At 36.4% G+C, this 121896-nt stretch overlaps 6 protein-coding genes across 8 annotated transcripts in view; 4 read left to right on the top strand and 2 right to left on the bottom strand.

The window, feature by feature from the left end:
• Window positions 1-2592: 2592 nt before the first annotated feature.
• LOC139965018 (protein Wnt-6-like) lies at window positions 2593-23238 on the top strand. Its single transcript, XM_071967172.1, is given in 6 exon segments — window positions 2593-2939; window positions 7178-8654; window positions 12483-12709; window positions 14787-15097; window positions 20818-21077; window positions 21079-23238. Coding segments are annotated over 5 exon segments (1044 nt in total). The 5' UTR covers window positions 2593-2939; window positions 7178-8580; the 3' UTR covers window positions 21251-23238.
• An 838-nt stretch (window positions 23239-24076) lies between these two features.
• On the top strand, window positions 24077-74492 carry LOC139965014 (AP-4 complex subunit beta-1-like). 3 transcript variants are annotated; one of them, XM_071967166.1, is made up of 18 exons: window positions 24077-24282; window positions 49972-50031; window positions 63167-63290; window positions 63806-63978; window positions 64453-64583; window positions 64918-65065; window positions 65413-65506; window positions 66080-66203; window positions 66666-66792; window positions 67255-67350; window positions 68066-68229; window positions 68844-68974; window positions 69810-69975; window positions 70190-70263; window positions 70644-70749; window positions 72189-72549; window positions 73049-73178; window positions 73669-74492. In XM_071967166.1, exons 2-18 carry the CDS (start codon window positions 49991-49993, stop codon window positions 73825-73827), a joined length of 2349 nt encoding a protein of 782 aa, XP_071823267.1. In that variant the 5' UTR covers window positions 24077-24282; window positions 49972-49990; the 3' UTR covers window positions 73828-74492. The 3 variants fall into 3 exon arrangements, with proteins under 3 accessions (XP_071823267.1, XP_071823266.1, XP_071823268.1); XM_071967165.1 differs by lacking the exons at window positions 24077-24282; window positions 49972-50031 and adding an exon at window positions 61753-61911 and having other exon boundaries at window positions 73669-74490; XM_071967167.1 differs by lacking the exons at window positions 24077-24282; window positions 49972-50031 and adding an exon at window positions 61974-62140 and having other exon boundaries at window positions 73669-74491.
• LOC139965016 (protein Wnt-1-like) lies at window positions 30006-55748 on the bottom strand. The gene is made up of 4 exons (XM_071967170.1): window positions 54250-55748; window positions 46146-46423; window positions 33488-33753; window positions 30006-30642 (listed from the first exon to the last, which is right to left on the bottom strand). Exons 1-4 carry the CDS (start codon window positions 54339-54341, stop codon window positions 30148-30150), a joined length of 1131 nt encoding a protein of 376 aa, XP_071823271.1. The 5' UTR covers window positions 54342-55748; the 3' UTR covers window positions 30006-30147.
• A 135-nt stretch (window positions 74493-74627) lies between the features above and the next one.
• Window positions 74628-78566, bottom strand: LOC139965015 (uncharacterized). Its single transcript, XM_071967169.1, has 2 exons — window positions 78429-78566; window positions 74628-77620 (listed from the first exon to the last, which is right to left on the bottom strand). Exon 2 carries the CDS (start codon window positions 77575-77577, stop codon window positions 75796-75798), a length of 1782 nt encoding a protein of 593 aa, XP_071823270.1. The 5' UTR covers window positions 77578-77620; window positions 78429-78566; the 3' UTR covers window positions 74628-75795.
• Window positions 78567-78774: 208 nt separating this feature from the next.
• On the top strand, window positions 78775-89012 carry LOC139965019 (Golgi SNAP receptor complex member 2-like). Its single transcript, XM_071967173.1, has 6 exons — window positions 78775-78935; window positions 81153-81217; window positions 81598-81706; window positions 82875-83007; window positions 84650-84787; window positions 85300-89012. The coding sequence occupies exons 1-6, from the start codon at window positions 78907-78909 to the stop codon at window positions 85459-85461; spliced, it is 636 nt and encodes a 211-aa protein (XP_071823274.1). The 5' UTR covers window positions 78775-78906; the 3' UTR covers window positions 85462-89012.
• A 16770-nt stretch (window positions 89013-105782) lies between these two features.
• LOC139965017 (protein Wnt-9a-like) overlaps window positions 105783-121896 on the top strand; it is a 28486-nt gene continuing 12372 nt past the window's right edge. The window contains exons 1-2 of the mRNA XM_071967171.1: window positions 105783-106113; window positions 121716-121896. The exon at window positions 121716-121896 is cut by the window's right edge and continues 64 nt beyond it. Of these exons, the coding sequence (XP_071823272.1) occupies window positions 106010-106113; window positions 121716-121896 (285 nt within the window). The 5' untranslated portion in view covers window positions 105783-106009. The remainder of the gene's footprint in view (window positions 106114-121715) is intronic.

Raw genomic sequence — 121896 nt, 5'->3', positions numbered from 1 at the left:
ACATTGTGTAATACGGTGTAACGAGAAGTATATATATATATATATATATATATATATATATATATATATATATATATATATATATATAGTACGACCTTCCTTAGCGGTTCGAACCTCTGGACATACAATCAGCGTTCATAGCCTAGTGGTTAGGGTGTCCGCGTACAGAGCGGAAGGCCCGTAGTTCGAATCCCGGTGGAGGCTGAAAGTTTTTTCACTGTTCTTGATTTTCCAACTCATTACGATTTTCATTTCTATTTCTATATAAATATATATAAATATATATATATATATATATATATATATATATATATATATATATATATATATAAATATATATATATATATATATATATATATATATATAAATATATATATATATATTATATATTATTAATTATATATTTATATAATTATATAATTATATTCGAAAACATTTCCACCGCATGTATTTAAACATTAATGTATATGTAGTACATATTTTTAGCGTCAATGATGCACATGTTGTTAAACTAACATACCCTTTGTAAAGATGAGTACAATATCGGATGGATCTTGCTTTTGTTTCACAATTAATAACTCTTGTATCAATATACAGTGATCCTATATTCGACAATTAAAGAAAGATGAGATATGACTGATAAAACAACAAATTGTTACTTAAATTCACCAAACATGCATTTACTATGTGGGAAACAAAGGTATAATTATTGAACTACATCGTGAATTAATCAATAAATTAATTGGGAGCATACAACTGTTTTGAAACGTGGAAAATTCTACCACCTTGTAATCTATTTTGAGCAAAATTATAATTCCAGCTAGATTTTAGTGTCAAAAAAGATTTCAGAATAGGAGGCAAGGGCCCGGTCCTGTCTTTTGACTCGGCCTTGAAATATCTTACACTGATGGGTATTCAAATAGAGGCTGTGACTATTACAGGGTTGCCCTAATGGTCAAAGTTGACACTTGCAAGCCAGCGAAGAAGGGAGATATAGAGAGACAATTGAGATAATTATTCCCAGCTCATTTATCGAGATCAAATATTATTATTTATAATATATAGATAGTATATATCATAGATCCTCCCTACACGTTGGAACAACAGTATAATAATAACAGATACAGAAGTCTGGTTACAAATGGACCAAGATTACTTTTGACTTTGGGAATCAAGTCAGGGGCGTAACTATATACTTCCGGTTTTAGGGTAGACCCAATTTATTTGACCAACCTGTTTTACTTAGGAACTGAGCAAAGTTCAGCCTGAGAAGAATCCACATCCGTTGGTCGAAGCCTTGTTTAACATTGACTGGATAAAAGGTATTGGAGTTGGTCTAGACTTTGTCGACTCTAGTTTACGATCGTTTACTTACGCCCTCGGTTTCCCCATTCTGTCCATTATCATAGCGTAATGTGATTTTTACGATAAAATAAATATACATTTTCCTAGAATTTACGACTATTGATTTTATTCAAAAATGCTCCAAAACCTATGTTTATGTGAGAGTGATCCCACGTATTTAACGGTTAACCGATAAGGTGTTCTAAGTAATGCTCATGGTCAGCCAACATTAATTTGTGAGTGTCTACACACGTTTACGCTAAATTATGGTGAGAAAACTTATGAAACGCCAAAAATGTAAAAACTTTAACTATCCTTTTCATTAAAGGTGATTTGTAGGTTAAGGCCGTAGACCCGGCTAACATGATTCACTGACGAATACATTTACAAATTTATGACTAGAAAATTACTTGGTAGGGTGCATGTGATTATTATAAATTCAATTTGTTGATATTCAATCTTGTGAGATTGCAAAATAAGGGTATACGTTTTGTTGGTTTACCTGTTGCAGAAAAGTCACTTTTTAATTTACAGAGAAAGTATGATATTATCAGTAATCAGCTTGAAATTTTCAAACCTCGTAATTGCACCCATTTCTGTCGGACGTATAATATTTCTATTGTGACGTATAATATTTCTATTGTGACGTGTAATATTGATCATTGTAACGTGTAATAATTCTTTTGTGACGTGCATCGTAATACTTCAAAGCCACATTGCTGTTCTATGGGGGGAGAGGGGGGGCTTTATAAACTAAGTTGTTCTACATAAGTTAAAAAAATATATCCAAGCAGTGGTCAGATTAGGTCACATAGTTAATTTTCACGCTATCCATGTACTTCATAGTAATACACTTAAACATATACAAGTACAATACAAGTAACAAACGAAGTATCTTTAACAATATTTTGTGACATATTTTCATGCAAATATAAAATCCCTCCATCGCGCTTCCTTCCCCTCCATTCCCCCTTCCCCTCCCGCCCCACATCCCCCTATATATAAATATATAATTTCTCTTGACACTTTCTGTGGGTGAATTGCACGTGAAGTGAGTATATGCTTTACTACTTTTGAGTTCTTACGGCGTTCGATAATAACTCTTCTTGGTTCCATATCTCTAACTCTGCAGTCGGGCCGGTTACCACTTCTTGATAAGCAAGGTAAAACGATTCAGTAGCTAGTATGTTACAAATTTGTTGGATCAATGCCGATATTTACGCCGCAGAAAGACATACCGCTAGCTTCAACTCGCCGCATGTGGTCAGTGGCCAATGTCGCATGGAATTACTGCCTTAACTGCGAATCTATGGGAAACAAATTTCAACTCTTTTATATTGTATGAGATTTTCTACATCTCTGTCTCGATGACTGGTCTACAAATTGACTCAAAATTGTTTATCAACAGTAGTTGAAATGTTTCTGGGGGAGACCTTAGTCATAAATTGGAGATCAACGTTCGAGCTATATAAGATAACATCATACCCCTGTTGAACTAATGAACTCTCCCATTTGAGAGAACCGACAAAACCGCGAACCACGCGCATTCAAGCAACGATTAAGGAATCTCGGGACGGTATTCAAGTACATTGTGGTGAGTTCAACGCTATTAATCATTCTTATATTATATATAGAATTTTTAAAAAATCAATCAATAATTCATTTCATGTCTATGTATCCTTTTGAGATCGCTTACCATTAAAGAAATAAAACGGTTGACAAAGAAGTAGAAATTATCAGATCAAATTTCTTCCGAAAAAGAGAACAGAATTATCAGAAAGTATGATCATTAATTAATATTTTATTGACAAGTCGATGAATTTGAACGTCAGAAATATATTGCGGTATATGATATTTGCAAACTTCCTGAAATAAAACAGCGTCTTTCATGTTTCTGAACCTGTAATTAATAAGCAATTAGGCGTATGTCGTAATATCAATATATTATATTTCTTTTCAAAACGAAAAGTAGAGCGATTTGTACTGAATCTTCTCTTTCATATGCAAAATAAATGTACAAAATAAATATACAAAATAAATATACAAAATATTTATACAAATAAATATACAAAATAAGTATACAAAATAAATATACAAAATAAATATACAAAATGTAGAATCTTGAATTTGGTAAAGAACAGTCTAATGCTATGTTGTTGTATTTTATGTCTTTTTTAGAATTTTAATTTAGAAATTAAGTTACGATTTAGTTAAACAGTTATTTAACCAATTCACAATTGTTTATTAATGATTGTAGTTCCCGTTCAGACTTGGAGTTCCCGTTCAGGGATGTCGCAATTTTGCTTAAGCTCATGACCTGCTGTGTTGTTTTTCTCGTTGTATTATGACGTCACTGTAAGGTCAATGTCCTTACAATTACCCGAACCTCTTTCTGCTTGCCGTGGAGACAATGATTATTGTAATATTCACTCTGCAGTGACAAATCAATTTTAATTGAATTACGCCGAGGGAGGGTAGAAGAGGGGTATCTGTGAGGGAGGGGGGGGGTGTGATGGGATTCCAAATAAGTTTCAGTGTAGCGGTTTCACACTAGATATGGTTCCAATCCGGATCGGAACCGGATCAAATTAATGGTTATTGTTACACCGTACAGTAGTATTGCGTAACCACACAGGATCATCTTTCACTGAGGGGCGCATATATATATATATATATATATATATATATATATATATATATATATATATATATATATATATATATATATATATATATATTGACATTTGTAGAAGGTCAAATGTGTCCTTTCTTAATTTCGTAAAACAAAAAGCTTGCCTTCTTTTTCACTCCAAACTTCTGAAATTAATGATAGAGAATGAAACTTGGTTGAAAAGAAATTCCTTAATTAATCACGTGCCGTCTTAATTACAAGTGAAAAACATTGATAGTCAATCACCTCGTTGAATATTCATAACCCCTGGCCATTAACAGGAACTTACCTTTTTATATACATACCTCTTTAAATATTGAATATTTTCAGTGAAAGCGGCTGGTCTAAATAGTTTAGCATAAACTTCGCCGTATACTGTTACAAATGCCACGAGTATATGAGTTTATACTTGGTTTTCATATTTCTCACGATTAGGAGTACTAAACTATCAGTACAAATACAGACCATGGTACTCGGCGAGTACGAGCAAGGAATCGAGTACACAAAACTAATTTATATAGTGTGTTATAGAAACTCTATAAAGCATGGTCAACACGATATTTAAATGTCCCTTTGAATCATTTTACTGTTACAAACGAAGTTGTCGTCAACACATATGTAAGTACCCACCCCATGCACATAATTCCATCTCGTAGTAGTACATAACAGGTTCAATAATAACCTGTTGGTCATATTTTATTATACTTGATGCCTAATACCGACATTTCATGTTGACACATTTTCGATCTATTTTACGCCACTTGAGGGAGACGCCGGGGAAAATTGAAAAAGAAAAAAAAAGAGGAAATGGAGAAAAAAATAACAAAACAGCGTAAAGAATTACAGGTGCTATGTATAAAGTGCCTCTGGGTTTTGCTTTATACCGCCAGTGTCGATCATTCAAAGTGAACCTGCGTTGAACTGGCATTGCCTATACCATTACCAAATTATATGATTAAACAAGAAATCATATCGTGACATCGCATCATAAATCTTTCTTACCCTTTTCAAGACTGTTTCTGTGGGGTCTGTCATTTTCTGGTTCAAGCAAAATGTTCACGAAATTATCGACATGAATTCTATAGGTCTATAGGGTCAAACTATACACATGTTGTTTCTGTAACTCGAACGCCGTGTATAACGGTACATAATTCAGAAGTATTGCCTCATATACAATATTTCATTTTCTTAAAGACAATGGAACAGGACAAAAATCTTGAGCATGCAGGGTTTTACAAAGAGTTTGTAAGATTATTTGGATTCAATTTGACAGTAATTCAATGGGATCCGTTCAACGTTAAATAAATAAAATATGATTTTATTAACGAAACAAAATTTGAAGTACTCTTCCGCCTCGCAATATCATGACGTCATCGTTGATGTGACTACAAGGTGCATCTGCTTACAACAAAATTGTTGTAGGTAAATTGTTTCGAAAATTCATCGTTCTGACAAAAGTAAGACTAGATAATGTAGGGAGGATTGAAACCTTTCAATATCATGTCACGTCAAATCCTCTATCTATCTATCTATCTATCTATCTATCTATCTATCTATCTATCTATCTATCTATCTATCTATCTATCTATCTATCTATCTATCTATCTATCTATCTATCTATCTATCTATCTATCTATCTATCTATCTATCTATCTATCTATCTATCTATCTATCTATCTATCTATCTATCTATCTATCTATCTATCTATCTATCTATCTATCTATCTATCTATCTATCTATCTATCTATCTATCTATCTATCTATCTATCTATCTATCTATCTATCTATCTATCTATCTATCTATCTATCTATCTATCTATCTATCTATCTATCTATCTATCTATCTATCTATCTATCTATCTATCTATCTATCTATCTATCTATCTATCTATCTATCTATCTATCTATCTATCTATCTATCTATCTATCTATCTATCTATCTATCTATCTATCTATCTATCTATCTATCTATCTATCTATCTATCTATCTATCTATCTATCTATCTATCTATCTATCTATCTATCTATCTATCTATCTATCTATCTATCTATCTATCTATCTATCTATCTATCTATCTATCTATCTATCTATCTATCTATCTATCTATCTATCTATCTATCTATCTATCTATCTATCTATCTATCTATCTATCTATCTATCTATCTATCTATCTATCTATCTATCTATCTATCTATCTATCTATCTATCTATCTATCTATCTATCTATCTATCTATCTATCTATCTATCTATCTATCTATCTATCTATCTATCTATCTATCTATCTATCTATCTATCTATCTATCTATCTATCTATATATATATATCTGTCTGTCTGTATGTATGTCTATCTAGCTTTCTGCCTGTCTATCTGTCGGTCCGTCCGTCTATCCATCCATCCATCAATCAATCAATCAATATATCTATCTATCTATCTATCTATCTGTCTGTCTGTATATCTATCTATCAATATATCAATCGATCCATCCATTCATTCATTCATCTTTATCGTATACAATAGGGCACCAAGGCTGATAAAATTCGACATAATTTGTAATTGAGGGGGAAAAAAGATTATTTTGCATTTGTAAACACATTTGTATCAAACTATTGAAGAGCTAGCCTTATGGGCGTGTTCTGGGGTAGGTGGTCCTACCACTTTTGACGAATCGCCTCGATCTTGAAGGTTGATATCTAACAATTTCAACAAAATGGTATTAGATTGCAATCTGCACTGTTATAAGTTGATATTGTGTGATGAGTTGGCAACATACCGACTCAAGCAGTATCGCATTTTGAAAATATTGCAGAATATAAAGTCTTACTTTTCAGCTCGTTGCTCGATCGTAAATTGATTGCCACCTTAGGAAATGACCTAGCTCTGTGAACTTATATGGATCACCTTCATACGTCATCTGAATTCATTTTCTTTGACTCTGTGATAGTTTTTCTCAAATTCCTTGCAAAGATATGTATTGTTATCACTGACGTTCTTTTATCCCCATAACTTTTCCAAAGTTGTATTTTCGAGTAGGGAATAATTCTACGTGACTGGTTTTGTTATGGTTTGAAAAGTTACCAATTATTATTATTATATATATTTTTTTTCTTTTCTTTTCTTTTCTTTTCTTTTCCTCGGTCCTTTTTTTTTCTCGAGAAAGTTAGTATTTTCCAAGCGGCCTACAATCCCTGGGGTGTTTCACCGAGATATTTCCACGCGCCTAAATCGCGTATTACATTCCAGTCTGTTCTGCGTTTCTTGCTGGAGGGAGACGTGAGGCCATGATTTATACGGGTTTCTTTCACAATATACTCAATATGACATTGTTTCGATACTGAGATTAAACTCCTTAACTTGTCAATAGCGCGTTCTACGTCTGGGTTTCTAGCTATCGATATAATATATTCTATAAGACATAACAGGGAAAGTAAAAATGGCGGACCCGAGAGGTCAATGTAGCTCAAATCTAACCCATCCATCATCCTTGATATGGAATGACTGACGTATTTCAAAGCTCATTCATCACGAAGCAAGTTCAAAATGTAACTCTTTTTTTCTTTTCTTCTTGGGCCTTCTGATCTTGTTTGCTGTATGGTCTGTACAGGATTGACACGTTTAATAGTTAAACCCGAAGTGCCGAAGAGACAGGTATATGGTAGAATAGATAAAAAATATTACATATATATATATATATAAATACATAAATGTATCTATATGTGTATATGGCTTCTCGTGTTGAGAGACTTAATAGCATTTCGGAGGTCCGCGCACCGCAAATAAGACTCGCCAACTCAAAGCGAATTTGTTTACCACGTGTTTACGACCAGAGTCATAAAATACCCATTTAGTAGAGAAGAGCAGTAAACCAAAATCAAAGAGGAAGCGAGAAGTGGGGTCTTTCTCTACACCTCTTTGAGACCGTGTTCCAGAGGTTCAGTAACTGACAAGGTGATCAAAGGGGGGCAACAACCCAAAGCGGTGAATCCCAATCAAAACGATAGGGGTGTAATGGACAACTCTGAATGGAGGAGAAAAAAAGAAGTGGGACTCTTCGTCGTGATTAATTAGCCGTGCAAAAGTAGATGACAATAGATGAGCGGAACGTTTGAAAGCAGAGAAGGAAACAACAAAAGGACGGATAACAATGGAAACATCAAATTAAATAAACCAAGAGGCAAAGAGTGGAATAGTCGATGACATTTTACGACAGCTTAAGATTCCCGAAGGATTTGTTAGGCATTGTTGTCAAGGTCTCGCGTATGTAACCATCAGTGGAAATTTCGCGGAACCCCTTTCTACTGTAGGATATCGTATATCTTTCAAAAGGAAAGTCTATAGACATATACGCTTTATATATTTTTTTTTCTAAACCGAATGGTCGACTGTTTAAAATACGGAAAAGGTAATATGCAACGAATTTGACACAAAGTGTTTGTTAAATCTTTTAACGATAGTAGGGTGTAATATTCATCAGCAGTTTAAAACATTATTAAAAAGAAACAGAAAAAAATATTATAGATTTCGTAACTTTTTCTGGAAACATTGACGGAGAGTAAGAACCAAATGGATTGGTGGAGAGGAGTAACGGGACTTGTTGTATTTCTTGTTTTGCCTTCTAATATTATTGGACTCTGGTGGTAAGTATTTCCTTCCCTCAAAATCTATATCGTTTCCAAGAACATATTATTTTGTCTTTCTAACGTGATCAGATGATAATATATAGCATACATCATCATGCTAGCAAGGATCTAACTCACGTATGTTACAGTAGGAGTAGTAGGCTATAGTATAGATAGAATTGGGTAACCAAGGTTAGTTTAAATTTACTTTTGAAACACTTTTGGAACTACAAAACGTCATTGTTTAAAAGAGGACGGTATTTGTTTTCAACTCTTAATGTATAATTTAAATTTTAGAGGTAGATTTCGATTTCACGTTACCTTTTTCATGTTATAAATATATATATATATATATATAGTTCCACTATAGTCTCAACTAGTATCAACATATATTCCGCTCTGTCCACTGGACATAGAGCACTCTGCGCCAAGATAGACGCCAACCAACCAACTCTATATATATAGCCTATATATATATATATATATAAATGAAAATCGTAATGAGTTGGAAAAACAGTGAAAAAACTTTCAGCCTCCACCGGGATTCGAACCACGGGCCTTCCGCTCTGTACGCGGACACCCTAACCACTAGGCTATGGACGCTGATTGTATGTCCAGAGGTTCGAAACCGGTAAGGAAGGTCGTAATTCCACTGTAGGCGTTTGTCACCTGTATCGAACAATACTAGTTCTGTTTTTGGTGACATATTTTGCCTTACTCTAAAGATCAAACATGATGCTAACCAACTCGAAATCATTTGTGATTCCTAAAGCCGGATCTCGAAAGAGATACTTTGAACAGACTTTATGTTAATGCAATATATATATATATATATATATATATATATATATATATATATATATATATATATATATATATATATATATATGTATTCCTTGATTTGCTTTTGTTCAAAGCATGTCTTTCATTGAACTCTACAACACGTATTTCTTGCCTGTCAACAGTGGCGTGCGTAACATTGGGTTGGGTATTGGTGGGGGAGGGGGTGGCTTCACACCTCAAATCGTGAGTCACCGGTGAAATGATTCAGTCATGGAATATTTCACATTCATCTGGGCGAGAATTGGACCACTGCTATAGGTGCACACCTACTATTAAACCTCAGTCATGTCAAGAGGCACTTTTAGCACAGCGTAGGTTAATCGCTAATTATGGACCTAATTTACGTATGCCTCAGTATGTACAATTTCTCTTCGATACATATTTTTACTGGAGGAGATGCCACCCCCCCCCCTATTCCACATATGGGAGTCGACTTCAAAGTGCCAAGAGCCACAATCCAGTCATAAATCCTTCATTCGCCACTTGACCTCTATAAAGGTTCATGCCTCTTAAATCGGTCTGGGAAATTTAGAATCCCCACCCCTCCCACCTTTGAAGTTATGTGCACTACACTACCTCTCATATCCCATAATAGTACGTCACGCCAGTAAGCTTATCCTTTTAATGATATTACCGATATTTCTGCTGATTTCCATCTGTTCTACATTATTTGAGCAGTTCTTACAATGATCATAGTAAAGGATAATGCTGACAACCTACAAGAGGGTACACCACTACTTATGTAAAATGAGAACTTAAAAATATGAAAGTAGTTTTCAAGTTTAACAAGGAAGGTTGTTTCATGAATATGTATTATTGTATAATGAATATTCAATTTACGTCGTAAATAGATTAGCATGATTGCTACAAATAACGTAAAATAACAACAATTTCATAGAAACGTAATGTGTAAATCCAAGCATTCTAGAAGAAGGAAATCATTGAAAATTCAATCATATTTCCTTATCAAATATGCATGAGAAACAGACAATTGATAAATACATGTGGTGTAAGCAGAACCTGTTAAGAGGACAGTAGCATATAAACAAGGCCTACGACCTTCAAAATGCTTTGATTATCATGTACGTAGTAACCCAGAAATCCATACTTCCAAACTGAATCCCGCGGGAAAGGCTGTACTGCCTAAAATCTAGGTTATCGATGAACAAAATGTATGTCTGACCGTCTTTTCTCTTCTGATTGGTTAATTTTATGTTGCGAGGCGCCGCATACTGACATGACCCAACATTAGGCCTGCAAATGCTCGTGACACTGCTCGCTACGCAATGAATTACACATTACTTGGCAGAACGATATTTTAAATGTTTAATCTATAGGTATATGGGATAGGTCTATCAGCCTAAACATCGTATCGTGTAAAGACTTTAGTGTACTTAACGTATGGAAGATCAATAAGACTAAATGATAACAAGAACATAACAAGATTAATAATCAAAGAAATACATAACCAACGGATGAGAACTTTTTTATTCTGAATTTACAAATCCAGAAGTCAAATTTTCCATTTGTCAATTTTCCGTCATCCTTCCCTATTCATAATAAACACAATCGATAGATAACAGGTATTAATTTCATGTGTAACTTTGCCTGGGGGTCCCTAGCAATAATAGACTCGTTTCAGACACTTCTTTTATTGATTTCAAGTCATCTTTTTCTCAAATAATCACGCCATTGAATTGAACTTTTTCAACAAATATGTCTGCCTAAGGCGTAGAAAACGTTAAATACTTTCAGTAAATTATTAGTGTCTATTGGGGTATGATCACAAACTTTCGGAAATCGGTAAAATTCACCCGATTTCTTTAGAAAGCCTGGTAAAAGGTCAAGTGTGCTTATTCCCAATCGCTGTAGGGGTCACTGTGAAATCATGAAAATTGCAAGCAACCATCCGACCTGCATGTAGCTAGACAGTCATTTTCAGGTGTTTAGGTCCATGATCTCCATATGTTGTTTAGTATTGTAACACTTGATGCACATGCATGTGTAGGGGTTAATCGCATACATTGAACTCTTGCGTGTAGTGTGTAAAACATAGATTGTTGCGAAAGTGAAGCGATAAGAAGCTTTAACCTGAAATATTAAATAGGTTAGGCATCCTCCCCCATCTCTCACACTCCTCCATAAAACTGAACCTTGTTGAATCCATGATCTTATCTTGTTTGGCAGGGATCTTTGTGATGCTACACCACACATTCAAACAGACAGGATAAATCTCGTTTCGTCTGAGATATATTCTGGCTAGGCTGAAGTCATGTCAAGGCGTTGCCATGCGTGAAACAGTGTCAAATTTCTATTACCTTGATGTTGATGGCGTTGTTAATGATAAATATCTCTACCACACGTAGCTTAATGAAACTGATTGGATTTCCATTAATAAGAAGTTTGTCTTACGACACGAGACTATGGAAATGCTTTGATTGAAACGAACACATTTCATGACATCCGTCTACGCGTGTTCATACCGCTTTGCACTCTGTGTAAGTTTAATGGACACAACGCAAGCACGTAAACACATTCTGTAAAGTCCGCGCCCTTGACTTTACCACTGTTTTTCATAGCTTCAATGACGCAGTAGAAGTGATTTAATCCGTTAGAGAGCGAACTAATATTTCCCACAAATATGTTCGAAATACTAAGAAAGAATTGGCATCAACAACAATAATGACAATCTAGACAGATAATTCACAAAGTGCGCATAAAATATAAGATGGTTTGTTCCGTCTAATGTATCTGCTGCTCTCGGGTTTATCAGGTTATTTCACCCATATCTAAAAAAAACAAAGACAACATAATTTTGTGATCTCAATTAACATGTTTAATCATTAGCTTACAATAAGGGAGATACACCAGTCGACTTTCACGTCAGAAATCAAGTTCCTAACTGAATGGGCTAACGAGTCACCGAACACTGGTTTTCCATTTTGCTGTTGCAATTTTTCAATTTTGCTGTTTTATCAGATATTAATGTAACATTTTTCTCAGGGTCGTTGGCAGTCCGTTGACCTTTGACCGTAATGCCATCTGCAGAAGATCAAAGAAACTGAAAGGTAGTTCCAGTCAACGCGATATTTGCCGGAAAGAGCCGGAGATCGTCGAAGCAGTGGTCGAGGGTACTCGGCTTGGAATAGGGGAATGTCAATACCAGCTCAGATATAGCAAATGGAATTGTTCTACCGTTCAGAATTCAGTTGGTAAAGTCTTAAAACAAGGTAAGTAACCCCTCCCCTTCCCTCCCCCATACCCAAAGATCCACTCCAATACAATATATATCCCTCGCCCCTCCTCTTACACCAACCCCAGATACCACAAATGTAAACCTGCGTTTCTTTACTTTACGAAGAAATGAAATCCTTCAATCTCGAGTACATTTCGAGTTGAAGTTATTGATTGATATCCTTACTAGCTTCAAGTCCACACATTTCGAGGCATGGTTTGATAGTTTAATTCCTGTAATTTACAGTTTGCGTATTTTCCTGACAAACTGAAGGCTTTTGCAGACGGCTGGTTGGTCACACTCTATCACGCCATTTTATTACCGCGTTAAATTATCGCGGCCTTTTACCCCCGTTCATCAATGTTATTAAGTTCATCTATATACACTGTAACTCTTCTTTTTTTATTCGTTTTTTTTTTTTCGTTTTTCTTTTCATTTTGAGTGTGTGCATTATGAAGGAATGTCAACGATAGATTCTTGTCATTAATATCATGTACTGGAGGAACTGACATTACATGACGCAAGAATGCTTTCCCGTTTATAGTTTTCAGCCTCAATGTCAAAAAAATAATATTTTTGTGTCGGTCGGATGACAAAGTTAAAGAAGAAATGTCTGCTTTGTACCACATTTAACTGTAGACAATTGCATCTTGTCGCATAGCTTCTTTAGAACGTTATTGAGTGGTTTTCGATCAATTAAATTAACAAAATGTAAAACAAAATGTTTTATAACTAAAAGTATAACTTATAACATAAAATAAAAGACATTTACACTCCTTGTTAATTTAAATCGATCACATCAATCAATCGATTTTGTGGCACAGGATATTTGAAGTCCTTGAATATTGTGTTTTATTCTAAAATGATAAAAAAAATTACAATATCGTCTGGATAACCGTGTTTCTCACGATAAACTCAGTATATCGATCGAAAAACAGAGTAAACGGCGATAAACTCGGTTTATCGAATTATTGCACATGTGGCGTGCCGTATCCAATTCGATAAACTCGGTTTATCGAGCGATAAACTGAGTTTATCGAGCGATAAACTGAGTTTATCGATAAACTCAGTTTATCGATAAACAGAGATTATCGATAAACTTAGTTTATCGAGCGAAAAACATAGTTCCCATTTGATAAACTCGGTTTATCGCCGATAATCTTAGTTTATCGAGGTCAGCCTGCTTTTCGCTCGATAAACTGAGATTATCGCGAAAAACACGGTTATCCATTCGATAAACTGAGTTAATCGATCGAAAAACAGAGTTTAACGGCGATAAACTCGGTTTATTGAATTATTGCACATATGGCTTGCCATAAGCGATACCATTACTCATCCTCTTCTCAAAATTGGAATAATTCAGTTATAGCCTCCTCAACATTTTGTCATTCGCAGCTTTCGATATTACGCTGTAGGCCTAAGTGTGGTGCTTCCATAATAAAGTATACTAACATGTAAACCTGTCATTATCAAACAGTCCTATACTTTTCAAGGTCTGGCGGCCCGTTGTGATACTTGATACATACATTGTATTTTATTCAATCAATAGACTACGTTAGGGGCGGGCGACCTGCGGCCCGTGGGTCAAATCCAGCCCTTGAGCAACTAATTACTCTCCCCGGACCTTCTGGAATTTTTCAACAAAAATAAGTAAAATGCAAAAAGAAAATAAGAAACTGTAAAAAAGAAGAAAATCTTCAACAAATTCATCGCGTTTTTGGCGTTTTTTCCGCTTCCTAGTTTTCAGGTTCTGAATACTCGTAACTGTTCTTACAAGTTGTTGGCATTTTAATTATCAACATATGTTTTGAATTAGCTTAGGCAACTAGCTGGGATCGATATTAAGCTTGCCGAAATACTTCTTATTTGCAACTTATAATAATCCGCTGGTGATTTTGCCGTATGTTATCCTCACGTCACTGTCAGCTGATGTCAACCGGTCAATCAGATTGGGGAATTTTTAACAAGTAGGAAGGCACGTATCTAATTTTCTTTACAATTGTATTTCTGTCTACTTTTTTATATATTTTTTAATTTATTTATTTATTTATTTATTTCTGGTTTGCTATCAGCAGATACCAGAGAAACGGCGTTTGTGAACGCCGTGACGTCAGCTGGGGCAACATATGCCGTGACACAGGCGTGTAGCATGGGTGAGCTCATCCAATGTGGATGTGCCGACAGACCGAGAAATACCAAAAAGAAGAAAAAACCAACGAATAGTGAAAATGAGGTCATCGATGAGTCATGGGAATGGGGAGGATGCGGTGATAATATAGAATTTGGATATTTAAAAGCTAAAGAATTTATGGATGCTCAACAAAGGAAAAGAAATGACATAAGAACGTTAATAACGTTGCATAATAATGAAGCAGGCCGTGCGGTAAGTAGCGGAGAAGATTTTTCTTTAAATTTCTTTTTCTTAAATTTTTTATTAATTTTCGGTTAATCTAATCAATTTACAATTGACTCTATTTATTCGATACATTTCATTACTAGAAGCTAAGCTTACAACTAGACGGGGTGGGTCGGCGGGAAGGTGAGGGGGAAAGTTAACACGAATGTGAGAGGGAAGGTGGGGGTGGGACGGGGAGAGGATACAGAGAAAAGGAAATAGAAAAAAAAAAAAAAAGGATTTTGGTTCTTGACATAACGAACAATAACTGTGATTATTAAATGACATTACATTTGATTTTATTACATTTGATTACAATAACTGTCATTATTAAATGACATTACATTTTTTAGCCTCTGAAGAAGATCATGCTAGGATCGAAACGTCAGGCCAACTTACTTTTACACATACATTTGAATTTGACCAATATTCCGCCGATGATCTTAGATATAATTAACCAATCAAAGTCAAGGCAGGCAAAAATGGATAATAACGAACGAATAAGGAATGTTCACCTGTTTAAATCATTGCTAAACAAATGAGATAACGAATTTTCTAAAAATGGAATCACAATGTCAAGAATAAAACAAAAATGAAGTAAGAATTCAATATAATATTTTCAAATTGATTTTTAGGAACATTCATAGAACATTGATGTTAGGTTGCATAGACTAATTTTATGTGACGTCACATCGATTAGGCGGTGCTAACTGAGCTGTAATAATATTCATAAAACCCCAAGTTTTGCCTGATCTCGTTATACATATCACTTACCAACGTCATACATATTACTTACTAACTGATCAATACCGAAATATATTTTTTTTTAAACACATTTTGTTGATCCAGTTAGCTCGGTTTCCACAGTAATTCCAAAATTGAAAGTTTAGATACATTCAACCTTTATAATAGCTAAGAGCGTGTGTGGCCTGCCGACCTTTCGATATAACTGTTTCCAATAAAGAAAAGTTCTCCCAACCCTTAAATTGTTATATAGACGATCATGTCTAATTCATTATAAGTCTGTATCGATAATCTTAACCCAATCAGTCTGTGGTATATAGTTCCAATTAATAAAACTGTAACCAGTCCGTTTGAAACATTAATGTTACCTTGAACATTGTTCTCGGGGAGAAGAAGTTGATGTCACATTAAGTGAAATCTCTGCGGTACTGTGATAATCTGTTATCGATATTAGGTTAATGTCGCGATAACATCACAGCACATACGCGCCGGTTGTAACACAATAGGCTTTCGGTCTGAGAATCACACAGTGCGCGTAAAGAGGGAGTTAATTCTAAGCCTACCCACGCACCGTTAACGGCCTATATCGCTCCGTCGGGAGTCGCTACATGAAGAGACTTGTTTTAAGATGTTTCTGATAGTGTAGATTGCCACAGAAAACAAAACTCTGACTTAAAGGGGAAGGGTGGACCCATCTTAACATCCAGTTCTTAAAGCAGTATATGTTTATTGTCTTTGCTATAACCGATGCCAACACGTAATGCATACTTCCCACAAGATGTAAGAGTTTTTTTTCTCGATCAAGTCATTTGATCGAAGTAACGATAAAACTATCCCAGCATGGCGGACATTTTGATTACTAAAACGATGGGGAAATTCTCAACTGTTCCTACTACTAGATTCACTACTGTTAATTTTAAATTTCCTCCACTAAATTAGGAAAATATCCGTGTTTAGTCAAAATATGTAATGTACATACTTCATAACGCATGCCCATTCGTACTATACTACAAAGGCCTATATTGTGTATAACGCTGTTCCACACCTGCGGCAAATCCTTAAAAATACACTAGCGCGATGCTAGTATCATATGCAGACGTACATATGCCATGGACATCGACTATGTCAGTACATACCAATGAAGCATACTACCAATATATATTGCACTAACGCATATCTGCTGGGCGGAAGGACCACGACGGGCAAGATGCTATCAGAATAAATCAAAGGCTAATAATGTTTTTCCTTTCCATTAATTATATTTCATTCTGATTTTAAGTATTCTGACCAAGCTGTGTCGTATTTACTCATAACCGGGTACAAATCAACCCTCTTGCAATCATGTTACATTATCTCCTGAATTTGTGAGTTTGCAACCGGTAAACTCAACAAAGAATACTGTTGCCTCATAAATTTAGAGCAATGTTTGAACCTAGTTTGTCCTTACTCTAATATTATCGTTCTTGGTGCGGTGTCAGTGGTGTGTTCCTACGTAATAAATTGCATTTTCAGACTCCATAGATAAATTTCCTTTACCATTTTAATATGTTACACGCATAGTGTGGAACGTAACACGCATAGTATGGTACATTACACGCATAGTGTGGCACATTACACGCAACTTATACAGCTTTAATGTTAGTAGGTGGTCATCAACAACCAACTACTTTAAGATTTATAGTAAGGCTATTACCGAGACGAGCTTGTGGGTTGGTATACTGAAGACTACATTTCTTAAGGACCTCACGTCGAGTCCTTCGATATAAGAATGCGCAGGCCTCACTCATAGTCACGTGACAAGATACCATCAACCGTTCGTAACGTCTCACTTCTGACTGGCCTCAAGGACCATTTGAATATGTCTCAATGGAATACATTACAATAGCTTTTAATAAACTGATGTGAATACAATAGATTGGAAATTCGAGCAAACGTTCTTTACTCAAAATTAACTTAAACAGTTTATTGAAATGAATTCAGCAAGAATCAGCAGGAATCTACGGAAGCGCTTTGTTGCCATTAAAATGAGGTAACTTATTCATCTTATCCTTTATGATATTTTGTCACCACCGGTATATTTCCGCCTGGTTTTGGCTTTCTTTGCCTCGTCTCGGTTTGGTTGTGTGCGGTTCTTTACGGTTCGGTTTGATTTGGCGGTTTGGTTCAGTTCGTTTCGGTTCTGTTAGGCATGGTTTATCTTGGTTGAATCCAATCAAAGGCAAGCAATGATGCTGTTGTTTATATGATGACACATTTTGTTAATTGGTTGACGGTGTTTTGAATTCAGTTTCAACACGCGCCTCTCGTCTTCTTGTCTCTGTTATAAGAACATTAAACACATCACGGTTGGGGAATTCCTACCTGTCCAAGTCAGTTACAGAACGATCTAGAGATTAAACCGCGCACATATATTATGTAGCCTAAGCTTATGAATCTCATTACAAGCAGAGGAAAGATACTTAATTCAGTGAAAAATTCACGGAACAATAATTACATCGTTATACCGTATTTTTGGTCGATAGAACAACATTAGCAACGGAACATACACATATGGCCCGTTGAGTTGTGCTATGAAAGACGCGCTGATAATAGGTACTAGCTATGTATCAGGTTTTTATTTCACTCAATATGTGTGGGGGGAGGGGGGGTGGAGGGCGACTGAGAATTGGGATAGGAAAGTTCTTGTGGATCTTCTTCTATGATTAGATTTACAAGAACCACTGACGTTTTATGTTTTAGGGGAGTGTAAGACGTATTATAACGGCGATTCAATAAATTCATCGAATTTATGAAATTCATGAAAACTAAGTCCTTTACGTCCTAACGTGACAATGATCGAGTAGCTACATTGCTATAAAAAAAGTTAATTGCTAAATATAATATATAGGTACTTTAAGAGTACTGTTATGTTTTTGGCAGAGTCAATTATTACAATGAGTTTATATGATGGTGACGATAAGAAAACTGTGTAATGTAACGATTTGGGTTCCTTAGCATAACCGGCATATCCTGATTCACTGTGACGGTAATAAGGATGCGTTTTTGTACATTGTACTGCTGCTTTAGAAATGTCCCTACGACCACCCCCCCCCCCCCGCCCTCAACCCACCCACCCCGCTCCTAAGGCCTAAAAACAGCAAGCGGTCATACTGCTATATATGAATTGTTAGGCAGTATAAACTGCCATTTGTGTAGGCCTATAGCCAGCTACGTGCTTACATGGAATGAAGTTATACTCCGTTCTTGAGTCAGCCCAAGCATTACAACCGTATATACAATATCGTAAGTGTACTTCAAGTTTAATAAACGGCTCATGAACCTCTTGTAGTTTACCCGTATTATTCTAAATAGAGCTATAAATTTGAAGCTAGCAATCAAAACAAACTTCACTCTCTCTTCCACATGCAGACACTTAATATTCAATCTCAAGCTTTGGTGTGCGGAAAATGAAATATCAAGACGAAAAAGAAGGCGGCAATAATTTTGAGAATGTTTGAGTCGCGTCGACAGAGATACTCGTAAATTTAGTCCGCCCGATTCTGTCGGAGAAGTGTTAGGACGCGCGCGGCCACACTTCTGATTGTTCTATTGAGGTGTCTCGGCCCCGTCGCCGCTCATATATCTTCGTCAAGGCAACACCTTTAAGACTCCCCAACAAGTTTTATCGCTCTTTTTTGTCTTCCGAGGAGATATATTATCAGGACAATCATTGTATATAGGAATAACTTACAGCTAACACTATATATTATCCATCGACACCGTACCAGATAGAGAAACCCTGCATGCAGCATGAGATCATGTATATGTGTACGGACGTTAAGCACTGTACACTATAGTGATCTGAATGATCTGTGAAAGCATTAATCGCTAAACTTTGCAGTCATTATTACCCACTTACCACAGAACTAAGACAAATATGATAGGAGTTTAATTAATTAATATTAGTTAATGAACAACGGAAAACTGGGTGGGTAACTATAAACAAAGTTGAAAATGGAAATTAAAAGTCCATTTTAATTAATACGTTATCTCTGTATTATTCAGTACCAATATATTCAGCATTATATAGTCCTTTATTAATCGATATATACACCGATATACATATCGATATATATATATATATATATATATATATATATATATATATATATATATATATATATATATATATATATATATATATATATATATCGATAACCATGTTGTACATCCCTCGCCGTTCAAACACCGAACTCCCATATGTTTAAGACAAAGAGTAAACAAGTTGATATGTTCTTGGAAATGATTACAAATCCGCGAATTTTGTCTTGACGCAGATTCGACAGTTTTGTATTAATCCCACTTTGTAACGTGAGACATGGTATATATGGTTATGAGCCAACGTTAATTAACATATGGACATTATATTAAACGCTATCAGTATTACCGTCATAAAATAGGATACATTAACATCTCTTAAACCTGAAAATGATTTCCATACATCAGTGAGTGTTAACTTAGACAATTCAATGTCGCAGAAATGGAAGATGTCTTCAGAGAGGTAACGAAAAACGTTCCTTGAAAATTGACATTGGCTAACCATTATTTTAAATTCTAGCGTATCGTAGGGATGACGTATGAGATGGTACGTCACACGTCATCCCGTGGTATGTCGTTTACTTTAATGCGGTAGAAAGCTTGCTGATGCGAGATGTAGGCTATATGTTCTTTGAACGGTAGGCTATAATATCAATATTCTTTCGTATATAAGGTATACTAGCCTAAACATACATTTTTTCTTTTGTATGTATTCCAGTGGATATCATGTATGTAAAATAACCTGTATTATTTATTTCACTGCTGGATGTTCCATTGATTCTTTAATTTATTATTCCTCCTTTTATTTTGCTCAATTTTAGTATTATTTTTATTATTATTATTATTATTAATATTATTATTATTATTATTATTATTTTTTTTAACAGCTCATACGCCTAAACATGTTTCGTGAATGCAAATGCCACGGTCTATCTGGATCCTGTACTTTACAAACTTGCTGGAAGAAAATGCCATCCTTTCGAAGAGTTGGAAACCTTTTGAAGGAAAAATTCAACGGTGCCGCTAAAGTTACTGGCGGTAACAACGGCGAGGAGATACTGCCGGAAGATTCCACGATAAAAGCACCGATGGTCGATGATCTTGTGTACACGACGAACTCGCCAGACTTTTGTAAACCGAACCGAAAACTCGGTTCGTTGGGTACCGAAGGAAGACGGTGTAACGGTTCTGCTCTCGATGTGGGAGGATGTGATATATTGTGTTGCGGGAGAGGAGCCACAGAGTATGAATTCACCAGACAAGATTCGTGTCGTTGTAGGTTTCATTGGTGTTGCGATGTGCAGTGTGACACATGTATGACGACACAGGTGGTACATATCTGTAATGGCTACGACAACGGACCACGAAGGACCTAAAATAAAAAATTCAAATTAATTTACAAAAAGAACGTTGAAAAAAATCTGGGAGTAAGACTATACCCTCTGATATTGGGAAAGAAAAAAGAACATTTTAAACTGTGAAGTTGTAATCGAATGTTTTGATCAAAAGAAAGACGTTCGTTTGCTTGTAGCTTGGATCACGATTTTTATACGGCCTAAGAACCGTTGAATGGAACTGACGGAATTGTGACATTATAACACAGTCATTTCTTAATTGGTTTGATGATTAAAAATGAAAATTTTCAATCTAAAACATGCAGAAAATAATACGTTTTTGGACTTGAAAAACCTGGTTTCATTCGTAGCATTTTGTGCGTGTGTGCGTCAGTGCGTGTGTGTATACAGCGAACAGCGATCGCATCGCCCAGACAACAAAAAAGAAATTGTACATAAAGGAACAAAAGTATATTGGCTTCTTTAAACTTGCACAATTGCAGTTGACACTCTATCAGTATTGATATTTCAAAGTTCATAAAGTCATTGACTTTTATTGCTCGTACTCAAAAGGAAATTTATTAATTTTCTTTTTAGTTAATAAAAATAAGTTATTTCTGATGTCTTGCGCGCAAACAATTTTCTTTTTCGCGAAACAGGACAGCGTTATTTTCTTTTTGTATGTTAAGCATGGAACTATAACCAACATGATGGGTTAAGTTTTAACAATTCAATGAAGTAGTTCCTTAAAACGACGACCAATTGGTCTAATCATGGGACACGTGACGTCATCCATGTAAATCTAAGACAAATGAAATGTGACGTAACCCACTTTCGTATACTACTATCGAAAATTGCCCCATGTCATATAGCAATTGAGGCACAATACTCCGATCATTTAACGACGTGATAACTATGCTTGATGTAAAATGCTGTTGTTAAAAAACAATTCTCTTTCTCAAACAGGAAATTCTGAGAAGTTTGCTGTACGTCTGATGTAGTTACACACGTAGTACTCATGTTATGAAAAATACTCTAAAACTCATGATATTAAATATAAATAACATAATTATACGAACATTTTATTACAGTTGGGTTACGTTCGGCGTAGACTGAGTATACATTACAATATGTTAGTTTCTTGCTTTATAAATAGCGTTACAACAGAAGCTTTATCACGTGACATCGTCAGACGTTACTGCTTATATGTATAGAGCTTAGTGTTATAGGATCAAATCACTTCACTACACGCACGTCCACCATAGCATACGGTACCATACCATGATTTGTATGGTATTCGCGTAGTTGTTGTTGGCAACATACACATAATTCTAGCCTATATTTAGCGTAATGTTAGGTTCACGTCAATTCCAAACTAGTCTAGCATAATTTGGTCATATTTGCTTATAAGGATGAAAGTTGTTGCCCCTAATGTAATATCAAGTTTATAAAGCATTGTTATAAGCCTATTTCGTAGTTTTTTTTTTGCGGAGGGGGGGGGGGGGGGTTGTCATTTCACTACCGTATATCCGTACGTCTTCCACCCATGTCATATGTCAGGAAAAATGGTGGGGTGGGGCGGGTTTTCCTTCCGTCTCTCTTGGTAGTATACCGCAACTAGTAAGTCAATATCACACTTGCTCTTCTGAATGTGTATAATAGGCCTATATTACAGTGTTTGTTTGCGTTGTTTTTCCATTTTCATTTGGTTTCCAGGTCAATAAAAATTGAACGACTTTTGACCGAAGGGAATATGACGTCATTTGACCTACTTTTGTCATTCTTTTGTCACATTTATTTTGAAACTGAAAAAAAAAAACAGTTTGATTTATGGGCATCAGTTTCAAACAATTTTTCTCTTTTCGCTAAAATTATAACTTTTGAACGAGTGGATTTTTTAAAGCAATATATTACTGAATGTATATACAAAGTTATACTAAAATACAGCATCGCTTTAAAGATTTCTAATTCGTGTTTTTATCTTCCGTTGTTGTTATTTCCTTGTTTCATTGTTTATGGTATTTGATTAAAGCTACAGTTAATACGTAAAAGCAGTACGACGCCTGTGCAACGTTACGTATACTCCGCCACGAAAATAAGTATGAACACAACATGTGCTCACAATCCTAATGTAGAGCAATTTCGCGTTGTACTTTTTTAATGGGTAAGTTTAGACAGGATTTTATTTGTGATATGTCATGGGTCAAGAAAAAGAAAGTATTCAGTCAATAAGATACTAAATCTTTGAAATCCTTTCAGACAGTAGTCCAAGAATAAGTTGTGACGTCACAGATTCATTCTGCACCTGTACGTCGTCCAACCTACGTGGACCACATACCCCCATATAGAGACACCGTATAGATGTATATTTGTTTCAAACGTATAGGTGTAGAAAGAAGACTCCACATCAACCCGAGGAAGAACAAGGTAACGAATAAGTCCAAGAATAAGTTGTGACGTCACAGATTCATTCTGCACCTGTACGTCCAACCTACGTGGACCACATACCCCCATAGAGACACCGTATAGATGTATATTTGTTTCAAACGTATAGGTGTAGAAAGAAGACTCCACATCAACCCGAGGAAGATTTCTGGCCATTCCAAATTCCTTTTACTGATTAAAACTTGTATTGTCACGATCTACTCTTTATGCTGAAGATTCCATTCACAGATTAAGAGTAAATAACTCGAAGTAAAGATAAGTAAGCCTCTCAATCCTATTGGTTACTTACTGGCTGTTAGCACCGATAATTATCTTCATTTAGTTAGTTATACTTCGCTTGACTTCTGTAACGCTCCGTTCAAAGTCACAATACTATATGTATTTAGCGACACTATACATTTATGTAGGTTAATAGTCTGAAATATTGTTACCTTGTAATTGCTAGGAAGATCTTTTGGAAACAGGGACCCAGCGATAGAGGCCCTATAGAAATAATTTGAGCTGTCTGCATGGATAAGGTGATCCGTGTTGTCACAACCATCTTCATACTGTTAAACTTTTTGGTGGCTTTTGGTAAGTTTCTAATGTTGTTTTGTATCAACCTGTAATTAGATACGTATATGTTTTAGTGAAGTGTTGTTTTTTTGTATTTCATTTTTCGGTAATGTTCAGTTATTGATCATAAATATGAATATCTTATGGACTATACTATACTATATAAATATGAATACTATATAAATATGAATATCTTATGGACTATACTTAAGAGGCTTACTTGGTGATGACGTCGGCCCATCAGTTCAGGCCTGACTGTTAAGTTAAATCCATTGTTTATAACATTTAAGAACTCAATCACAACATAATTACTTCATATGAGTTCAATAGCATCATCTTCGATGACATTGAACGCCGTTTGACCCTAATTTGACTAATTGCAAGTGCATTGCTAAAATATTATTTGCGGCCATAAAGTCTATTGTTTCCTATCCTGTTTTCTTCTACATTTGAGGAACTGGCGTAACTCTGTGTTAGACTAAGTAGTCCACCACTATGTTTCATGAGCCTCATATGTTTAACATGACAACTAAACATGGTACAGAGTATCTAACCTGGACTGACATATGAATTGTTAAACGGTCAGCAACACATCATACTTAAAGGTTTTCAGTATAGGCCCCAAATTATAGAACGCTATAATTGCTACAAGTTTTCAGAAAGTACTTTACTGGAGGTCTTCACTCTCTCCAAATTGTTATCAGACATTTCTTAAAAAAACACACAAGATGACTTAATGTCCCAGTGAGAATAATTTCCTCGAAGGTTGCAATAAAAACAGTTTCAGAATTTTGACCAAAGGTGACCATATTTGATTATCTAGCATATTTGGGGCCAATACAACATACCTTTAATGCTATACCCAAACGGACAAAGTTTCAAATTCACAGCACAAAAGACCCTTATAAAGTCACATAGCCCCACATGAAGACTGCACATTCCAGAATGTGCCTCAACGACTTCTCAAGAATGTGTAAGTTATAAATCACTAGTCAAGTGTTGTAGGGTCGTATCTTGCCATAGATAGTTTACTTCTTAATGACACACTTTACAGCAAACGAGATTAAAGTGAAATATAATGTAGAGCTGTTAATAAAATATTTAACTTGTTATTAAATATCCATAATCACGCACTCATATTTTGACTACACCATAAACATTGACATTGATCATGTTGACAGAGTTATCTAGAGTACGTGGTGGTTGAAAATATATGTAATAATTGCACTTAGATAATTTCCAGTAATTTTGGACAAATAAATAGCTGCAGCTAGTTCTGTTTAGATGTTATCTATCGCCCGCCCTCTACTGACATACAATCAACCATCAGATATAATATTAATACTATTTTGAATAAATGCTTCAGCAGATATTTAGATTCGCAAGGTATGGAATGACTTATTAAAACTAACCTAAACCACTTTTAGACAGGTACATTATAATCACAGCTTTATAAACATTCAATTCCAAAGAGCTTGTTCGGCGCCCTCTTTCAAATGGGATGAAAAGAGTAGAGTATCGTCTTAAGATATGCAATATCACCTTCTTCAGTCAGTATGTTTTTGTTTTATTATGATCATTCCCTTGGGGAGGGGGAGGGGAGAGGGAGGGGGCATGAATAAGTATAAATTGGTTATAGGTAATGTTCGGAACATTTAGCAAACTTTTCATGGCGCCATCAACTACACTCAAAGTAACGCTCACCGTCCTTAAAAAGAGGACGCTCTTTTGAATTATGTAAAAGCCATGATGACGCGCGATTTATCAATATCATAAATCAGCTCACGTTGACAAAGACATGGTCAAAGGTCACCACGCTTGCTGGAAGCTCTTCGGGACCTCCATGTAAAGGTCAAGTGGTCTCGCTGAACTATTTTAGGAGTTATTTCAAGTTGTTTCACGCCCTCTCTGAAAGAGCTGTAACAAAATTACAGTTCTAGCGTAGTTTACGCGAATATTGTCATCGTTAAACGAGACAATTTGAATTGTTGGCGGTCGTTTGAGAACAGAAAGTGAGTCAACACGTAAATAATTATTATTATCGATAATGTAAAGAGTTTATTGAGTCCAGTCATTCATTTTTTATGAAAGATTCAAGAGCGTGTTTGAGGTGATTTGATTTTGTACCACGCAATGACAAATATTCATTTGCAACTAGTCAAATGTTTTATGTACCGGCCGGACAAGGATGTACGCCGAATATCTGTCACCATTCGGCTCTGATATGGGTTAGGTGTATTTAATATCCATTCAGGGTTTGCCTATGGAAACGTCCCCACCCCCACCCCCCATCCAATGGCGTTTTAATTTACGTCTATAGTGAAGCCTCTGGGATGGGGAGGGACAGGGGGTGGCCGTTTAACTAATACGTTTCGAAGATTGGGTGGGAGGGGTGGGGAACAGGGGGTCGGAAGAGCAATAGTTGAAGCTAGGAGTTTTCATAGCAGTTGCTTCGTTAAAATGACGTAACACGCGAACAGACAAGTAACTAATTACGGAAAATCTGAGAAATCAAGTCGCCAAAGAGAAAGAGGTCCAATTTCTAAATGATGATACCGCAATTGATCAAGTAAATCCGCCTCCGTGAACTTTACATTCCTCAATTGTAAACGCATAAAAGAGAACTTTAAAATACAACGGTACGTGGGCCGGGTCAGACGAAAAAAAGGGTTAAATGAACCGATGGCGCTACTCGGAAATAGTACAAGCTTACATGTGATACCGTATGAATGTAAACAACATCGGTAAAGCATCTTTTATCCCAAATTCATATTAGAAACATAATTAACATCACTTCCCCCCCCTCCCCTCCCTAACCTTCCCTTCCACCATTACTAGTACCTAACCGTCTGGTATGGATATTTATTCTTGCACAAGTCTCTAACGAGTAGCCCCTCATTTTTACTTTATTTTTTTTCACCTTTAATTGTCAGTTTCACCAGCTAACAGTACTTTTAGATTTATTCTAAACCTGCTACGCTATGGAGGAGTGTTGACTGTTTGTGATCATTTATAAGCGCATGCGTCCAACAATCCATTTGTCCGAGGATCTGCGACGTCACCTTAATCTAACCCTGTGTTTTGAGTAAATGTAATATTTTGGGCAGAACATCACCCCTTCCCCGAACCATTCCAAATTCCCTCCTTTGATACTTCAAACATTTCTTCATTTAGTCCTAACTTTATACCACAATTTGCTCAGACAAGGAGGTTGGATGGGGTTGGAGATTGTAAAAAGGTATCGTATACTATAGATTTGAACTAAAGATCTCAAAAAAGACAGACACGTCATATTTGCATGCTTGGCAAGTCACCGCATATATTTTTTTCTCAGGATACTAGCACGAAAAACGAACTTAACATTCATAGTTGAATTATTTTAAGCGATCTCAAGCAATAATTAATAAAATACTTAAAAATAAACTTTCAAATTATTATCAAAAAGTCTATACAAAATAATTGTTTTACAAAGCAGGCACACACGAGTTAATTACATTGTTGCATATATTTACATAAAAAATCCACAAACCTTATAACATTACACTTTTTCTCAAAAAAATAATATAACATGAAGTGAAATCATATTGTCAGTTATACGTTTTTCACTCTATTGTATAGTTTCTAATTAATGTTCTATAAAATGTAAACAAAAGATGGTGGTATATAGAAATCTTATCATTTATGGAATTTATATATACGAGTTGATGAAGTTGTTAGTGCTTTTTGGCGCGTAATATTTCCCGCCACTCAAACTATATCTGTTGTATCATACACACAGGGATAGTATAGTGTCAAAAGGGATCATTCGCTACAATAAATCTATGTTAATTATCTCCTTTGTCTATAACATGTTTATACTATTTTGACTGTAACCTCGTCTGGTCCATGAGCATATGTGCATATCTCAGCACAATACATATGTTTTTATTATGGTTTTACGTTAGCTGAACTAACAATTAAAGAGAATATACCTGAAACATTCAACTGTTTATTCACTTCGAATCAAACGCAAAGAGCTCCATTAAACACAATGTCGTAACGTTAATATATGGCGTATCAATTGACCTTTCAGGTATATTCATATATAGAAGTGACCTGTTTGTCTTAAGAATCTCTTTAAGAATTTATTTAAGCATTAATGCGTACGATGAAGCGGTTTGAAAAAAAGTTGAATTTGTATTAAACCTATCCACCGTCATAGCAGGGTACGCTTGAAAGATATTTTAGGCACTTTTTTTCTTTCACATTTATGAGTTCTTTATGAATACAAGCATTTGACCCGGACTTGAGGATACTAACGAAATTATTAATAAAACTAACATAAACTAATAAAACGAAGTCAGGCCCGTAGCCATGAATTCTGAGTTGGAGGGGCATCAAGGGGGCACCACTAGTATAAGAAAGGGCACCAACAGTATAAGAAGGGGCACCAACAGTATAAGAAGGGACACCAACAGTGTAAAATGGGCCCAAAAACATTAAGAAGGGCACAATAATCGTGTCATGTAACCTGTGAATGATTCAAATGCATGTCGGCCCCTGAAAACTCGGGGGGGGGGGGGTCTGGCTCCGGGCCTGTGTGGATTTGAATTGACATTTCGTATGGACGAATTCATCATTGTTGCTATAATGCTGCACAGCTTACAAGTAAATTCAATTGCCAATACATATACATTTATCGTAGAAGCTGAAAAACTTTCTTCTTTGGAAAAGTTAAAAAAAGAAACGTCTTTTGATTCAAAAGAGATAAGCAATATAGACATATATGTTATTGGCGTTTACCAGAAAACATATCTATTCAGTAAATTGTGAGTCACATTTTAGTCACATTAAACGCACTATTATGATACCGTTTAACCAAGGTTTCAGTTGTTCAGATGTTAAGAGGTTGATTACAAACCACTAATTTGCTTAATTGCAGTTATTACCCATAATTAGAATATTTGTCTAATTGTTTGAATGTGTACGGCCCATTATTTCCTGTAAATCTATCATACTAATATCATAATTACAGTATTGAATGTATTGATCATCAGTCATGATATTGTTACCTCTGTTTCCCCCAAATATGCTAGACAATCAAATAATTTCCAGCATTTTCCTTTTCCTTTTATTCGACGGTCCCCCTCAAAATATCCTTTCTTCATGGGTCATTGAACGGACTCACTATTTACCCTGTAACCACAGTAATGTCATTATAATATGACCGGCGACTACCCCCCCCCCACACCACCCCACTACCAAAACATCAACCCTTCCCATCCGTCTCCCTTTCAGCCCTTTCTGTCATCAATGATAAAACTTCTCCGAAGATTATTGGTTTTCTCCGAGTCATTTGCAAACATCTGCCTCATTCAAGAGGTCAGCTGGGTCAGAGTTGTGGATGCTCGAATCTTCTTGTATTTGCTGCCTTACTTGCAAGAAAATTAATTGAAATTTTACCATAGTAATTAACGAACATATTGTAATGGCGGTATATTTCTCTTTGTTTTAATATTACCATGCCGTGTGTTAGCTGCACGTTGGCTTCATCTCATGCATATGCATTTAGCTTTTAAGGCGTGTGTTAGCTACACGTTGGCTTCATCTCATGCATATGCATTTAGCTTTGAAGATGAATTACGGTGTCTTTCATCCGGGAAGACTTTACATCTTCTTCCAATGTCATGTTTTCATCTTTCTTCATCGCTTTTGAGGGACGTATTAGGAAAACTGTTTTTATTCCCTTCATCGCCAAACACCCCTTCATCGCCAAAACCACGTCGCTCTACGACCATAGCTTCATATTGCAAGCGTCTGATGTAGCGGAACTGGTTCTCTCCAACGAAGCCGCAGGGTCCTTTTCAGCATATGAATATTTTCGTGCGTCATTGTAAGCTTTCCTTATAAGCATCTGTTTACTGTTCGTTGGTATTGACATTCCATGCATTGGACCACGCAGCACCACTTAAAGGTACACATACACCGCTCTCTGACATCCTCTTCCTCGGATGTGTACCCTCTATTACAACACATTAAGTCACATCCGTCCATACCCAGCGATGTATTGTTACAGATTCTACCAACGGTACCGACAGTACCGTACCTCGTATTCCGTTCACAGAAATCGGGCGAATCGTCGAAGTATACCAGATCTCTTGAACCAGGCATTTTGTGGCTCGGATTAGCAGGTTCGAAAAAGTCTGATGGATTTTGTCTTCCTCGTCTGGATGGACTTCCATTGTTGCTATATAGTACCTTGGATGCTCCATCGAACCGGTCCTTGAGTATCGCTCCTACGGCACGGAACGATGGTAGACGCATCCAACAGGTTTGTACTGTACAACTACCGGACATGCCATGGCATTTACACTCTTGTCTCATCTCGCCAAGAATTGTCTGATGGAAAGAAAAGACAAGATATGATAACATTGGAAAAATTGTTTTTATTTTAGTGATTGAATAATTCTGGAAGTTACTACTAATAGTATATATTCCATTCGACAACAAGGCATGGTTTAACAAATGGACACCCTAGTCTTCACAAAGATATGTATGTAGATCCACCTGCAAGCAAGAACTCGCGAAGAAGCCTCATTGGCTTATCAAAGCCACAAGCTGACCGAAGTCAGTCTCTTACGTTCATATTTAACGTCCATGATTTATGAATTGTCAATTGTCAAATACTCTGTAACTGGACGACATACATTAATCTCGAACCGAGGACCTTGGCACCGGCGTTAACCACTGAGCTAACACTCCACGATGCTAACACTATGCTCCACAAGGCTAACACACGATGCTAACACTGAGCTAACACTCCAAGATGAAATGAATGAACTTAATCTAAGCATCTTGAGCATTTTCTGGGGAAGTTTCTTGATTGAATACTTCTAGAAATTCTTACAATGTGATACGTTTCTTTACCAGAGGATAATAAGGCGTATGAAAGAACAGTACAGACTGATGTAGTTCAACCCTTGGTTTATGAAAGGGGAATTTAATCCAAGCGGCTTATAAATATTCATCAGTCGGTATATATGTGGTTTCCGGTCATTTTGAGGTTATTGTGTGATGAGTGCCTCAACTCTGTTACTGCTACCTACATCACAGATTTTGAACCCACAAGTTGGTTTAACGATGACGTTTTGTGACACTCTGAGGCCGGTGAGTCAAGTTAGCGGCTATATTGACCTTTGAAAACTGACTGAGCTGATGAGAAGTTACGATCCGCGCAGCTTATTGTTGGAAGTATAGGACATAGGAAGATGGATAGTTCTCATGTAAAGTATCTCCAACACCATTATGGCGAATTACTTCTAAAACTTCCTGCAAAGATAGGAGTTGGGGCCATAATTATCACATTGTTTTTGGAGAAGGATTACATCCATTTGTTATAAGTACATGTGATAAGAATACCGAAGTAATAACACCTGATTTTGTTTGATATGTTTTAAGATTAAAATCAAGCAGTATAATATAATGTTCTTATAGGTTCAAAGTTTGATTGAACTATGCTAGACGGGCACACTAATTAAATATCTCGGGCACCCTAGTTACCATCTCGCTCGCCCAAGATATCTCGCTCACAGATAATGGGACAAGTGAGTATAATGTTAGGATGTGGGGGAAATGTTGACGAAAATCTCGTCTTCTGTTAACAAGGTACTTCTGAGTAACCGGTAGGTTCAATGTCAGAAACACCTGCAAGACAAGACAAAATCCACTATAGTTGGGACGATTATGAGGCGTATGTGAGTCAATTCAGAAATGATATAGGCCTGTGCTACCCTAATCTGCGGTGGGGGCTATTGAGGCTTAGGCAGTTGTTGGTTGGTTTAGAATTATCTGGGGCGATGGGTCAGTAGCACAGGAAGCTATAAAGGCCTACTGTAGCCTAGCATAACCTTAAATCACTGACCATTAATCGATGGGGTACTTAGGTCAACGAAAACAAGTCTTTAAATTCATAATTACGGTCCACTTAGAGGCACAACTTTAAGAAGGGTCATAAAAATGTCCCCTAAAGAACAAGGTATAGCTGAAGTTTGGTTGAGAAAGATATTTTCATGGAATCGGTTCCTCAAAGGATAGTATCGGTTTATCCTATTGTTCTCCTGTGTGGTAATCTGGTTTGCGAGTTATTGTGTTTTAAATTGTATGAGCAAAGACCCAACTTGTGGCAATTTTTACGATTGTGGATAATCGAAAGAACTGTTTATTTGAAGACAAATTAGTGGAGATTCCGAGGTTGCAGTTAGAATGTGTCTTTGTTCGTCTCTGACTTTTTTGAGTTCGGCGTTTTCTTTGATGTTCATCCTCTGTTGGATAATGTTAAAGGCTACCTTTAGGCTTTCATGTTCGATAAAGAATTGAACGTTAATAACCTGTGATCATATTGTATTCTAATGCTACCGGAATAGGAACAGTCCGCAAGGTATTTCGACATAGTATTCTTAGTATAATTATACTTTACAATCGTTACTGTTGTCGTTATACCTTTGTTATCAGAGAGTTTCTACTAGCTATACTAGCAACTCCTTTCTCTATACTTATGGTCACATCCGATTATGGTACTCACTGTCGAGCGACTTGAGATGAATTTAGTCAAACTACTTTGTGGGAAGTAAAACAACAATTAGACTACTTATATCAATTATGTAGCCTCTATATGTGTCTGAAAAAGTTATTGGGTTTACTTAAACATATGCTATGGATCTGTTTAATCTAACTGATTTATATCAGTGGTCCTATGGAACATATTTTCTGCTTTCAGATCACGTACGTAACTATATATAGTTACGGCTGAGACGGAGGATGTATTGTGGAGGGGGACGGTGGAGGGGGAAGGGGTGGGTGGAGGGGGCGATTAGTATTTGTTGACAGGTATCTAATAACGCGACTTAAGTGGAACATTCCAAACTAGTGAGGGGGGGGGGAGAGCCGACCCCTGGTCACCCCGCCCCTTCCAGTGCAACTCTCATCCGACTGGGAATATGCAAATAGGCTACTTATATTGTTACGTCTGTTGTGAAAGTGCTGTCATAGACCTACGGTAAAATTTTGCCATTTAGTTAGAACCGTAAGTGACCAGATTTTGGAGGTATCTTAAACATCTAGTCTGACGAAAATGGTAAAGGATTTGCAGTACATTTTTGTTCATGTTTGTTCATTTTGCGTGGTGGTACCCGTTACCATGGAAACACACCATGTTCAGTCTAACCTGGCAACCGGTCAAACTTACCCGTCTTCCAGCTTCATTGTTATGAATATTCATGAGGTTCCTGGAATCTTTCCCTCTCTCTCCTGAATCCACAAATTTCCTTGCGAACCTGTGGCCGTAGACGGCGTTGTCGCTGCATCCGCCCCACTCCCAGTCATCTCCGCTGGGTCCTTTATTACGATCGGCGCATGAACATGTACTAATGGACCCTTCACTGCAGGCCCGGGCCACTGAATGAGTAACAGCTGCCGTTGTTATGGCGTAGATAAATGCCGTCTCTCGAAATCCTAGAAGAAAAAAAATGTTCGTCTTATGATAAAAATTAAATAAAGTATAGAATGGACGTTTCCATTTTACTTTCAATTGACATGTTGGGGATTGATTTCTCTGAGGTCACATTGGGCAGGCTGTCTTAAAATTAAAATATGAAAATAAAAGCAAATGAAGTCAGAGAGGCCATTGTTTTACTGATGATGGAGAAGGTGTTCCTATATCAAGAATTTATCAAATAAGATTGAAATTGAGAAAAGAAACTACGTGAAATGATTATCTTATATAAGAAACCTATGTGTAGAAGTTGCAATCAGTCACTTACTATCACTTCACAACAATTATACCAGCCATCCTGATCTTTCCTCACTCTGACGTCATACATAATTAGCATATTATAAACGATACATATCAATTCCTCCGAGCGATATATGACTGAAATTTAAAATCTATATGGTCTATCTAATTAATAGATTATAACATGAAACGGGGACCGCAAATGTCATATGTAGGTCAGTTATTGGTAGGATGACACGAAGGGTGTATATGTGAATAATTAATAAGACCGAGCAGACACGTGACTTTATACAGAAAGGGCAAACCATCTTCTTAATCTAATACTTGAAGAAAGTTAAGGACGTGTAGATATGTAGGTGACGAAGCTGAAAATTGAACCGTCAAAATGGATGAATGTTTCAAAGGAGATTGTCGGCAAACAAAGACCAAATTGAAACACCCGGTGAGAACGTCTTCTCCACTAATGTTTTTGTATCTTTGAGAAACGGTTGTTACTTAGCAACCAAAACACAGGTGCAAACATCATCTTGGGTGGTTACCAAAAAAACAGTTGCAATAACCATCATTAAAAGTTTATCTCTGTTTTTGGAATCTTAAAGAAAAAAATTATATTACAGAAATACAGAAATTATTTCCTTTGGACAATTTCTTGTCTATTCCTTTATTAATTTATTTAGTATATTTATTTGTTTACATTTTTATATTTGTAACGACACCACTGCGACAATATTGATGACACTGCAAATATCAGGGTAAGTGCCAAAAACTGGTGAAGCACAAACATGAATATAGAGGTTAATTCAACAGCAAACATTCACTCCTGTATAACTAATTGAAGCTTATGAATTTAAAAAAGGAAATTGCAAAAATGCGTTTGTTTTTGTAGACAAAAATGGTGGTTTCATTAAAATTAAAAAATTAAAATAGTTGTGCGCGAGGGACGGAATTCGATTAAAATTACTTCACTATAGATTAGACAGGCTCCTTTTTTATATTCATGTTCATTCTTCAGGGCATAAATTTAGTAGGTAATAAACGTTCCAAAAATCTTTCTAAAACTTGGGGGAAATACAGGCTTGGTCAAAATTCCGTCCCTCGCGTTTTGATACATGCATGAGATGCTTCCCACTGTACAAATTCTGGAGTGAATTTGTGAATTTATCTAAAAGATTCCCATATTTGGATAAAACTCGATCAGAATAATTACATAATAACATCAACCCATTATTTAGCTCCCTACACTACGCGGTTTCTTAAATATGACCATCTGATCATTGGTTCAAAAGTCCCCTTTGCCTTAAATGTGTAAAATATGTGTTTGTCTGATTTTGTTGTCTCTGAATTCGAGAGATCATAATTATTCATATGTGCTTCATATTGCTAAATATTCAGAGTCAGACGTTAGATATCTAACACCCTTTAAGAAGCATGCTATTGGCAACTCAAATAGCTACTGTTGCCAAAATACAAAAGTGTTTTCAAATATCTGGGTGTCATTATGTACCACATCGATTGTGTATCACAAACATTGTACTTGGATACATGTCAATGGCTAAGGAATACTTAGTAAAGCCTATTCAAGGAATGATAGGTACACAAATTTGGGTCATGAATGTCAATTGAATATGTCACATTTCATATATCTTCTGTCAATGGGTAACCATGTGACCATTCCGTTTAAAGTTGATATTATACTGTCTCACCAATATCAACATTTTAACTTTCCTCCAGATAAGCATTTTTTCAATTTTGAATTTCATGTTACAGGAGCTGTAAATAGACTTAATATACAACTTATAATATGATCCTCATACTGTATAACCTTCTTGTTTTGTCAACAGGATTTTTCTCTTTTTCAAAGTACTGTACAATATAATTATCAATATAATAATTTCCATACAGCCTATACTAAGGTAGATACTCGTATTGTTGGCGATTACTTTCGTTACGCTGTGTCTAAATAAGGTCCTAATTTCCCCAAATATGGCAGAGGTATACTAAATGATGTGCAATTGGTCAGGTATATGACAATTGTTTTTAAGGGGAAGATTGAGGGTTAATCACTCATGAATATTATAATGTTGAAGGGACAGCAGCTCACCTACCACCACAAATACCCCCACCCCCTCCTCCCACCCCTCTACCTCCTCCCCACCTCATAGGAGGTAACCCTGAATGGTTGTGTGATTGTCACACAAGTAAAAATGTGCCTCAAATTTCGTCCCTCGCACAAACAATGGTTTTGTCTCTGACCAATAAAACGATGAAGTGACAAGCAGAACCTTCTATAACATTCCTATCAATATTCTTCTCAAACAAATACATGATAAAATACAACATTAATTAATATAAGTAAAACAAAGCTACCCTTTCGATATAGTGTATCCTATAAATTATAATCTGTTTTCTCTCATTCCGGTTAGTGTTAGGCTCTCATTTCTACCATTCTACCGATACCTTGCTTAATCGCTCAAGACCCATCATATGAACTTCGTTAAACTATGTGACCTCAGCTTAGCTATTGAATTAGTTCGTTAGAGTACTACAGACAGCTATAGCCAATTGCGCCATATTCAGTACATTTGTTGTGTGCGATAATCTCATTCAAAATCTGCCCACATATATCATTTGAATAATGTGATGCTCCTCTTTTCAAAAAAGACAATAAAATATTACCAAAAGTCGCCTTAGGACAACAAACCTGCGTTCATTGAAACGAAGGTTTTAAAAGCAAAGGAATAACAGAAAATTAGGCTGTCACGCCCTTTACATCAGCAATATGCATAATTAGCTAGTGTTTATTCATAAATAAAACAAGAATGAAGAAAAGACTTGTAAAACGGATTTTGATGGGAGTTGCAGCTATCTTCCAGAGTTCTAATGCCTATCAGAGTGATTAGGAAAATGTTATTAATAGGTGTCCGTAGACCATTAAAACTATGCACAATTACCTCAGAAATTACTAATACGTTACCAAAAAATAGTCAAAAGGGCTTTGTCCAAATATCGAAGCCATTTTCTAGCCAAATTTGTTTCTTTGCGCTAAACATATTTTAGAAATAGAATTCGAATTCTGTTCTTACCCGAGATCGTCGTCGGTGCGTTTATGCACCACTACGTTTTGAAAGCATTTCTATCTTCCGACAGACGATCAAATTATGACGTCACAATTTTTAGTTGCTTCGGGTACAAAATACTAACTAAAATGTGGGAAAGAGAGTCGAGAGGTCTATTGTAAAAGTCGCATCATTTGAACATAAACACTCTGCTTATAAAATCTAATATGATTCAGAATAGGGGGGGTCAAAATCTGATTAAAAAAAAACATTATTTTTTGGGGGGAAGGATGACTCATAAGATAAGTATTTCATTGAAATGATAACTCTATTATTTGGCTGACTTATATTATGTAATTATGACTGTGACTAATATGGGAAGAATTGTGCGATCAAGGTTGTTGTTATTATAAGATGTATTATGGTTACATATTAACGAGAGACAAGATAAAACAATAGATAGAACAAACCATTCCAGGGTTCTAGTAGTGGTCATATTACATTTGGTATGGCATACATATAATTTACTCCAAATATGGTTTTATTTGACATAAAACGTCACCACAAAAAAAAAAAAAAAAACATGTTTAATATTTCGCTCATTTCAAACAGTATCTACTTAACACAATGTCAACAGTGTAAGGCAGTAGTACAACATTCCTAAAGCCCAGATGACATTAAAAAAAAAATTCAACTGAAGAAGGAAAAATGAAACCTTCTAAGAATGAAACCTTAAAGAACACTGAGATTCTATATATCTGGTATTGAAATTGGACCACCCATTCGAGACGCTATACCACTTCCTGTAAATTATCCGTTACTGTTTCCATTTAAGAAAAACTTATGACTGTTTCACTCAAAATCGTTTCCTTAGGGTGACAGATCCCTGTCGTTGGTTTTCCAGCTGAAGACACGAATCTAGGAAATTTTTATTTACATTTGATATCACTCCAATTGTGTTAAGGAAGATAACAACATTGGTGTCAATCAAAGCATATTTTCCTTAAGGGAATTACTGCAACCTGATTTTTTTTATACCTAATTTAAGAACTTTTTCTGTACTTTCGGTTGTTAATTTGAAATGAACAAGTTTTGACAATATGTAAACAGTAAGCATTATGATATGGCCTACATGGGAATTGGCCAAGTATTCAAGGAAATGTGGGGAAATGGTCAGTTTTCATTTAACTTTTAAAGGTACGGGCTGTGTGCGTCCAAAGTTGAATAGTTACAATATGCGGAATTTGGGATATATAGAATAAGTAATTATGTACGTAATTAAGAACTCATGGACAGTCGTCCCCCTCTCAAACGATCCTGGTCAGATTCGCCCCCCCCCCGCCCCTCCCAGGCAAACAAATATACATAAAACCCAGTAAAACTAATAATTAAAACACAAATTCAATCGTAACTAATGCTACAGAATTGTCTCACGTTATATCAACATTTTTCCTGTCCACTCCAACTCCTCCGCCCAACAAAATAAAATCGCTTCTTTAACTGTAAATGTCTTTTCATGACTTTATTTTTCTGTCCATGTTCTTTATATGAAGTTACGCGCCTTGCCCCCTCCCCATCGGGAAGAGAGGGGCTAAAGGGCGCATTAAATTCAATTTTACCCTGGCCCTATTTCGGTTGTGAATGTCTGTGTACACCGATATTTCCCACTATCAATTTTCTATCTATGTAAGGTTTGGCTTATATTTTTCCATTTACAATTTCGTCACGAACGAGTGTCGTCTCTTTAAATTCTGCAAAACTTGTTTCAATCTGGAGGGGGGGGGGGGGAGTGAATGAGGCACAGAAAAAGATCTGTATTTTGTCGTTTTAAGTTGACACATTGCTTAAACCATCTCCTTTTACACCCTTGGCGCTTCGGTGAGCATATTCCATGACTTAAATTGAACTCTCCATATGTGGGAACTACCAACTATGTCCATCATCAAAATACAACGATGTTAAATAGAAGCGTGTTTTTCTGTAGGCTACTTGTCGACATATTTTGAAATGGTTTAATTTCCGTTAAAAGTTTGAGTCATTGAAGATCAAATTATCGTGATCTATTACTTCAAATGACAGCAAATAGCTGGATAACTCCCAAGACTCATGAAAAGTAAAAAAGTTCAGGATATTTCGTCGCCAATGATGGCATCTCTCAACTCTAGTAATATTTGTGAAAGTATTCACAGTTTTTGAAAATAACAATGTGGAGTTGACACATACACATGTATGGGTATACGGAGACCTTAAGTCTATAATACAGTAATGTACCCGTGTAGTATTAACGAAATACCTATGTTATGTTTGCTTGACGAGAGAAAGTAGGGGATTAACGACAATGCGGGGTCAAAGGTCACATAAGGGGATAGGGGTTTATATCATTCAACAAAGTGAATTCTCATTTTCATAATATACTTAATGATGAGTTAAACCTTCAAAAAGGGGACCAGTGACGTAATCCCGATGTCCAGTCTGTCTCACGGCGGCCCTGACCTCAAACATTAAGTGCATATAGGCCTATGATCATGGCACTTGTAGTGTTGTTATGGTATCTAAAAAGCTACTACTTAAAAAGTCCTGTGTTGTTTTTTTGTCAAAATAATTGCATAAGATAGCAAATTAAAATACGACAAATAGACAGTTTCGGGTCGGGTTTCGGATCGAGTTTCGGGTCAGAGTCGGGTCAGAGTCGGGTCAGAGTTGTCATTATCACCATCTGATGCAGCTTATAGGAAACATTTATTGTAAGTCTGAAGGACAAGAATAATATATAAGGTCATGGCAGTTAGGAGTGACAAGACTTCCTGGGTGAATCTTTGGGAAGTAATTATGTAAATTAATTAATGACTTCACTGTTTGCTTGGAAATTTCATCAAATTGAACCTTATACCCGCCTAGATCATGATAGGACGTTAACAGACACGTGTAATGGTTAAGTATTGAGGGCGGGCGACAGTACTGTATGAAACCCTCCAATTACAAAGCTAACATGTAATACCTTTAAATGTTATTAAACACGAAAATAAATCACAGTAGTTATAAGTTTATCTTTTAATGACGTCATGGTTAATATACATCTCAAGTGGTAATTTCATCACGTTCTGATATTATGTTGTATGTACCCTATCAGTAACACTTATTGTAATTTATTCAATATCTGACGTCGAATAAATGGATCGTATTTATTGTGAATTATATAGGTTAATGATACTTATTTTATTACGAATTAATGGTTATACGCTCCATCTTTCACACTGTGACACTGCACGGGGACACTACACTGTGACACTATACCGCGTGACACCGGCAATATGAAACTGCACTGTGACACTACACTGTGGCATCGCAATATCGCAATTCACTGTAAGCCTTGCGCTGTGACAGTGTACTATGATAGTATACACTGATACTGCACTGTGACGATGCACTGTGATACTGCAATGTGACACTATACTGTGACACTAAACTGTGACACATCACTGTGACGCCGTCGCAGAAATGTGTTACTGTTACATTCAACAAGGAATGAAGTATAGTTCTGCATAAGTATGACGTAATGAGCGTACCTTACTATCAACGGCTCTGTGGTTCAGCTGATAGCAGCGCCGCGGCGACAGTAAGTGTTTCGTTCTTAATTGTTGTCGCTGATCTCTTCGACGTCGTTGTTTGCTGCCGTAATCGACGTCGTCTTCGTCGCTGATGTTGCTGTTACAATTACTTTTACAATCAATGTTGTTTATTATTACGTCGTCGTCATTGTCTCCGTTGCAATGTTATTGTTGTTGTTATTACTGTTGTTATTGTTACTGTTGCTATTGTTACTGTTACTGTTGCTGTTATTGTAATTACCGTTCTCATTGATCGTCGTCGTTCTTATTGTAATCTGGACAATCGTTTTTCTCAATTATTGTTGTCACAGTTACTCGAACAGTACAATAATACAATCATTATTGTTGTTATACTGTTTTGATTTCAACAGCACTGCTGTTGCTGTCGTCGCCGTCATTATCGCGGCAGACGACGTCGCTATTGTCTGAATTTGAGATACATAATTAAAGTCGACGTCGCCTTTGTTTCTGCAATTTCGTTTTTTCGTACAATGATTACTGTTTACTTGATATACAAAGTGCAGAATGAGAGATTAATGGCCATCTCTGCAGTATTTGAAATATGCAGCACAAGATGTAACCAGCTGATTCCCCCCCCCCCCCCCTTCTCTTTGCTTAAACATTAGCATAGGTTTTACGTCATATATTTAACCAAGCCACGTGATTACTATGCAGACATTCGTCGAAGTTACGACAATTTGAAGGTGTCTGCACATACAAGAAAATCTACACAAAAAAAGCTTCGAAAATAATACATTTTTGTTGATATAAGTCTGCACGTAAATCGAATAAGTATATTACAAAGAGTTCGTAGACACAGCAGGTCGCTACATTCCCGGTTTTCTTTGATATGTATGTGTGGTCGACACAAACATTGAGAGTTTATGAAGATCGGCAGATGAACCACCACCTATCTAGCCTAAATTAAGACCCCGAAATTCTAGGGAGAACACAGCTGGGGGAAAATTTAAGTCAATTTATATTCTTGTACATCTGTTAAACCTTATTTATAAAGTAACTGTTACAACTCGCAAAGTGATATCGACCAGGATTTTTTTTTTATGACTTTTCCTACCACGTTTAGAAGTTGTGTATATAAACGTCATGTTATTTCATGTTCAACAAACTCAACAAGGTTTCCTATATTTTGTGACGTTGGTGGTCTGAGGTATCGTGTGTAATTGCTTGTTTAAATCTCGTTTATCCTAATAACTTTTTTTTCCTTTTTTTTGTACTGGTTTATGAATTTGTTCAGTTTTACTCCCGTAAAAAAAGGTCTTTGATAGCAGTGTTCTCAGTTATAAATACGTGATTATATCATTGATTTTGACGCCATCGAAATGAAAAGAAAGTCTTAAAATTAGAGGAGAAATCATCTTACTTGGATTTAGTTTCAAAGTCATGTTAAGATGAATTTAAAGTGAAGAACAAAGAGGGTACGACCTGTTTGAGGATTGGACACCATAGGGTACAATACGGTAACTATCTTTAAAACTCCCATCACCTAGCAACTATTTGTGTCAACTAATAATACCTGCGTGTGAGGTATTTTTCTGATACGTCTGAACAAGCAACACATTTTGTGACGTCATTTTTTATTTCATTTTATGTATGAGATAAAGCAATGGGTGTCGTAATTTTAATTCCTGTGTTTCGGGCATAAATAATTTACATCGAAGTGCAGGCTATGTATCTATATATATCAATATATATATTATATATAGTCTACAGATTAATTCCATGTTACGTCAATTAAGTTTTACATAAAACATATTAATAATTAATATTTACATAAATCACATTTTTAAATAAATTGCATGACCATCTGCCTTTAATTAGTTTGCAATATTTAAAAGAACAAAGAATATATTTTTTACTAGAGCTGGATTTGAACTATAGTTAACTCAAGCTTGCAAGTCCTATACAATCTAAGCTATTCAGTCCTTAGTTGGTAGTGATCCCTAAGTAACCATTTCTTTGCTATGGGTGCCAGTGAGAAGCCACAGTACCCTGTATATCAAATTAACTAGGGAGTCATACCCAAGTTTCTTTTGATATAAACCAGGGGGGAGGGGCAGTGGATTTCAAGAAAACTTGGAAATGATAGGCTAAATAGGACACTAGGCCATTGATGTCCCATTAACCTACATTTTTCTCCTCCAGAGAGCCAGTGAATAGTATTAACATATTTGGGGGTACCGCACTCAGCACGTGTAGCACCGTCCAGCCATTGTATCGGATTTATAAATAGGCCATGTAATCAAATAAGTTCATCATATTGGTATGCTATACCTATGACGTCATACTAGTCGATATCTCGACCTCACATAATCATTTAGCTTTCGGAGACGAACTAGTTAACTGTATCAGTTTACGTAAGACATATGTGTATCCTTCCTATGTTGTCCAACATCTAGAATAAAATCAGCATTGATGATGTGATGTCTTTTTTAGTCCCAAAATTAAAATAAACCTTTCCGGAGTCCGTTTCCGTACGGAACGTTGGCTATATAGCCTTAGTTCAATATACTTGTGACGTAAACACTATGTGAATAAATTATATCAGTGTTACTATTAACTTTAAAAAAACATAACATATTTGTATCAAACATCTTTCGTCAAACTGCACGGTTATGATTAACCGAATTCTTCTTGGCCCAATATATCGACGTGTTTTATCGCATTTGTATAGCTAACCATGCTCGTACAGCAGTAATACATACTTGCCGTGAGTCCGTTACTCACTCGTAAAGCAATTGAAAAGTAGAAACTATAATTTAACATTAGGTTCTCATGCCTAGGGTCCGATACTCGGACTTATACCAAGGAAATGATGTACTTCCACTCCTACTCATGTTATTGTACTCCTACTGCAAGTCTGTAGCAACAAACATAACACTCTTATCAACATCAACATGGTGAGTCTTGTCGTGTTTGTTACCAGTTTTGTTGATACCATAGATACAAACATCAACATATGTTACATTGTCATCAACATCAACATGGTGAGTCTTGCCGTGTTTATTCGTGTGTTTTGTAGATACAATATATCCATACGTCCGATATGTGTAGCATTTGTCATCAATATCAACATAGTGAGTCTTGTCGTGTTTGTTCACGCGTTTTGTAGATACCATATATCCATTCATCAACATTGAGTAACATTGTAATCAACATCAACATGATAAGTTTTGCCTGACATTTCACTCCATATATACCTGACTGAATTCATATTGAAGTATATATACAACAAGTGACGTAGTACTGGTGTATACTTGAGTCCCCTAAACAAGCCGGGTTTTCAGTTCAACGCAGTTCTGCAGTATCAAGAAATGGAAAGCAACTCGTATGCCTAGTATGTTGATACCGGCGGATAACGCCTCAAGCATCTTTAGCAGCGGATTCTCGACGGGATTAGAACGAAAGATCAACCCCTTGTTGCTTGGTCTCATATGGAGTCTGATAGTTTTATCTCTAAGACTGCATAGTGGGTGTAAATTGTATTTGTCGGGAAGAGATGTTTACTGCAACAATTGCCATTGTCTGCGGTTAAAGTCGCACTGTTCGCGTCAAGCTATTTTCGACATCCGTCAAGGATCCCATGCACAATGACATGGGGTTGAGTAGGGGTAAGGGTGAGGCCATTAGACCGGCAGGGATTTGGTAACTTATACTTAATGTTAATTTTATACTTATGTATTCTGGCTACATTTGTGTAATTTAGGGCTTTCGTTACAAAGGGGAGGTTTTCTTTGCAAAATATTCTTATAAATAAGACAAGACAATGTTTTATGACTGAAAGAATAGAATGTCTGTATGTCATTTTTACATCACCACGTATAACGGCTGGTGGTATGAGACTATAACTCCCGACTTATAACCGTTAACAAGGTGAAAATCGGTAAGACCTTCTGTACAATCAGGGTCTTTGAGAATTATTTTCTATGTCAATGTCGCTAATAGAGTTATGCATCGCATCGACTATTTAAAGTTGAAAATCGAAAAAGAAAATTACTGAATCAGTATGGCATTCTGACAAAGTTCACCAAGTTTCACAATTTCATAACAAAAATTAAAATGAAATGACAAGTCAATCATGAATAAAGGCGCAAAAAAAAAAACATCAAAGAGAAAGCAACTTAATTTCCGCGACGAGTTATTTTCTAATCATTACAGGCCTACTTGTGAGTTAATTGCGTGTTGTGGTCCAATTCGTTGATAACCAACGGAAGAAGAAGCGGGCAATAAACTATATCCGCCAAGAACGGAAAGGCCGAGAGTGCTATATGAAACATTAATGTTAATTATGTTAGCCCCCTGGCTCGAAAAAAGGCCCCATTCAAATCACTTGCATATATTCTTACCTACTGTTGACAATTTAATAGACTTATCTTCATCTACACACGATTAAATTCGCCTTGAATGTCAAACAGTATTATGCGGTCACTGGATCACGAGCCCGGATTTTAACATATTTTCCTTTAAATTGACTTCATTTTACATTTCCATCAAATCTGTGTCTATTTCTCCTTTCTGTTAATATTGACTCAAAGTACAAAGTGGATGAAAATGGCCGCCCTTTACTAAAGCGAAAGTGATTAAACAAGAAGATAGGGACTCTCTGGTCTCTTCTTAACTCTATGTTCAGAATACCCAGTTGAACGACCTTTTCTCATATCATTCATTACGTTGTTGTATATGTATCGTATGCATGATGTTACGATTCAATCAATTCAGCTTTTACTTTACTTTTTCTGACTGGAAATGATACCAAGAACTTGGTATCAAAAAGTGAAGTTATAATTTTTTTCCCTCGACTGACTTTGGGCATTACCCTTCAATGGAAGAGCCTGAAGAAGAAGTATTTTAATAAAGTAGAGAGTGTGGCTCTGGAGTCGTTTAAATGGACTGCCATGCAGGGAGGGGTGGGGTAAGAAAACGTTTCGACGACAAATGGTGTATTCTGATGCATTTCTTTACTATAATTATAGGTTTAGGTCTATCAGCAAGGTTGTGCATATAAATATTTGAATTTCCGTGTGAGGTTGAAGGAGGCATACACATGGAAGAGCGGTGTAATTATCCCCTGACTGAACGTCAAACCCTCCGACTGAACCATTGCACACGACCGACGATGGTAGGTGTCCTACCTCACCCCCCATATTTATCCAAATGTTTAACGTTTCCACAAACAAACAAAAAAAGCTATCTGACGTATTTCAATAATAAGGGCGTCAGCTTTTCCTTCACCAAAGTAATCGTTTCACCATATTGTTTCATCGACAAGCTGTATTAAAGACAACTATGGTGACGTCATTCATAGTAATTATTGCTTTTTCCTGCTCCCAAAATAAAATCTTCACATATATGTCGAGATTGTTAGTCATTCAAAAGGATATATACATGTATTTCAGATATAATGTAACGGTTTAACTATAGTTCACTCACCTTTCAGTAATATTTTGCCGAATAGACTCGTCTGTCCAGTCGTTTTGGTGCTAGTTGGACAGTCCCACCGTCTAAGTCGGAACTGGTATCTACATTCAGTGACCGCCAGCGTCACGGCAGCTGCGACCGCTTGTAAGGAGCCAGGATTGGTTTTAACGGTTTTCCTTTGCGATTTATTTAATAATTTTAATCTGTTTAAACTAGACGGATCAGAGGTTCCATCTATGCCTGCGGTGTCGGTAACTTCGTTCGTTTCTTGAGGCGGGATCGCCACGCTCCTGTAAAAGTTGAAAAAAATATGACAAAATTAGAGGTGAACTCACATATACGTCATCATTTTTGAAAAAAAAACAAACAATAGTTAGATGATTAAAAAAAGTTAGCCATGTTTTCTTAATGTGTGTATACCACAGAAAGTATTGTATACCTCACGGATTTTTGTTTTGTTTTAATCAAAGACGCACACAAACACAAACATTATTTCTAACTACCATATTCTTATCCATGTTTTGTAATAGAGTATTTTGCTACAAGCCTCTTAAGTCTCTAAATGACACTTTATGTACATCTATATTCTTACAATATGTATACAATATAGGCCTAATTATTATTGTTCGTTGACAAAAAGACTATGGTATATCTATATCTAGCTACTTATTAGCTTTATTCAAAATAAATGAATGAACAAGATATTTCTTTTTCATTAACTTATTTAGACATTCTAATTCATTAACAACAGATTTATTAGTATAAACTTATAATGTTTAAAGTGTTAGGCTATATTATGCCACATTCTGCAGTGAATCAACACCCAGTAACGGTTCGTTTATAAATCATACTGACACAAATAAAAGTTTCACTCAGGTCAAATGGTCGCAAGTAGCATTAAAATTGGCTAACTTATCGATTATTGTGTCTATGTTATAACGTTACCACATTATCCGCTATAAGTTCTCGAACTACAAAATTTCCATTGCCTGCTTCGAAAATCAATCACGGTAATGTAGAGACAATGAATATTAACTGTATTCTAATTAAGTCTAGACGCAAGTTTAATTGTCTAATTCATCCCCGACGGAATGTAACAGACACGACCCCCCCCCCCCACCTACTGCACCACATCCCGTTACCCGAATGACGATGGTATTGGGGCTTCCCTGTCCTACTCCCCCCCCCCCCAATTTACGCACGCCACTGGAATGGGGTATTTATCTTTTCAATCGGATTTCATTGTAATACCAATAATACCCAGTACTGGTTTTGCGAAAGTAATGACTAAAACCTTTGACAGGTCTTATAGTATCCTTATTATGTATATGCCTCCTCTTCTTCATCTTATTATATACGATTTGATTGACATATCATGACACTTGTGCAATGTGGATTTTAAGTAACCTCTTTCGCTTTTTGCAATTCATCTATTTTATTTTCTAACTTTCCATCACCGACAAATTTGATTTTGCTTGACAAGATAATACCGTTAAAATCCGAATAAAATTAAGTGATTGATTCTTTAAGCCAAGGTTTTAATTGAGAGACACTGGTCAAAGTATATTGTTTATACAACAAAGGCTCTGTTCTTACGAGACAGCTGTGATACAGACGTGTATTAAAGTCTTAAAATCATCTAATTGAAGGAAGAATTAATAGAATAATTGGACGATTTAAAAGTATTCAGTTCGATATTCTTTGCAAGTATCAATCGATGGACAAAAAAATTAATCAGTTTTTTGTTACCAATGTCATTGAGCATGCGTATACACAATGACTAAGCTGTCACAAAGTCAAACGTTTTTGTGCGAAGTAAAGAAATAAAAGATAAGAAATAAGATAAAAAGTAAGAAAGAAAGGATTGTGTCTAGTGATTGACACCAAGGTTAGTCCCAATGCGCACTGACCCTATCAAGGAATTACAGATTGCATTTACTGTTATAGGGCACTGTTTAGAAGAGTAGTGGGACTATATAGGTCCGTCCTCGAAATGCATAATAATACATACAATACAATATATAATAATATATATAATGATATATAATACTATAGTATTATATATTATAATTTATATAATAATATATAATACTATAATCATATATATTCGCCGATGATCGTTGAATGGTAGAATGACAAATTATACTAATTTATTCAAATCAGTCCACTTGTTTTGGAATTGTGATTTGAAGCACAGTTTGCAGCTCATTATAGACTGGATATACCATTAAGATAGCAGATACCCGTCTTTTGTAGAAATGTTATTAAATAATGTATTACTTAAACATCACAGAGACGAGAATGGCCAAACATATTTTTTAATTCGTATTTATGCGTATTTATGTTCTCATATTAATGGCAATACATAGAAAATAGTTTTCGTTTATTTAAATTGATAAACCCAAAATAAATATCTACGCTATTTTATGTGTGGAGATTGTTTTATGTATGTGTTACTTTCGTCGTTTCCATAACGTTACGTATACACAGTCACGACAGGTGAAACCGGTGTGATGTCAAAAGTTACGGTTATGTCACAACTTATGATACTCAGTCCCAATCGGCGGCCCTTGAACCTTCAACTTTTAATATTAAAATGGAGGAGATCAGTGTGAATAAATCAGTTTAATAATGTCCAATACAATATGATATTTTACATCTCAAAACTTAAGTGTTTACAAGCGGTATATATTTAAGCTCCCCCCCCCCTCCCCTCACCCGTGAAGAAATAATAAGTGACGATATAGCGGGTGTGACTTTCGTCACAACGTCCTTCCATTGTTTACAATATAAATGACTTCAGTATTTGCTGTTGTGACGTCAAAACGACACAGGATAACACTTCAAAGGGAAACGTAATACGTGTTACAAAATTCAATTTGCTTTTCATCTGGGAACAGCAGTTTCGCCAGTCCGTGATTTTAGGATAACCTCCTATTTCCCGTCTAATAATTGGGTCATTCTGTGACGTCATTTCTACGCAATGACGTCACGCACGTCATAACCTCACTGAAGCCGCAACAATTTTAATCTACATGTTACTTCACATGAAAACTTTGGTAAAACTAGAATCAAACTCACAGCGTTTCCTTTACTAACATTTAAAGTTTCATACACCGTACCGATATCGAACAGTTTTAGTTTTAGCTATTTTTTCTTCTTTTTGGTTACTGTTAGCTAGTTTTGTGTCGTTGGGCGAACGTTAGATATGGCAGTTGAACATCTCTGGAATAAGATGTTACACGAAGCATAATACCATGGTAACCGTGATCACATGACCAGAGCATAGGCTATTATTTAGAGGATCAGGACAGAGAATTAATCAGCTACGTAATGTTGACGTCACACGTTTAGTTTATCGCTCTCATGTTCTTTTTTCAGTTAGCGGTTAATGTTAAATTGATAGAATCCTGCGAGGTATATTAGCAAACATTTCCTAACCCCACCCCCGTCGGCCCTCCCCTTCCCCCTCCCCCATCTGTCTTTCTGATTGATTGATCAGAATCTATTAGTAGTTAGAACATCGCAGTATGTTAACTCAACCGTCATGAATTCATATAGCACATGGGGTGGGTGATGAAGGTAAACAACGCGGTCTGTTAATACCAAACTTCATGAATTCATGTAGCACATGGGGTAATGAAGGTAAAACATCGCGGTCTGTTAAATCAACCGTCATGAATTCATATAGCACTTGATGCACAGAACATGATGTCCCTCGCAACGTTATTCATTGGACTACAGGTTGGACAGTGTTTGTACTTTCTTAACGACGCCCTGTCAATATGTCAAACATATTCCAGTTGATTTGACTTTTCTCTTTCTTCTTCTTCAAAAGACAAAATGGCAAGACGAAAATGGGAACCCCGGCATGCACCTATCTAACGCTGGGTCAAAGGTCAGGCCATTTCTTTCTTATTTAATATTGCTCGCAATTGTACATCGATACAGTTTTGGTAAGATACACCAACGCGACCAACCACCGCATCTTGAGTACAAATCAGTCTTTCAAAATGCCAAATATTTGTTTCTCCAATTTTAAGATGTTCTGTCCCTTAAGGGCCGCCCGTAGGGTACCTCGGTGGTCCTCTCAATGGGAACTTATCTTACGGTACCTCCACTGTGTCTTTTATCCACTTTAATTTACTTAAAAGAGCAAATATGAAAGAAGTACAAAACAATTTTCAACAACAAAGCGTGTCAGGTTTAAAATGGAACCTGGCAGTCAAACCGAGGCTTTCGGATATCCGGAATATATAGGTATCTAGTGAACAGCGGAGTTGTAGTACTAGTACAACAGTACAAGTACAATTCCCAATGGTATGAGTATCAGGCAGACTTTCAGTACAATTATACAACAGTATGAGTACGAGAACAATCTTCACATTTCGCAACACTTTCTTAACTAATTGAGCGAAACAATATGCTAATTAAGTCTCTCTTAATTTACCACGGTTGTGCATGATTAATTATCCATGCAATAAGGATGTGCAAGGATTTTATGCATATCGACTTACATGTTGCAGCAGGCTTTTTTAATAGTAGCGTTATAACTGAATATTCATACAGCCTGGTTAAATAAATATTCATACATTTATAAAGATTTATATAGGCTTAGCCACACCTAGATATGTAAGTTTATAAGGTTGATAATATCAATGTAGTTGAATATGCATGTGCAGATTAAGAAAGTATTTTCAAAATGTCAAAATACCAGTATTCTTGGAGGGCGTTAGATTAAAAAGTTTCATTTTACATAATTTATGTTTTATGCAAATTATTGTCAGGCAACTAACATCAAATTTATCAAATGGAATTTCCAGTATCATTTTGAGTACACCCTCAGTGTTTATCCCTCGTGATCTGTATATGGTTTCATGTATGATATGGTTTCAATGACAAAATTAAGATGACTACGCCCATTTCCACATACAGGGAAGGGAATAAATGAATAAAATCGGTGATAAAAAAGGTCCTAAATAAAAGGCGGTTTGTTCCATTTCCCTTCTATTATATGTATCAGGACTATAACCCAGAAAACTATAAACTGATACTGATTTATTATTATTATTTTACATAAAAACTTGATGTTTATTTATCACTGTTATATAAATTCTCCATCAGCCTATGTACGCATTTCTTGTAAAATTTATGTTCAACTGTTGACACCTTTTACAAATACTCGTGCTTGGAAAATTCTAAATGAATTAATGAAGAGGTTGACTTGGTGTTTTTTATTCTCCTAAGAGTGAAACAAAATATCACAATATAAACCCAAGAAACTTTCACAACATGATGTGAACATGAAAAATATTTTGAGAACTGTTGTACTATGATGTAATAACTAGCAAATATGAATAAATTATAAAGAAATGATTTATTCCAGTAGTTATTCCTTTTCTTTCTGCTAGAAGTAAACAATATTATTATGTCATATTTATTATCATGACTGGTGTTTATGTAAGCCTATGAACCAAGACCACACTCATCGCCTAGTCCTATGGAACTATTGCATAATCACAAAATGAATATTTACAAAGTTATATGAATATTTAAACAGTTCAAACTTCGAAAAGGAAATGCATTTCCATGAACAATATATTGTATTTCCTTCGCATAATAATATCCTTCAAAAATTGGAAGTAGAATATTGGGTGAATAAAATTCATCAATATGGGAATCAGGTCACTGGTGACTTATATAATAACTAATATTGGAAGATACATGTTACTTCATCTGTACGTAACATAATTAGATGTTATTGAATGTACAAGATTGGCATAATATATAAGACGAAGTGTTTAGTATTAATCCCATAAGCAGATCGATTCAGATTAATTTTATGAGATAAATGTTTAAATATTGAATTTCATATCATATTATATGGCGTTACAGTATACGTGGTTAGGTTCCCTATAGTGAATCCACAATGACTATATGTGACACGTTATTAATTTGATTAGCTTTTTATTTTAGACAGGCTACACAGAAACGAGTGATTGGTAAATTTTAATATTGAGAATAATATTTTCATTAGACCGTTATAAATTCTGAGCTTGAAGGCCCTTTTCACTTATTGCAATTGGATTGACTTTTAAGCCAAAGTTAATAGAGTAAAAAAATATATTTATCATAAATTTTTAACCTGACTGACCGATAACGCTCTCACAATTTCTAGAAAATCTTTTTATAAATAACTTGTGTAAATGTTCAAAAAAACATACTAACCCAATTTTTTAGTTTAAAATTTGATTCTTCTATAGTTTTAGGATGTTCACGATGTCGGACAATTTTGTCAAATTTTGAAATAGCTTGGCAAAACAAAACTTACTTTTATATGAAACTCTTGACATGTAAATTAGGAAATAAACTATATGTATTAGTATAACACATATTTTTTTTTTTTAAACCAACACTAATGGTAATAATTAATATTGTATTTAATATACGATGACAAAATATTTCAAACAACTTTTCGCGTATTTTTTTGTCAACATTCCGTCCGTAGTCAATTTCCCTTTTCTTTCCTTTCATCCCATGTAAGAAGTAACATTGCAAGTTGAATTTTCACAGGTAAAGACTATATTATTTCATTATTGCAAACGTATCCTGTGCTATATAGTTAAAATTAATAAAGTACGTAGGGTACATCTTAGAGGTACCTAAATCAAAGTCAAGCCAAATAGTGACTTTAAATCGATTGGTTCAGTTTATAATACAGGCTCGCTCTCCCGCACTCCAAAGACTTCCAGCTATACTGTAGTCAGTATTCACAGCAAGAATTGACACAGCTTATAGCCTTAATTATTTGCGGTTTCAAAATGCATTTGCACAAGTAAACACAGAATACAGAACACTCGTTACACATTCAGTGTTTGTAATACCAACTGAACCATTGTACACTTTATTCGTGTCGTTACGAACCGGTAAGTTTACAGTTTATTTCACGTATATAAATCAACACAAATACGCGGTGATAATAGAACTGCCCGACTAAATGAATGTTTGAATATTTATGTTGATGTATCAATAAAATTCGTGTAAGAACCTAGAAAAGAACTTGACGGAATTATCTTCTATTTTCAACACTTACAAAAGAGCAAATAGTGGTAATTCTACATATAAAAAAAAAGAAAGAAATATATTAAGGTTATATGCGGCCGCGTGTGTAAACATAGCCCTTCCTTATATTGTTACAAATACTGGTGAATTTATTTCATTCGCTTATACCGGCCACTCTAATATAGTACAGTATTTCAATCTTCATGACGTCATACTGTGCGTGTCAAACCCATCAGCGGTCAAAATGCTGATAGGTTCCAGAATTAAATATTTGCAAATCTTTAAGGCCTATCAAAGACATATTACTCTGTTCTTGAACAGACCGATTATTTAGTTTCGTGTGGAGTATGTTTCAAGTGTATTGAGAGGGTGTCAGTAGTGGTCAATCGTTGGTGCTAGCGAGTCAACGTTACACGTCATAGTCCTATTTACACTCGTGTTTCGATATTTTACCCCCTCCCTCCTCCAAAAATAAATAATAATGATAAAAAATTACAGAAGAAATACTTAACAGTTTTTACAAAGTAACGGAAAACAATAGACATATTCGTCGTGATATATTTTCCAGTTACAGAAAATATCACAATAATAGTTAAAACAAAAACAGCTACCTTTGAAATTTTAATATCGATATTTTGCGTTTATAATAAATACATATTTTGTTGATATTGTTGCGGGCATACTTGGCTATTTGGTGTTCCCTTTGCTCGGTGAGGGTCTTACTAGCCTATGGTAGCGTATACAGACTTACTGGCCTATTATCTATGTTGTAAAAGTACAAGAAACGTTTAGCTTCTGGAAGTTAAGGGGAAACCCCTTTCTCCTACAAAGAAGAAAATATTAGAACACTGAAGGGTTTTTGCCCCCTTCGAAGTAAGTTAAGCTTCATTATATATTTCTTAAAAGCATAAGATCAAAGTGTTGAAGTGTTTCTCGCTGACAGCCGGTCCACTACCACCCGATGACTGTCAACAAACTCTTAGGCAATATTTAGATACGTAAACATTTCTCGATTTAAAGTTGTGCAAAGGAAACACAAACACACATCACTTACCACCATTTACTGTTGGCTGCAGCCGTAGTTTTCCTTGCGAGTAAACTAGCGCACGGTAGTAAGAAAACACAAAACATCCACTCCAATTTCATGTTAACCTGTTTATAGGCAACTCAGCTTCCAGTAAAATAATTTCTGTCTTTCCTTTTTCCTTGCTATCTTAGATGTTTATTTTTCGGAGTCAGTCTTATTCTTAATTCCCTGACGTGTATCGATGCCTTTAAGGGATTGATATATCCGTTCATGAGAAGACGAAAAGAATTTAAATGTAACTTGTAAGAAATTATTCCAAAATATTTGAAATGTTGGTACAAGGTTTGCTCCCTTCGGTGAAAATAAAGAATGTCATGAAATATTTTCGCCTGAAGAATCTGAACTTTTTTTGAGTTTTGTCACGAAGAGGTTCTCCGTTGAACACTGCCAAACTTTTCACTTCATTTAAAAGATTAAAAAATGGCAAACTGCGCTCCGCAATATGATAAACTAGCACTATTTTTTTTTTGCTTGTTCTTTCTCTAACCATATATGCAATCAACTGCTTCCAAATATTTCTTCTTTTATTACGCAAGTTTTGATATGTAAAATTTGATCCTCTAATAAATCGAAATATAAAACCAAAACTGACACCGAAATGCAAAAAAAATATAGATAATATGTCTGCAAAATATTTTCCTGATGTTACTTGTTCAAAGTACCATTTTCCCCACAAAGAAATTAAGAACAAAGCTTCTATTGTTTTAATATGAATAGACTCCTCTTCTGCCACCGGAACAATGCCTCGTGTGAAAATAGCATTTGACCCGTTGTTATAAACGCCTCACGTAACGAGCTACTTTGGTGGGTGTAGAGCCCTCTGAGGAACCGAGTGTCGACAAAGTCCCAGGGGGCCTGAAAAGCGTACAACCGCTTACAATTCAATAACTTAATGGTTCCACAAGATGCGGCTTGCTATCTGAACAACTTTACTCTTCTAAAATGTTTTAAGTAATTTCGTTATCAATCCGGCGAGGTTGAAATTGCTCCGGTCAACCTCTCATTTTGGGTGATTCTCTCCCAAATCAGTTTTGTCAGAATAAAAATGATGTTAATAGCTCCTTCTGGATGTGCAGGCTCAAGTAATATACATTTAACTGATGCATGAATTGGCGCAGCGCAAACTTTTTGGAAGCAAATTTATCCAGCTTTCTTCGATAAACGGTACGTCTGTAATAAACGTCACTACCTTTCGGTGTCTTCTTTTGAAGTTGACTTCCTGACCACATATCGTTTACCACTCTTAAGGATTTAGGGGGCTGTTAATACCAACTACTAAAGAAAAAATATATCAGTAACAATGGAAGTGTTAACAAAAGAGCAACTCCTCCACGGATGGGCTGTTTAGCTTGTACAGTGTCACTTACCCAGTGGATATATGAATTCACAGCAGTATAGGGACAAAGAAAAACGTCCGGCCCCTTCTTATGACCGTATAACTAAATCAATTGTTACCAAAGAATTGTTAAAGAGTGAAAAAAGAATAAATAACGATAAAAAAAACAAAGGAAAAAACAACTCCGATTTATAGTGATTGGGTTGTAGTCTATGTACCCACACAACCAGATGTACGAGTGGAAAATCTATTCTTCCTGTACAATATTTGAACAGGAATTTCACTATTTCACTAAACGCGATGCGTGGGTATTTTAATGATCATATATGTCTGTTTAAGAAAGGGAAATATGTTATAAAGTTATGTAATATCCCTATGCGTGTACATTTCATACAATTCATCCCTATTGACAGTTTCCATATTGTGTCGTACACATTTAAGGTTCGTTTTGTGGTATAATTCTCACTTCCTTGCTGACTGGTTATGACAACAACACCAAAAGGATAGAATTATATTAGGATGAGTGTTTCTCGTACAGAAAACCATCAGTATCCCCTGAGACTTGGGCATAAACTTGGCTGCCGTGGCAGGTTCAAACCAGAAGTGATATTGCAACTCCCGGTATTGCATTACAACATAAAACAGACTACTTGCAAGCATTCGTTTGTCATTAAAATGCTTCATTTTCAAAATTATTGAGTCTCACGGAAAGAATCATAGACGGGAATTGTTTACAATATTTCGCTAACTGTTACCCATATCCCTTCCCCTAAACTTGTTGTTATAGAAGTTCATGTGTTTACACTTCTGGGTCGTTCTATGAACTCTCTGCACAGTGTATCGGAAGGACAAAAAAGGGAAAACATTGTCGATAAGAAAGTAGGAAAAAAGACTATAAAACAAGGAGAAAAGGTTCAGGTTATATTCAACGTTGTTGGGACAGATGCTGTTAGGAATAATCTTTTGGGAATTGAATTGAATTCCAATGAAAATGTTAATATTTCTGACAACTTTACATGAAGTCCAATTGTAGTTTTGATTTCTCTCTTCAAAAGGGCGGCACGTCTTTTGGCAAAGTAACAAGTCAACAAACAGCTGTTCTATAGGGTGCGTGTCAAAGTATTAGAACAAAAACGTAGAAGTAGGGAAGAGAAATGGAAAGAAAATTGATCAAATTGCCCTGAAAAGCTACAATTAAACTCACCCCCCACACTTAACCGACCCCCCCCCTTTCCAATACCCTTCAGGGGAATTCCCACAGAGGTATGACATCATCATGTTATGATTGTATTTGATTTGGAACGAGGTTGCTGGATCTCCCTCTCCTATCAAAAGTTTAAGGCTGTGAACGTCAAGCTAGCAGCTCCACCCAAGTTTGGTCATAACTTCAGCTCTCGCTGACGGGGCGAACTAACGGATGATATTTTAGTTGTAGTAATGGTGTATTACTTTCGCACCTACTGTACCGCTAGATTACGGCAAATTAAACGCAAACTGATGATCTCAAAAGCGTTTTTGGTCTAAGACTTTTTAGCATGTTCTGAAGGCCTACTGATAGTATTTAACTTGGGATAAAGTCACCCGAGATCTTTAGAGCCTGGACATAAAAATGAAATCATTGTATGTTGAACTGATACTCTTCCATCTGCATCCCCCACCCCTTCCCCCAGTCCCCAACCACCAGTCCCAACACCCAGTTCCCAGTCCCAGCCCCGCTTCATAAAATGATTGGCATGCTAAACAATATACCCCTCCCCCTCTCCTCACGGTCGTCATGGAAATGTTTTAAACACGTTCCTTTGTTTATAACGTATCTATAAAATATAGCACTTTGATTACATCGTTCATGTAGTTGTTTCTTCAATGGCAATGTTTCTATGGAAACCTATCGTGTTTTACGATTAACCTGTCAATACTTCGTTTTGTGTTCATCATTTACCCCGAAACCCGGTCATTCATCGTATGACGTCATCAATACATCATCTCGTGATGTCATCACGTTTTAACAAATCGGATAAGGGTCAAGAATGGAGGTCATTTAATTGTGAATTTACTCATACTTCTGTCATTCTGTAAAATAGAATACAGTATATCCTAATGTTCGGAATTCTGAACAAAAAGAAGAATCTTGGTGGGTGGTTTGCAATGCAGCACCAATACTTAAGTATGTTTTAATATTTACTTGATTTCATTTCATAATTATGTCGTTGTTCATAAAAAAAAACGGTTACCGCCGTCCGTATGTATGCAGGTATTTATAGGCACGGAAACTATTGTCTTTCATACATTGGTCTATAAAGAAACATTGTAATCTCGTAATTTCACCACTGCGGATAGTGATTAAAAGGGTTGAAAATGAGATCGAATGCTGTTCGTTGAAAGAAACGAAAAAGAAGAATTTAAAATGTTATTTTCATTAGTATATGAGGAAATTGGTTTTTTCTTGCGATGCGCCCCACCAGAGGGAACGCTTGTCCAAAATAGTTCCATTCCATTAATTTGCGTCAGGTATTTAAATGAACAATCAAGACATTTTATTCCTTCATTATTTAAAAAAAAAAGTATTTGTTCAGCCTTCATTTGTTCTTTCTTTGCGCAGACTTTCTTTATTTTGAATGAATCACTTTAAATATGCGGTATAATAAGGGATAAGTCAAATGACTTCGCAATTCGGTATGTCCATAAACGTGAATAAGTCCCACACGGAGAGAGTTGTTTTCTTAGAAGAAAGAGTATATATGGCAATTTACAAAGGGAGTCATACTTTCCACGAAACACATTTTCGATGGAACAGCATTAGCAAGTTCCATTACATTTCCTCCGTCCGTGAATGTTTGCAGCTCAGGGAAACTAGGGGAGGGAACAACCAGCTAAGACGAATTGCCATACGTTCGAAAAAAAAAGCATATGCGATGACGATATATCAAATCCATCCATATAATCTTGGCAGAATCAGACGTCACCGGAAGCTAGAGTAACCAATCATCAATTGACAATAATTTTCAGTAGTTTGATTGGAAGTTCAATAAGCTAATTGTGCTCCAAAAGAAAACAAACAATAAAGAAGTCGTTAAGTTTAATGTTTACGGTTTTATCATCCTCCTACTCTAATCCAGTAAGACCACTGAAAGCAGCTTCGAAATCTTCCAATAGAAGTACAATATGAGTCAGCACAGTTAATGACGTCATCAACATGGGACGTAGTTAAGTTGTTTATGTTGGCTACGGTGAAGGATAATTTTTTTTCAGGTTTTTGAACACAACCACTTTTTTCAATAGAAGTTTAAATTATACTGTTAACGATATAAAGAATAAAAAACTGAAAACTAACGGGAAAAAACCGAGGGACGGACCGGGAGAAGATTGCAGATAGTGTCAATACGTTGCGCAATAGTTGTCAATGGGTACTCTTCGAGTGAGTATGGCGTCATTACAAGCAACATCAGATTAAGACTAGTGAATACTATGGACTTGCTGCACGGGATTGGTCAATATGCAACAAATAATATATCACTTTGAAAAGGACAAATCTTGCAAAGCCTTTACCGTTTAGTTTGTTAAACGAAGCTTAGGTGAGTCGACCATCCTCTTCCCACAAGTCATCGCCCTCCCCGCACCCCCCCCCCTCATCCGTCGAGTTAATAATACCAAACACGTCCTTTTTGGTCCAATCTGGAAAACTTATGACCAAATCTCCTATTGGAGAATCAAGCTTCGTATATTTGTGTTTGCTGCCTTTCATGTAGATAAATAATCTTATCGGTACCGATCTTCACACTCCACCCCCTCTACCCTCGTTATCAGGCCCATAGCCAGGTATTCTGAGTTGGGAGGGGCACAGTTAGCATGTACTATATATACTTAATATGTATTTTCTTTACAATACTCCTCAAGATTTCGTATTGTACATGTACAGATATATACAAGATAGAATTATGATAAAATAAACTTGTTGAGAATTAAATTAAGCTGAAGATCATGTTTGTTTGTTGTTGCTCCACCACGAAAAAAATTACCTATCTACACATGTCTACAATGAAATTTACTGTCAAGTTATGTAACCTCTTCATAAAGCTCGTTGACCGTGTTAATGTAGAAAACATGTAGACAATATATGGCCTATGCGAGTCATAGAACCTTAGTTACTATTAACTATATCTATTCAATCAGCGAGCCGGCTGGCGATTGTAAAACCAATCGAAGACATAAAATAAAAGAAAAGAGCAACTGGAATAAACCCTGGCAGCGATTAAGTCTCCGAACTGTAGCTAATGATTCGTTGTCAATTCGGGATATGGAAGCAATGAGTAGAAGGTATGATTAGATGAATGGTACGTCATAGCAGATTAGTTCCGCAAGACTTGAAATCGACAGACTACTATTGGTTATCACCATGAAATTAGCCTCGTCTTAAACACAAGACAAAATAGGCGAGGAATGTAATACTTCGATTTACAACTTAATTCTTGATCCACTGGAATTGAATCCAGGGATCTTTCTTATGAAGACCTAATAAACAAGTTGTGTATATACCTATTTATACGAATAGCTTTCTCGAATTAATTGGATCGATTTTTGTGTGTCCACTGAGTTGATAGTCGTAAAAGTAGAAGAAGTAATAGCGCTACTAGCGTAAGAATCCATGACAAAGGGGTGGTCGTTGGTAAACTATGTCGAGGCTATGTCAGTAAGTACTTCTTTAGAAAAGCAATTCTTAGATCCATTCAAAGAGAGCCACTGCTTGTATAAAGAGATTTAAGGATTTTTAGCTGATTAAAGGATGAATGATACCTTTGCTGATTGAAAAAATAAGAAGAGAGATCAGAATTAAGAGTGTTTTGAATGTTGCCGAATCATTTGAAGGCTTCCGGTGACCTTATGATCAAGTCAAGTTAGTATACCTTACATCCGATCAAATAATTGGCGGCGCTTTGTAGAATTATTTCTCAGTTTGGATAAGACAGATGAGTACCAACAGAAAATTGACTGGAAAATGTAAACCTATACTTTCGAACAGCTAAGAAATTATTAGACAGACAGGTTTCAAACCATATAGTGATGTGGGAAAGATACGTCCTGTGCTCTGTCGAGTCTAGTTTATGAAATAGATTCTCGGTAAATTGTTGAAACCAGCTTAACTAGAGTAATGTAAGTGAGCAAGAACTGTTGTCGTTTCGTTTCAGCGTAGAGGTAGGGCGTGTGGTTGATATAGAGTATTTTCATGATAACAAACAGATAACAATCGCCATTAGATCCTAGGTCCTCAACCTCTTTCTACCACGGACCCTACAGACGCAGACATACACCTTTTTCAACCCCCCCCCCCCACCTCCCTCCCCATATGATAATGTATAATTAAAAGTAGTTATTATCTAAAACTTACGATAGAACTAATTACAGATGTTAATTACAGCTAAAATTATATTCCTCAGATACACAATTTTGCGTCTAACGTTTTTTTTTTGCTTGGGGAAGATCCCACACCCCTAACATAGCAGTCTGCTTCAACGTTCCCAGGACAACATACCCCTTTTTTAACATTCTTAATCCGACCCTACACTAAAGACAATGATTTAATGTTCAGTATACCACATAAGTAGGAGGGAGGGGGGGGGGGGGGAATTGTTTGAAACTCTTGGACTTGTTTTGATTGTCTGACAGCGTATATTATGTCATTAAATTGTTGACAGACCCGTTCTGGACTCTTTTCACATGGACCTCTTAGGGCCCACAGACCCCAGTATGAGAAATAATGCTAAAGATAATAATACCGGAATGAAAACAACAGTGATGTAGGTTGCATAGTTGTAGTGGACCACTGTCTAAAAAAATCATCTTAAGGTAAGTAAGGAAAGAATTAAAAGTAGGCATAAATCAGTTTCACTGAAGTATGTTCCAAAACCGTAAAATATAACGAATTTATTATTGACGACGGTTATAACAAAATGGCTTCTTTTTGGCACGGGGGGGGGGGGGGTGATGTGAAGCATAGAGACTTCCCATATTAAGATAAAATATGGTGTTCTATTCGTATGTGTACTCATAGGGTGTTTCTCATCCCTGTATATACTACAGCAAAATCTCTCTATGAGAAAGATTTGGCAACGGTCTCTTCAGACGAGTTTGCCTTTGTACAGCTAATAGTTGTTGTATTATGTTCTTCCTACCATCTGCGGAAAGACTTTTTTCTTTGCTGATCTCAACAATTGAAGAAACGTCAATGCTCTTGTTCCCTCGTGGATGGTTTTAATCATGTCATTCTTCAAGGAGAAAGATATTGTGAAGGAAACGGGGTATGTGGTGTAAAAGAACATTGTAAATTTTCCTGATGATTGTTAACGGAGATAATAATTTGTTGGTGTTTAAAACTAGCATGAATTTAGCGTTGGTACTAATTACGCGAACGAGTGACCGGATTGAGTACAAATGTGACAATTGTATGGGACTGAGAACAGTGGTTGATTCTGAACTTAGTGACTGTGAGACCTAGGCCATTGAAACAAGTCTTAAATCAAAACCAAGGTATTTGAATATCTCGAAGCCAGGACTGAATGTTGCATCGTATAGAGGACACATGGCGGTGTGTATGTTGGGGGGGGGGGGGGGGTTGTAACATTAGGCATAGGCTAGCCGTAATTTGCTTCACAGAGCTAGTTTATTCCACCAGTACTTGATACACACCCAATCTTCCCTCTCCATGCCAAACAATAAATTGTTGAATGTTTGAATTTTTTTTATGCCCATGAAACAATTGATAGGCCTACTAAATCACAAATGATGCTGTAGGCCTAGGTGTGTATTGTCAGTATATTGGTCTCTAGGGGCTACTAGACAGACTTTTGGCTAACAGACTGTGACATGTTTTTGCATCATAGCAAACAAATCTAGCCATCATCTATTCCAAAAGACAGTCCTCTGGATGTTATATCATGACACCACACTTAAATAATATTAGTACATCCAGCTAGGAATGGGTTCTGTAAGAGTTTGCTTTCAAGTTGTAGGCTCTGCATGATGTACATTAGTTCATATCATTGCTGAATTAGCCTCTATGATTTTGATGATAATTTAGACCCATGATTCCTGAATTCTTCGAGATTTATTGAACCTTTTAAATCGTTAACATACTTCAGGTTGTATCTAGACTAGTTGTGATTGTTGTTAATAGTCTCGCCAAAGCATGGATGTCATGTTTACATGTGTAAAGAATAAAGTGACTATTGTAAATAAACCACTAATTGTTAGATACTAAATTACCTTAAAAAACATTTAAAAAAAGTAACGATAACAAAATAGTAAGCAATGTTACATGTAATTATTATGATAGGTAGCTCTGCAGCTTATTCACCAGTAATTTTCATAATTAGCAAAAAATAATAAGAAGGGGGCGCATTTTCATATTTGTAAATCTAAATGTAGAGAAAACATCACCTCACCCTCAGCTCGTTTACATTATTAATTTTTTGTTTTGTTTTGATGAATTACAATAAGTCAACACAGATGAAGAACTATTACTTTTACGTGATGGATTTGTTTCTTTAAAACTAGAGAAAAGCTGACCCAATCTTTTAACTCCGGAGACATGGAGGTTCTACGAAAGGTTTTATCCGAAATAGTTGATGAAATGACAGCCGGTATAGACAAGTCTGCCTTATTTCCTTATATGGTAAAAGTGAGTATTATTTTGTCCAAGCAATATAAGTTCAATTCAAGACAGAGAATGCTACATATATAACAATTAACGATACTTTATAAAATATGTCATGGATATTAATTTTCCAGATATAACGACCCAGTAATATTACACTTAAATAAGATCACAACAGTTTAATTCAAGGATCCAGTGCACAATGATCCAGATGAACACCATGGTGTGTACAAACAGGACACAAAACAGTTGAAGTGAGATGGTAATTATGGAAAATACAAACTTCTGTTCTTTTTTACAAATTACTTAAGTATACATATACTCCCATATATCTAGGCGATGTGTTGATATGTGTCTTGATACATAGCATATTAGCAGAGTTGCTACATGTGACCTTGTGACCTTGCTCAAAGGTTAGCAGGGAATCTACTGTGTACTGTGCATTTGAGGAGAAGAAATATTACACACAATGTTAGCCAAAAGTGACAGATATAGTTTTTGCCAGAATAAGTTTCATTCCCTTTTTTCCTGTCTTGCAGATGTGTGGCACAATAGACCTTACATGTAAGAAGTTGGTGTATCTCTACATAAGTCAATATGCAAAACGTAACCCGGACGTTGCACTCCTGACCATCAACAGTCTACAGAAAGATTGTGTAGATCCTAATGCAATGATAAGAGGTTTAGCCTTGAAGACCCTCTGTAATATCAGGTTTGTAGTTTTCTCGTTTAAGAAAATATTTTATCAGTCCAGTATTAACAAAGTGAATGATTTTCCTAATGTATCTATTTGTACCAACTTTTATCACATTCTAAACTGCTACATCAGCTTTTCTGATGCTGTATTAGCTTCCAGAACTGCTTTTACTTTTTGCTGGTCAAAATCTGGATCCAGTTGAGTGATTGTTTGATTTGTGTTTTAAGGGTTTTGTCTGGCTGAGTCTCAGTCTGACTGTCATTAAGATTGTTGTCCCAACATCAATGTTGGCTGTCTAGCAAGATTGCTGTGTAGTGAATAATATGCCAGTGTAGTTTTACTGTAACCACCAACTTCGGAAACGTGAGGTAATGAATCCAACTGATTTAAGCCAAAACCCTCCACAAAAGCATATCAAAATCTAATAGAGGAGCATGGTTTGTTTATTATCTGTCAGCTGTTTAATCCATTTTCTTTTCTACTTCCCAGGTTACCTGAATTTTTAGAATATTTGAAAGAGCCTTTACTTTCTGGAATGAAAGACAGAAGTCCTTATGTCAGACAAATTGCTGTCGTGGGCTGTTTGAAGGTGCACAAACTGCAACCAACTTTTGCTAAAGGTAAAATTAGGGACAGTATTCAAAGGTCGCTTGTTCAAATCCTTTTCTAGTCATTAATTCTTTGTCATTTCAAAATGTAGTTAAAGTAATTCCTAGTCGGCTTGTGTTCATGATTTGCTTGAGAACATACTACAGAATGAAAAGCATTTCTTGTTTAAATTAATATATATCAAAGCATCACATATTCAGGTAGCAGTTTGGGTTGATTTTGTTGTTGTTTTGTTTGAATGTTAATTGAAATGTTTTCATCGTCACTCAAACTTTCTAGCTTTTAACTCATGATACTGACTTTCCTTTTTGTCAATCAATCATATTTGTCTTTCTTCTTTCAAAGATCACAACATGCCAAACTTTGATGAGCTGTTGTATGATACTGATGCGGGAGTGGTGGTCAATGCTATCAAAACATTCTTTGAGATGAGGAAAGATTCTGGAAAAGATTTCAGTTTGAAGCAAAAAACTGCAATTTATCTCTTTAACAAGTATGTTTGAATTTTTCTTTTCGTTTCAGAGAAAAAGGAATAATCTTAATTGTCTTTATATAATTGTAACTTTATTGAAAGTATAGCGACTCAAATGTTGAAGTTTAATGTGACAGAAAATATGTATATTTTTAGTTTGTTGGCTGCAATTAATGTCAAATACTTTGTCTGAGTGACAAACTGTTTGGAACCAAAAAAGAACTGCTAATTACTTGCAAATTAATGTTCATTTAACATCTTGCATTGGTTTATATATTATTTATTTTGCATTGCATTGATCATATGCGAGTAATATTGTTTCTTATGAGTTTTGAGTAACATTTCTGTTTATTCCTTCCGGTTTTTAGGTTACCTGATTTTAACGATTGGGGTAAAGCCACAGTTTTACAATTACTGCTGGCATATCAACCACACAATGAAGAGGAAACTGTTGATATTCTGGTGAGTCTGTCCATTTTAAAGTAGTTTTGGGCAATTTTGTGTTTCTTAATCTGCTTGATTGCTGTTGGTCGAACATATTCTATTGTCCGTGATGTTTTCATTCAGTGGATATAAACAGTTAAGGCTTACTTTTTACTAATTAACTAATTAGTACCACGTATTTGAAGACACTTTTTAACACCTAAGCCCAAATTGATCCACAATTTGAGGAAAAGAAATATATGAAGACCATTTCTAAAAATGATTTTGCTTTCTTTCTGGGTGATTTGAAAACTTCCAGCAATTAGATTACTTCTAAGTGCCTTACAAATTGCCTTGCAAATTATTGTTAGCTGGACTTTATTTCTTTTCGTTGCCCATTTGCAACTTTTCCAAGATGCCATTCCCATTGACCTTTTTTCAGGCGAGTTTGATGTCCGTTTCTTTTTCAAATTTAGTTTATTCTTGTCCAAGTAAGCAGCAAAAGTCTATCAAGGTGCTCTTAACTAGATTTTTGGATTATTTGAGTAGAATATTGAGTCATTTGTGATAAAATTTCAATGTAGGAGATTTTGTTTGACTTATTTTGTTCAGAATTTACTGGACCCTTTGCTTCAGAGCACAAAATCTAGTGTGAGTATCGCTGGTGTTAAACTCATGTTGCATTACACCGACAAGATGCCTGAAGTTCAACGGGATATCTTCAAAAAGTTGAGAGGTGAGGAGATAGTCATAACGAATTGATGAATCAATATCCAGATAACTGAATTGGCAGATAATCAATATATCTATCACAGTATTTTAATATGGTTTCTAGATCTGGTATCATTCACTGTTGAATAACTTCATAAAATAACACCATGCAATAAAACCATTTTATAACACTGTAAAGGTAACATGAAAAACCACCAGCGAGTACCACCATAAAATATCACCATGCAGTACCATCATTTGATAATACCATTTAATGACACCATAAAATAACACCACTTAAACATTTCAGTGGAATAATATGGCATGATTGTCTCTGATTTTATTACACTCGTGGATACTTGGTGATACAATCTTTTGACTTCTGTGTACTAAATACCACTCTGTTCTATTATTTTCCAGCTTAACAATCATAAATGAATAAAACATTACAGTAATTATCATGTTCATTTTGTTTATTCTTTAACAGGTATTTTGGTAAATTTACTGACACATGAACAAGGAGAGGTGGTTTATTTTGCACTGTGCCACCTCCAACAGTTGCAGAAGAATTCACATGTAAACTTGTCGAAACATTACAAGAAACTGTTTTGCAGGTAAGACTTAAATACCTCTCATGAATGAAGATTCTCTGGGGACATTTCTTAGATTAAATTGAGACACAAGACTAATGAAAGACCAATTAGCATGTGTAAGTACTTAAATATGTGCATATGTATGATATCCAAGCTTAATTTGCATATAAGACTCAGATAAAAAGATGTTGTTGACACTAATTGATTTGGTGAATTTCCTGCGATCACACTGAACTGATGAGAAGTTAGATCTTCATAGCTAGTGTTTATTTCCTGCTTTGGGCACTAGCATAGAAAATGAAGGGACTAATTCAAAAGCCAACTTTGTAATCACAAAGATAGGTTAAATATGAGTTTGTTCTGTTTGTGCACAGATGCAATGAACCAGCTCACATCAAATGCTTGAAGATAGATATATTAGAAATGATATGCAATGATAAAAACTGGAAGGGTTAAATATGAGTTTGTTCTGTTTGTGCACAGATACAATGAACCAGCTCACATCAAATGTTTGAAGATAGATATATTGGAAATGATTTGCAATGATAAAAACTGGAAGGATATTCTGGAGGAAATCAAGTAAGTTATTTTTTCTTATTCATTTTGTTAACATCGTTCACATTGCCAGAATTGCTATTAGCTAAATGTTTCATTGCCTGTCTATATCACATTCAACCCAGAATGTATTCCTTTGAAATCTAAAAAATAGCTTTCAGTAGCTGTCCAGTTTTACAAGTATGTCAATTGATCTTTCTGTAGTTTTATTATTTCTTATTTTAATTAACACTTAAAATCACCACTTAAGTTAGGAACTGCTTGGTTCATGCGTGCATGTTATCCTTGGTGGCTCACACACGTGACTCTCCCCTCTACAGCTTGAACAAGGGTTTTGGCCGCCATGGTTCACATATGTATTTAATTATATCATCTCTACATCCACATCTCCGTGTCAGCTAGCAGAAAATTGCAAATCTCAGTTTCCTGAATGTGGTAAACTGTGAGGCAAAGTAACCTTGAAAAATCTCCAAACGGATGAATAAACTTATTAAAGGCATTGTCAGCTTCACACAGAGAACTTATCATATCCAACGGTAGTAATGAAAGTAATGCCTTTAAGTATGATTAGAGATTAATTTAATATTTAAGGTAAACAGCCTTTTCTGTTTCTTTGTTAAGTTATATTATCTTCTCCGGTGGTAGCAGCATACCTATTTGTTAAACTTGATAGTTTCATTATTTCCTAGATTAGTGCTGCCATTTTACACCGTGACATTTCTTAAAATTATTATTACAGTTCCCATTGTCTTGACCTTTCACCTGAAGTGTCAGATAAAGCCATTTCAGCAGTTTCTGCCATAGCAACCAAGAAAGAGAAGTATTCTACGCCAGCTATCAAAATATTACTCTATTTATTGGAGGTGGATCGAGTGGCCGGCTGTGCACTCAGTGCCCTCAAAGGTAACCTGGTCATGCTTCAACACTTGCACAGAAACACCATTAGAGTATTGACATGGTGGGGTGTAATGTGGCATGCCCAAAGGGGGATGGGGTGAGGCCATGGCACCATGTCCCATCAGCAGTTCAGGGAAATGGTTCAGTTGGGGGATGTTTTTTATCAGACCACTACTATGCTTCTAATAATTTTTTTTAAATTATTGATTTCCTTTAGCTACATCATTGCAATTTATTTTTCTTTCAGTGCCCGAAAAATTCTCAGCATATTGCCAAATTTTCACAAAAATATTTGGTTGGGGGGTGGCTGCAGCCCCCAAGCCCCCCTGCCTCCTACGCCTATGCATGGTGGGCTATATCACCTCCTGAGAGTAGATTATTGTGAGGTGTTAATGAACCAAACATGCATGACTTGTTTCTGTCTCAGAGTAGCCCTGAAAGTGCTAAAGTACCTGATTTAGGGACTAAATAATGAGTGATTCCAGACTTGCTGGATATGCTAAAATGGCCACAGTGCAATGAAAATGCACAACACAATGTGAGGTTTGCCCTTCAGAAATCTGTTTAATCTCTTTTTTTTCAAAATAAATATTGAGCTGCAAAGATTTCTTCTTTTGCAGACTTATTAGATTCGGAGCCATTTGAACAATTCATCTCAGATGTTTTTGAGGCGATCCCATCGCTGTGGTCAAGGGTGGAGGATCAGAGGGGGAAGATAGCTATGTTATGGATCATAGGAGAACACGGAAAGGTAAGTGGTCACTTTGGACATGCTCTGGTAAATATCGTGCACACTCCAAACATGACTTGTTGGTTTATTTCATTCTGTGTCACAATTGACCAGTTTGGATGTTGAAGTATAATAAGTTTGATGTTAGAATATGTTATCTGAAATACCATATAGCTCAGTTGATCAGGCAAAGCATGAAAGCATGAAAGTAATAATAAGTGGCTTCATTATGATTGTGGGAATGTCAAATTACAGCCATGTAAAATCAGTTTGGGTTTTATACACTTTCTACTCATTTACTGTTGAGATTGCTAATGTTCTTTTAAACACACAAATGCTTTTGCTCGTCAGTGAAACATTAAGATGTATCACCCAGTTGGGATAACAAAATTTCTATATGTCATTTTCAGTTCTGCTTCTAAGCAGCACTTGTAGTTAGAATATTGGCAATATCAGCATCCTGTTTCTCATAAATAAAGGTTTACAATTGTTTCTATTATTAGTTAAAAGTGTGACAAAAAATTGCTCTATGGAGTGGTACTATTAAAGCATACAGAATTGTCAAAACTGGCTGGATATTTAAACTGAGCTTTGCTGAGTTGTCAGTGGTTTGAGATGAACTAATGTGTTGTCTGGCAACTACAATTATCCTTGGGTTTTGTCCCGAAGGGAAACCTCTTCATATAAAGTAAGATCCATATGTCATACCTAGCATTGGTCATTAAACAAACTTTGCTATTTGGATTAACTTTAAAATTCCACATTCTCTGATGGCTTAGTCTGCCAATGTTTGTGTTTAAAGCTTGCTCTAAGGTGCAGTTATGCAGACAGCTCACAAAATACTTTATTTTTTCAGAATCTCCCCGATGCTCCATATCTGCTGGAGTCGATGATTGATAATCTGGAGGATATTCAGCGCCCTCTTATCCTGAGCAATCTTCTGACTGCTACCACCAAGCTGTTCTTCTCCAGACCAGCTGAATGCCAAGATATGCTGGGAAAACTTCTGGAGTTTTGTGTAGGTGAGTGCTCTAAGTACCGGGTTACCATACGATTGGATATCTTTAAACATTTTCCTTTTCGTTTCTATGCTTCATAGGCCCACGATGGTATCTTGTATTTCAGACTGTTAACACCTTGTCATGATTCATGGAATGTGATATTGTAAACAGTCTTGTAGTTTTGCATGTAAAGTGATTTATTTTCATTTTCTTTCATTTTCAAATTCTCGAACAGAAAGTCAAGATGATTTGCATTTAAGAGACAAGGGCCAAATATACTACCGACTTTTGAGTGAAGATGTAAATATGGTAAGGATTTTAAAATATTAATAAATTCGTGCTCTGTATATGAAAGAAAACTGATAAAACTAACCCTAACCCTAACCCCTAACCAAAGAAAACTGATAATTTTGACTCGTTTTTAGACTCACTGATGACTCCAAATTATTTAAACTTAAACTTTATTATCAGATCATCACAAGATCTATCTGTCTTTATGTCAGAGGTTATTTGTTAAGCAATTGAAAGTAACACCAACTTTGCTGTTAATTATATGCAATTAATAGAGAAATCAAATTCCTGTTCTTAGAATGCATTAAACAGCCAACTAAGGGCCTTGATATGGTACTTATACTGCAGATTTAACCTTAATTTGAAGATGGCATTGTTTTATTTTCTTTCTTTTGAAGGCCAAAGAAGTTATTTTCTCAGCAAGAACTCAAATCGACCAATCATATGAAATTATATCAGAGAAAAGTTCACCACCAATTCTCAACTCTGTGAAACTATTTGTCAGTGAGTTATATTACCATTACTATATTAAATAAACCTTTGTCAATAATCTAGCCTGGAGAAATATTGAGGTAAAACTACAGGTCAGGCTATTGTTGTGATGTAAGATGGTTGTCAGAGGGAGTTGTGTGGTTGGCATACACAGATGTCCTCAGTCCATCCTTAAAACCAACTCACAGACAGGGGTATGAGGGTACTGTGTGGTTGGCATACACAAACGTCCTCAGTCCATCCTTACAACCAACTCACAGACAGGGTTATGAGGGAGTTGTGTGGTTGGCATACACAGATGTCCTCAGTCCATCCTTACAACTGACTCACAGACAGGGGTATGAGGGTACTGTGTGGTTGGCATACACAAACGTCCTCAGTCCATCCTTACAACCAACTCACAGACAGGGGTATGAGGGAGTTGTGTGGTTTGCATACACAGACGTCCTCATTCCATCCTTACAACCAACTCACAGACAGGGGTATGAGGGAGTTGTGTGGTTGGCATACACAGATGTCCTCAGTCCATCCTTACAACCAACACACAGACAGGGGTATGAGGGAGTTGTGTGGTTGGCATACACAGACGTCCTAAGTCCATCCTTACAACCAACTCACAGACAGGGGTTTGAGAGAGCTGTGTGGTTGGCATACACAGATGTCCTCAGTCCATCCTTACAACCGACTCACAGACAGGGGTATGAGGGTACTGTGTGGTTGGCATACACAAACGTCCTCAGTCCATCCTTACAACCAACTCACAGACAGGGGTATGAGGGAGTTGTGTGGTTGGCATACACAGACGTCCTCAGTCCATCCTTACAACCAACTCACAGACAGGGGTATGAGGGAGTTGTGTGGTTGGCATACACAGATGTCCTCAGTCCATCCTTACAACCAACACACAGACAGGGGTATGAGGGAGTTGTGTGGTTGGCATACACAGACGTCGTAAGTCCATCCTTACAACCAACTCACAGACAGGGGTTTGAGAGAGCTGTGTGGTTGGCATACACAGACATCCTCGGTCCATCCTTACAACCAACTCACAGACAGGGGTATGAGTGAGTTGTGTGGTTTGCATACACAGATGTCCTCAGTCCATCCTTACAACCAACTCACAGACAGGGGTATGCTCTTTCCCTACTCATGTATAGATTTCAGTTGGATAAGCACGTACACATCACACAATGATTGTTGATGCATACATGGAGGACATGTAAAATTGTCTTTGTTTAGATGTAGCCATATCTGTGATTTCCTTTATTTTTGTACTGACATTGTCTGGAGATGATTAAAATCTAAGTCTTTTGAGTGGAGCATATTAATTGTATGTTGTAGTCCAGGTAACCTGTTGTGCCACCACCGATCCCCTGCAGACAAATCAGGTACTTCCAAATTTTGGAACTGAGCAGTACATACTGAGCAGTACAATCTTCATTCCTAAACAGATTCAAAGAAGAAATGGACGATACAAGATGATGAAGTCCTACAAGATCACATAACTCAAAGTGACATGACTGAAACACCGTCATCACCAGTAGAAGGTCAGCTCATCGATATAACAGCAGTAACACAAGATGGAGAGGTCAAAGGTGAAAGTCCTCTTAATGATCTTTCAAATGAACTGGAAGAAACTAGAGAATCCTTGGAAACATTGAGAGTACCACTGTCTTCCGTTGCCAACCAACCAGCTGAAGAAGAGACAACTGAACAAAGGGCAGAAGATGAGGGCAGTAGTATAGAATTAGACAAGTCATTTTCTGTGTCACCTGAGGAATTTGAATCAAAGTGGACCACACTACAGGCAATGTAAGTCACTTGACATAGGTCGCCGTATTTGTATCTCTTATAACTCGTGGGACACTAAGATTTAACTTGTTGTACTGTATGAATATGATGTTTACACCATGGATATTTTAAAAGCAACTATCCACAGTTTTGTTAGGGTATAAAAAGTCCTCTTCGGTGGTCATTTCCTTTCTTATAAATCATTTTGGGTTTTGTTTAATTGTGAGAGATTACTCAGAATATAAGTTAAAGTGGACACAAGTTTTCTGACTGGAGGGAGACCATTGGAGGAAGAGGTGGGGTACTCTAGTGGTGTAGTACATTATATATGTTGTCATGTTGTTTCACCTCATAATTGGAGTGCTTGGACAAACCCCTAAATGTTATAGACCCCCCTCTCATCCCCTCCCCTTCCCTCTACTAGCAGGCCTTTCTACTGCAGGTCATCAGTTTGTTGTCTTTTGTGATATTTCTTGTGCTAAATTTCTGAGTTACATACTATGATGTGCCTTTCTTTCAGTGAATTGAAATCATTCACAACAAACCTACAAATCACAGCTCTTCTTGATGCTCTGGAGACTGAAGGCATCAGCACAATGGCATCAACACCTGAAGGCACCTTTCCATGGAGGGCTTTCTTGTTTGCAAAGGTTTGTAGTGACTTTATCAGCTCTCTCTGTTTATGTAGTTTTGTTAGTTTATGCAAATACCAGAAAAATCAGTATCACTGTATAGTTTGCAGGAAAAGTGTAGTTCTACATTTGAACTGTGTTATAGAAGCTGTTGAAATTTCAAATTTGACAGAATTCATTCAATTTCACTAAATACTGAAGTCGTTATTGTTGGTTTCCTGATCGAGTAAGCAGTCAGTGACTTGTTTATTGGATTTGTTTTGGGAGACTTTGGGAAACCTTTTGCATTTGTCATGAACTCACACCAATCGAACAGCATGGGTAACAGAATTTACAAATAAAAGATTGTCTGGCAAATGAGTGCCCCCAACAAGGAAAGCTTTCACAATTTAAAATTGACACAATGACATTGAGTTGAAGTTTAGTCATTTGTTCATTCATCCATCCATTTATTTATTTATCTAGCTATCTGTCTGGTTTTATTTGTTTATCTGTTTTTATTTTACAGGATAACAATACTGAAGCTGTCTTTCTATTGGAGGTAGTGTTAAACAGTGAAGATGATGTTAGTGCAGAAATAACCATGAAATGCACCACAGACAATTCATTTGCCAGAAGAGAATTTCAAGGATTTTTACAAGAAGTTATTTCACGAATAGGAAAATGATGTGCCAAGTTGCAGGGCTGAACAAGTGATCATTTTTGTTGAACTTGAAGGGATATTTGAAGCCATATTATACTGCTGAGCAGTGACTTTGAAGCCAGTTATCACACTTCAAACATGGTTATTTATTCATATAAAGCAAAAGAATTCAAAATAGAAAAGAAGACCCATGTTGCCCTATGTGATAGAGGGCAGACCTCTGTAACGGCACTACGACTGCAAAGAAGTGACCAGAAATGTACGTCGGTATTAATGATGGCCCTGCTAAAATAGCTAAAGGTCAGGTCCAACCAATATCTTAATATTTACAGATATTGAGGAGTGTTAAATTTGAAGTCTCTGAATATTGAGATTTAAACTTGGCATTTTAAATTTGAGGAGTGTTATCTTAGACGATAAAATGCTTGAGACAGACTGTAAACTGGATAGGTAAAGTTAAGCATTGAGTGACCATCATGTGAAATTAAAGTTATATGGCCTTAAATTCTCATTTTTAACCAGTTTTGTGTCCTTCTGCTCACTTTATTTACTTAGCCAGTATTTATGGAGAAATCAGTTTACATGACAACAAAAGTTTTTAAGATACACAAAGTTTAAGATATTGTTGTCTCATCCTTTAAACTCTTATACAAATTGAATAAATTATACCACCTAAACATTGCAAATTTCATTCTTCATTTCATGAATTTTAATTTTTATACTACAAAAGAGACCATGAAGTTTTTCATTACTTGAAGTAATAATTAAAGGAAATAATTAAATAATACTGACACAGGTTATTTGATTTTTTATTTCATTTATTAACCAGCAACACATTTATAATTGAAAGATAGCTAAGCAGAATAAACCTAATGGATGTGACAAAGCATATTTTCTTAGTTGGTCAGTATTTTTGCAAAACTTCCCAATTTTATTATTCAAAGTAACAATGCAACTGATCAAACTAAGGCGGCCTCCTACATTATTATATTGTTAATAAGCGAGTAATTCATCAAAATTGCTTCTCTCTGCTTTACTCAGTTTGTTGCACAACATACTGTTTAGGTTAGTATTCATGCCATTCAAATAGCATATTGATGAATGTTTCATACTTAGCTCATTTCTTGAATAGGCCCTTGATTAGTCAAGGTGAACAATGTTGCTATGGTATGGTATATTTACCGTGAAATAGTATCGCAACATTGATCAACTAGCAATAGCAAATAAAGTAGTACATACTAGCACTACATGTATGTGACATATTACATATTAATATTCACTTAAAATGCTGTGAGCATTACCATTACACAGAAAGTCTTGTTTATTTGATTTGTAGTTACATAGCCTTTGTCCTATGATAGGTAAAATTTCTTTTTGAATTTTGACAAGTTAAAGTGATCCTAGTCTACATCAGACAAATACCTTAAACGTTACATATTTAAAACTATTTTGTTTCAGTTAAAAGGCTGAAGCACAAGTCGTAAATTGCAGTTTATAATTTTACCCAGAAATGATTCCTGATGACGTAGTCAAGAGCAAGTCATTTCTGCAGTTCAAGGAGCTCTTTGAAAACTTTTCAATGAAACAAACAGAATGTGATCACATCTGACCCTTGACCTCAATTTTCTGACCATCAAGAGAGCCATGGGACATTAATTATAATGAGCACCTTCATGAATACACAATCTGAATGACCCACAATTCAGTATTTATTATAACATTGGTCAATTCCTATGTAAGATATTGTGTAACCTCATGTTACTGTACTGGAAGTGGAATGCAAAATGTAAATAGCTTATGAACAGAAGTAGTACCTTTTATTGAAAAATGGAGATTTTTTTATGTGAAGAATTGTCAAAGAAGGATGCAAAGAACAGCACATGGTTCTCATTTGCAAACTCCCAAACTGCAAAAATGACATTGTTCCTATAAAAGGGTCATCATTCTAGGGAGCCATCAGGGAGACTTTACATGTCAATCTTGATTGCTAATTTAAGATGACGGACTCTCAACAATTTGCAGCGCTGTCTGTATGTCCTCTAACTTGTTCAATTGTTCAGTATTAACATTTGTTTCTGACGTATTCCTATCTTCTTCACTGAGGGAATTTGTAGAAGATTTCCAGTTTCCAGTGAGTAGATTTATTTCAGAGTCCTTTGAGGATGTTTCGACACTGAATTTGGGATCAGTGAATGCTATGTTGATGAGAGCTTCATCGGACTGCTCCGTTATTGTTTGGGTTGTCAACAGTTCTCCACTGGTTTTTACCATGGTAGGAGCCATATTGGGTTTACCTGGAATGTTTTGTCCTCCAGAGTCATTTAGTCTAAGTTGCAAAGTTTGGTGAGCAGATTGGTTTTCACTCAACTCTGCTATGTTCTGGCTCAACTGCTGCAGAATTTTGGAAGCACTCTCAACAATATGAGTGTCACTAAGAATGTGGACTGCAGAGTCTGGATTGACATGGTCAGAGGAGGTTGATAAATTTTTGGACGCCTCCTCTACCACTGTTGCTGCTGACACATCAAGTTCTCCCAGAATGACCGTCTCTCCTGTTAGAGCTACATTATGGTTTGTTGTAAAGGCCTCAGTGTGGATTAAATCTGTAGTTTGGCCCATGTCATAGTTTTCACCCAGACTTTGCAAATGACTGATTCTGAGCGAGTCTCTCACAATTTCCTCCGAGGGGATCATTCTGTGAACGACCTTCTTCCTCGGAACATCAAATATTCTGTGGACTGACGCTAGATGTTTACGTAAACCACCTCTATCGCAGTACTTTTTATCTACACATAATGAACAAACATATGGCCTCCTACCCTCATGTTTGCTCTTAACGTGGCGATCCAAGTTGGCTTTATGGGCAAATGTTGCTTTGCAAATCTGACAGACGAAAGCTCTTTCACCCGTGTGCACTGGCTGGTGTCTCTGTACATCTTTGCGAGCAATGAAACCTTTATTACAGATGTCGCAGTGATAAGGCCGTTCTCCAGTGTGTGATAACTTATGCATCCTGAGTTCCTTGGGATACACAAATGCTTTATTGCATAAATCACACTTATGAGGGAGGAATTTATCATGGAATGCTTTTTGGTGTGTGAGCAAGCCACTTCTCTTGCTAAACTGTTTTTGGCATATGTGACATGTCTTCTCCTGTGCAAGAGATTTTCCAGCCGATCTTGATCGACTCGTTGACTTCTTTTTGCTCGGTTTTAGTCTATTAACTAACAACACCTCACAAGCATCTGGTGCTAGATAAATAATGCATGCATTACCAAGAACCTCCAGAGCAGTTTGCAGTGTCTCGTCTGATTTTAAACCAGTAGCCATGATTAGGGAGCACTCATTCTTAGCAATAGATTGCACAATCTCTCCAAATAAAGCATTTCTTACTCCCTCTTCTAAAGTAATGTGTGATGAAATGTTTTGTTGGCTCCTATCGGCAGTAGAAGGGGCCATCAAGTTCGTCGTTTCTGTGTCACGTTTCATAGAGGATGCCTGTTTTTCCTCATTGGTGGCCATCTGATCATGTGACACCAATATCCTGCACGCATCGTGTGTCAAACCAAGCACCCGAACTTTGTGCAAGGTATCCACGATTTGCTGTAATACAGTCTCTTCTTTGCTACCTTCTAGTAATGCTAAAATAATCCCATTGCTTTCCACACATGTTACTATCTCTTGGAAGATTGCATCTTTCATGATATCGACACCAGACTTGACCACAAGAAAAGAAGAATTTGCTTCTTCTATCTTCTTAGCATTTGATTCCATTTTGTGTTAAGGTATCTTGGTATGGTACCTTCACTTTGAGTACCTGAGAAAGAGAATAGAAGTCAACAGTCACCTTAACTGACAAACAAGAAATACATATTGCAGCCCTCTAATACTTTGTAAGTTTTGGTCCCCCAACACCACCACCCCCCCCCCCCTACCCTACCATCTTCCACCCAAGTCTCACTGCATTTCAGATATGTGCTTCCATGCCTGAATGTTAAACTTGATAACATATTGACAAAGATTATTTTAAGATAAAACAACATGATAGATTTTTTTTTAAATTAACCTTAAATTCAAGAAAGTTGCCTGTGAAAACATTTATCAATTTTAATCTGCCTTTGCATCTTTGATTAAGTTATTAACTATTGGTATAGAGTTCCCAGACTTCCTACTTAAAGTTTAAGACAAGATATATGCAATTGGCTAGTATAGTAGTAGTAGCTGTTACTAGTAGTAGTTACAAAGTTATTTTTAGCCTATCTGGACAAACACAATAGGTAAGGTTAAGTCCCTATACTGATTCTACAGTACAGTAGTTCAAATGCACAAATATTATTCATGCGTAGACATATTTGTCAAACCACATTCAACCTACTCGCTGTCTAAAACTAAAAGGGGCTATGTTAGGATAAGTAGAAAGTAGGCCTAAACAAAACCAGGGCTAGGTTGTAACGTTAGGCCTACAGTAACAACAGAGTAGGGCTAGCCTAGTGCCAGGTTGTACTTGTAAGCTAGATTACATACATTTACAACGGTGCTACGACCATCAAGCCTCTGGCTCAAAAACTACGACTTAAGAGGCTTTGCATCAAGACGAGAAACTATAAACCAAAAAACATATCTACCTCAATATATACAGTGGCATTTCATTTTAGGTTTAACCAGACCGCCAATGTTTTGATCGCTGAGATGGAACGGTACATTCAGTCCAAATTGTTTTTGCCTGGGTGTTGGCTCCTATCCGATTAGAAAACTATTGTCAGGTGCCATAATTTAATCAGATTGGTAAAACATAAAGTATGTTATAAAACATAATGTAATATTAAGGAATGTAATTAACAATAATAATCAATTATAAACACTATCACATGCTGTGAGAAAACTTGTTGTTCTTAATTGAGTAGATGAAACGTTAGTTACAATCCGAATTTTAAACAGATTTCATCATTACTTATCTTTTCGTCTCTAAAGGTTACGTGTACCGCTGCGCTGATTGATGTCACAGAAATGTCAGACAATAGCACAGCTGACTTGACGAATGCGATCATTTAGCCAATTAATTTCCAAAAGAAACATCTGTTATTCATCATTACTTCGAAGAAAATGGAAAAGCTGTATCACGAAACAAACAAGTTAGCTTCTTTCAATGAAAATTTATACTTCAAATTTTGTCGTGAAACTAGGCCTAACGTTAATTATAATGTAACTGCTACTTTGTATTAGTTATAGGATGGTGACTTCGAAGTTCGCCCACTTAAGACTTAAAACACCCCAAAACTAAATCTTCTGGTCTAAATCACCAGAAAATATACTTCATATGGTGGGAGAATTTTGTTATAGTACGATACACGGCCAAACTTTCTTTCCTGCAAACTGTTTTCACGTTGTTTTCCAAGAAGATTCTTCGTGATTGTGGAACTGGTATTTCTTGCTAGAGTATTGCGAATTTCGGCCACGCAACCTACAGTGTGGCGCTGGTAAAAATTGGTGGCGCTGTTGCTCTTTCAGTAATTATAACAGACTTCATAGATCTTCGTCATTTTATTGACAAATATGTAAGTAATTTCTTGCACACGGGTCATTTTGGAGAGAAAATAACTGTAGCTTCGTACTTTTTGGTGAAATTTGGCTCTTCCTGTAGGTTTTCATGGTGAAAATCGTGTATTTCTTAGGGTGCCCGAACTTCGCAGTATGGCGAACTTCGCAATACTGACTATACTACTAGTACTACTCTAGGCCTCAGTGTCAGCATATTATAACATTCGTAGTCGTACCATTCCGAAACATTACGCCAAAAACATTGATCTATGGTTGAGCCTATGAGGCGGCGGTGAGGGGAAGTGTGGATGCGAAGTTCGGGTCCGAAGTAGGGGGAGGGGGAAATTGCCGAAAAGGCCAGGTGACTAAGTAAGAACTAAAAGTATCCAGTCAAAACGTCCCTTTACCAAAACGTCCCTTTACCAAAACGTCCCCGCATTTTTAAGACCAAAACGTCCCCGCTTTTTACCAAAACGTCCCCGCAGTCAAATTGTACCCGTGTGTCTAAACGTCCCCGCTTTTTATAATCAGTTGGAATGCAAGTGTGGATGTTTTTAGTTTAAATCAAAGAGTAAGGATAAGTATAGTTTAGGTTGAAAACACAGTTTTTAGGAGTGGGAATTGACCGTTATGAGGGCGGAAACATTTTTGAGTATAATTTTTTAGTAAAACATGTAACGTTGCCACACTAAAGGTAATCGAACGATATATTCTATAATTCAAAATGTCAAATATCAACAGGGGCATGTACCCGTGACAAAATTTTACTTCGTAAAAATAAACGATAAGTGATTTCACTCAATTTAAAATATTATATAGATATATCTATTGTATAGTATACACATCCAAATTCTTTTTTAATTCCTCTTGTATCATATTTTTTGTTTTCCTTAATTCGTTAATTCACTGAAAAACATAGCGCATACCTTTTTCATACCAAATATAATTAAACGATATAGTCCTTCATGATTTATTTAGCGACTGTAATCCAACTTGTATGCCGATAACTTAGCCAAATTATAACTTAACATTAATATATATTCACAACTGTGAATGAATGTGATAGACAGGGACGTTTTGACTTACGGGGACGTTTTGACCAACGGGGACGTTTTGACCAACGGGGACGTTTTGACCACCGGGGACGTTTTGACCAAAAGCGGGGACGTTTTGGTACGGGGACGTTTTGGTAAAGGGACGTTTTGACTGGTAAGCGAACTAAGATACTGCATGTGTTATTCCTACGGCAGCCAGAGGAATACGGCCTTGAATATATAGACCTAGACATTGATCCCTCCACAATGCGTCCGAGTCTGACTGCTGGGCGACTGTGTCAAATGTTTTGACAGGTAGCTAACTGAATAAGGATTATCGTAAGTTAAGTACCAAGAAGCCTCATTATTGGCCCAGTCGCTGGAGAAAGATAAAATACCATGTATTACAAGTTGTACAGTTGGCAGGCCTATGTTGACGAAAGCATGCAAGTCTTAAAGAATTAAGTGCTATATACAGTACCTTCTACTTATTTACAACTTATTGGTAAACATTTATCACAACAGATGTACCTTAGACATCAGGCATCTGGAAATCCATTTCGATAAGGGGAAACTTAAGACTTTTTCTCACTACTGTATCTGGCACATATGAAATTATATGCTTAAGCACAGCATATGTTTCATGTCTTTAGCTAACAGCTAGGCAGAGTACAGAGGTCCACTGACTCTGGTTTTTGTGTAATGATGTGTAGTTTCTTATCCTGTTTGTAGATGAATGAATTCAATTGAATTTTATACTAACTTCTTTTATTGTAGGTTGATCCATGAGATTGAGTATGGCTTCAACAGAATACAAAATGCAATGAGGGAAGATGCACACAGTAAGTATTGTCTCATGTGTCTCATTATCTTACAGTTATGTGGAATGAGAGGGGGTTGGGAGGAAATGTTTTAATCGTATTGAATATGGAATGTTAGATTACACATAGTATGTCAGCCATGGTGCTTTCCTTCCACCCCCCCCCTTCTCTCTCTCCCTCCCTCTCCTAAGTAGATAATGATCTGAAAATAACAAAATATTTGTTCACAACATATCAGTATTTATGTCATGTTTCAATACCATTTCCCAAAGAAAATTCTAGCATCTACAGCTCTTAAGCCGAATATATTATGCCAAGAGGTCCTATTCCCTGTGCTGGAATCACATATGTTCAAAATGCACTAAAATATTCTATTTTAATATTCATTGTTATTTCCACAGCTATTGAAAATGAAGTCTATTCACTTATAGAGCAAATCAGTTCCAACTGTGAAAGATTGGAAATCATGGTAAATAAAGAACCACCAAACAGAAAGCAGAATGCAAAACTGTGAGTGATTATTTTACTAAATTTGCAGCAAACTGATATATAAATATATATATGTCATCGACTCATTAAACCTTTGAAACTCTTTCAGTCGGTCAGAAATATCTCAAGCTGGTTTCATCTGGCTCTTTACGGTTCTTCTTTGGGGAAATTGATGAATGTGAGGTTTTTTTACTTTAGTCAGTTGTTCAAGGCATGTTAGAAGACTCAGCACATTGTCTAGAGGGACTGGGCTGGTTTGGACTACCCCCCCCCCACGGCACAGAGACTATTAGAAAGCAAACCAGCAAAGCATGTAGTGCTCAGCAAAACAAGAGCTATAAAGAAGAGAAAAAACATTGAGAAAGTAACAAGTTAAGTGATTCAAAATAAGAGAACCTACTTTGTGAGTTTGATTATCCCAAGGAATGTTCATATTGATACTCAAACACTGCCCTATGGTCCTCCCATATATATACAATACTGTCATACTTCATTGTGGAAGTACTTTCATATTTAACAAATTAACACCAAGGATTCAATGATTATGCAATGGAAGGAGCTATGGTAATGGGAGTTGGAACAATATATTATTCCCTTTACTTAATGCTCTTCATAATATATTAGTTTAGTCTCAAGCCTTATAACCCTGGTATAAGCAAAGCTTGGAAAGCTTCACCTAGATATACTTAAAAGTAAAAGAATCTGAATAGTTTTCATGAATGTGTAACCGTGCATGGTCATTTGGGGTCAACAAAAAACATTGTATTAAAACAAAAAAAAGTGAACAAAACTTTGAGAAATAAAAAACAAAAACAAGTACTGTACTTAAACCTTGTGAACTCCAACAGTAGTAACTCCAAAGTAAAGCTTCTAAGTTCACTTGAGTGCAATAAACTTGCTGATTATTTGAACTCAACAACGGTCAACACTTGGAAATTTTATCTGCAGATTTATTCAAGGAGAGTAGCCTCTGAATTCCGAAATACTTTTGCATCAAACAGTTTATACTAAATTATGAAATGATTAATACCTCTTGGACTGACACATATTGGTTATGCATATTGTAAGTAGTAACATTATTAGAGGACTGACAACTGTAATTCTGTATAATAATTGCAGGCGGTTAGATAAACTCAAGTAGTAACATTATTAGAGGACTGACTAATGTAATTCTGTATAATAATTGCAGGCGGTTAGATAAACTCAAGTATGACTGTCAACATTATCAAGCTGCCTTGCAGAATATACAAAGTATACGACTACAACGAGATCAAGACGAACAACGAAGAGAAGAATTGTTGTCACGGAGATTCACAACAAATGTAAGTCAAATATTGGACCATGGAGAGTAACCATAGTAACAGTCTGATGTTAGATTAGAAAGAATTATTAAATCATTCTAATAAAATGCAATTTGTAAGATAAACATATGCAGTTACAGATAAACAGTGATAGTATTAGGTAATTATAGACAGGAATAGGTATAGTATTATAATATTAAAAATAGAGGGATGGTAACAGTACTATGCAAAGATTTAACAGGGGAGTGGGTTTGCAGTACTATGCAAAGATTACATAGAGGAGTGGGTATGCAGTACTATGCAAAGATTAAACAGAGGAGTTGGAATGCAGTACTATGCAAAGATTAAACAGGGGAGTGGGTTTGTAATACTATGCAAAGATTAAACAGAGGATCGGTTACAGTACTATGCAAAGATTAAACAGAGGAATGGGTATGCAGTACTATGCAAAGATTAAGCAGAGGATTGGTTACAGTACTATGCAAAGAATAAACAGAGGAGTGGGTTTGCAGTTCTATGCAAAGATTAAACAGAGGAGTGGGATTGCAGTTCTATGCAAAGAATAAACAGTGGATTGGTTACAGTACTATGCAAAGATTAAACAGGACTGGGTTTGCAGTTCTATGCAAAGAATAAACAGAGGGTTGGTTACAGTACTATGCAAAGAATAAACAGAGGATTGGGTATGCAGTTCTATGCAAAGATTAAACAGAGGATTGGTTACAGTACTGTGCAAAGAATAAACAGAGGATTGGTTACAGTACTATGCAAAGATTACACAGAGAATCGGTTACAGTACTATGCAAAGATTAAACAGAGGATTGGGTATGCAGTACTATGCAAAGATTATACAGAGGATTGGGTCTATTACTATGCAAAGATTAAACAGAGGATTGGTTACTGTACTAAGCAAAGATTACATAAACAGAGGTTATGCAGTACTATGCAGTTACAAATAGAGGAATGGTTACAGTTCTATGCAATTAAAAATTGAAATGTTGACTGTTCTATGTATTTGTTACTAGAGGAATGAATACAGTACTATACAATTTATATATGAAGGAATAGTTAGAGTACTATGCAATTATAAATAGGAGTGGTTACAGTACTAAGCAGTTAAAACAAACTGTGGCGGTATTATGCATTTATAAACAGTTCTAAGGAATGAATACAGTACTATACACTTTATACATGGAGGAATAGTTAGAGTACTATGCAATTATAAATAGGAGTGGTTTCATTACTACGCAGTTGAAACAAACTGTGGCGGTATTATGCATTTATAAACAGCGGAATGGTTAAAGTTGTAAGGAATGGTTACAGTGCTTTGCAACAGAGAAATGGTTAGATGCAGGGAAAAGTTTAGTGTTTTATTTTGTTTAGCAAATGTCACATCTCATAATCTGTTGATTATATAATTTTGAAGACTCTAAAGACTACTACATATACATCTTTTGATTGCAATTCAGCCATATTTGCTGTAGTAAATTGCGATGTTGTACTTGATAAACCATGTCTTAGATTGTGGATCTGTGTCACCCAACACCTGGATAAAAGTGGTTTGAATTAGCCAGATATTACTCAACTCCAATCTGTTCATCCATCTGTAAATGTAAAATGTCGCTTTTAAGGGAGGTTTTCTTTTCTCTTTTCTTTCTTTCAGGATGAAGCTAGCATTACTATTGACGCTGAGTTAGATCACAATTCATCATTGTTGAACACTCACAGAGATATTGATGACCTCACTGACCATGGCATAATGACCCTCCAAAATATCCGCGATCAGAGAGGAGTTTTAAAGGTCAGTTCCTGTCCTTGAGAGAGTTTGTAACTTAAAAAATATCTTAAAGTACAGTAGGTGAAAGGAAGCTTGATGTATGTATGTATGAAAATATGAAAACTCTAGCTGGAATGGACAGTCTTCTGTTTAATTTAATTCAACTTAAATTTCTTTGTCATATGTTTGTAATGATGTACCAAAACATACCATTAAAAGTGGTTAAATGAAACTTTTACAAGGGACCATAATTTTGTTTTCTATCATGGATGCAATAATTCAGGAGATATGGGGCATAGCATTACGCACATTTATGGTAAGGTATAATAAAAATAATAATTCAAGTTCTCTTGTCATGTATTGTTACTATTCTAACTAAAGTTTTCTAGTTGGTGAAATAAATCACTTATCTTTATATGAGTTGGTAAAGTCTTTTTTAACTCTTTGTGACATAAGCAGGAAGAGTAAATAAACCTCCTTTCAGTTGACAATTTTGTATAATTTAAACCCTATTTTTAATGTTGTCTTCATTTCAGGCAGCCCACAAGAAAATGTTGGATGTTGGCAACGTCTTAGGTCTCAGTAACACAGTGATAAGGCTCATTGAGAAGCGAGGAAGCCAGGATAAATATATTCTTTTGGTTGGTATGTTAGTTACGTGCGTAATAATGTACCTTTCCTACAAGTATCTACTCTGACATGCCTAAGGCAGCTAAATAATAATTATTATGAATAGCATTCCGTTTTCCCACCACATGCATTCATTAAAATGTTACTATCAAAATCAGACGTCAACCAGGGTTTTACCTAAAAAGGCTGGGACATTTGAGAGACCAACTTTATCCAAGCTCTCCGATTATGTTAAAAGCTTTGCTGTTAAGGTAAAATATTTTCATGGCCAATCCATTTCTATACTAAGATGCAGTTTTACTGTATTTATAGAAACACAACCTATTTGCCATTTAATTGGCTGAAATGAAACTAATGGTATGCCCTAACTAGGTCTACATCCAATTTGACTTTGTGGGTGGTACTTTGCCTCTGTTTCTGAAATGAGCGGTACTGGTGAAATGTAGGAGTGATAAACACTTCTATTATCTATAACTTTGAGGTACAAAGCCCAGGAATGTGCTCAGGAATATTTGAGTGCAGGGCCGTTTTGTGTCGTAGTGTGATCCATGTCCTGTGGGAGGTGTCTAAAGGGTGGGGGTGTTCCCCTCCCCTATTCTGGAGCTAAATTCTGTGCCAAGTATTCACCCATCTTTTGGTTAATGGTAAAAAATTTAAATTTATCAAAAATAGTGTCGGCTGGAAATGTTTTAAAATACTGTTTGTGCTGGGCGGCATTCAGAATGCTGGAATCACCCGCCTGTCGTGAGCACAACCCTGAAAGCCAAAACCAAAACTTTTAAGACACATTTAAAACGTAACATGAAAAATGCCAGACAGAGATGTTAAAAATTGAAATGAATTTTTTATCTAACTGTTAGCTTCTACAAAGAGAGATAATACGGAATGCTTTATATTTATTTCAAAGGTGATGTGAAACAAAAAGTCTCATATTAGCCTTGAACTATACATTTTGCAGAATGTTCTAAGGACTAATGTAGGTAATTATTAGGTTTCTTCTCTGTGTGGAATGCCATCTTGCCATGTTTTTGTTTTCAATTAAAGCAGCATTTCAGGTTTAATTCTAAATAAGGCTGTGACAGTTTTCTCCACTTTATCCAAGAGTTAATTTAATGAACGACAGTTGAGGTCTCTCATTTTATCAAAAACTCATCTTGGTGAGAAACTCAACAACAAATGACTCATTCTATTTATACTGGCCAACCCTATACAAAACAAAAATGTTACACCTAGATTTACAGCTATTTCGTAAGATTTTTTCCAGTGTTTTCTTAAGTCGTAACTTAGGTCATTCTATAGCAAAAGGTTATATTGACTCGATCAAGATTGTCAAGTTTTGAGTGGTAGAGATGAAACAGTGAATTAAGTCAACGACTTGCCTCTAGTTAGGATATTACTGATGTTGACTTGATTTGGATCTTACAATGAAGTCATCTGTTACAAATCTACTTTTCTCCGTTTGAATTTAGAGCATGTACTTGTTTGATATGGTGATGATAGCGATATGGTCTTGCCTCTTGACAAGATTCTTTAAAGGGTCATTTAAGGTACAAAGATAAGTTTGATATGGTATAGACCAGGCATGTGCAACCTTTTTGAACCACTGGGCCGCATTGTGTTTCTGTGTTCCGTTAGGGAGCCGCTTCGAGATATGGTGCTATTTAAGCGTAGCCCCACCATGAGTGGTGAGGAGTGTATAAAAATATAATGCTAAAGATCCTTCCCAGATCTCTGGAAATGACACTTTCCAGGGGCCCTGTAAGTTGCAAATATAGCATTCTTTATTTTGAAATCTCATCATTCCGAATGTCTAAAACATTTAGATCCCCAATAGGGTGGTAATATGCCTATAGGTCTAGAACATCAACTCCAAATGATGATTTAAGTCAAGGGTCGCATGTAGGACAAATTTGATATTGCTTTTGCGGGATGCAGGTGCAAATGGTTGTTATAGACAGTTAAAAAACACTGCTATTGGTACAGGTTGTATCTTTATGCTTCCTTTAATATTTTTGAAAGGACCCCTTGTACATTCGAGGCTCATCAATTAAACTGGTTAAAACCACTGTAGTCATATAAACAGATCAAGTATATTAAAGTCATTTCCTCTGATAAAACACAGATTCAATAAAAGAACTTCAGACTCTATTATCCCAGTAACTTGTTAACAGTGCACTAAAATATAGCCATTTGTGTTGAGAATGTCATTCATGGGTTCTGTGGTATTAATGTGAAAGTTATAAGAACATGTTTTGATTGGGTTATTAGAATTTATAGAACAATGGATTAACATTAAGCCTGGCTTCCTCAACAATTTAAAGGGGCATTCCAGAGATATCAGAATATATCAAAGCTGAATATCTTGCAAACAAGAATAGCTATAGAAACATTACTATAACTCAATTTACTTTATTTATCTATTTTTAGGGGAATAAAACGTATCAAGACTAAATGGCTGACAAAAGTCTCCCTTTAAAACTGAATAAACCCTGGAATACTACTCTAAGGATTTATCTCGGTGTGCCAGTACTAGATTTTGTCAAAGCTAACAGTCAATCTCAATGAAGGCTGTATTTTATTGATGGGTATAAATATATTTCACTTTGTGTAAGGTATTTTATTTAGGTTGCTAATATGAGTATGAATCTTTATAGTATGATGAACTCAGTAATATTGTGTTTGTGATGTTATCACTTTTCTAACGTTTTCCTTCCTTTAATCATTGGCAGCTCTTTGTTTTAATTATCCAAATTGTTTTGAAGATCAAAAAGAATTTAACAATATAAGCCACATAAAAATATAACTAAAACTAATTGTGGAGATAAACATTACCCTCTGTATCATTTTCGTTTCTCTTTCGAGCAAATTCGGAACTATTTAAGAAAAATCATTTACACATCATGACGTCATAGTTTGGTTATGAATTTCGTGAAGTAACCAGTCATATAAGATTAATATCTAATGTTATTTTCATTTTGATAAATAATCAAATTCTCTTTTTGTTTTCACACTCTAATAATAATTTTGTTATGTATGATCGAAATACGCATGCCGTACGAAAAACAGGCGACACATGTAATGGAAGGTCATTGGATACCGCCATGTATGAGGTTGTCATGGTAATAGTCTTGTCATTGTTGGTTTCCTGAACAAGCTTTTGTCACATAAATTACATTACCATATACATAGGTTTAACCTATCACGTTTGCAGTTACAAACATACATTGCCTTTGGCCAGCAATATTACCAAACCTAAGATTTTATTCTATCATACAGAATAACATGACATGTTATGGGATGTCTCATAGTGTCCAAAAATGTACCCCAATCAACACCTTAAAGGCTGCCCCTTAATGGGACCCAAAGACCTGGTCCTACCATAACATTATGTAATTCCAGCATGTTGTATGCCCACCCGCACCCCTTCCCCTCCCCACACACACCCATCCAACACTCAACTCTAATGATACCACTCTCTCATGTTATTGCACTTGTTTCGGCTTCTCTTTTTTTCGTTATTTATGTAATGAACATATAAAGGTATAAATTATTCAAATTCAATTTCATTGTACTTTTGTTTTTGGTCCATATGTTCACGAAATATATTGAAACTATCGAACATCTAGACTTGTTTTTCTTGTTTTGTGTTCACTATATAAAATTCTTGTGTAGCAGTAATGGCGCTTACGCAGCTCTCCCACCATCACATCACCCTCCCGCCTTCACCCTCCCTTCACTCAACCAAACAGAATCATCTTAAGAGGGTACCGTGTGCCATTACTGAAACAGTATTGACTCACTTGCATTTGCCATATGGCTTTCGCCAGTGGCCAAAATGTATTTTCTAAATTGTTGTTAGTTTTCAACTTCCTATCCACGAAGTTGATTTATGGATGAACCTTCAAACCTGACGAGATAATGTGTGTGTGGGGGGGGGGGGTGAGGGTCAGAGAGACCACAAGCCCGGGTCAATTATAATGGCTTGCAATATAGAAGATAAATGTTAATTAATTCTCATTTTCATAATAACCTACGAACTAATCATGACTTCTAACTGGAGGTGAGGGGCAGGTTATATAACGATCTTCGGGGATCAACTTGTATCTCGACGCCTCTATATATCTTTATACGTAATCAGTATTACGTATATGATAAATACATGGGAGGAAGGTAACTCGTATTCCTGATGGAGTAACAAGTGAACTGAATCACTCGACACAAGCAAGAAAACTGAATAGCATTCCTCTTCGCCATTTTTGTGTTTTTATCTATACACAACTTACGCGATTAGTTTACGTACGAACATTGATGGATGTTGATTGCGCTTGTGTCTGGTATTTGACCTGATCGGTAACTACGACCCGCACATGTAAAGATTGACAATGTGTGGCCTGGGCCCGTGAGGGTGGCATACTCCTATTAAAGGCATTGAAGACTCGCCCCAAACCGCGTGCTGCGGTCTGAAAAAGTTAACTTTCCGTTGCTTGCAAATGACGTTTTCTTCTTGTCGCTACAAAATGCAGACAGTAATGAAACGTGTTACCTTGTTATCTTTTATCTAGACCTGAGATGTCCACGCTGCTATGTACACTGTGTTGTGGGTATTGACCGTAGCTGTATGTATTGACTGTACACTAGTGTCTGATTACCGACGGTAGCAATTAAGCTGTGTGGGTATTTTCTGGGATCGATGGCGGTGGTGTCTAACACTTCTCTTACACCTCATTCGAAACTAGGTCAGATTACCGGCATGGGACGTTTCTTGGAGCGCGAGTCTTCACACCCTTTAAGGTCTATATCAATCCGCTCGGATGTTCTCATATCTCAGAAAAAGTCCCAAAATGCAGTAGGAGAACATCTTTTTGATATGTTATCAATCAGGATCTGTTTTTTTTTGTGTGACTTGCATGTTGAAAAGCATGAATGGAAGTGCAAGTGGTGCAAAAAGTGGGTCAATGGAGGCAATTCTAGAACCCTTTAGGCCTCACAGGAGCAGCGTGCGAAAATTGTTTACTCCAGAGTGAAGAGGTTTGTTTACAAGTGACGAAAACTTCAGGCTCTTGGTCATCATACCAACAACAAAAATGATGGTGCCATGAAAGACCAACTTGTCAGCTATCCAGTAATGGGTAGAGTTAGCTAGTGAGAACTTCTATCTAGACTTAGAGGCCAAATTACTTTTGTGATTTAGAGTGTAAGTCAATGGGACTTTTAATGATAAAGCTACTAATGCAAGACGGGTAACCTCGTAGCAAGAAAATGATTTAATATATATGCAACTACAATGTTGTCAGTCTAGGTTGTATTTCAAAATCACTTTTAAGTTTTGAGAAACGACCATTTAAACCTCAAATATAGTTTCATCAATAAAAGAGGTTTAATTTATTAATCTAACGCACAGACCGGTTAGGTCAGTTCTTCAGAGACAGTAGAAAACTGATTAAATGTACATAACAGTTTTATGGCCTCATGTAACATGTTTAAAATACTTATTTATTTGCCAAGAACAACATGCAATGTATTCGTCCGGGCAGGTGAGTGGGGGTAGTGGAGGGGTTGGAGATATGATGTAGGTTACTATTTCTTGTAATGGATGCTCTGATGGAGGTATTTGGTGCTCTGATGGAGGTAATGGGTGCTCTGATGGAGGTAATGGGCGGTCTGATAGAGGCAATGGGTGCTCTGAAGGAGGCAATTAGTGCTCTGATGGAGGTAATGGGTGCTCTGATGGAGGTAACGGGTGCTCTGATGGTGGTAATGGGTGCTCTGATGGAGGTAATGGTGGCTCTGATGGAGGTAATGGGTGCTGTGATGGTGGTAATGGGTGCTATGATGGTGGTAATGGGTGCTCTGATGGAGGTTGCTCTGGTTGACGTTATGAACTGTTTACTTCTATCATTGTAACCTAACTGTCGGTTGGTTATTGCAGCGAATTTCTATGCACTAATCCAATCTTGTGAAAGTAGCGAAGTTTTTTCCATAAAACTGTAAACATGGAATAAAACGTCTTAAGATTACACGTGGGGTGATATAGATGAAGGTAAATAACATTTACACGTACGATTCTCCTTCAGTGTACCATTTTTTCCTTAAGTCGTACGACTTCAGGTTTACGATACGTTAAGATAATAAGATTGTAAAACACCATCACTGATTTATTGTAACGTTTTTACTTGTATAACAATACATAATTGTTGTGAATTTATTTACTACCGATTGTTTATTTAAACATGTCATCACCTATGTCGTAACTTTCCGTACATGACAACAAAACATTAATTTTTTATTTTACATTTTGCGTGGTAAACCATGAAAGTTCGGAAATTCTTCGACTTGAAAATTTCCACGTTCCGAAAACGACGATGGTTTTTATTCATCTGTTCAGTAGTTTACATAAAACCAATAAAGGGGTACGTGTATAGCATGTCAATATCATTTAAAGCGCCACTGGGTCGTGTACGCTATATATTTCAAATTACTTCTCAAACGTAAACCAGCACAAAACGAAAGAACACATGATAACCCCTTAAATTTGACTCACTGGTCAAGTACATGTTTACTTTAGTAATGGTGTGACGTAGACTGTGATTGCGTTAACAATATTGTTATGATTATTATTAAAACAGTAATTACTATATCTTATTATTGCAGGTTATAAAGCCATTAGTCTGTAACATAAGTTCATCTTTGCATGATCTGTTTGAATATACATGCCGTGACATGTAATGTAGAAGGGAAACTGTAAGGTGGCTTTAAAGTACGAATATGTAGGGAAGTGGGTGGAAGATTAATTAGACTCATTATCCCAGTCGTTTGATAGTAAAGCTGTGTTTCGGAATGTCTTATATCCATTAGAATGTTCATAGTGACGTAAATAAATGTTTCACAAGCATGATACGTTGTTCCTTTCCTTACGTGCTGCTCCATTGGTAATAGCCTATACTTACACCGTCATGTATAGTTGTAACATGGAAGCATTAGAATACGGATGCCAATGATGTTCGTAACACATAAGCATATCTAAATAGTTGTGTAATTCGTAAATGTCAACATACATACAGGCCTGCCTATACAGGCCTATACCAATTCTTCGTATTTTTATAGTTCGGAGAAAGGACGTGTAAACGTTTTACAATGTGATGGCGTTAATGCTTACTTCTTTATAGTCCTACCCTATTGGGTGAAAGGCAATCGGTTGAAGGAGAAAAAAAAAAACGCACTTCGATGAAAGTTATAACACACAGCCTGAATGGCGGAGACAATTTACGGTCGCGTCAAATCATATAACCGTATATCAAACGGTTGACATTTATTATCGAGTATAACATAAAAGAATTGATGAGCTCCCATGCACGATTTTAATGTTGTTTGGCAATTAAAAACCTGTGGTGATTCATTTTTCCTCTCTCTTTTTTCTTCTTTATTACAGATGAGTTGAAGAAGAGTAAACTTAATTTCTCATGTCTGTGGTGTCGATGCTAATGTTTAGAACAGGATGGATGGTGGCGTATACATTCGGATGAACACAAGGGGGTATAAGGATCACAAATAACATTGTCGACCAATGTTAACCTTCAAGAAGAGAACAAAGTAAGATTAAATGTCGTTGTGTCACGTCGTGACAGGAACCCCATGACACATGTTCCGTTCGCAATCATGTATAACCCATGCATGCTTACCACCGTGTTTCGTCTTGTTCCTTTTATAGTATACTTTTTATTGAATGGCATCGCCATAAAGTATATCAGTTTTTTTGTTTTTATAATTCACATTTTATTATTTTTTTAAGTCGTCATGTGTAAATCTAAACGACCAATGTTGACATTCCACACGTCTCATAAAAATACCCTTTTTTAATATTTTAGTTTCGTATATGTCGTCAGTTTTCTCCAGTTTCTAAATCTCAGTATTTTTCTGGCAGTTACCTTGGGTATATATCTTTTATAGTTTGTATCTAAATTACACGTTTGTATTCATATACACTGTGGTTTCACTTAGCTTTATTGAAACTCTTCTGACCGTGGGTTAAATTGACTTGAACAAAGATAAAACTTAAAAACTAAACTAACAAAGTATCATACTTTTATGGTCAAGCGGAAAGAAACTGTCCTCAGCTTGATGATTACTATAGTCAGATAGTAGGGTGACTTTGATAGCTAACTTCGATTCATTGTGACAGTTAATGGCTTTTGCGAGCGACTTTGGTGGTAGGGCAGTGTGCTATGGGATTGTATGATATCACTGTAACTGGATAGGCAAACCGAACCATCATGATTGGCCTACGTAGTGAACATATAATATAATCTAATATACAATATAAATACATATATATATATATATATATATATATACATATATATATACATACATATATATATATATATATATATATATATATATATATATATATATATATGAAGCGCAACCATCGCAGGTTGAAGCTGTACAGCTGTACGCAGATATGATAGTTGAACGGACTTGTCTAATGTGCAACTCCCGACATAACCAATAATATCATTTATGTGCCTATTGGTCACGGGCAATCCCACCTCTTTAAGTACAATACTAATATGGAACATTTCGGTGTATAAAATGTGATTTACAAATGTATTGTGACCTTATTTAATTTACATAAAATCTGACAACATTCACTGCAGATACCATAGTCTCGCTTCCCGTTCCCTCCCCTCGCCCTCCACTCGCCCTCCCCTCGCCCTCCCCTCGCCCTCCCCTCGCCCTCCCCTCCCCTCGCCCTCCCCTCCCCTCGCCCTCCCCTCGCCCTCCCCTCGCCCTCCCTTTGACCTCTCCACTCCGTACAAAACATACGTCTCTCCTCGATCGCACTCCAGGATACGTTCTCAGAATAGTTTCTTGGTTTATCATGATTTGATTGAAATCTAAACGTTGTGCCACCTCATCAGTCCTACACGGGTGACATCATATCAAAGCAGACCATTCGTTGAGTTACATACGGTTACAATGTGTTAACAGTTTGTTTTCGTTATCTTCTCTATATATCTCTACTGAACATCTTTCATTCCGACTATCTCATGTCAGGATGAATAATCCCATGATTTCCTAATCTTATTGTCCAAAATTGAAAATTTCCGATATGATCAAGTTTGGCTTGTTCTTATCTCTATATGGAATATGAGTGATGTGCGTGTATACATATTATTGGTATGTGTCATTGTTATGTAGTGTAAATGCACTGTAGCCTTTATTTCATTAGACAGTGGCACAAATTGCGTGAGCAAATATAAGTTAGTTTAAAACAGGAAAAATGTGAAACCCTATTAAATGAGTTTTGTTTTCCTGCTTTAACTCTATTGATGAGAGTAAGGGATATTGGGAATGTATGGTTTATTATGGCGGTCAATGTTTGCGTAATAATGACCCAATATTTCGTAATAATTATTCGATACACGTACATGGGCGCAACCACGTATAGTTCTAGGGGGGAAAGTTTATCCGCTCCTCCCCCAGAATGAAATCAAGTGGATCCCAAACCTTCCCCTATCTCGATCGATGGGATCATTAATAGCAGGGTATGTAAGGCTGATACGAATGAACTGTAAATTTCGTCTATTCAGGTGAATTCATCTCCCTGGTTACATCAATGCTCACTCATATCTTAATTTATACAACACCTTATTGTATTCTGGTCATTTGATTGGTCAATTGCTCGTTGATTGCATGCAAAATCCGCTCTATTCCACTCTATGAAATAGAACCATGGGTTATACTTTTTGGTAGCACTTTTTTCAATGGTAAGAGAGCAGAGAAACCTGTCTGTTCAAAACAATCTGTTGCATGAGTGCATTTTACCTATCTTAATATAATATGTTGTATAAAACAAATAATGAATGGTTTCCATTCGTGCAATAGTGCAAATATTTCATTCGTTGAAAGATATAATTTGTTCCATTCAACTCGGCTGCGCCTCGTTGAATGGAGCATTCCATCTTTCAACTCATGAAATATTTGCACTATTGCACTCATAACCATTCATTATTTGTAAAACATTACACGTACGTAGGCTAAATGTAGGCTAAAGGATGGTCATTTTCCGTCATTTTAGAGCTAGTTCTGCAAGTTAATTGGAAAACGAAATTATTGTTGCCAATGGCTGGGGAAAAATACTTTTCATCAAAAAAACTTCAACAAGACACAAGTGCTGGTTGTGACAACTTTTGCAGTACTAACATATATGCATTTTTTCCTATACCACCAGTCTTTTAACACGTGAACCATGACGTCATGCAAGGAAACAAACAACAAGTATAGGGTATACTTTATTATACAGGACTCAATATGAGGTACTATATATATACCACAGAGAAGTCCACACACTCCAACTGAAAGTTAAGGTCAGTATATACTAAAATACTTTTTTTTCTGTCTATATCATTCTTTTTAATGCTTGGATGTTGAAGAGGATGAAACAATCTTCCTTATTTAAAAGCACAACCTCGCGTTTCGACCTAATTGTAGAACTAATTTATATTGTGTATGAATGTGCATCCGAATGCACCATTTTACGTCATTTTCTTTTTTTTTTCTTGGGGGGGGGGGGGGTGACGCCCCTACATTGGAGGCGCATTCAACGAACGCACATGCAGGTATACCCCTCTTACTCTAACTTTTTTCATCCGCCTCCAGCCCGTCCAATATAGAATTATATATGACTTTTATCTCAACTGATTTTCTTTGGGCACCGATGATGCTTTACCTTTTATGTTGTAGTCGTTCTGAGGTTACACTAGCGTGACATTTAACACTGCTGTGGAAGATAATACGTAAAACTTCTCGCCTGTCGCGAGATACTTTTTTACGACACCATCAAAATTTGCTCGCAAAGACATCTAATCCCACTAAACAAATATCAGGTTGATCGACGAGCTGGTTATTGAAAGGAGGTTTAATGGAAATATTTCGTGTCCAAAACTTGTTAGAACCTGCCACATTTGGTGTTTGGAATATATATACTACGTATATGCAGTTATATACCAAATACTTAAGCATCGATGGTAGAACCTTATACAATAGTCTATAACCTACATGTAAAGCGTTCTAATATGTGCTATGAGGCTGATAAACAATCGTAACTTCAGCAAATTAAAGTAGTTTCCCTCAGACAATGTGACTGTGACTATAAATTATGTAAATTATAGGCCAAATGAGAAAGCTATCTTCTTGTCGGTTATACAATGTATCTTCTTTCACTAAGATTCATTCATAATGAACATTTCTCTCGAGGATTTCTTGAAAGTGGAATTCTATTTAGTGAGGGCGTTGTGGTCAAGTGGTTAAGGCAGTGGACTTGTGATCTAAGGATTACAGGTTCGAGCCCTGGCCAGATCATTGCGTTGTGTCCTTGGGCAAGGCGCTTTATCTCCATTGCCTCTCTTCACCCAGGTGTATAAATGGGGACCTGCGAGGTAACTTGTAAATATAGTTGCTTGCGCCGGTTTGTGGCTGCATCCTATGGGAAGTCCCACGGGGGACATGTGGTTGTGGTGCACTGTGGTGCCCCAGGAGAGATTGATTGAATTGTGCACACTTTGGTGTGTGGGTGTGACAAGTTACCAATGACCAGGGGTTAATAATCAGCGCATTGAGACTTAAGTGTGTATTTGCGCTTTATAAGAACTGTGTATTATTATTTTTATTATTATTTATGCGAGTGACGATCGGATATATGCCTATATACCCTTATTACGTTATGCGTGCACTTTATTTAAACTGGCGGAGCAATCCGGTGACATGCGCAGTAAATTATATAACGCAATGTCCCTACTACCTTCCGCACATTTCCAAATCAGTACATAGCCTACGTTATAAGCCTACCATTCATATCCGTTCCATAGCTTGTCGTATCATAGGACACCTTTGTGGTTGTGACGCTATAATGGTCTGTTCTCTTTTCTTTCGTTAGGCACTTGTCACTCATTTTATTTTTCGAGTAATTTCTTTTTCTGTTTCTGCGTAACTTCTATACCTTTTACGAATTTCCACTGAATGAAATCATCATCACCACCAGCTGCTCTGCCCCCCCCCCTCCTCCATCAACCCATTCCCTTCCTTCGCTACGCTACCGCTTTCTACCCACACATAGTGTACCGAGATATTTTCTCCATCCAATATCTGTGAAAGAATGCTCCTTTAAGGCACGTCGAGCGCCACGGCCCTGACGAGCCTACCAGTTGACAACTATATAATGTGTTATTTATGGGCGAATCAAATGTTCATTAAATCCGGATACAACTTCTGAGAAAGAATAAACTTGACCTGGCCAAATAAAACCTTATTGAGTTGACAGACAGATTGACTTAACAACGAGATATGAATTATTAGCATAGAGACGGTTAATGCACTACAGTACTACAAAGACTGATTCTGATAATAGTAGGTATACAGACACGATCCTTCCTTTAATTGTTTCTTTGTTCATAACAAGTGACATTTAAAGGAACTAAAGAGATGTTGTTGTTTTAAGACAGGTCGTCCGCCCTGAATTCAAATCGGTGTTTCCGCTCATTCGTTCAATAAGAGATGTATAGCTGTTTGCTTGAAGTTAACTAACGGAATGACCGAGTATGAAGGAATACTTAATGGTGGCCAGAATATTGTCCCCAAATATGCTAGAAAGTAAAATAATACTCAATCTTCAACGATCATGTTACCGCTATACGTTTACATAATATTTGCTCAAATAATTTGGATTTTTTTTCTTTTTTTATTTTAATTTATTTCTTAATCGAATTTCGCCGTTTACGATAATATTTGACTCAAATTAAAGGTCCAAAGCTGCCGGAAAGAGTTTCGATAACTTTCAGCATACTTGGCAGGTGACGGGGTGGGGTACGTTGTGGTGGGTGGATGGGGGACCTCTCTGATGACATTTGACATGTAACTTGGACTGATCTATCTTGAGGACGGGTAGCAAAGTAATATGAAAAAGTCGAAAGGTCACTTAATATCCAAACGATCAGAAAGGTATCGGCTAGAATATAGAAAACTGACATGTGGGCATGTCATTGGCTGATGTGATAGCCTGCACAGATACTCCAAACAGACGCGTGCGAAAAGGGGTAAAGGGGGGGGGAGTTACGCCGAATGGTCCCCACTTCGAGTAACAATTGTTCAGTTCATGAATTAGTTAAACTCCCCCCCCCCCATCCCAACCCAGAAATATACGTGCGCCAGTGCCCATTTCACCCCGCCAACAACCACCTAATACCTCCCCCTTCATCTCCCCGCACTCAACGACTCAACGTAACACAAGTTTCGAATAGAAACTCGGACACGTACTGGCAGTCTGGCACCAACGCACACACATATGGGAATATTGTATGTTCTGATATACCACAAAATCCCTCGGAGCCGAATTTCATCTAAATTTACTACCACATCCGGGGATTCAAATGTTTCCTCCAAGAGACACGACAACAACATTATAAGTTCTCCAAGGAATTTAATATTACGTGAAGAAATGCTTTCAGTTAAATAATAGATTATCAACGAAATTTGGAAAGATTAGAGTCTACATTTTGGTTAACTTCCGGGTAATTTTATGACCACCACCACTATTCTGACAGCAAAATGCATTATGCCCACCCCCCCGGTCCCCTACCTCTAAAAGTGGAGAGGATACGTCCATATTAAATTATTGCTCTCTTTTGTTACATAAACTCGGCAGAATTTTAGTCTTCATATGTCCTATTCCGAGGAAAATGAGAGAAAGCAGTGTTTCTTAAGCTAATCCGATTTTGAAGGCATTCAGTTTAACTAAGATGTGAAATTTCTGGTATGAACCTTTAGGGTTGAATTGATGATAATGTCGGCCTCTCAGTAAACAGACCAATATTAATCTTAATCTATTGTTTTATTAATTGCAATAACCCTGTCAAATGATGTTCTTTTACTTTTATATAAACAACAGCACTATTTTCCCTTAAAGTATTTGTAACGGAGTGTATAAATATATTATTCGAGTTTACCGACCTAATGATCTCTGTGCTACACTTAGACTAAGCAGTTCAGTCACTTTCCTTGATGAATATAAGATGTTTAAAGTGTCATTTCTAAAACCAAAACGTGTTATAGAAAGGCAACCTGGACTTAAAGCAGTGTTTTGAACGGTCTGCAACAAATCAGAAATTAATTCTGGTGCTTTAAGAAATTATTTACACCACAAGTCGATGTAAATATAAAACGTGCCATATACGCAACCGTTGTCTGAAACTCGTACGTCAAACTCCTGACAGAGTTTGACTTCCGGACCGCATACTGTTATAATCGTCAAGACAAAAATCATAATTTATGAGTTGACATTAAATAGTAAAATTTACAAGCTTACATAACGCTGGGTACTGAGTAGGTACTTCCGAATTTCTTTCTAAGAACAAGAAGACAAATTTGAGTCATCATATATTTTCTTAACCAGTAGTTCAAATAATCTCCACTTTAGGTGTGTTGATGTTTTTCATGAATCTCCTCGTTCTAAGAATGAAAAGAAAACCAAATCTTATAATCGTGTTTGCTTGTCTATATCGAAAACGTCAATGATCCCACCCCTCGTGTACTTCCTCAATAAATTTAGGTCAAGTTATTGGCGTTATTACATTAAGTTATAACTGATGTTGACAGAATCCAAAGTTAAACCATCAGTTATAGCCAATTCCCCCTCCCCCCACCCTTCGTATTGATCATAATTAAATTGTCATGTGGATTTCTATCTGCAAGATATATTGACGTGGTGCAGAGAGTGTGCCATAGACAGTGTTCGGCTAGGGTGTGGTGTGGCAGTCAGCGTGTCCGCCCCCCGGGGGTGGGGTGTCCGTCCCACTATCTCTGTAAGTTCCCAGCTCAAAACAATCCGGGCACCCTATTCTTTTGACCTATTTCATAGTGCTGCTATGCAGTGTTGTTTGCGCACTCTTCTCCGGCTTTCACATTTCTGGTTGAGAGTTTGGAAATGGGGTTTCTTTAACAGCTTCGTTCAACCATGGCTGCACTGCAGTGGTGATGAACGTGGTGCCTCCAACTCTCTCAGTATTTGATTAAGTGGACAGGTGCTGACTAGGTCGAAAGGGGACGTAAAATGATGGTCCCGGGAACAGGAATGGGTGTGACAATTACATGCCTGCTACCTAAGTCTCTGAACACTCATCGAAAGGACAAGGTTTGATATAAGTCGGTGTTTCACCCGCAATCACCGTAAAGAATGGGAATCAAATTATCTTCCATAACCCTTGAGATTAAACTAAACCGAACTAAACCAAACTAAACTAGACTTTACTATGGAACGTTAATATACGGTCACCATATTTGATGATGTTATGAAGGACATGTATAGCCATGTCATGAAGGACATATATAGCCATGTCATGAAGGACATATCCATGTCATGAAGGACATATCCATGTCCTGAAGGGAATATGTCCATAATGTGCGGCTGATGCAAACATTCATGTTATTTCTGTAATATGTATTCCACGAAACAAAGCACATTTTACATATACAATTAAGTTTGCAGCATGTATAACATAACTTCCAGAACAGTTGGCGTTGCTGTATGTGCCTCAATGACATATCAAATGAGTATAAGCTCAGAAGTTTATTAATATGTTAAATTGATGCCAGTCATTTACATGTCATTTTACAGCATCAACATTCATGTTTACATCGGCGATATAGTAGTTAATGTCACTCAAACGAGAGGCCATATATATTTAAAAACACATGCACATCTTTCATTGTGATCTTCACATCTGCCAGCCTTTTGGCGTTCCATAGTTGTAAATTCAAACTTTTAGGTTAACTTTGCACAAGACCACCCTGAAGATGTTAATATGTGACGTGTTGAAGTAGGGATTTGTTCCCCTGGTTGAAGTTATGCAATTGTAATGATATTTATGAAACAACAGGTTTTGATATTTTGATATTTTGATGTATTGATGAGGTTATAATAAAAGTTACTTGGGCGGAAGTGTTAACAACTCATTAAACAGTTTAAAGGTGAGAAATGAGTCACACGAATTCATTTTATCACTTGTTTTCCAAATTACGTTTACACGATTTCCAAACCACTTGGGTAGCAAAATGCTTCTGAAAATAATTAACACGATGGATAATAGAAATAGATTTGATTGTAGCAAAGGTAATTGATCCCATAAAATGACTTTATTTACAGAAGAGAAAAAAAATTGGAGAAAAGTTTTGTTTTATGTGAAAGAGCATTTAACTACTACGGTTAGCGATGCAAGTATAGTGCTTCACAGCCATTTGATCGAAATAAAATCATAACAATTTTATATCTTGAATTTCGTTGGCTTTGTACTGAAAGTTGCTTAAAGGTAAAAGTTTAAACAAGAACATTGCTAAAACAGCTTCTCAGTTTATTTTTATTTATACATGATTACTTTGTCGACTACCTTTCATCTCTTGAGCAAGATATCTTAAAGCAAAGTTTAGATTAACCTAAGTGTGAATTGTCATACAATTAGTAATACGGAAAAAAAATGTCATGGAAAGCAGTCTCATGCTGGGGGCTAATTGTACGTGCTTTTATGTATGTTTTGCATATACTGATGATGATGATGATGATGATGATGATGATGATGATGATGATGATGATGATGATGATGATGATGATGATGATGATGATGATGATGATGATGATGATGATGATGATGATGATGATGATTATGATAGTGATAATGATGATGATGATGATGTGGATGATGATGGTGATGGTGATGAAGATGGTGATGGTGATGATGGTGATGGTGATTTTGATGGTGATGGTAATGGTTGTGGTGATAGTGGTGATGGTGATGGTGGTGGTGGTGATGGTGGTGGTGGTGGTGGTGTTGGTGATGATGGTGGTGGTAATGGTGATGGCGATGGCGGAGGCGGAGGCGGAGGCGATGGCGGTGGCGATGGCGATGGCGACGGCGATGATGATGATGGCGATGATGATGATGATGATGATGATGATGATGTTGATGATGATGGTGGTGATGGTGATGGTGATGAAGATGGTGATGGTGATGGTAATGGTGATTTTGATGGTGATGGTAATGGTTGTGGTGATAGTGGTGGTGGTGGTGATAGTGATGGTGGTGGTGGTGGTGATGGTGGTGATGGTGATGGTGTTGGTGATGATGGTGGTGGTAATGGTGATGGCGATGGCGATGGCGATGGCGATGGCGATGACGATGGCGGAGGCGATGGCGATGGCGATGGCGATGATGATGGCGATGATGATGATGATGATGATGATGATGATGATGATGATGATGATGATGATGATGATGATGATGATGATGATGATGATGATGATGACGATGACGATGACGATGACGATGACGATGACGATGACGATGACGATGACGATGACGATGACGATGACGATGACGATGACGATGACGATGACGATGACGATGACGATGACGATGACGATGACGATGACGATGACGATGACGATGACGACGATGACGATGATGATGATGATGATGTTTCTCTTTCAAGATATGAATGATTGAACTTCGATAAATAATATGAATATTAGTTTAGGCCTACTACTACAAAATTGGATTGTTTAGTACGCCAGACACGTATTAAGAAACCTGACGCTGTAGAGCTCTACTAAAATTCCCATTGGGAGTCGACACAGTAATGTTTCCTTTTTAACTATATTGAAAAGATATGTAGGAGGACCTTCACAGACAGACATCGCATTCCACGTGACAGTCAGTACCTTTAGATACAAAAGCCTATAAATTCTCTTGAAGCAGTTGCGAAATAAGAAAAGGTGTCTGAATTGCCACTGCTTTCACTGGGGAGCAGTAAACTAAATTGGTTATCACTTACGGCCCACGTTCGAACTTGAACTGTAAAACTAAATTTTGCATTTTACTAGACACAATAAATTTTGTTCTTGAAGTAGGAGCGAACACCATTGACGAGCTTTCATAATATTACAGGCCTATAGTTTGCGGTGTTTGCGAAATAACTCCCATGTAATCATCTTGGTAAGATAGGTGCGATGAAACTAAAACAAATACTAACCGTCACGGTCAGCCTACCCAACAATCCCTTGCCTCCATCTTATTGGAACACTGGAAAGTTAAATATATAAAACATTTTCCAACCCTATTTTGTAATTTTTGTACGTCCTCTACTTCCTTACCCCTCCCCCTCCCCCTCTCCTCCCCTCCCCACCACACATTGTAGAAGTATACTACTGAATGACTGAGTTCATGGCTTCCACCATTATGTAGATTGTAACTCGTGTGATAATACAAAGTTGAAAAGTTGAAGTAATACTATTGAAAATCAAAAACTATGTTGTCCCAGATCGTTGCAGAAAACAGGAAATGGTATTCATTTTACACTGAGATTACACGAGGCTTATAAAACAGTGTTTCGTTTGCTCACAATCTTTGAAGCTTTGACACCCTATGGTATAGTGCATCTTTTAGGTTATATAATATTACTATTAATAATATTTAAAATGTGTTAATTATTATATATTAATCCAAGATTATTCATGTAAGAGAAGACCAACTCGCGCCATGCATCGGTTACTGCGAGAAAAGAAAGAAAGAAAGAAATTTAACTGCCGGTATTTTAAGATAAAAAAAAACCTGCTTTAATGAATGAAAGCATGCAGATTGTTTTAGTATAAAAGTGTCAAAAAGGGACAAATTCCTTTAAAAACATATTGTTTTTCCTAAATGAAAATATCTCTTAGAATTTTCATCATATTAGAGTCACTTAAATGTTAAGTACTAACTTTAAGATAAATGTGAACTAACAGATACTACCAATTTTGATAATAAAATATTCCTTTCAAATTTCCCGTTAATGTAAAAAAGACTTTTAAGAATACAGAGAGTATATGTATATATTTCTAGAAATTAGAATATATTCATTTTAATTGGCCAAATATGAAACATAAAAGTCAATGAAAATATATAATTTATCTGACTGTTATAACTAAATGATTTGATTATGATCGAATTTCAATTTCAAATGTTTATAAAGACAAGTTGATTGATAGCATACGTGCACTTCGAAATTGTACGGAGCCTATTACACCACCTGGTCATTGCGCGGAGGTGTTACACCCCTGGTCACTGCGCGGAGGTGTTACACCCCTGGTCACTGCGCGGAAGTGTTACACCCCTGGTCACTGCGCGGAGGTGTTACACCCCTGGTCACTGCACGGAGTTGTTTCACCCCTGGTCACTGCGCGGAAGTGTTACACCCCTGGTCACTGCGCGGAGGTGTTACACCCCTGGTCACTGCACGGAGTTGTTTCACCCCTGGTCGCTAAAATACTACGTAGATTTGCTATTAAGGGACATTCCGGGCATTTTCTCGAGTGGAATGTGTTATTGCATTATTTGTGCTGTAGAAGAAATTATAGAAATATGATTTGTTCAAGAAGTAGAGCTGTGTTAAGGGACTCTGGGGATCTGAACTTTGGAATCAGTGGTGGAACTTGTGGATGCACCACCTCCCACTCACTCATGCGACTTTTGTCGCGTTGCTATAAACCGATTGGATTGCATTCCGTTGTACATGCGATCAGTGTTATATGAACGCTAAAGATATTTGCGTATAATCTTAATATTCATATTCTAACGCTCTCTTAACGCGGGATAGGGGGGGGGGGTTGAATGCTGCACTTTTATAGTTTTCCTCTGCCCCCTTTTGTCCACCTTTTTCATCACAGAAGGAAGATGACCCTCCCCCCCTCACATCGGCAGACAGAGCATTATACCTAACCATATATTGTGTACTGTACACCTAGATAGTTAACTTATCTGTTAGGCATACGGTAAGAGTTAAAGAATGGCGTCAAAACTTGCATATATAGTACCAATAGTACCACTGTCCATTTACCAACATTTTTCAAAAGGGCGGGGAACCGCCTCCACTTACATCACTCTCATACGCAACCCCTCTACTTACATCACTCTCCTATGTAACCGTGCATCTTACCCCTCGTCACCGCTATAACAAAAGTGGTGGTTGCGCCACCCCCCCCCCTGCTTGTCGTTCCGGTATCATATACATTTTGTGGTTAAAATGAGGCGACGTCTCATCCGACGAAGAAACAAGAGCTTTAAGTTTCCTTTTGCTTTAGCACTGCTTTAAAAGAACGAAACTACGAAGCTTAGAAGATATATTTTGGAAAGCCGATAGCTAACATCCCCTTTGTACCATTCCGAAATTCCCTCCCGTCCCACAGAAGCACTTATCAAAACCTTCACCTAATAACGCGACTCCGGAATTCAACCAATCAGAACCGTTTATTACCACCGGTCGATGATACGTCAGCCCACAGAGTATAAATTTCAACAGGCAAATATTATATTGATACATGTGAACTTTCATTAGCTCGGGAAAAATTTACGCTATGGATTTTACTGTCTCATAGTGTATTATCACTTCCATGCAGGAGATCCCCGATTAAGTCTCTCCGAGTAGAACCGAAGCCTACCGCGTAGAACAGATATGTCGAACCCAGTCGGTACTTTCAAATCAAGAAGACTATTTTTTGTGAAGAATGCAGAGTTCTAAAGCAAAGACGTCAACATGTTTTCTACCCGTTTAGGGTTTTCCTATTTTCTATGTGCGGAAACTTTATTTCCATTGCTAGGAATTTTATTCATAACCAGAGAGAGTGTTGCTTATTTCGGGTAAGTGTATCTTAAATATCTCCTGAATTTCATAAGTGATCTATGTCTTTCTTTGTCGAGAGATAATTTTGGGGTGATATTGCCAAAGATCTCGTATGTTTAGATGACCTCATAAAAAAACGTTCTTATAAGTGCCAAAGATTTATTATCGACTTGAAATGTTAACTACATGAAACATTAAAAAAAAATATATAAAAAAGAAGAGAGTACTTTTTTTAAACTCAGGCTGGAAGGGAGTCTGCCCTGGAAAATCAGATAATCACATTATAATACAATAATAGGTAATGTAAGTATATCTCAACTTGTAAACAGTGATATCACAAACAGTAGTTGGCCTTATGTGCTCAAACTTGTTCATAATTCAAATTATATTCTACTTTCATATTTATCGACTCGGAAGGATCTATGTAACGGCATCCACTATCTAATAATAAGAGGGAAGGCAGTGTTAAGTCTGGTGTACGTTCACCAATATCTAATAATAATATGGAAGGCAGTGTAAAGTCTAGTGTACGTTTGCACCCACTATCTAATAATAAAAGATAGGGAAGGTAGTGTATAGTCTAGTGTACGTTCGCACCCACTATCTAAAACTAAGAGGTAGGGAAGGCAGTGTAAAGTCTAGTGAAGGTTTGCATCCACTATCTTATAATAAGATGGAAGGCAGTGTAAAGTCTACGTTCTCATCCACTTTCTAATAATAAGAGGTAGGGAAGGCAGTGTAAAGACTAGTGTACGTTCGCCACAATCTTATAATAAGATGGAAGGCAGTGTAAAGTCTACGTTCTCATCCACTATCTAATAATAAGAGGTAGGGAAGGCAGTGTAAAGTCTAGTGTACGTTCTCATCCACTATCTAATAATAAGATGGAAGGCAGTGTAAAGTCTAGTGTACGTTCGCAACTATCTTATAATAAGATGGAAGGCAGTGTAAAGTCTACGTTCTCTTCCACTATCTAATAATAAGAGGTAGGGAAGGCAGTGTAAAGACTAGTGTACGTTCGCCACTATCTTATAATAAGATGGAAGGTAGTGTTAAGTCTAGTGTACATTCGCGTTTCGATGAAGTTTAATAACTTTCTTTTCAACCATATTTCTTCGGAAGACTTTGATCAAGTGGGACAATCACATTCCTGGAAGGAAACATGCCTAGTGTAAAACATTGGCCTATCTTGGGCACTGCGTCAATCAAGCTAAATGGAACATTTACTCAATAGACTTGTATCAAAGTCATTTATCTTAGCAATGCGAGACCATAAGCATTTGTTACACACATTATCTCATCCTTGAACCATAATGAAAACTTTTGGTCTTTATTTCTCTAAGTTTGATAGCTTATATTTTCACAGTTGTATGAAAAATCGATAATTTAAAGTTTCGTAGAGCTGCTTTGAGGTAGGGACGTTGCAGATATTATATACTAACTTGTGATTATATCGAGTCTTAAAGGAGACACAAATGCAACCGTCACTTTGGTTTATATATGACAGGGATTGTTGTGGAAAAGAACCCCCCCCCCCCCTCCCAAACAGGTTAGAACAATCTTGTTTCTTTTGGGGAAATTTGCTAATTTAAACGTCGTATCTGGAAGCTGTCATTTTGTAAATCTGTGACGTCATAGCACAACTAGTTTCTGAAACCTTTTACTTCCTCTTTGATTTTCAGGGTAAAATGTTAACAGTGTTGACCACTAAACCCAATACCATCCTATAGGTTATATTTAAGAGATTCAAGATTTAACATTCTACATTGGCAGACTCATCTCCTTTAACTGAAAATAGAATTTGTAATAAATAAACAAAAAAAAATTAAACTTGTCACATTTAGACTTGATCAAGTCGTAATCCTTGTGTTAAGAAACATTTAATCTGTGATATTTCCCGAATGGACAAAAATGGAAGCCTTTTCTTAGCTGTTTTAGGAAGTCTTCCATTGTAGTTAACTCTGTCACATAGGCCAATGATAATGGTTGGGTAACTTCGGTTTGTATCGCCTTTAATATCCCATCGTTAAATTATTGTTTAGGGTGTAACACAGATTAGGCTTTAATCATCATAGCATGAGTAAAAGTTTGAAAACCGATCTTGGCTATCTTAGTGTCAGCTATCGCTCGAATCTAAACATTTCAATATTCAAGATAGTATAACACTTATCGTGTAGTTTTCGCTTTATTCGCTTGTATCGCGCACATGTACTTGGCGCCAAATGCAATTGTACGGCTTGTGTCAAGGTCACAGCCCCATCATGTACCGCTTGTGTCAAGGTCCCAGCTCATCATGTACCGCTTGTGTCAAGGTCCCATCCCCATCATGTACCGCTTGTGTCAAGGTCCCAGCCCAATCACTGCAATATTGAGCCCATAGAAGTTATTTCCTAGACCGCCCGCCTTGTTTAGTACAGTGAACTTCGTTTTGACATTCAGGACCAAGGGGGGAAAATACCGGTTTTTGTACTGGGAAAGGAGGAAGGGTAAGATGCTATGTCGTTCATGGGAGGGGGTCTAAGGGGAAAGGTGGCCTCTCCTCTTTGGGAAATTTGGGTAAAATGGGCGGTGCTTATATGCAAAAAGGTGCTATATGTTTTAAGTCAGTGTTGAAGGATTATCGACTGTTAAGGTCTTACCCTATATCAATGTTATATTTTTATGTGTTTTGTTTGCTTGTAATATACTGTCTGCTTATTCGGGTGGGGGAGGTCGAGGGGGGGGGGGGGCGGTGGAGGGGGAAGGATAAAGCCTCCTTCAGAAGTATACGTGGTTGTGTCCCTGTTCAGGACCAGATTCTGTCTTGAGTGACTAATAAGCCTCTGCATACATGGCTGCAATAGACCAGCTCCGCTGGCGAACGATTCGGCAATAAACTTACAAAATCTGCCGGCTGTTGTTATCAAAGAAAGATGTTATTCTCTTTCAACACGTGGATGATCAAAGATGATTTCATATGAAAAAAGAGTAGCAATACGAATATTTATGAGTGAAATGAGTCTCGCGGCAATGTGGGTGGATGTATGTGAATGGGTGAATCTTAGCAGACGTAACGTCTTTTTTTAAATCTGGATAAAATACAATTACTTTAACGACTCTTTCTCAGAAGTCAGATTATGTAGGAGGATATGGAGAATGAGCAAAGCGGCTGTAAGCTTCAGGTCGGCTGGCAATCCATAACCAGTCAAGATATAAACTATAATATTTTATATATATAATATATACATTATATATATATATATATATATATATATATATATATATATATATATCTATATCTGGATTTGTCTTCTCATTACGTTTTCATTTATATATATATGCTGTATATAGTACTTTTGTGTATCTGATCTATTATGTATATTTGTCCTGATCCTAGCATTGATTAAATCAGTGTTCCTCCTGTTAGAAGCTTAGCATATACATATCAAGCTACTATATATTAATGCGATAAGCTCCATTAATAATAGCTTACGTCACTTTCATCGGCGGGTTTTACTTTACCAGGAAATAACGGTCATTAAGAGATTAACAATAGCTTGACAACTTCTAAACTGAATACGTATTAAACACATGGCCTGTTTTCTTTCCCTTGACGTGCACGGCGGTGTTGGCTTCCTTTATATGTCTCTGTCCATGGGGTAGCATTGCTGTGGGTTTTCTTGGCTAATGTGTGAGTGACATTAGTGTAAAACATGCCTGGACTGTGGACAGAAACACAAGTTGCGGCACCGAAAAACAATAAATCTTATATGGTATCCGTCCGCCATCTTGGGCACAAGGGACTTGTGCAGGAATGAACTTAACCTCTTTTTCAAGACATGTATGTCTCAATGGAGTTGAAGTGCTTGTACGACCTGGAATATTATAGAAGCAAGTTTGCTTGTTTATCGTATAAAAAAGAATTGATATTTCAGACTTAATAAAGTAGGTTTATGGGTTTATCCATAGGGTCCCGTACTGTATCCTTATACCTTGACCTGAAATTCTTACCATTTACGGCGAACCACAACGATACACTTGTATTTGTATAATGATGAGACACAAATAACACGTACATTACCTATATAGAAACACACACCGGGTCAAATAACGCAGCACCCTCAACAAACATCTTCAAAAGAAGTTTGAACACTCAGAACTGGTTCAATCTATTGTTTTGTGTTCATGCTGGAAATGTCTCAATGACCGAAGCGCAGGGTGGCGTTGCTTTGATTTTCGTCACTTACCCATGTCATCTGACATGTGGGTACCTCCTCACAGTCAGCAGCAATTAGCATATATCGGTAAAGGGCAGGGGACGGGTGGAGCAATAAGCAGGGCATGATGGAGCAATAAGCAGGGCATGATATGGAGCGTCGATATCGCTAGCGAATAGGAATGAGGTACACGTGGGTAGGAGCAAACATATGGTAATACCCATCCTCCTCAAATTCAAACAAAGTCGAAACTAGAAATCCTCCCACACCCTTCTCCAATTCCCCGTTGACCCCGTGAACAAGAAGACTAGTTTGTGGTAGGCCTGCAGACTCTAATAGCAAATGAGGTCGATGAATTCTTTAATTCACCGAAATGGCGGATGTGTTAACTCGGAAATTGAATTAATCTTTCCCATACCCATAAGTCTTATTCTAAGTCACTACTAACTGCTAACGCTAGAGTCATATACGTTATACAGTATATAGTATGTGGTTAGTTATCATTCTATGGAAGGCCTAAAGGAACATGTGATCTCATCGTTATCGTAGTTCTAGTATTGTGATAATATAGTATTCTATAGTAATACTATTCTAAGTTTGAAAATATCTCTAAGTTTTAAGGTCCAACTTAAGCAGGGCCCCGACATCCGGAAAGGAGGAGGGGGGGGGTCATGTCCTTTTATCTCACTAATTTATGCACCAATTATTTTCACGCATGCGTATTGCAATTTGCAAGATTCCAAAGGGAACTTGTGTCGGGGTTATTTAAGGCCGTTAAACAGCCTTTTGAACTAATTAAACTGTCAGGATAAGCGAAACATGTTTAACTGATTTAAGTAGTTTGACATTTATGAACGAAAACATGTAAGGAAGTTGATGTGCATATTAATTTTAAGAAATGTTAAATTAACTAATTATGGTATGACAATACCATCCCACACAACAGTCCAGAGAGTCGTATGTTTATCATTATTGAGCAGTCAATTATTCATTGCCAGCATTTTGCATGCTATAATCATTAAACGTGTTTAGAAGCTTCTTTCAAGGAAGTTCTAACCCCCGCATTATTCCCAAGACACTGGAAAAGGTCAAATAATAATATCCACCCTTCTCGGTGATGGGAAAGTACTTTAAGGATGACGGCGAAATAATACATGATGAATTTGGTATCATAGTAACATCGTATAACATTTTAGAGTTCTGATGTTGGCCTTGGATGTTTTCTTCAATGAAACCATTGCACTATTGCAACAAAACACAAGAGGGTAATTCACTTAGTTGCATATCTCATCGCCAGCAAAAATATACTAAAAATATACATTTGACCTTAGATCACATGAATGAACTTTGAACATGGCAATTACATATGTTGATAGCACTTGAAATTCTTATTACATCTCTGAAGGTTCTATGTCAATTTTGACTTCATTTGACATTTGGTTCTTTGAACCTGCGAGACACAAGCTCCCATCATAGGACAACTTCGTTTGACGAAAATCGTTTAGAAGGAGTTCCTGACATACACTTGCGCTAAGAATATACCTTTGACACGTGACCTTTGACCTCGGTCCTCATGGCAACCACTTATTATTGATAGTACTTGACATTTCCATTATAACTGTGGTTCCTTGTCAGTTCATTCAATGTTGCCCCTTGGGTTCACCCTGGGATACCTTTCCACCAAGTTTTTAAAAAAAATCGGCCCAGCCGTTTAGGAGTTTTTGACGCAAAATTGGACACAAAATGGGACACAAAATTGGGTACGTTTTGATCCCTCCCTCAATCATAGACTTCCGGTCACCCTGGGGTACACCGTCATGGGTGACCCCCCGAGAGTAGCTACTCCGGAAAAATTAACCATTACCATTGGCAACTGTTGCTATGGCAACTGACATAGCAACAGGAACTACAATGTCTCATCCTCCCTATGGGAGCGATGAGATAATAAAAGAAGCTATAGAGTAATCGACAGAATGTTGTAATATGATATAATTATGACGAGTATAATATATCATATTATGAGAATGTCAAACTTAATATTGGCATGTCGAAGACGAAAAGAAGAAAAAACAGTGACCGACGTCTCAGGCTTACTATACAATGTTAGTTGTAAACATAACAAGTGCGATGTAGTTTTGAACACATATGCGCGCTAGTTTTGACCATGCATATAAGCGCGTTATAGTTTGGAACAATATGCGCTAGTTTTGAATATATAAACGCTTAAACGCTGTTTGTTTCGAAAAGTTTCGAAAAGCTTATCACCATGTCAAAAGCTGTATGAACATTACAATATGAAATAAGACATGCATGCGAAGAGATTAATCAATATAGAACCGTCGCCCAACCTCCCTCTAATCCCTCACCCTATGCATTTCCAATGGTTACATACACATTCAATATACGTACAGTACAAATGCCGAACTTAAGTGACATTACATACGATCTGAGGTTAAGTTGTAACCAGAATTGACTTGGTTAAAACATTGCCTTACAGTTGTGTGTATTTGGATGGACCATTGCCTATAATCGGTTGGATGCGTATGTTCAGAGTGCTTGTTATTAATAACATTACATAACTTATATCAAACTAATACTATCGTTGCCATGGTATCCTTTTTTTTTAAACTACTTAGAAAGACTGTGATTGTTTTAAACAAGAAGTACACAAAATATCTCTCGTATTGTTCATTATACAATAGCATAATATTCTTTAAGCAACTAATTTAAAGTTGATTTGGTAATAATGTGATAGTAAATTAACATAATAATGCATAATAATAATTAGCTAGAGGCACACTTCAACTTGAAAAAAAAGTTAGGAAAGAAGTTGCGTTTAGTATATGTCTATTAAAATTATAATGATAAGGTGTCTGGGCGACACGATATTCAGAATTGCATGACGTAATTATAAATTAATCTTTAATTAACATTTACTTGATGAAAAATCCGACAGGTTGTGTTAGATTGAACAATTGTAATCATATTTTGAGTTATACACAATATTTTTGCTATATTTGTTTTGGCATGAAATTGTCCTCCTAACGCGAAAAAGTTGCTTTTAATGAGGACAGTTCAAGTAAGAAGCCATTGTGATGGGTAAGCATTTTCATCTGCGCTCGGATTTACTGCCCTTCGTAATGAATCGTAATCTCATCTGAATTATTTACTCATACAAAATGTGTATTTTTCTGTATATTTTATATTAATTTCTTTTTGTTTTGGGTAAAATTTAAACACGCTTTGACAAAGATACATTCACCTGTGTTATTGTTCAACAGTGCTTACGTAAATTAAGTAAACTGTTAATTAACAATGTAAATAAATGTCAGTTAACGCAATTGTGCCCGTATGTCATTCTTTATGCACCAATGGTTTAAGGAAAAATTTAATCTAAAGTGCACTCATGCGGTGTATAATAAAAGGTGAGTTCATTTATCCCTTTGGGTAAGAAACAGAGGGTAGTGTACTTTTTATTGGAGTAGCTGGGGTGAGCCTTTTGCTTTTATGGGGTAATGGGTTATCAGAATGAGGTGAAAATTTATAGAACTGATTATTTAAAATGACCAAGTTCTGACACTCTAAGGAATCAGTCTAGTTTTCATACCACTCCAGAGAGAATTTATATTACAGAAATGAAATTTCTGTAGGTTTTAAGTCAACATTTGCACTGCAGTATAGGGTATGTGTTGCTTACTGTATGGTGGAAAATATGTTCTGGTCTTACTTTATACAAACAGTAACAACCTTAGTTTAAGGGATATGTCAGTTGTTCTTGTGTTTATATCTTTGAACGTCAGTGGTGTTATATATATATATATATATATATATATATATATATACATATATATATATACATATATATATATATATATACATATATATATATATAAATATATATATATATGTATATATATATATATATATATATATATATACATATATATATATATATATATATATATATATATATATATATATATATATATATATATATATATATATATATATATATATATATATATATATATATATGCTATTTATGCTCTATGCCATCCATGTGGTTCTCCGCATTCTCTTTCCAATGGGAGGAATCCGGTTTCTGTTCTGCTGAATCTACGAAGAAAATGATTAATGTTTGGCTTAGAATGTAGGTTCATTAGAAACATTGGTTACTATCGCACTTTACAACATCTGGTTAAATGGTTATGCAGTTTGTAGTTTGCAAAGTAATTAACGTTTCCGTCCGCAAGTAAGTACAAGATGAAGAAAGCATGTTGAACGTATCATGAAATATTACCCAATATCTGCTAACACTGATTGTCAGCTGATCAAACTGAATGCGTTCGTGTAGAAAATATGCCACCTATCAGCCGGATTTCCCTTTGTTTATTTATTTATTTATAATTAATTTATTATTATTATCATTATTATTATTATTATTATTATTATTATTATTATTATTATTATTATTATTATTATTATTTTTATTATTATTATTATTATTATTATTATTATTATTATTATTATTATTATTATTATTATTATTATTATTATTATTATTATTATTATTATTATTATTATTTATTTTATGAAACTTCTAAATTTTTAAATTCACTTTTTTAACATACAGATATTAATTAATGTGTAAAAGTAAGTTGGCCTGACGTTTCGATCCTAGCAGGATCTTCAGCTGCTAAACGACAAATAACCTACAGTAGTACAGTAACGTATACTACAGTACAGTAACGTTGAGTAACGTACAGTAGCGTACAGTACAGTACTGTACGTTATTTGTCAATTAGCCTCTGAAGAAGATCCTGCTAGGGTCGAAACGTCAGGCCAACTTTCTTTTACACATTTTATTACACAGGCTCTCTAGTGGATAAGCAGTTTGCTAACAGTTTTATTTAATTTTTATTTAGATATTAACTAAGAAAGACTGTGTCTAAGCTACGAAATTTTCCTTAGTTTAATAAATTATGAGTTGATTTGGAGTAAAAGCCTAAAATTTTTAGGTGAAATTTTTTGGTGAAATTGTCGAACAAACGCCAAACAGTTGTTGTAGTGATAAAATAACCATAACCGAACCAGACAGAAGCTATTCGACTGCAGTATATCGATCTCCCACCTTTTCCCGTCCAATAAACGACTTTGAAATGGGGTTATTTCGTAATTATGCAAATGACCTAAATTTAATCTCATATAAACCTACCTCGATAATATGCCATCGTGGGTTTATTTGCTCATTTTTCGAACATTCATTGCTAAGTCAGCAGTTTTTGCTATGAAGGATGCCAGCATCGGGTATATCAATATACCCTCTTTGTAGTTTCCTTTACCCATAATTGAACTTGGACTTGTGTTCCCCTTATCGCCGCACAAGGGGGACTCGTAGACGTAATTAGACTTCCGCGCAATTTTTTATGTGAATGCTTTCGTAAAGAAAAATCATAAGAATCATAAAAGAGAAACGTTTCCAAATTTAGAATAACATTTTGCAACAAAAGTCTAAGCGTTGACATATATTTTCTCCTTATAGTAATATACATATGCGCGGTGCCCTTGTTATTACTCATATCTATTAATTGAGGTCTTAAATTTTTGAAGACTTGTCTTCTGCGCATTCTTGAAGTAAATGGGTACCTAGGCGATATTCAGCTGCGACTCTAGATTTATCGGTCAAATATATCACAATGGATAACCGGCTGTCGTAGGTTTTTTATGTATTTTTGACAATGACTTTATGAGATCTATATAGCTACACCTGGATAACCACTCGAAGTTTAACTGGTTTGAATCATCAAAGATCGCAAGGAGACTTTAGGCTCGTATATCGATGATTTAATATGTCATATGTTCCTATAGCAAAAAGACAGACAAGGAAGTATGTTTGATGGGATTGGAAAACCATGCATGCTTTAATTAAATGAACGGTAAATTACAGTATGTTAAGGTTACAGAGTTGTACATTCGGTTAAATGCTTTAGCCAGAACCTAACTGACTGACAGAGATATATAGGCTGGACAAGAACTGTGGCTAAGGCTGTGGCTGTGACCTTTTCCAACGCATGTACTTATGTTTGTTTTATGCCTAATCTATAGAAGTAGGATTTACTTGGGACCACAATGGACCTTCAATTGTTATACCATGTTGGACCCAACTGAAATGAATGGACAACTTAGTTTTGGTACCAACTGGGGCCCACGAAGTAGCCCCCTCGAAGCACAATTGAGACCCACGTGTTCAACGCGTTCTCTGAAATCATTCACCGTATATTAATTTTCAATTTTCAGCCGTTTAGGTTGATAATATTTCGGTCCAAGGCATGCCTGCACTAATTTATTTAGTTCAGCTATAGCTTACAGACATCTTTTGCGTGCTCTTGTAAACCAGTAAAACACCCAAAGTACACGTGCAGCATTGCTATAACAATTATCTAGGCTAAGAATTCAATACACTTGGCATGTCACGTCATATCACTGCATGTTTGGGGTGGTAACCAACTAACGACATCGCATTTACTAGGAAGATGGCACGAACATTCATAAGGCACATTGTAACATAACTTAAGCAGTGAATTTGTTGTAGATGGGAATAACATGACGTAGTTTGAGCAATCAAACGCAACCAATTGCTTTAAAATCCGGTCGACTTGAACTTAATGGTACCCATTGACGGTATGATAAAATCTTTCTTGCTTCTGTACCCCTTTATTATCACTGGCTCTTGTGAGCTTCAAAAAGTCCTTGGTTGAAATAGTTAAAACATTCTTTTTTCTTTTCTTCGTTTCGTCTTTTAAATAACATCAAGGCGGAACAGTTATGTATTTCTGGATGAGATTTATTCCTCTGAAGCCACTGTTGTGACTCGAATAATGTTCTTAACAGTCACATCTCATCTCTCTAGGGAAAATCAGCAAATAGCTTACTCCGACAGGTGGCGTGTATCGTATCGTTCGGCTATACATCATTTATTTTATATCTTCTTTGCAACAATTTTCGTAAACTTGGCTCGTTTCCTTAGGTATGCCACTGAAATAGTACCGTCTCCTTTAAGTCAAACTCACAGTACCGCCTTACTCAACGAACTCTTGTCACCACTGATGACAGGATAGCGAGCGTTTGATTCCTCGTTACTGCTGCCGTTTGATATATATATATATATATATATATATATATATATATATATATATATATATATGTATATGTATATGTATATATATATATATATATATATATATATATATTTATATATATACATATATATATATATATATATATATATATATATATATATATATATATATATATATATATATATATATATATATATATATATATTTAGGAATCACAAATGATTTTCGAGTTGGTTAGCATCATGTTTGATCTCTAGAGTAAGGCAAAATATGTCACCAAAAACAGAACTAGTATTGTTCGATACAGGTGACAAACGCCTACAGTGAAATTACGATCTTCCTTACCGGTTTCGAACCTCTGGACATACAATCAGCGTCCATAGCCTAGTGGTTAGGGTGTCCGCGTACAGAGCGGGAGGCCCGTGGTTCGAATCCCGGTGGAGGCTGAAAGTTTTTTCACTGTTCTTGATTTTCCAACTCATTACGATTTTCATTTATATATATATATATATATATATATATATATATATATATATATTGGATTATATTCGCTATCCGCATGTTGCTGGAATTGTCAATAAATATTTTATACTACAAGTCAATCTGCAAATTCTTAAACAAAATAATCCGTCTTTTGGGGTTTCCTTAGCAAACTGTAGATTCAGATATTTGTTTTATTGACTACTCCTGAATCTTACTGTACAAGTTATTTGTTAAGTGTTAAGTGTTCACTATCATTTTGATTTAGTGATTCAAACAAATGCAGAAACATTTGTGGTGCACAAACTTTGAGGTAATGAATTGATTGTGTTCTCAAACCGTCGAGGTTCATGTCACAGTTAAAACATCACTTGTGTGATTTTTGTCCACCAAATTATCAGATTTTATTCTCACGTATTTTCTAAAGCATTTCTGTCCATAAGCTAACGGCCGAGTTTTTGTCCCAAATTCAAAATAAAAGAGATCTAGATGTTATTGTATGACATGAAGTTTGCAGAATTTTATAAAACCACCATAAGAGTTCCTTAACACTAAGAGCATTTCTCTCTACTTGAGGGCACCAGTATGCCTCCACCATATGGAACGCTGTTGATGTGTAAAAGTCACAGAGCAGCAACAACGTGTAGTTTGCAATCTTCTACAATGTCAAGTTACCTATGTAACGGGCATATCTTTTAACACTGGCAGAAAGGCCTATATCGTTCATACCGTTATCATATTCGAAGGGCGTCTGGCGGCAGCGTGTATGTGAGTTCAAATATCCCGACTGATATTGTTAGGGTCATCAACCGTTACGGAAGGGGGCGTCCTGGATCCGGACGAGAGGTTTAATTCTTCCTAGACTGTAAAAAGAAAATCCGCCGACTTGTACGTTTTACACCCGACAGGCGATGGAGTTGGTGTCATACCCCCTCTCCTTGCGCACATTTTTAAACAGAATAACGGACCTCATCTAAGAGAGTCCCCCTTTTGCTTTCATTTTGTTAATGATAAAACAGAAAGATATAAGTGTTAATCGGGGGTCTGTATAAGCTGTCGTGCACTTTCAGATTGTACAGTTAGGGATTCTTATAAGAACTCTTTCCCTCCTCGGCAGAGTAACCTACCCCATCCACTTGAAAGCCCCCCCCCCCCCCCATCCGGACCATTTAGGTGATTAAAATGGCTCTCTTGATGTTTAGCAGCTACCGGAGGTATCTTGAAAGTTGGTCGGGGGGTTGAATTGTTTCAATTATCATAGTGGAAGATTTCTTGATGCATTTACGTCCTCTCTTGCGATACATGGTTACCAAAAACCTTCAATGTGACGTGTGGCAAACAGCAGGCAGATGCAAAAACACAAAAAGAGGAGATATTGTCAGATATTTAGCTATAATCTAACACACACAAACTATTAATTTATGACTGAAACACTTCCTTTGGCGGTACTTTGGCCAGGAATGTGGTAATATTGACACCCATAGGATACATGATCTGTGATTCAAGTCAGTGTTTGCACCTGTGTGCCCAGGTGGCAAGTTATCCCGTCAAAACCGTAAAGGAACCGCCTGAAACCCTCCGAATTCTTGATGGTGACCGACAAGTCAAATCGGAAGTTATGAAATAATTCCCAAAACGATAATCTTGGAGCCTCCCTTTTAAAGTAATATATATACGATTCTCCCGTCTTTTGACGTCAGATCTAAAAGAAACGTAAAGGAAAACATTGCTGTATTTAGTTGCATCTCGGGGTTAATATTTTCTGCGAAACTTGAGGGAGATTTTGGGCGAGATTTCGACCATTATTAAGCCTTTAAATGACAATTTAGGTGTTTTTTTAAAAAAAAAATTTTTACCTGCAAAAAGTCTTATTTTGAATCCTGCTTTCTGCTTAAATGTATAAATTGATCCAAACAAAGAAGTTGCCTGGAGATCTCCATGCCACGGATGCGTCCCATTATGCGCACGGTATGTCAAGAAATGCGCATTTTAAAAGGAAAAATAGACTGTGCATGCCAAACATCTTGTTGATATAACCCTCGATAGCCGTTATGTATTATAGTGGCAGTCAGTGAGGGCCGCCGATGATTACCAATAATATGGAGTTTTAAACGATGGGGTGGTCGGTGCGGCGTTCAGTGAAATTTATTGACCAAAGTAGGGCACCGTGGTACCCAACATCCCAATGGACAGTTTACCCTAATTACGAGCTAAACGAATTCCTTTCGTCTGTTCCGATTTAGCTGGACTGTCAACGAAATTTCACTCAAGAGACGAAGAGTTAAGATGCAGTGACCTGCGATGATTGAAAATGTGCGTCATGTAACCCCGGACTATAAATGATAAAAGCTAATGTGCATGTTTTCGTCAATTGCATAGCGTCAAGGGTTCGTTCCCAAAAGGCCAGTGACAGGTTAAAGGTCATAGTTAAACATAAGTAACTTCGCAATCGGGACACGCAAGTTCAAAACAATCAGTGGGGAATTTACTAGTGCCCAGTTGATATATTGTCAAAAATACTTTTCTCGTAAAGAAAACCGTAAACAGCAGTATCAACGGCTTCAACGTCTGCTTACCAAACACCTTAATGTTATACCTCTATAGGTCTATCCAAGATGTTTATTTGTTTGTAAATGTTAGTTTCGATGTGATTCTCCATTTAGCAAAGACATATTCATGCAGTTTTGATTTCGCTAGTTTGCAATTCAATAAATTAACAAAGCGGATATTTCGCACATCGGTTCGTTACGGGCTTTACCCTGAAACATTACTTCCTAAGAAACAACCGTATAAAGTTGACCCTGAATCTATCATCTCCTTCAGCATATAACCAATAAGGAAGCAATGGATGGTTGATTTGATAATGAACTCCTGTACCTGTAAATGAACGGGGAAAACACTAAATACTTCAATATTACTTGCTACTGACAGGGCTACAGTGGGATCGAAAACCAGGTGGTGTCCCGGTAAAAATATGTCACCTGCCAAAGTGTTCACTTTCCAGAAATCGTACCACGATGAAAGTCAATAAATAACTATATAACGTGGAAAAATCAAACGGTCGAAGTCTGAAGGCAGAAAGAGGATGTATTCAACTTTTTAGTCAAAATGGCCATAATCACCCTCAAAACGCATAATTAAATCTCCCGTCGTCAATATGCCAACAAACTGAACCAAACCTATTACTAAATGTCTGTACAAATGCGTAATGTCGTGCAAAATCATTTGCATTCACAACACAATCATGAACACTAGCATGGATGTACCGACATCCTACCATATATTCCTATAGCACCCTTACCTAGCCTAGCCTATTTGATATTTCTAATGTATGCAATTAATATCATAAAATGGTTGGATTTGAAGTAACACCACCTATCTCGCTGAACATTTTAATCTATGAAAGTTAGTATGTATTTTGTCAAATTACATTTTCGTTGATTTCTTTGATCTTTGTAAACCAATGCAGAAGTACAACTCTGTGCAGAAGGGTTTTAACTAGATTCGTAGTTATTACATAACAAGTACCGGATAACTTTATAGTTTGCATTTTTATCAGGACGAAATGTGATCTGCTAAATATGGATATTTTTAAATAGCTACATTGGTCACTGTTTCAAATCTTTCAGTCTATAAATTATATCAAAGAAATATACCATATGTAAGTGTTTGAATTGGTCTGGTGTAGTCTTGATTACGTCATCAAATTCTTCATAATCATTGTGATTATAAACATACTTTTTTTTAACAAAAATCGATTGATTTATATTTGGACTTATTTTACTTTTTTTGTCTTCTTCTCAGAATCACATCAACGCGACCGAAACAAGTCGATTTTGATAAACTGTTACATAGACACCCAGGAGACTGTCGGAGTCTACAACTGACAAGGGAACAGAGGCGCATGTGCAATTCAGATTCTGGAATGGGGCGTGTCTTAACGGAAGGTTTGATTCTAAGCGTACAAGAATGCAAGAAGCAGTTT

This window comes from Apostichopus japonicus, chromosome 23 (assembly GCF_037975245.1).
Source record: "Apostichopus japonicus isolate 1M-3 chromosome 23, ASM3797524v1, whole genome shotgun sequence".
NCBI lineage: Eukaryota > Metazoa > Echinodermata > Holothuroidea > Aspidochirotida > Stichopodidae > Apostichopus > Apostichopus japonicus.
The sequence above is the reverse complement of the archived record's forward strand: the minus strand, read 5'-3'. Positions and strand labels throughout refer to the sequence as shown.

Coding starts and splice junctions, on each gene's coding strand:
- LOC139965016 (XM_071967170.1), bottom strand. CDS start 54,341: ATGAAATTGGAGTGGATGTTTTGTGTTTTCTTACTACCGTGCGCTAGT. Junction 33,754..46,145: donor CGGCAAAATATTACTGAAAG/GTGAGTGAACTA, acceptor TTTTTCTTCTAG/GATTTCGAGAGACGGCATTT. Junction 30,643..33,487: donor ACAATGAAGCTGGAAGACGG/GTAAGTTTGACC, acceptor TCTTTCCATCAG/ACAATTCTTGGCGAGATGAG.
- LOC139965014 (XM_071967165.1), top strand. CDS start 61,859: ATGGTTTTAATCATGTCATTCTTCAAGGAGAAAGATATTGTGAAGGAA. Junction 65,066..65,412: donor GCAATTTATCTCTTTAACAA/GTATGTTTGAAT, acceptor TCCGGTTTTTAG/GTTACCTGATTTTAACGATT. Junction 70,750..72,188: donor CTCTGTGAAACTATTTGTCA/GTGAGTTATATT, acceptor ATTCCTAAACAG/ATTCAAAGAAGAAATGGACG.
- LOC139965015 (XM_071967169.1), bottom strand. CDS start 77,577: ATGGAATCAAATGCTAAGAAGATAGAAGAAGCAAATTCTTCTTTTCTT.
- LOC139965019 (XM_071967173.1), top strand. CDS start 78,907: ATGGAAAAGCTGTATCACGAAACAAACAA. Junction 81,218..81,597: donor AATGAGGGAAGATGCACACA/GTAAGTATTGTC, acceptor TTATTTCCACAG/CTATTGAAAATGAAGTCTAT. Junction 83,008..84,649: donor CACGGAGATTCACAACAAAT/GTAAGTCAAATA, acceptor TCTTTCTTTCAG/GATGAAGCTAGCATTACTAT.